Source organism: Heterodontus francisci, chromosome 27 (genome assembly GCF_036365525.1).
Source record: "Heterodontus francisci isolate sHetFra1 chromosome 27, sHetFra1.hap1, whole genome shotgun sequence".
In the NCBI taxonomy this organism is placed as follows: Eukaryota; Metazoa; Chordata; class Chondrichthyes; order Heterodontiformes; family Heterodontidae; genus Heterodontus; species Heterodontus francisci.
In genome coordinates this window covers 53753380-53881923 of record NC_090397.1, presented here as the reverse complement: position 1 = coordinate 53881923, position 128544 = coordinate 53753380, and the positions used below count along the sequence as shown (strand labels likewise).

At 45.0% G+C, this 128544-nt stretch overlaps 1 protein-coding gene across 1 annotated transcript; it reads left to right on the top strand.

Moving 5' to 3' along the window:
• Window positions 1-26545: 26545 nt before the first annotated feature.
• Window positions 26546-73011, top strand: zgc:77752 (uncharacterized protein LOC393862 homolog). Its single transcript, XM_068059660.1, has 11 exons — window positions 26546-26724; window positions 29494-29574; window positions 43442-43560; window positions 46611-46748; window positions 49509-50122; window positions 50721-50954; window positions 51854-51997; window positions 62849-62950; window positions 63939-64019; window positions 70873-70983; window positions 72320-73011. The coding sequence occupies exons 1-11, from the start codon at window positions 26546-26548 to the stop codon at window positions 72467-72469; spliced, it is 1953 nt and encodes a 650-aa protein (XP_067915761.1). The 3' UTR covers window positions 72470-73011.
• Window positions 73012-128544: the final 55533 nt, after the last annotated feature.

Below are 128544 nucleotides of genomic sequence, written 5' to 3'. Positions count from 1 at the left end.
ATTTGCCAAGCTTCCTTTGACAGCACCTTTTTTTTATTCTTTCATAGGATGTGGGTGTCACTGGCAATCCCAGCATTTGTTGCCCATCCCATGCAATGGAGTGGCTTGCTAGGCCATTTCAGAGGTAGTTAAGAGTCAACCACATTGCTGTGGGTCTGGAGTCACGTAGGCCAGACCAGGTAAGGACAGCAGATTTCCTTCCCTAAAAGGCACTAGTGAACCAGATGGGTTCCAAACCCACGATCTCTACCACCTGGAAGGATAAGGGCAACAGATGCATGGGAACACCACCATCTGCGAGTTCCCCTCCAAGTCTCTCAATTCTGACTTGGACCTACATCGCTGTTCCTTCACTGTCACTGGGTCAAAAACCTGGAACTCCCTTTCTGACAGGACAGTAGGTGTACCTACACCAGATGGACTGCAGCGGTTCAAGAAGGGCAATTAGGGATGGGCAACAAATGCTGGCCTTGCCAGTGACACACTCATCCCATGACAAGTTTTAAAAAAAAACTTGCTGTGTCTGCCTTGGGAGAGTTTGATAGGACAGTGTCGCGGAAGCTTTACTCTATATCAAACCTCTAAGAGGAAGTAGAATGCGGCTTTTATTTACTTTTTGTTCCACTTCTGCTCTTCCCTGATGCTTCTGTCACCTTCAGCCTAAAGTGTGTAGAGAAGAATCCAGCAACCTGCGTTTGTCACCTTCACTGACACTGTCTACCTTAATTTGTTCTCCCTTTGACATTGGTCAATTGGACGTGTCAACACCCTTGAGATGGCGAGCTCTTCTCAACAATATCTTGCATTTATATAACACCTTTAATGTAACAAAATAGCCAAAGGCACTTCACAGGACTGTTACCAGATAAACCATGATATCAAGCCACATGAGATAGGACAGCTTACCAAAATGTCTGTTTTGAGAAGCTTAAAGGAGGAGAGTTGCAGAGGTTTAAGAAGGGAATGCTAGAGATTGGGGCCTTGGCAGCTGAAGATATGGCTGCTGATGGAGCAATTAAAATCAGATCTGTAATTGAAGGAGCACAGAGATCTTGGGCAGTTGTAGGGCTGAAGGAGGTCACAGAGAGGGAGGGGTGAGGCCATGGCGAGATTTGAACACAAGGATAAGAATTTTAAAGTTGAGCTGTTGCTGTACGAAGAACCATTGTAGGTCAGCAAGCATTGGTGATGACCCCCAAGTATGGTGGGTGAGGGAAGTTTGTTACACTGTCTTGCTAAGAAAGGTGACAACCTGAAGTATTGAAGAATAGAATGGGAAATGTTCTGCCATCTTCAGACATAACCATTGGTGGTATTGCTGGTCATACGGCATTGTGTATGTATTATATACTGACTGGTTGGATGTTTTACAGAATGTGAAAATCTATTACCAGGCATCAGAGTCTCCGAACAATAAAGCCCACACAGCTCTCCCCATGCCATATTGGCATGTAATCTAGGTGTAGGTTGGCAAGAGTGAAGGCTCGGGGAGTCCTGCCCCACCCCCAAGCCTGCAGAGAGCAGTGGGACCAGCCCAAGCCATCTTACCCATCACAGTGTTGGTTTGCAAAGTTAGCTGGAGGGGAACAGGTGGGCAGAATCCCATCCCTTGGTGACAGGTCTGCCTTTCAGGTTCCAGTAATGAGCTAGGCTGACTATTTAATCACCAGCAGTGCCCTAGTGTACTGAGGACTGGCTTGGCTGAGGTATCACATCATTGATTTCGCATAGTGTGGCCACTTGTTTCTGATATCATTGGCTTCCTCCTGTGCTGTAAGATTCATTCAACCCATCATCTTTGTGCTGGCTCTTTGAAAGAGCTATCCAAATAATCCCACTCCCCTGCTCTTGGCATGTCAACTGTGACTCAACAAGTATGGCTCGTCTGAATCAGATGTTTGAGAGTTCAGGCCCCACTCCAGAGATGAGTGCAAAATTGAGACTGCCACTCCCAGTGTAGTACTGAGGGAGTGCTGCATTGTCAGAGGTGCCATCTTTTGGATAACTTGTTAAACTGAGGCCCTAAAAGATCCCATGGCACTATTTTGAAGAAGAGCAGGTGAGTTTTCCTGGTGTCCTGGCCAATATTTATCCATCAACAAACATTGCTATGACACAGATTATCTGGTCATTATCACGTTGCTGTTTGTGGGAACTTCTGTGTGCAAATTGGCTGCTGTGTTACCCGACATGACGACAGTGACGAACTTAAAAGTACATTTTTCCACAGCTTGCAAATTTCTCCTTTTCAATACCAAAGTGTGGTGGATTGTTCTAACTAACTTGTTCAGGGTGGGCTAGCCCTTCTTTCCCAGTGACTTCATATCCAAATAACTTCCCCATCTCTGCTGCAATCATCTGGAGGAGAGAAGGCATCTGACAGCATTTCAAGAGTAAAACTTGTAATATAAAATTTGGAGCGACATACTTAAAACATCTGGTGAGAGATTGACCTCCCAGTTTTATGGGAAGGAATTTACACTGGGCATGTCGGCCTACATTATGAGCTCATCTCAAGTGAGGCTTCAACCCATAACCTCCGACCTAGCTCTTATCAAGTCAAGTTAACAAATAAGAAAGAGCAAATGGGACCAGGAGATAAATGGAGTCACAGAATGGTACAGCACAGAAGAGTAGTTGGCCCATCAACTCTCTGAAAGAGATGTCCAATTAGTCCCATTCCCTGCTCTTTCCCAATAGCCCTGCAAAATTTTTGTGTTCAAGTATTTATGCAATTCCCTTTCGAAGGTTATTATTGAATCTACTTCCACCCACCACCCTTTCGAGCAGTGCATTCAGATCATTATAACTTGCTGCATTAAAAAAAACCTTATCTTGTGTCTGGTCCTTTTATCAATTACCTTTAATGTGTAGAGGAGGAATTCCTGGAGTGCGTACATGATGGTTTTTTGGACCAATATATTGAAGAACCAACTAGAGAACAGGCCATCCTGGACTGGGTATTGTGTAGTGAGAAAGGATTAGTTAACAATCTTGTGCGGGGTCCCTTGGGGAAGGGCGACCATAACATGATAGAATTCTTCATTAAGATGGAGAGTGAGAGTGTTGATTCTGAGACTAGGGTCCTGAATCTAAATAAAGGAAACTATGAAGGTATGAGGCGCGAAAGTTGGCAATGATAGATTGGGGAACGTTACTTAAAGGTTTGACCGTGGCTAAGCAATGGCTAGCATTTAAAGAGTGCGTGGATGAATTACAATATTCCTGTCTGGTGCAAAAATAAAACAGGAAGGGTGGCTCAACTGTGGCTTACAAAAGAAATTAAGGATAGTATTAGATCCAAGGAGGAGAAATATAAAATGGCCAGAACAAGCAGCAAACCTGAGGATTGGGAGCAGTTTAGAATTCAGCAAAGAAAGACAAAGTATGAGAGTAAGCTTGTAGAGAACATAAAAAGTGACTGTAAAAACTTCTATAGGTATGTGAAGAGAAAAAGATTAGTGAAGACAAATGTGGGTCCCTTACAGTCAGAAACAGGGGCTTTATAATGGGGAACAAAGAAATGGCAGACCAATTAAATACATACTTTGGTTCTGTCTTCACAAAGGAGGACACAAATTACCTCCCAGAAATGTTGGGGAACATAGGGTCTAGTGAGAAGGAGGAACTGTATGAGATCAGTATTAGTAGGGAAATGGTGTTAGGGAAATTTATGGGATTGAAGGCCGATAAATCCCCAGAGCCTGATAATCTACATCCCAGAGTATTTAAGGAAGTGGCCCTAGAAATAGTAGATGCATGCTGGTCATTTTTCAAAATTCTATAGACTCTGGAACAGTTCTAACAGATTGGAGGGTAGCTAGTGTAACCCCACTATTTAAAAAAGGAGGTAGAAAGAAAACAGGGAATTATAGACCGGTTAGCCTGACATCAGTAGTGGGGAAAATGCTAGAGTCCATTATAAAAGATGTAATAGCAGAGCACTTGGAAAACAATGACAGGATTGGACAAAGTCAACATGGATTTAGAAAAGGGAAATCATGCTTGACAAATCTACTGGATTTTTTTGAGGATGTAACTAGTAGAATAGATAAGGGAGAACCAGTGGATGTGGTGTATTTGGACTTTCAGAAGGCTTTCAATAAGGTCCCATGTTAGAGATTAGCATGCAAAATTAAAGCACGTGGGATTGGGGGGTAAGGTACTGACATGGATAGAGAACTGGTTGGCAGACAGGAAACAGGCCTTTTTCCGAGTGGCAGGCAGTGACTAGTGGGGTACTGCAGGGGTCAGTGCTAGGACCCTTGCTATTCACAATATATATTAATGATATAGATAAGGGAATTAAATGTAATATATCCAAGTTTGCAGAGACACGATGCTGGGTGGGAGTGGGAGCTGCGAGGAGGATGCAGAGAAGCTCCAGTGTGATTTGGACAGGTTGAGTGAGTGGACAAATACATGGCAGATGCAGTATAACGTGGATAAATGTGAGGTTATCCACTTTGGTGGCAAAAACAGAAAGGCAAATTATTATCTGAACAGCGATAGATTGAGCAAGGGGGAGGTGCAGCGAGACTTGGGTATGCTTGTGCAGCAGTCGCTGAAAATAAGCATGCAGGTGCAGCAAGCAGTTAAGAAAGCAAATGGTATGTTGGCCTTCATAGCAAGAGGATTCAGGTACAGGAGCAAGGATGTCTTGCTGCAATTATACAATCTGGAGTATTGTGTGCAGTTTTGGTTCCCTTATCTGAGGAAGGATGTTCTTGCTATGGAGGGAGCGCAGCGAAGGTTCACCGGACTGATTCCTGGGATGGCAGGACTGACGTATGAAGAGAGATTGGGTCGATTAAGCTTGTATTCACTATAGTTTAGAAGAATGAGAGGGGATCTCATAGAAACCTACAAAATTCTAACAGGATTGGACAGACTAGATGCAGGAAGGATGTTCTCGATGGTAGAGGAGTCCAGGACTAGGGGTCACAGTCTAAGGATAAGGGGTAAGACATTTAGGATTGAGATGAGAAGGGGTTTCTTCACCCAGAGAGTGATGAACCTGTGGAATTCTCTACCACGGAAAGAAGTTGAGGCCAAATCATTAAATATATTCAAGAAAGAGTTAGATATAGTTCTTAAGGCTAATGGGATCAGGGATATGGGGAGAAAGTGGGAACAGGTTACTGAGTTTGGATGATCAGCCATGATCGTATTGAATGGCGGAGCAGGTTCGAAGGGCTGAATGGCCTACTCCTATTATTCTATGTCCTCTGGTTGCTCACCCGCTTGCTGGTGGAAACAATTTCTTATTTACTCTATGAAAATCCTTTATGATTTTGAATACCTCTAAAATATCTCCCTTAACCTCTGCTGTAAGGAGAACAATCCTAGCTTCTCTCGTCTCTCCATGTAATTGAAGTCACGCATTCTCTGTACCATTTTAGGTCATTGTTATGCCCAGGTGCGAAAGGTGCCTAGGGGTCCTTCTCAGCCTTCACCTGGTTTTACTGTAACAGGGTTTAATTTTAAACACACCGAGCTTTTAGCCCCCCCTTGGTGAACCCTTGTTCACCGCTTTCCAATTATAAGGCAAAGAAACCAGGACAAATAGGCTTTCTTAGGTTTAAAGAAGAAAAGTTTAAATTTATTAACTTAAACTCTAAATCAGTTGACGCCTACAGATACACGATGCACCCACGCTAGCATGCTTACGCGATACACACTTGCAGATAGAGACAGAACACAGCAGAAGAAATAAAGTGGAAAAGTTTGAGGCAATATCTGAAGACTTTTTGTTACAGTTCTTCAAGCTCACTGTAGAGTCCTTGATTGTAGATAGATCTTGCTTTTCATTGGGGCCCAGTATTCTTTTTAAATCTTGTTTGCTGTAGGAGATTTTTCTCTCTGGGGTTCATGTGTCTTCAGTGGATTCAGAGGCTTGTGAGAAAGAGATGGGAGCAGACAGGAGAGATCTTCTCAGTCCAGGAGCAAACAGACACTCTCTGTTCAAACTGTTTGTACAATTCAGAAAACCCCAGGTTGCCAAGAGGTTAGTCATGTGACTAACTGGTCTGACCATGACTTGGTTTGTATCACCTTAGCAGTCTCTGGAATGCTGCTGTTACACACAATACCTGGTGATCAAGGTCCATTGTGGGTTGAATGCGTCAGGCAATGGTCCTTTGTCCTTCCAATCACCATCAGTCAATATGCAAATGTCTTTTCCAGCCATGTCTGATCTGTTTAACAATTGTAGTAAACAAGTAACAGTTTAAAATCAATGTTCATGACAAAATTAAAGTGCCTCATTCTCGGCAGGTGGGGGTCTAGCATGACACCATGAAATCTTTCCTAAACTGTGGTGTCCAGAATTGGACACAATACTCCAGCTGGGGCCTAACCAGAGAAATATAGTGTGATTTTTTTTAAATTAAAGATTTGAATATGGAGGTTGAATTATTGAATTCTCCAGAGGGTTCAGTGTGGCCAGCTGCATACCCAACTCTACTTTGACTTTGCCACTCCAAGATGGCAACACATTACTGTGCAGTGAGAGGAGACATTGCCAGCGTGAAGCTGGAAATTTGGTGCACGTGGTAAGTTCGGTGCAGAGGGGGAAAGAGGAGCTCCTTTTCCTTTTTTTTTAGCATCCAGCAGCTGGTGAGTCTTCCCTTGACTCCAAGATAGATGATTGGTTTGTGAGTTTTTATCATATATCTTTCAAAACTAGGTAATTTTACGAATTGTAAGGTTTTATTTACTAATACTAGTTAAGCTTAGTAGATTGGGAAACTGAGAGAGTTAATTAAGAAAGTAATTAAAGTATATTACCTGAGCCACGTGCCAAATGGCAGAGGGCAATAAGATTAGTGAAATGAATACGTGGCTCAAAGACTGGTGTGGGAGAAGTGGGTTTCGGTTCGTGGGGCACTGGCACCAGAACTGGGGAAAGTGGGGGCTGTGCCGTTGGGACGGTCTGCACCTGAACCATGCTGGGACCAGTGTTACAACAAACTTTATAACTAGGGAAGTAGAGAAGGCTTTAAACTAAACAAGGGGGGGGGGTGGGGAAGCGGGTAGCGGTGAGAGATCAAGCCTGGGTAGATGTAGCAAACCAAGGGGTAGAGACAAGGCAGGAGAGCAGAATAATAATATGGGAAATGAAGGTCAGAGAATGGCAGAAAGGGACAGAGAGGAAAAAAAACCTAAGAACACATTAACAGTCGAGACTAGATGTTACATTCATAACAAAGCAGACGAACTGATAGCGCACATTGAAGTAAATAAATATGATATGATAGCCATTACGGAGACATGGCTGCAGGATGACCAGGATTGGGTCCTGAATATTGAGGGGTATATGACATTCAAGAAGATTAGGAAGCTAGGTAAAGGTGGAGGGGCAGCCCTGTTAATCAAGGATGGCATTGGTGCAATAGTTACGAGATGACCTTGGTTCAGGAGATCAGGATGTAGAATCGGTTTGGGTAGAGAGGAGGAATAGTAGGGGAAACAAGCCACTAGTGGGAGTGGTCTACAGTCCCCCTAACAGTAACCACAACATAGGACAAAGTACACAAGAGGAAATATTGGGTGCTTGTGATAAAGGGACGTCAATAATCATGGATGATTTTAATCTACATATAAACGGAAAAATCAGATTGGCAATAGTAGCCTGGATGAGGAGTTCATAGAATGCTTTCAAGAGAGTTTCTTAGAGCAGCATGTTCTGGAACCAACCAGAGAGCAGGTTATATTAAACATGGTATTGTGTAATGTGGCAGGATTAATTAATGACCTCAGAGTAAAGGCACCTCTAGGTAGCAGCAACCACAATATGATTGAATTTTACATCCAGTTTGAAAGAGAGAAGAGTGAGTCTAAGACTAGTATTTTAAACTTAAACAAGGACAACTATGTTGGCATGAAAGCTGAGCTAGCTGAAGTGAACTGGGTTATGAGGCTAGGAGATAGATCAATAGAGAAGCAGTGGCAGACATTTAAGGGGGTATTTCAGAATTCTCAGGGTAAGTATATTCCTATTATAAAGAAAAATTCTAAGAGGAGGACCTACCAGTGGTTAACTAAAGAAGTTAAGGAAAGCATCAAACTTAAGGAAAAAGCATATAATTGTGCAAAGATGATTGGCAGGTCAGATGATTGGTCAGAATATAAAGAATGGCAGAGAATGACTAAAAGATTAATCAGGAGAAAGAAATTAGAGTATGAGAGGAAGCTAGCTATAAATGTAAAAATGGATAGCTAGAGTTTCTACAGGTGTTTAAAAAGGAAAAGAGTAAGTAAAGTGAGTGTTGGTCCTCCAGAGAGTGAGAATGGGTAATTAATAGTCGATAATAAGGAAATGGCGGATGAAATGAACAAATATTTTGCTTCTGTCTTCACTTATAGAGGTTACAAAAAATATTCCAGTAATAGCTATAAAGCAGGAGGTGGAAGGAAGAGAGGAACTTGGTGAAATTACAATCACCAAAGAAGTGGTACTGAGCAAACTGATGGAGCTGTGGGCTGACAAGTCCCCGGGTCCTGATGGGTTTCATCCTAGTGTCTTGAAAGAGGTGGCTAATGAGGTAGTAGATGCATTGCCCTTAATTTTTCAAAATTTACTAGATTCTGGAAAGGTTCCATCAGACTGGAAAGTAGCAAATATAACCCCTCTATTCAAGAAGTGGGGAGGCTGAAAACAGGTAACAATAGGCCAGTTAGCTTGAGATCTGTCGTGGGGAAGGTGTTAGAATCGATCATTAAGGAGGCTATAGCTGGGCACTTAGAAAAACTCACGGTAATCGGGAATAGTCAGCGTGGTTTTGTGAAAGAGAAATCACGTTTAGCCAATTTATTGGAGTTCTTTGAAGGAGTAACACGCGCTGTGGATAAAGGGTAGCTCGTTGACGTACTGTACCTGGATTTCCAGAAAGCACTTGACAAGGCGCCACATAAAAGGTTATTGCAAAAATAGGAACTCATGGTGCAGGGGGTAACATATTAGCATGGATAAAAGATTGTCTGGCTGGCAGAAAACAGAGAATGCATAAATGGGTCTTTTTCTGATTGACAGGATGTGACGAGTGGAGTCCTGTCGGGGTCTGTGCTGGGGCCTCAACTTTTTACAATTTATATCAATGACTTAGATGAGGGGAGCGATGGCATGGTAGCTAAATTTGCAGATGACACAAAGATAGGTAGGAAAGTATGTTATGTAGAGGACATAAGGAGGTTGCAGACTGATATAGATAGGTTGAGTGAGTGGGCAAACATTTGGCAGATGGAGTATAACGTGGAAAAATGTGAAGTTGTTAACTTTGGCAGGAAGAATAAAAAAGCAGAATATTACTTAAACAGAGAACGACTGCAGAATTCCGAGGTGCAGAGGGATCTAGTTCTAGTGCATGAGTCACACAAAGTTAGTATGCAGGTACAACAAGTAATAAAGAAGGCTAATGGAATGCTATCCTTTATTAGGAGAGGAATTGAAAATAAATGTAAAGATGTTATGCTTCAGTTATACAGGGCATTGGTGAGACCACATTTTGGTCTGCTTATTGAAGGAAGAATGTAAATGCGTTGGAGGCAGTTCAGAGGAGGTTTAATAGATTGATACCTGGAATGAGCGGGTTGTCTTATGAGGAAAGGTTGGACTGACTGGGCTTGTTTTCACTGGAGTTTAGAAGAGTGAGGGAAGACTTGATTAAGTATAAAAGATCCTGAACGGTCTTAACAAGGTGGATGTGGAAATGATGTTTCCTCTTGTGGATGAGTCCAGAATAGGGGGCACTGTTTTAAAATTAGGGGTCGCTCTTTTCGGACAGAGATGAGGAGAATTTTTTTCTCTGAGGGTTGTGAGACTTTGGAACTCTCTGCCTCAGAAGGTGGTGGAGACAGGGTCATTGAATATTTTTAAGGGAACTAGTTTATCACGAAATGTGTTCCTCCCATCGGGATTTCAAAGCCTAAGGGCGCAAAATAGATGATTGACTAAGCTTTGTTGCTCCAAGCAGTTTAATTACCTGTTAAGTGAACACATTCAAATGGAAACTACTGCACTATAAGCTGTAAGTTATGCAAAAGTAATTCAATATCTCAAACAATCTGGTTAGGCCGTAGCTGGAATATTGTTGAAAAATGGTTTTGAGAGGCCAAGGTCTATGGTACAAGATTGAAAGATGCAGGTAAGAAGATGAGGGTTTTCAGAATCTACTGGGACCTACCAGCAAATCCCAGTGTTGCACTCAAGCTCGCCTCTGTTATTTTAGCAGGAGTGGTACATACAGTAAAATAAATGGGTTACTACTTAAAACCAAGGAGAGATGAATTCAGACGTGCTCACTGAGCATTTGTGTGCTAATACCTCACAATGCAATTTCAGAACCGAAGTGAATTGAGAAGTAGTGACATAGTTACATATAATTACACAGAAATTACAAAATGGAAACTTGGTGTTTCTCCTCATCACAAGCAATATCCTAATCCCATGTGCCTGCCCTGTTTCCATGCTGCTGCATTTTATGGAATGAAAATCAGGCAGGTTTTACAAGGGGAGAGTGTCGGGGTGGGGTTGGGGGGGCGGGGGAAGGGTGGGTGCAGGTGGGGGGGATTGCTACCTGCTATATTATTGCCGTGGTAGTGACCACCAATAACAACAACTTGCATTTATATAACACCTTTAACATTGTAAAATGTCCCAAAGTGCTTCACAGGAGTGATTGTCAAACAAATTTTGACACTGAGCCACACAGAGATATTAGGGCAGATGACCAAAAGCTTGATGAAAATGACCCTCTGTGTGTATGTCAGTACAGTGCCTGGTGTCTAAAGAACATATGTGTATAAGTCTGTGTATGTGTGAGTAGTGTGAGCATGTGAATGGGTCCGTCTGTATGTTTGCCTTTGTTTATGTTTGTGATTCTGTGTCTGTGTGCGTCTATGTCCCAGTCTGTCTTTGTGTGTGTATGTGTCTATGTCCCTGTGAGTCTACGTGCGTGTATATCTCTGTTCGTGTGCATCTATGTGAGTGTGAGTGCGCATTTGGGGAGTCGTGTTGCATGTCCATGTTCATCTCTTGATGATGATCTGACTCGTCTAGTGGCTTCATCACTGTCAGACGGATAGTACATCGGATCAGCGCCTCAGCTGACTCAGTGTGTTTTGGCTAAAGCTAATCCTTCAGCACATTATCTTAAAATGAGGACAGGTCATTGCTTCTTAAAGGGGAAATGCCTTTTGTTAGATCTGCAGGAGGACCCCACCACTGCATTTTCTTCCAAGCAGTTTCCTTTGTTGAATGACCGATGATGACTGAAACATGAAGTATGAACTGCAAGAACCTGGAGTTTGAACGTTACTTGAGCTGAAGCTCGAGCACCTGATACTATGGCCCTGTAACTGGCAAGCTTCATCCCATCAGATTGCTCATGTTTCATTTCCTACTGTGGTACCAGGAGTGTGGCAAGAGGTGGTCCAAGGACCAATGAATGTACCACGGAGGAGTGACATAGACCCCCTCCATCTCAACCCTGTACCCCCATCATTGCAGGAAGGAAATGAGCAAAGGACAGAAGGAAAGGAAATGTTGGGAAGGGATCCCACTTCAGCACATTGAGTTGCTCCCAGAACAATACTGGCCCAATCCTCTGCACATGTCTCTGTTTTCTGATGTGTAAGGAGGCAGAGAGAAAAAAGGGTCACTTCTTCAGTTTACTATCTGAGAGGTTTTGTGTTTGTGTGCAATTTGACTGTGTCCATGTGTCCTCTGTGTTCTCAGTGGCTGTGAATGTGTCTATGTGCCATCTGTGTCTGTATGCCTTCCGTGTTTGTGCCCTCTGTGTTTATGTGAGTCTGTCTGCCCTCTGTGTTCATGTATGTGTCTGTGTGTCTGAGTCTATCTGTATGTATGTGTTTGTTTGTATCTGAACCTAGAATAATTGGCCATTCCAAAAAGATCATTAAGCCAGTCAAGTCTGTGCTGGTGTTTTTCTCCCCATGAGCCACCCAGTCTAATCCCACTGTCCTGCTCACTCCCCAATCCCCTTTAATATCCCTCTCAGTCTAATTCCACTCTCCTGCTCACTCCTCATAGCCTTTAATATCCCATCCTGTTATGGTAGATCTCTGCTTAGTATACTTTGATCTCTGTCCTTGTTATAATTATCTCTGTCCTGATTACAATAGTTTCTTGGTTAGTTCACAGTTGATCCTAGTTATAGTGGATCCCAATTACAGTAGATCTCAGTCCTGATTACAGTTTATCTCCCATTATCACCTGTCATTAACATTGAATATAGAAAAAACAAATCTGGGAGTTCAATCAGATGTAAAAGAAGTGATTTACAAGAATAGTACCAAGGATGTAGGACTTTGGTTATAGAGAAAGAGAAGCTGGGGTTGTTCTCCTTAGAGCAGAAAAGGTTATGGGGAGATTTATTAGAGGTGTTTAAAATTGTGAGGTGTTTTGATATAGTATATAAGGAGGAACTATTTCCACTGACATGAGGGTCAGTAACCAGAGGACATCGATTTAAGATAATTGGCAAAATAGTCAGTGAGGGGATGGGGAAAAAATGATTTTACCCAGTGAGTTGTTATGATCTGCTTGAAAGGTTGGTGGAAGCAGATTCAATAGTGGCTTTCAAAAAGGAATTGGATACACTCTTAAAAAAGAAAACATTCGCAGAGCAATGGGGAAACAATATGGGAGTGGAACAAATTTTCAAAAAGACTTGCATTTATATAGCACCTTTCATGACCACCAGACGTCTCAAAATGCTTTACAGCCAATTAAGTACTTTTTTGTTAAGTGTAGTCACTGTTGTAACGCAGGAAACATGGCAGCCAAAAAACAGTAAACTCCCACAAACAGCAATGTGATAATGACTGGATAATCTGTTTTTGTGATGTTGATTGAGGGATAAGTTTGACCAGGACACTGAAGATAACTCCCCTGCTCCTCTTCAAAATAGTGCCAATGGATCTTTTACAACCACCTGAGCAAGCAGATGGGGCCTCAGTTTAACTTCTCATCCAAAAGATGGCACCTCCAACAGTGCAGCACTCCCTCAGTACTGCACTGGAGTATCAACCTTGATTTTTGTGCTGAAGCCCTTGGAGTGGGACTTGAACCCAGAACCTTGAGACTCAGAGGCAAATGTATTACCAACTGAGCCACAGCTGACAAATTAGTTTGTTCCTTTCGAAATCTGGCAAAGGGGGCTTTCAATGACTTTCAAAAGGGAATTGGTTATATGCTTGAAAATTTAAAAAAAAATGCAGCTCTATGGGGAAAGAGCAGGGGAGTGGGACTAATTGATAGCTCCTTCAAAGAGCCAGCCCAGGCACAATGGGCCGAATGGCCTCCTACTGAGCTCTATGATTCAGTGAAAATGAAATTTTCATTATTCTCATTCCTTTACCCAATTTCCATTAACCTCTCTCCCATTATTCCCACTCCTTTTATCACAATTCCTTGATTTCCATTCACATTATTTTAATTTCCCTTATCCCGATCACTTTATCCTCACTCCCATTGTCCTCACTCTCGTACTCGGAAAGACTTGTACTTATATTGCGCCTTTCACAACCTCAGGATATGCCAAAGTGCTTTACAACCAATGAAGTACTTTTGAAGTGAAGTCACTGTGGCAATGTAGGAATCACATCCTCACTCACCCTCACTCCCCTTATCCTTACTGCTGTTATTCACACTCCCATTGTCCTCATTTCTGTTATCCTCATTTGCATTATCCATTCCCTTTATTCATGTTCTCATTCTCTGCACTCTCAGCAATTGGAGCTTTTGTTAATCTTTCCCAGGATTTGGGGAGAGCAGTAGGGGTGGAAATGGGGTGGAGATTGCCTCCATTAGAATGGGTAGTTGAGGCTCCCCTGCATCAGCCAAGTGGTAGAGAGACTTAAAAATCTTTAAGTGAAGCAGAGTATAACCTTGGAACATGATGTGCACTAGGACCCTGCAGAGATTATGTGTTTACAGACAGAATTAGGTGCAAGTATCTGGTAAACCGAAGGCGCCATGGTTACCTGATGTTGATGTGTTAGCCAGCGTGCTTCCTGGTGCAAGAAGACAGGTGAGTTGTGGAGGGTGGTGCAGGCACAGGCACATCGCTGGTACTGTTCTGCGATTCCAGACCAGAAATTCAATTATACAGATGTGAAAGTCTTGAAACATCAGATAACAGGGAGTTGTGCACCAGAGGATTCTGCAACCCTAACAGGTGAGTGTGACCATCTCTATCCACTATCGGGGGCTGCAGCAGGGATTTCTAATCGTACTGGCTCAGTCTGATGCCAGGGTTTAAATATTTATATTTCATTCTCCTGTTTTTTAAACATATTATTCTTCATTCTGGGACTTTTTAAAATATGTCATTTCTACTCAAACTACCGAGTGTCTGTAAACTATTATAAATTGGGCAGAGAAATTAAACTAACCCTTCTCATCCCTGCCAAGATGACATGCCCCATGAACTAACTTGGGATGCCAGCTCCATGTACTCTAACTAGTAATCACCAATCCCACAAACTCAGATTACCACAAGGATTCTAACTAGTAACCCCAGCACCACGGATTCCATAATTAGTAACCCCCAACTCATGGATTCTAACTATTAAACACCAACCCCACCAACTCTAACTAGTGATTCCCAGCCCCAGGGACTCTAACTAATAACCCCATCCCCAGCAACTCTAACTGGTAACTCCTAGCTCCACAGTCTCTCAGTAGCAACTCTCATTTGCACCAACTTAACTAGTGATCCACAGTTCTACATATCCTAACTTGTGACACTAGAGCCAGGTCCTCTTAACTGGCCTGTGTACTCTAACTAGTGACTCCCAGCCCCCCTCCTGTAACTAGTAACATTAGTCCCACTTAATCTAATCCACTGCTGTTAGATAGAAATCACTGACTAACCAAGGTGACTATGGTGACAGCGTTTTAGCCACATTAATTTTGGCAGAAAACACCTGACACATAACACAGTAAATGCACTTCACATAAAACAATAGAATGTTACAGTACAGAAGGAGGCCATTCAGCCCATTGTGCCTGTGCCGGCTCTTTGAAGGAGCTATCAATTAGTCACACTCCCCTGCTCTTTCCCCATAGAGCTACAATTTTTTTTTTATTTTCAAGCATATAACCCTTTTGAAAGTTATTGCTCTTTCAGGGGCAGTGTATTCTAGATCATAAGAGCTTTCTGAGTAAACAAAATGCTTCCTTATCTCCCCAGTGTCTGTTCCTGCACCCCCTTTAAAATTGTATCATTTAGCTTATTTTGCCTCTCCTCATTCTTCCTTCCAAAATGCATCACTTCACACTTCTCTGCATTAAATTTTGTCTGTCTTGTGTCTGTCCATTTCATCAGTCTGTGTCCTCTTGAAGTCTATTATGTTACAATCAGGTGAGAAGGGGTCGAAGGACTCCCCTCTTGTCCCTCTCCTTGTTTGACCATAGAAATCATAGAATGTTTAAGGCACAGAAAGAGGCCGCTTGGCCCAACGTGTCTATGCCGGCAAACAGGTTTATTTCTTTTTTTTAAAGTGGATATACTTGCCACTTCAGTGAGTGTTTAACTTTTTACGTGCAATAGTCATAAAAAGAACTAGTTGGACAGGTTTTCTTGAATTTAACAAAGAAAGAGGTTAGCTTTGTTGTATTTAAACCAATCTAACTAAAATAATAAACTATGCTCCAACTTTCATACACACACACACACTCGAGGTTCACACAAGCACACACACAAACAAATAGGGGAAAGGTTAAATTGGTCGGATTCAGGGATAGGCACTGACATGTTGCACCAAGGACATTTGATAAAATTATTGACTCAGCCATGGGCATGGGGGCAATTGATCTGTATATAAAGTGTATAGCCAATCTAATGCCATCAAAACACAGTCCAATTTAAAACACATTTCTCCCTATAAATAAAGTAGCTAAGCATACAAATATCAATGGAGAGCAGCACAACTAGATTAGCTAGCAAGCAAGCAAAATAATATGCAATACCAATGCGAATTACTTTTGTTGATCGAATAGAGCTAGTTACACCATGTCACAGGGTGGTAGACAGACCTTATCAGATCACCTCTGTGGATTCACACTGTGTCAGAGTGCATATTCATCCAACAAACCATGAAACAAAAGGAGATGATTGTTATTGAGGTGAGGCAGTAGAAAAATCAGCAATAGGAAGACCATTTGTCACACTGCTATTATCACAACACAATTTAGCCCGTGATGGTCAATGTTTGTACAACTTTTCCACCTGCTGGTAATATGTGTCTGAAGACAGGGCAGCCAACAAAAGGAGAATCAGGAGAATTTTATAGGATGGAGCAGATAGTATTTCAGAAGAGTCATATGAAACAGAAAAGCAGAGTGGGACAAGAAGGGACAGAGAGATTAATGGTAGGTAGCCACGACTAGTTTATTCATCTTGACAAGCTGTTAAACCAGCTCCTGGACTCTAAAACACAGAAACAACAGCATCTCTCATGGACAAAATGTCATTTACTCACCAAAACTAGTGTCCAAATTAGATAAACATAATTACAAATAAAGAGTGCCCTTCAGTTCCTCCAATAAAGCGATTCTCTTAAATTCACTTATGTCTATATCTCAGTCTATCACTGTCAATTCCAATTCAGCTCTGACAAGATAATTATTAACAAAAAGCTATTCTACAAACTGTTGAGCGGTTGTTACTGCATATATTATTCAATTATAAAGTGCTTATTCACTATTTGTAAAATCGTACTCCAGACTAACCAATTTATGTCCAAGCCAAATCTCTTACCTGTTAGCAAAGGTGCACTTCTAATGTAATTATATGAGATGGACAACTTTCAAATGACATTGACCACTCAGGTAATCTGCCCTCAAACTGGATAGTATATGTTGCATATTGCAGTTATTGATCTTTGACATACTTGTAAAACTTGTCATTTAATACAATTCACAGCAAAAAAAAAAATCAATGAGTCTAGAGTCTGGATATGCACCTCAAGTGCCGTAAGCTGCATAGCTATGTACCAAATGCTGGAAGGTGGGATTAGAATAGGTGGATTGTTTTTCAGCCATAACAGACACGTTGGGCCAAGTGGCCTTTTTCTGTGCCTTAAACATTCCATGATTCTATGACTGTTTCTAACATGGTAATTGAAACATAATAAATTTTTACTATGTCTTCCTGACAGTTTTTAAAACTGCAAATGCAGCATAGATTTTGTTAAGGCATTGTAGACAGTTCATCCTAGATTAAGGTTTATTAAAGCTATCTGTTACATTTTATTTACTATCTATTGTATATGGGTCAACAGTATCTTTTTTTGCCAATAGCGCTCAGCCCCATTACACTGTACTCTTGTATTCATGAGGAACTTACAGTGCTGACTTCTGGAGATTCCTTGGTTTTTCTTGCCTGTATTCCCCTCGGTACAAGTTCAGGAACAATGCAATTCCATATGTATAGCAGCGTAATTGTGATATTTATATAGAAGTAAAAGTCCAGCAACTTTCAACTTGTCACTGAGTTTGTGTCCCAAGTGAAAGTAATGTGGCCCAGAGCTAGAAATTGAGACATTCCCTAAGTAACATTTGCCATTTTAAAATGAGTTTACATAACACAAGCCTTTAAACATGTGTTTTAAAATAGCCTAGCTGCTAGGGATTGAGGGAGAGAGACAGAGATAGAGGGGGACAGAGAGAGAGAAGGGGGTACAGAGAGAGGGGTAAGGGGGAGCAGGAGAGACAGAGAGGGGTGTCCAACTTTTTCACATGGGGGGCCACATTACAATTTTTGTCTTACATAGGGGGCCACTGAGACAATTTCAGAAAGATGAAAGCATTAAAAATTTAGCTTACTAATAATCAAAACAACAACAAATGTGCATTTTTGTGAAGAAGCTTTAAATGAGGACTAATTTTTTGACTTACTTTCTCGTCACTATCTTGGACACTGATTTGGTGAGATACCTAGCATTTCATTTGCTTGCACAAGTAGTCAATGCCTGCCTGCATATTTCTTGTAGCAATGCGAAGTATTTCAAATAGATGTCATCTGTCAGGAGTGATCTTTATCGCTTTCCCTCCCTCCTCTCTTTCTCTGTCTATCTCTCTCTCTTTCTCTGCCTCTCTCTCTACCCTCCCTCTCTTCGTCCCCCTTTTTGTGACCCCCTCTGTGTTCTCCTCTCTGTGTTATTCCCCCCTCTCTGTGTTATCCCCCTCTCTGTATTATTCCCCCGTGTCATCCCCCCATGTCGTCCCCCTCTCAGAGTTGTCCCTCCCCTCTATGTCGTTCCCCCTCTCTCTATCCCCCCTCTCTCTCTGTCCCCACTCTCCCAATCTCTCTCTCCCTCTCTGCCCCTCATCTCTCCCCCCTCTCTGTCCCTTTCTCTCTCCCCTTCTCTCTCACTGTCCCCCCATCTGTCTCTCTCGCCCCTGTCTCTCTTTCTCTCCCTCTCTGCCCCCTCTCTCTCTTTCTCATCTCTCTCTCTCTGCCCCCTCTCTCTGTCTCCCCTGTCTCTCCATCCCCCCTCTGTTCCTCTCTCTCCCCTTCTCTCTCTGTCCCCCACTCTGTCTCTCTCTCCATCCAACTCCTGTCCCTCTCTCTCGACCACTCTCCCTCTCTTTCCCCCTCTCTCTCCCCATTTAGTCCTTCTCTTTCTCTTCCCTCTCTCTCCGTCTGTCGCCCTCTCTCTTCCCCCCCCCTCTCTCTCTCTCGCTGCCCCCTCTCTCCCCCCTCTCTCTGTCCCTATCTCTTTCCCCCCTCTCTCTCTCTCGCTCCCCTCTCTGTCTCTCTCCCTCTGCCCATCCCCTTCTCTCTCTGCACTCCCCCTCTCTCTCTCACTCTTATCGTTGCTGGGAGCGGGAACAGTAGTTTCTGAACTTTGGGGTTTTCTGGCGGGCTTTATAAATAATTGGAACCCACTGGAAAACCCCGAGTCTGTCCGAAGTTAAGAAACTGCCGTTCCTGTTCTCAGCACCTGTCTGCTGTGAAACTGACAGCTGCAGTTTTTCTTAAGTTGGTCTGGTCGTAAAGAAGAAGCCAATGGGAAGTTTCTCATCCCTGAAATTACCTGTTTTGGACCTCAGAATGCTTTACTACGGACACTGGTGTCCATGTACGGACACGTTGCCGACCCCTGGTTGGATTACAGTCTGGAACAATAAAAAGGGGTATACAGTCTGTGGAGTTTGGTGACTCGGCTGAGTTCGGTGATCCTGAGGCTTCCACTTTTCAGATGTAGACAGCTGGTTTGGTGGTTCTCCTGGAGACAGCAGTGCAGTTGATTTCCTTCACGGGGTTCCAGCTGCAGCAGTGATAGGACTCGGTGGTTATGGCCAGCAGGCAGGGTTTGAAGCTTGCAAGGCGGACTGGAGGGAGAGAGAGAGCGAGAGAGAGGAGGGTCTCCACTTGGGTCTTGTCAGTATCTTGCTGCTTGTCTGGTTGCTGGCCGCACAATGGCGCAGTGGTTAGCACCACAGCTCCAGCGACCCGGGTTCGATTCTGGGTACTGCCTGTGCGGAGTTTGCAAGTTCTCCCTGTGACCGCGTGGGTTTTCGCCGGGTGCTCCGGTTTCCTCCCACAGCCAAAGACTTGCAGGTTGATAGGTAAATTGGCCATTATAAATTGCCCCTTGTATAGGTAGGTGGTAGGGGAATTGAGGGAAGGTGGGGATATGGTAAGAATATGGGATTAATGTAGGATTAGTATAAATGGGTGGCTAGTGGTCGGCACAGACTTGGTGGGCCGAAGGGCCTGTTTCAGTGCTGTATCTCTAAATAAAATAAATAAAACACCAGCTTAAGCACTTAGATGGTGGGCCTGTCACATGACCGTCACCCAGACACCATTCAACATGATGGCTATCAGTGTGTATTCCCTCTTGCAACTTAATCAGTTCATGTCTAAGAATTCCCTTCTCTTAACCAGGGTCCCATTGTTCAAGTGATTAGGTTTGAGTGGTTTGTCTTCACCAGTTTAATGTCCCAAGTGATTGCCTTAATGTCTTGTTAATGGTTCACTCAAAATTCCTCAGGTCATTGTTCTGGAGGGGACTGGGCACACAACACGTCTCCACCTCGATGCATTGGAATGTAGGGTATCGTGATACAAATTATGGTGGCCATCTTAGCTGCTAGCAGTCACCTTTTATCTGTTCTGTTTTTCCTTTTTTAAAAATTATTTCAGTATTCCAGCTGGTGGATTTAAAGAAATCATTTGGGATAGCACGTTTTCATGACAGTTACTACAACAACAGCAACTTGTATTCAGATAGCACCTTTAACATAATAAAACATCCCAAGGCACTTCACAAGAGCGTTATATGGCAAAATTTCACACAGAGCCACATAAGAAGATATTAGGATGTATCACCAAAAGCTTGGTCAAAGAGGTATGTTTAAAGGAGTGTCAAATGAGGAAAGAGATAGAGAGGGGAGAGGTTTAGGGAGGGAAATCCAGAGCGAAGGGCCCTGCCAGTTGAAGGCATGGCCACCAGTGGTGGAGCAATTAAAATCAGGGATGCTTAAGATATCAGAATTAGAGGAGCACAGATATCTCGGAGGTTCGAGGAGCTGGAGCAGATTACAAAGATAGGGAGGGACAAGACCATGGAGGCATTTGAAAACAAAGATGAGAATTTTAAAATCCAGCATTGCTTAACCAGGAACAAATGGAGGTCAGTGAGCACAGGGATGAGGGGTGAATGAGATTTAGTGTGAGTAAGGACATTACATAGTTTACATTACAGTTTACTACATTTCCAAATTTTGTGCAATCTGCAAATTTTGAAATTATGCCTTGCATACTCAAGTCCAGGTCATTAATATATAGCGAAAAGAGCAGTGGTTCTAATGCCAATGCTTGGGAACACCACTGTATACCCTCCAGTCTGAAAAATAACTGTCCGGTGTTACTCTGCTTTCTGTCTCTTAGTCAATTTCGTATCCATGCTGCCACTGCCTCTTTAATCCCATGGATTTCAATTTTGCTAACAAGTCTATTATGTGGTACTTTGTCAAACCCCTTTGAATTACCCTATACACAGCACCAACCATAATACCCCCTTCAACCCTCTTTGCTATTTCATGAAAGAACTGTGTCAGACACAATTTGCCTTTAATAAATCTGTACTGACATTCATTTATTAACCTATGTTCATCCAAGTGAGAATTAATTTTGTCCTGGATTATTGCCTCCACAAGTTTCCCCACCACTGATGTTAGACTGACTGGCTTGTAGTTGCTGGATTCATTCCACTCTTATTTTTTAAGCAGGGAGGTTAACATTTGCAATCTTCCACTTCTCTGGTACCATTCACATATCTAAAGAGGATTGGAGGATTGTGGGCACAGCCTCTGGAATTTCCACCCTCAGCAACCTAGAATGCATCCCATCCAGACCAGATGAGTTTCTACTTTGAGCACTGACAACCTTTTAACTACCTCCTCTTTATTTTAATTCTGTCTAATAACACTACTACTGCCTCTTTTACTACTGCATTGGTAGCATCCTCTTCCCTAATGAAGACAGATGCAAGAACTCATTTAGTACCTCAGTCATGTCCTTTGCCTCCTTTTGGTTCCTAATCAGCCCAACCCTTCCTTTGACTATTCTTCTGCTATTTTTATGTTCATAATAGATTTGTAAGTTCCCTTTTACATTACCTGCTCATCTCTTCTCATGCACTCACTTTACCCTTCTTATTTCCTTTCTCAGTTCTCTTCTGTACTTTCTGTGTTGTGCTTGAATTCTCTCCTGTATGACGAATCTGACATTTATTGTAGGCCTCCTTTTTTATTTTATTTATTCTCAATTTCTTTATTTCTCTGGGAAGCTCCAGCTTTGAATGACTTTCCTTTCTCCCTTGTGGGAATGTGTTGACTCTGTACCCAAATTATCTTTTCCTCAAAGGCCTCCATTACTCATTTTGCTGTTTTAACTGCCAACCTTTGATTGTTTTTATTCATTTTGTGGGATGTGGGCTTCGCTGGCATTTGTTGCCCATCCCTAATTTCCCTTGAGAAGGTGGTGTGATGAGCTGCCTCTTGAACCACTGCATTCCAATCCATGTGTACGATTACTTAACAAACTCCTACCAACATTCAGTAACCAAGGAATTAAAACACTCACAATGATTAAAAAACACTTTTCGTCTTATCATTTTGCCAACAATCACTGAAAACGGTTATAGATCACATGTCTACATTGTGACAGTATGAGTATTGAGATTGTTAATCTTTTATTTACTAATCAGAAATGCAGTTAGCCACAGTGGTTAATGTTTTGGACAATGCTGGGCTAACTAGTAACCTCCAGTTAAACATGCTCTAACTGGTGAACCGCCAGCCCAACTAACTAGTGGCCTCCAACTCATCTACTCTAACTAGTGACTTCCAGCCACAAATATTCGAACTGGTGATCTCCAGCCCAACTAACTACTTACCCCCAACCCACCTACACAGTGGTTAGCACCGCAGCCTCACAGCTCCAGCAACCCAGGTTTGGTTCTGGGTACTGCCTGTGTGGAGTTTGCAAGTTCTCCCTGTGACTGAGTGGGTTTCTGCTGGTTTCCTCCCACAGCCAAAGACTTGCAGATTAATAGGTAAATTGGCCATTGCAAATTGCCTCTAGTGTAGGTAAGTGGTAGGAGAATTGAGGGAAAGTGGGGATATGGGATTAATGTAGGATTAGTATAAATGGGTGGTTGATGGTTGGCACAGACTCAGTGGGCTGAAGGGCTCGTTTCAGTGCTGTATCTCTCTATGACTAACTAGTGGCCCACACTGAAGTGCTGTAACTAGTGATCTCCAGCTCCATGTACTCTAGCTAGGGACCACTAGCCACACATACTCTAACTGGTGATCCCCAGCCCAACTAACTTGTGACCCACTGCCCCATATATTTTATCTAGTTAACCTCAGCCCCCCCTACGCTAACTAACAAAATAAACGAATGTTAAGTTATAGACTGACCCAGTGAATAGGGACAGGGTTGCAGACTGTCCTCCCACACCCCACCACCACCCACAATCATTATATATAATTAATTACTTTTTAGTGCAGTGATTGTTGTGATTTAGATCAATTTTCCCAAGGGACAGTTCTGCAAAAAATTCTCCCTGATTCCCTAAGGTAAATCAGGCCGAGGTCCTGAACCCCTTGCTGTCCTTCTGTTCCACTTAGTCACTCCAAGTCCTGTTCCCTTACTTGGCTGAAGATTCCCAAGGCTCCTACAGTTGCAGAACTTGGAATATTTGATGCCGTTTACTATCCTCAATCCTGAAACGGACCAGATGTTTACTCAGTGCGTTTTTCTAAAGAAATTAATCAACAAGTCACTAATTGTTTTCTGCTGCTCCTGTATAGACATAAAAATTATCTATAATTTAAAACACAGCTGCCGCCGTCAAATGCTTATTCAGCACTTAGTGTCTGCAAACGCAGAATACATCGAGGATATTAACAGTGTGAGAGGAATCTCCAAAATGCCTGTGCCTCGTCAGAGCCATGGAAAAGCTTTGTCTCTAATTGTGTAAATCAGAGTCGTCCAATAGAAATCACTGACTAGCCTCAGATGTGGTCACAGTGACACTGTTTTATTCCCATGTACTAATATTATTGGGAAACTCCTTATACACCATACAAGGAAATGTGCTTCACACACGTATATTACTGAACAGACTTTTATCGCCATTCAGTTGCCATGGAAGTATAGTACATACAACGATCAAAAGACACTCATACTCTCTGCTTTACCTCTTACTGTTTTACCAACCAACACACAGAAAGATTAAAGTTCACATGCATACACCGTGCAAATATGAGCATTGGGATCACACGCCCAACAATGGTGTCTAATTCTCACTTATTTAGCAATCAGAAATGTAATTAACCACATCTGGATTACAAATGCTCCACATCTGGATTTCCAATTCTCCACATCTGGATCCCAAATATTATGCATCTGGATTCCAACTGTGGTTAATCTGGATTCTCAATTCTTCACTTTTGGATCCCCAATTTGGCACATTTGGATTCTCAATTTGTCATCAACCACTCAGTCAGGGCTTCCTGTGTCATGCATTTCTTCAACCATTAGGTGTCGGACCGAGTAATTTAACTGTTTTTTACATGTTCAGGGTATGTTGTCCTGTTGTCTGGTGCTGGACAGCCCTCTACTATCTCTCTTTGAATTTCACAGACTGACCAGCTTTCAGTCAACATATTGGCATTTTTTACTGATGATAAATGTGTGTTAATTGTATGTCAATTCTTTAATTATATGCAGGTGGAAGATGTTAATTGGAGTCTTACACTTATAAGGAAACTGGTGGAGGTTTTGAGTGAGGTGCTATTTGTTTGTAATCCTTTTAATGCTGTACAATAAATGTGAAACTGAGGAAAGGTGGGTTCTGGCATCATCCCTCTATAACAAGCTTTCAGGAGTTTAACAATGTGGACCCTTATTTTCACTTCCTCTCAATCTTTCTCCCTCCCTCCCATTGAAAGTGCTGTCTCTTGTTCTATGGGTATTAGCTGTGCTGGTGTATTTCATGCAGTGAACTAATGATCACAGAGTGAGCCCAGACAGTGAATGCTGCTGGAGAAAGAAATAAAGACTTGCATTTATATAACACCTTTCATGACCTCAGGACATCCCAAAGTGCTTTACAGACAATTAAGTCATTTTTTGAAGTGCTGGAAATACAGCAGCTAATTTGCACACAGCAAACTCCCAGAAACAGCAATAAAATAACAGGAATGCACAATCTGTTTTTAATGATATTGGTTGAGGGCTAAATATTGGCCAGGCCTCTGTGGAGGACTCACCTGCTCTTCTTTGAATTTTGCCGTGGGATCTTTTATGCCCACCTGAGAGGACAGACTGGGCTGTGATTTAACATCTCATCCAAAAATTTGATAACTCAATGCTGACTCCAGTCCTGTCCATATCTAATGTCTGCACTCCTATACTGTCAAATAGTGGCACAGCAAGCTTAATGGATTCTTCTCCTGCTCCATAGCCCAGGAGCACTGAGACAAACAGTCACAGTCTAAATACTGCAGCGGCTGCAATCAATCAACTCAGCACACAGCACAGATTACACATAGAACCTTCCTGTCCGTATTGCTAGCATTCTAATCATTTGCCAACATTTTAAATTTGCTAGAGAGGAACATAGCTCTTTGAGATCCACACACCATACAGCACCTGAGAGAACAGGTCAACTATTCTACTTCCAGGACAGCTCCAACAACCACCAGCAGATTTATGAAAGTAGATTTTTTGTAATGTAACTGTCTTTTGAATGAGATGTTAAACAAAGGCTCTGTCTGCCTTTCAGGTGGACTCAAAAATCTCATGGCACTATCTTGAAGCAGAGCAGGGGAGTTCTCCCGGTGTCCTGGGCAATATTTATCTCTCAATCAACATCACTAAAACAGATTATCTGATCATTATCACATTGCTGTTTGTGAGATATTGCTGTGTGCTAATTGGCTGCGTTTCCTACATTACTACAGTGACTACACTTTAAAAGTCCTTCATTAGCTGTAAAGCACTTTGGGTTGTCCTAAGGTCTTCTTGAAAGGCACTATAGAAATGCAGGTCCTTCTTTCCAATATGGTGGACACCAAATACATTCACCTCACTGACCAGCCCAGGATCTTGCTGTTGAGATGGAGGAAGCTCTTCACCTCTCAACCAGGATTTCTGAACCATGAAAGACAACTGCTTGGAAACATCTTAATAGCCACAAACATAACCTTCATTGGGACTTTGAAGGAAGAGCAGAAGGAACAAAGTGCCTGTCACCATTGTTGGCGTGGTCCTACAAGTACTGTGTCAAGATTGATCATAGCATTCACCATAACTCTCGGGTGCCGATGTGATTCAGCCTCTGTGGCAGATTACCTGTCAGTTACGACCTGACCAATGGGTTTCTTGTAAGAGTGTTTGTAACCATCTATCCTGACCAATGGGTTTCTTGACAGAATGGGTGTCACCACCCGACAAATGGATTACTTGCAAAAATCAGCTAGCCTGGTATCTGATAATAATCAAGCTGATGTTATATAGAATCATGAATTCACAGAGTTTACAACTCAGAATTATATCGATTGAGTGGAGCCAGTTAATGTCCTGAGGTTGGAATTGAATCCCTTCTGATAGCTCAGAGGTGACACAGGCCCACGTATATTTCAATATGTGACTGTTTCTCTTTTTGAGGCTGTTTACATGGGAGATAAATAACAGTGTAAAATGTGAACCTAAACTTTTGTTCCTCTTTTGTCCTTTTCTCCCCCTCCCCTCACGCCTACTCTCTCCTCTCCCTCATCCCTTCTCCCTCTCCCCTCTCTCCTCTCTCCCCACCATCCCAATGGCTAATAGGAGATCCCAAATGTTTACTTGCACTTTTGGTGTCTAACTATGCCAGATGCTCCTGTGCTCCATCTGCCATTTACGTGTGTGTCTTTGGTTTTGAGTTTCCTCATTAACCTGATCATTCTGGTTCAGAACTGTTCCAGCCCTTTCTCTCTCACTCTGGCATGACCCTGCAAATCCCCATCCCACGCCCCTCCTATTCCCAGACTCGAGAAAATCTCATCAAGGCTGTGCCCCCTCATCTCATCTGCTCGTTGATGTGTGGAGGGAAAGAATGTCACTACGAGGGACCCGATGGCTGGACACTACAGCAGCAAGCAATCCGGGGCGTGTTCTCAGCATGGTAGGTCAGTCAACAGGGGTGCATATCACTAGGGGTCACAAGTCAAATAACGAAAGAGCAAGGAGTAAGAAGCAAAGTCAGGCAGAGAAAGGAAACCCAGTTTGGGCATACGTTTCCCAGAGAATGACAGTACAAATGGGGGTTGACAGAGAATTTTTTGTACATAGCAAAACAACTACAGATGCTGGAAACAGTCAGCATCTTGAGAGAGGAAGGGTTAATATTCCAGGTTTGGGTCCTTCGTCAACATGTTCATAGAATCATCGAATGATACAGCACAGTCTATCGTGCCTGTGCCGGCTCTTTGAGGGCAGACTCTTTTGCTCTTTAAAAATAATCATGGGTCGGGACCACTTCCGGGTCCTGACCCCGCACTGTCAGCGGCCCGCCTGGGAAGTCTTCCTGGAGGCTGCCAAGAGCCTGCCACCAGGTCCGCCGACCAATTAAGGAGAGTAGGCAGGTTCCTGAGGCTACAGGTCCAATCAGATATCCTGCTGCCTTGGAAGGACAGCAGCCCCACCACCTGAGGCATCCACTGCTGCTGCAGGATGGGGACTGCAAAGGTACCTCCATCTTGAGGCTTCTCCAGTCTCTTCATGTAAATGAAGTCTGTCTTCTCTTGTACCATTCTAGTAAATCTCCTCAGCACCCTCTCCAAGGTTTTGATGCCCTTCCTCAAATGTTGGCCACAGCACCCAACTGGGGTCTAACCAGTGTTTTATAAAGATTTAGCATAATTTCCTTGCTTTTGTACCCTATATCTCAGTTTAGAAAGCCAAGGATGCTGTATGCCTTTTAAAAACCCTTCTCAACTTGTCCTGCCACCTTCAAAGATTGTGTACAAACACTCCCAGGTCTCGCTGTTCCTACACCCTGTTTAAAATTATACCATTTAGTTTATATTACAGTGTGTTCTATCTACGGGATGCAATGCAACAACTCGCCAAAGCTTCTTTGGCAGCACCTCCCAAACCCAAGACCTCTGCCGCCTAGAAGGACAAGGGCAATAAATGTATGAGAATGCCTCCAAGTACCCGCAGACCAGTGGTGTACCGCAGGGATCAGTGCTGGGACCCTTGCTGTTTATTTATTTAGAGATACAGCACTGAAACAGGCCCTTTGGCCCACTGAGTTTGTGCTGACCAACAACCACCCATTTATTCTAATCCTACATTAATTCCATATTCCCTACTACATCCCCACCACCTGCCAACACTAGGGGCAATTTACAATGGCCAATTTACCTATCAACCTGCAAGTCTTTGGCTGTGGAAGGAAACCAGATCATCTGGTGGAAACCCACGCAGTCACAGGGAGAACTTGCAAACTCCACACAGGCAGTACCCAGAACTGAACCTGGGTCGCTAGAGCTGTGAAGCTGCAGTGCTAACCACTGCGCCACTGTGCCACCCTGAACTAGTTTGTAGTGTACATTAATGATTTAGACGTGAATATAGGAGGTATGATCAGTAAGTTTGCAGATGACACAAAAATTGGTGGTGTCGTAAACAGTGAGGAGGAAAGCCTTAGATTACAGGACGATATAGATGGGCTGGTAAGATGCGCAGAGCAGTGGCAAATGGAATTTAATCCTGAGAAGTGTGAGGTGATGCATTTTGGGAGGACCAACAAGGCAAGGGAATATGCAATGGGTGGTACGACCCTAGGAAGTACAGAGGGTCAGAGGGACCTTGGTGTACTTGTTCATAGATCGCTGAAGGCAGCAGCACAGGTAGATAAGGTGGTTAGGAAGACATATGGGATACTTGCCTTTATTGGCCAAGGCATAGAATATAAGAGCAGGGAGGTTATGATGGAGCTGTATAAAACGCTAGTTAGGCCACAGCTGGAGTACAGTGTACAGTTCTGGGTGCCACACTATAGGAAGGATGTGATTGCACTGGAGAGGGAGCAGAGGAGATTCACAAGGATGTTGCCTGGGCTGGAACATTTCAGCTATGAAGAGAAAATGGATAGGCTAGAGTTGTTTTCCTTAGAGCAGAGAAGGCTGTGGGGAGACCTGATAGATGTATACAAAATTATGAGGGGCATAGATAGGGCAGATAGGAAGAAACCTTTTCCCTTAGCAGGGGTGTCCATAACCAGGGGACTTAGATTTAAGGTAAGGGGCAGGAGGTTTAGAGGGGATTTGAGGAAAAGGTTTTTCACCCAGAGGGTGGTTGGAATCTGGAACACACTTCCTGAAGGAATGGTAGAGGCAGGAACCCTCACAACATTTAAGAAGTATCTAGATGAACACTTGAAACGCCATAGCATACAAGGCTACGGGCCAATGCTGGAAAGTGGGATTGGAATAGATAGGTGCTTGATGGCTGGTGCGGACATGGTGGGCCAAAGGGTCTGTTTCTATGCTGTATAACTCTACGACTATGACTCTACCCCTCCAAGTCACACATTTGACTTGGACATATCTCGGCCATTCCTACATTGCTGCTGGGTCAAGATCCTGTAACTCCCTAACTTACAGAACTCTTGGTGTACCTACATCACACGGAGTGTAGAGGTTCAACAAAAAGAAAGGCCTGCATTTATATAGAACCTTTCACAACCACGTGACGTCTCAAAGCACTTTGCTGGCAGTGAAGTACTTTGAAATGTAGTCACTGTTGTAATGCAGGAAAAGGCCAACCACCAAGGGGAAACTAGGAATGGATGATAAATGCCAGCCTTGTCAGCAATGCCCACATTCTGTGAAAGAATAAGAAAGATGGGGTTGATGTGCCTTTTTCTCTCTCTCTCTATTTCCAGGGTTACTGATAATATATTGGCCATGGCAAGACCATCTACACAGCTCATTAAGAAGTTCAACATCATCGAGCAGTTCAAAGGGTAGGTGCTGACCAAAGGGAAGACCATGGTGTCTGACTGACCCTAGAACACAGCGCTCTGTTAACACTGGGCTCAGTAGAAACACAGTCTTCCCAGGATACATTCGAGTTATATGTGTTAGTAGAAGGCACTGTGTATAGTGCTGGTAACTGACACTCTGGTTACATGGTATTGGCAGCAAACCAGGTGATTGATTCAACTCCTTTCCATTCACATCTCCCAGGCACTTCTACCTGATGAAATTACTCTCACCACAACAAAAGCAACAACAACTTATATTTATCAAGCAGCTTTAATGCAATAAAACATCCAAGGCACTTCACAGAAGCATTATAAAACAAAATACGACACCAAGCCACATAACGAGATAGTGGGTCAGATGATCAAAGGCTTGGTCAAAGAGGTAGGTTTTAAAGAGTGTCTTAAAGGAGGAAAGAGAGGTAGAGAGATGGAGAGGTGCCAGTAGTTGCTGGCACCAATGTTGTTGAGCTTTCTCCTCCTTTCTCTCAGGGCACTGAGGCCAACTATAGCCCCTCCCCTTACTGCTTGTCCTTCAATCCAAGCATGATTCCAGTTGGACACAGACCATACAACAGCAACTTGTATTTATACAGCATATTTAATGTAGTAAAAGTTCCCAAGGTGTTTGACACCAAGCCCCATAAGGATATATTAGGACAGATGACCAAAAGCTTGGTCAAAGTGTTAGGTTTTAAAGAGAGGCTTAAAGGAGGAAAGAGAGGTAGAGAAGCATAGAGGTGTCGGGAGGGAATTCCAGAGCTTAGGGCCAGACAGCTGAAGACATGGCCACCAATGGTGGAGTGATTAAGATCAGGTATTCTCAAGAGACCAGAATTAGAGGAGCACAGATATCTCAGAGGGTTATTGAGCTGGAGTAGATTACATAGGAAGAGCGGGATGAGGCCATGGAGGGATTAGAAAACAAGGACGAGACTTTCAAATTCAAGGCATTGCTTAACTGGGAGCCAATGTAGGTCAGTGAGCACAGGGGTGATGGGTGAACGGGACATGGTGCGAGGTACAACACAGATAGAAGACTTTTGGATGACCTCAAATTTACGAGGGTAGAACATGGGAGGCTGGTCAGGAGTGCATTAGAATAGTCAGGTTTGGAGGTAACAAAGGCATGAATGAGAGTTTCAGCAGCAGATGAGCTGAGGTAGGGGCAGATTCAGGCAATGTTACAGAGGTGGAAATATGCAGTCTTAGTGACGGGCTGTGGAAAAATGGTCGGAAACTCATCCCGTCGTTAAACATGACACCAAGTTTGCGAACGGTCTGGTTCAGCATCAAACAGTTGCCAGGAAGAGTGATGGAGTTGGTGGCTAGGCAACTGAGTTTGTGGTGGGGACCAGAGTCAATGGCTTCAGCCTTCCCAATATTTAGTTGGAGGAAGTTTCTGCTCCTCCAGTACTGGGCACCGGACAAGCAGTCTGACAATTTAGAGACAATGGAGGTTCGAAGAGGTAGAGCTGAGGTAGAGCTGGATGTTGTCACCATGCATGTGGAAACTGACGGTGTAGGCTGAATTTTTGTGGCCCTTTGGTGATAGGCTGGGAGGCAGGCAGGGGAGGGTGATGGGAGGGGCGCCCATGTCATGCCATATTGTCAGCGGTGGGGAAGTTGTGGCTTGCCGCCTGCTGGGTGGCCAATTGAGTCACTTAAGTGGCCAATTAAGAGCCATTTCCCGATTCTGCAGACAATTTGCCCACATCGGGAGGGCCTTCCACTGCATAGGGAGATTGCACAGTGAAACCTGGTGGCCTCCCAGTGGTGGGGGTGTACCATCTTTTTTGGGCACGCCATGGCTCCAGGAGGGCCCCCTGCCCTCCCCAGCAGCAATGACTGCCTTCATAGCAAAAGCGCCGCAGGCGGTCCATGACCATCACCCCTGCCGATCACCAGGGCCCGGCTGTCAGGCCCCAGCTTCCCCCAACCTAACTTAACTCTCTTTGAGGGTGCCCCACCATTGAGGCACCCTCTCCCTAGAGCTGCACCCTCAGCAATGCCCAATGTTAGCGGTGGTGCAGCTGAGGCTGCTGAGCTGCCGGCCCTCTGAATGAGCCGGCAGCACTTGGGAGTGGGCCGCCATCCTTAATTGTATGGTGGCCTCAGCGGCGGCCTGTTAGTTGGTCGCCACCGCAATGTGACGCTTCGGGTCCTGCCGCCCGCCAAAGCAGGGTCATCTTCCACTTTCAGCCCCAGCAGTGGGACTTGCCAGTATGCGGCAAAATTCATCTCCAAGTTTTCAGATGATGTCACCAAGGGGCAGTATGTAGATGGAAAACAGGAGGGAGCCAAGAATAGATCCTAGGGGCACACCAGATATGATGGAGTGGGAGTGGGAAGAGAAGGCATTGCATGTGATTCTCTAGTTATGACTGGATAGATAAGAATGGAGCCAGGTGAGAGCAGTCCCACCCAGCTGGACAACAGTAGAGATGTGTTGGAGGAGGATGGTGTGGTCAACTGTGTCAAAGGCTGCAGACAAGTTGAAAAGGACAAGGAGGGATAGTTTACCTTTGCCACAGTCACATAGGGTCATCTGTGACTGATTAGAGCCGTTTCGGTACTGTGACGGGGTGGATACCTGATTGGAGGGATTCAAACATGGAGTTCCATGAATGGATTTGGGAGATGATAACATGTTCAAGGACCTTGGAAAAGAAAGGGAGGTTGGAGCTGGGGTGGTAATTTGCAAGTGGGGTCAAGGGTTGGTTTTGTGAGAAGGGGGACGATGAAGGAGGACAGTAGCTTGGGAGACAGAACCATTAACGATCTCAAATAACATGGGAACCAGGAAGGGAAGTTGAGTAATCAACAGTTTAGTGGGAATAGGGTCGAGGGAGCAGGAGGTGAGTCTCATGAACAAAATGTGCTCAGAGATGGCTTGAGGGAAGATAGGAGAGAAAGTAAAGAATCATAGAATGGTTACGGCACAGAAGGAGGCCAATTCGCCCGTTGTGTCCATGCCGGCTCTCTGCAAGAGCAATTCACTTGATTCCACTCCGCCGCCTTTTCCCCTTGGTCCTGGAAATTGTTTCTCTTTAGATAATTATCCAATTCCCTTTTGAAAATCACAATTGAATTTGTTTCCATCACATTTTCAGGCAGTGCATTCCAGATCCTAACCATACACTGCGATAAATAGTTTTTCTTCAAGTCGCCATTAGTTCTTTTTCCAGTCACCTTGAATCAGTGTCCTCTGATTCTCAATCCTTCCACCAACAGGAACAGTTTCTCCCTATCTACTCTGTCCCTACCACTCATGATTTTGAACACTTCCATGAAATCTCCTCTCAACCTTCTTTTCTCCAAGGGAACCGCCCTAGCTTCTCCAATCTATCCAAGTAACTGAAGTTTCTCACCCATGGAACTATTCTCGTGAATCATTTCTGCAGCCCCTCTCATGCCTTTACATCATTCCTAAAGTGTGGTGCCCAGAACTAGACACACCAATCCAATTGCGGTCGAACCAATGTTTTATACGGGTTTATCATAACTTCCTTGCTTTTGTACTCTATGCCCCTATTTATAAAGCCCGGGATTCCATATTCTTTATTAACCGCTTTCTCAACCTGCCACCTTCAATAATTTGTGCACATATACCCCCTTATAACCCCAGGTCCCTCTGCTCCTGCACCCCCTTTAGAGTTGTACCTTTTATTTTATATTGCCTTTCCTTGTTCTTTCTACCAAAATGAATCACTTCACACTTCTCTGCATTAAATTTCATCTGCTACTTGTCCGCCTATTCAATGAGCAATATTTCCAAGCTTTGTGTCATCCGCAAATTTTGAAAATGTGCCCTGTATACAAAAGCAGTGGTCCGAACACTGACCCCTGGGGAATCCCACTATATACCTTCCTCCAAGTTTGAAAAACACCCATTCAACACTACTCTCTGTTTCCTGTCACTCATCCAACTTTGTGCCCATGTTGCTACTGTCCCTTTTATTCCATGGGCTTTAACTTAGTTGACACGCCTGTAATGTGGCACTTTATCAAATGCCTTTTGAAAGTCCATGTACACTACATCAACTGCATTACCCTCATCAACCCTCTCTGTTATCTCATCAAAAACTCAAGCAAGTTAGTTAAACATAATTTGCCCTTAACAAATCAGTGCTGGCTTTCCATAATTAACCCACATTTCTCCAAGAGACTGTTAATTTTGTCCCGAATTATGGTTTCTAAAAGCTTTCCCATCACCAAAGTTAAACTGACTGGCCTGTAGTTGCTGGGTTTATCCTTACATCCTTTTTTGAACAACGGTATAATATTTGCAATCCTCCATTCCTCTGTCACCACCCCCCTTTCCACTTACCTCCCTCAGTATCCTTGGACGCATTGATCCAGTCCCGCAGAATAATGGCTACCCCAATCAGATCATTGCTCATTGTGTATCTCACGTACTCACATATGGGCCAAAGGCCACCACTTTTGGACCTGAAAAGTGCCCAGTCTACCTCAAATTACCCTGGAAGGTTAAGATATCTCAAAAATTTGAGCAAGAGGTGAAGTTAGCTATTTCACACTGCTACTATGCAGTAGCAGCACAAGTGGTATTTTCCACTAACAGGATGTTGCCGACAAGCCAAAAAGACATTCTGCCTACCACACAAGTGAGTAATGTGGTATATGAATTCCAGCGCCGATGCGATACCAGTTACGTCGGCCATATATCCCAACGACTGGCGAATCGTATAAAACAGCATGTCCCTTCGGCTGTTTGCAATAGACAAAGTACTGACCGTATTCAACCAGTCTGTAGTTGCTAAACTCAGAACACAATGTCTAATGTTAGATGTGATTCCGTGATTGGATAGCACTTACTGAACAATCTCAAGTGTGCTAAGAATTACTCTAACAACCAATTTGAGAGTATCAAGTCGAGTTCACAATGTGGCTCACTTACACTTGCTAGAAGCTACATACATTCATACTCAGGGACCTGTCCTCTGCAGGCAAAAGGAACATGTCCAGGCATTGTGACTTTTTTGAATTAAACAAAGCATGGGGGACAATAGTTCCCTGGTGCATTCTCCATGGCAATGCCTCGACCAATCAGAGTTGACTTGTTAACCAATCAGCACCCTTTTCTCAGACAGTATAAATTGTTGCTCCCTTTGAAACTTGGCATTCTTGCATCAGTCCTGATGAGTGCAAGAGGAAAAGCTTCGACAGCATGTCTCTTTTTTCAGCAATACTCACATCCCTTTTCACTCTGACCCCACCTAATAACTTACTATTTCCTACTCTAGTGCTATCTGTCTCTGCCAATTCTCTGTGCACCTTGATTTTCTTCTCTAATACTACCTCCTGGTTTCCACATCCCTGTCAAGTTAGCTTAAACCCTCCCCAATAGCACTAGCAAATTGTCCCGCAAGGTCAATGGTACCAGCTCTGTTCAGATGCAATCCGTCTGGCCTGTACAGGTCCCATTCCCCCCCAGAACTGGTCCCAATGACCCAGGAATCTAAAGCCCTCTCTCCTGCATCATCTCCCCAACCATGCTCTATCTTCCTATTTCTGTACTCACTTGCAAGTGGCACAGGAAGTAATCATTGATTACTACCTTTGAGGCCCTGCTTTCCTAGCTCCCTAAACTCTGGCTGCAGGACCTCATCCCTCTTTCTACCTATGTTGTTGGTACCAATATGGACCACGACTGCTGGATGTTCACCTTCTCCCCTCAGAGTGCTCTGCCGCCCTCAGTAACATCCTTGACCCTGGCATGAGGGAAGCAACATACCATCCTGAATTCACATCTGCAGCCACAGAAATGCCTGTCTGTTACCCTAACTATGGAATCTCTTATCACTATTGCTCTTCCAGTCTTCTTCGTGCCCCACTGTATGGCTGAGTCAGCTGTGGTATCATGGACTATGTTCTGGCTGCACACCCCAGAGGAACTATCGCTCTCACTAATACTCAGAACGGAATATTGGTTGCAGAGTAAGATGCACTCAGGGGACCCCTGCGCTACCTGCCTGGTCCTTCTTGACTGTCTGCCGATCACCCATTCCTTCTCTGCCTGCCTATTCTTAACCTGCAGGGTGAGCAAATCTGTGAATGTGCTATCCAAAAAACTCTCAGCCTCACGGATCCGCCGCAGTGACGCCAGCTGCTGCTCAAACTCCAAAACCCGGAGCTCAAGCTGCTGCAGCTGACGCCAGTTCCTGCACATGTGATTGTCCAGGACACTGGACTGAGCTGCCCTGCCATGTTTAGATTTTAATTTACTGAAAAATTTACCATATCTTGATATTTAACTTTAACTTTATCCCTTAGGTTTGATTAATTAATTGAACACCAACTTTAAATGATCAAATTGATCTTAGTTCTATGCTAATTAATTGATCTAGTCTTACTTTAAAGTTGATTTATTTGATTAAAATTCTGGTAAAATAAAAATTAAAAGCTTACCAGTGTACTCATCCCAGGTGACTCCTTGTCCTGTGATGCCACTTGGCGATATATCCCTAGCTCTCACTGCTACTCCTCTCTCCTTCTGTGTTTGCTGCTCTGCTGTGAGTTTAGGGCTAGGGCAGGGGAGAACCTAAGAGGAAGTTTGGCCTGGTGGAATAAGGGAATGGAGGGAAAGCTGCTTAGGCAGCTAATTGGATGATCTCGAACTTAGTGACAAAGAAGTCCATGAGCTCCTTGCACTTGGTGGAGGTGAGGGTGAAATAGAGAGGGAAAGGTGTTTAAGAAGATGGTTTGCAGTAAAGAAAAGAAACTGGGGGTTATCTTTGAATCCTAGGATGATCCCGGAGTAGGGAGCAGTTTTAAGAGACTAGAGGAGGACCTGATAGTGTTTTATGTGGTCCAATCATCTCTGGCAGTGAATGGCTAAACCAGTTGTCTGCAATATCCTTTAAAGTCTATAACCTTTGAACTTAAGAGAGTAGGGATACTGGGTATGGTAGCATAGTGGTTATGTTGCTGAACTAGTAATCCAGTGGCCTGGACTAATGATCCAGAGACATGAGTTCAAATCCCACCATTGAAGCTGGGAGTTTAAATTCAGTTAATTAAACAAATTTGGAATGTAAAAACAAATCAGTAATAGTGAATATGAAACTACCGGATTGTCATGAAAACCCATCTGATTCACTAATATCCTTTGGGGAAGGAAATCTGCCGTCTTTACCTGGTCTGACCTACGTGTGACTCTAGACACACAGCAATGTGGTTGACTCTTAACTGCCCTCGGAAATGGTCTAGTGAGCCACTCAGTTGTATCAAATCCAGAATAGGAATAAAACTGGACGGACCACCTGTCAACAACCTAGATACTGGATTTGGACATGACAAAGGCACAGCCAGCCTAGTTTACCCTGCAAAGTCCTGCTCACGAAGATCTGGGAACTTGTGCCAAAATTGGGATTGTTGGCCCACAGACTAGTCATACTCACAAAATCATACCTTTCAACAAGTGTCCCAGACTCCTCCATCACCATCCCTGGGTATGTCCTATCCCACCCACAGGACAGACTCACCAGAGACGGAAGCAAAGTAGTACACAGTCCACTAAGAGTGGCTCATTAGCACCACCACTGAGCTGGCTGAGTTCTGAAGGACATAACTGCCAGACTGGGCCTGCAGTAGGTGATGCAAAAACCAACACTTGGGAAGATCCTAATTGGCCTTGACCTCATCAATTTATCTGTTGCAGATGCATCAATCCATGAAAGTATGGTAGGAGAGACCACTGAACAGTCTTTGTGAAGACCATGTCTGGTCCACACTAAGGGCACCCTCGATTGTGTTGTGTGACACTATCACCAAACTAAATGGGATAGATTCAGAACAGATCTGGCAACTCAAAATTGGGCATCCATGAAGTCCTGTGGGTCATCAACAGCAGCAGAAATGTATTTAACCACAACCTGTAACCTCATGGCCCGGCATATCATTACCATGAAGCCAAGGGGCCAACCCTGGTACAATGAGTGTAAAAGAGCATGCCAGGAGCACCACCAGGCCCACCCAAAAATGAGGTACCAACCTGGTGAACTAAACAGCACAAGCAACATGTGGTAGGCAGAGCTAGGCAATCCCACAATCAACGGATCATATCAAAAATCTGCAGTCTTGCCACATCCAGTCATGAATGCTTGTGGCCAATTAAACAAGTAATGGAGGGAGGAGGCTTGAACATCCCCATCCTCAATGATGACGGAGCCTAGCATGTGAGTGCAAAAGACAAGGTTGAAGCATCTGCAGCCATCTTCATTCATAAGCATCCATGGGCGGCACAGTGGTGCAGTGGTTAGCACCGCAGCCTCACAGCTCTAGTGACCTAGGTTTGGTTCTGGGTACTGCCTGTGCAGAGTTTGCAAGTTCTCCCTGTGACCGCATGGGTTTTCGCCGGGTGCTCCGGTTTCCTCCCACAGCCAAAAACTTGCAGGTTGATAGGTAAATTGGCCATTGTAAATTGCCCCTAGTCTAGGTAGGTGGTAGCAGAATGGTCACGATGTGGGAGGGCATATGGGATTAATATAGGATTAGTATAAACAAAGAACAAAGAACAGTACAGCACAGGAACAGGCCATTCGGCCCTCCAAACCTGCTCCGATCTTGATGCCTGCCTAAACTAAAAACTTCTGCACTTCCGGGGTCCGTATCCCTCTATTCTCATCCTATTCATGTATTTGTCAAGATGCCTCTTAAACGTCTCTATGGTACCTGCTTCCACCACCTCCCCCGGCAACAAGTTCCAGGCACTCACCACCCTCTGTGTAAAGAACTTGCCTCGCACATCCCCTCTAAACTTTGCCCCTCTCAGCTTAAACCTATGTCCCCTAGTAACTGACTCTTCCACCCTGGGAAAAAGCTTCTGACTATCCACTCTGTCCATGCCGCTTATAACTTTGTAAACCTCTATCATGTCGCCCCTCCACCTCCGTCGTTTCAGTGAAAACAATCCGAGTTTATCCAACCTCTCCTCATAGCTAATGCCCTCCAGACCAGGCAACATCCTGGTAAACCTCTTCTGTACCCTCTCCAAAGCCTCCATGTCCTTCTGGTAGTGTGGCGACCAGAATTGCTCGCAATATTCTAAGTGTGGCCTAACTAAAGTTCTGTACAGCTGCAGCATGACTTGCCAATTTTTATACTCTATGCCCTGACCGATGAAGGTAAGCATGCCGTATGCCTTCTTGACTACCTTATCCACCTGCGTTGCCACTTTCAGTGACCTGTGGACCTGTACGCCCAGATCTCTCTGCCCGTCAATACTCCTAAGGGTTCTGCCATTTACTGTATACTTCCCACCTGCATTAGACCTTCCAAAATGCATTACCTCACATTTGTCCGAATAAAACTCCACCTGCCATTTCTCCGCCCAAGTCTCCAACCGATCTATATCCTGCTGTATCCTCTGACAATCCTCATCACTGTCCGCACCTCCACCAACCTTTGTGTCGTCCGCAAACTTACTAATCAGACCAACTACATTTTCCTCCAAATCATTTATATATACTACAAACAGCAAAGGTACCAGCACTGATCCCTGCGGAACACCACAAGTCACATCCCTCCATTTAGAAAAGCACCCTTCCACTGCTACCCTCTGTCTTCTATGACCGAGCCAGTTCTGTATCCATCTTGCCAGCTCCCCTCTGATCCCATGTGACTTCACCTTTTGTATCAGTCTGCCATGAGGGACCTGCCCTTCCTTCATCAATCATCTTCGTCACTTCCTCAAAAAACTCAATCAAATTAGTGAGACACAACCTCCCCTCAACAAAACCATGCTGCCTCTCGCTAATAAGTCCATTTGTTTCCAAATGGAAGTAAATCCTGTCCCGAAGAATCCTCTCTAATAATTTCCCTACCACTGACGTAAGGCTCACCGGCCTATAATTTCCTGGATTATACTTGCTACCCTTCTTAAACAAAGGAACAACATTGGCTATTCTCCAGTCCTCTGGGACCTCACCTGTAGCCAATGTGGATGCAAAGATTTCTGTCAAGGCCCCAGCAATTTCTTCCCTTGCCTCCCTCAGTATTCTGGGGTAGATCCCATCAGGCGCTGGGGACTTATCTACCTTAATGCTTTGCAAGACACCCAACACCTGCTCCTTTTTGATAATGAGATGACTGAGACTATCTACACTCCCTTCCCTAGGCTCATCATCCACCAAGTCCTTTTCCTTGGTGAATACTGATGCAAAGTACTCATTTAGTACCTCGCCCATTTCCTCTGGCTCCACACATAGATTCCCTTCTCTGTCCTTGAGTGGGCCAACCCTTTCCCTGGTTACCCTCTTGCTCTTTATATACGGATAAAAAGCCTTGGGATTTTCCTTAATCCTGTTTGCCAATGACTTCTCATAACCCCTTTTAGCCCTCCTGACTCCTTGCTTAAGTTCCTTCCTACTGTCTTTATATTCCTCAAGGGATTCATCTGTTCCTAGCCTTCCAGCCCTTACGAATGCTTCCTTTTTCTTTTTGACGAGGCTCACAATATCCCGCGTTATCCAAGGTTCCCGAAACTTGCCAAACTTATCCTTCTTCCTCACAGGAACATGCTGGTCCTGGATTCTAATCAACTGACGTTTGAAAGACTCCCACATGTCAGATGTTGATTTACCCTCAAACAGCCGCCCCCAGTCTAAATTCTTCAGTTCCTGCCTAATATTGGTATAATTAGCCTTGTCCCAATTTAGCACCTTCACCCGAGGACTACTCTTATCCTTATCCACAAGTACCTTAAAACGTATGGAATTATGGTCACTGTTCCCGAAATGGTCCCCTGTTGAAACTTCGACCAGCTGGGTGGGCTCATTCCCCAATACTAGGTCCAGTACAGCCCCATCCCTAGTTGGACTATCTACGTATTGTTTCAAGAAGCCCTCCTGGATGCTCCTTACAAATTCTACCCCATCCAAGCCCCTAGCACTAAGTGAGTCCCAGTCAATATAGGGGAAGTTAAAATCACCCACCACTACAACCCTGTTATCTTTAGATCTTTCCAAAATCTGTCTACATATCTGCTCCTCTACCTCCCGCTGGCTGTTGGGAGGCCTGTAGTAAACCCCCAACATCGTGACTGCACCCTTCCTATTCCTGAGCTCCACCCATATTGCCTCGCTGCATGACCCCTCCGAGGTGTCCTCCCGCAGTACAGTTGTGATATTCTCCTTAACCAGTAATGCAACTCCCCCACCCCTTTTACATCACCCTCTATCCCGTCTGAAGCTTCTAAATCCTGGAACATTTAGCTGCCAATCCTGTCCTTCCCTCAACCAAGTCTCTGTAATAGCAACAACATCATTGTTCCAAGTACTAATCCAAGCTCTAAGTTCATCGGCCTTACCTGTTATACTTCTTGCATTGAAACAAATGCACTTCAGACCACCAGTCCCGCTGTCCTCCGCAACATCTCCCTGCCTGCTCTTCCTCTTAGTCTTACTGCCCTTATTTACTAGTACTATAAATGGGTGGTTGTTGGTCAGCACAGACTCGGTGGGCCGAAGGGCCTGTTTCAGTGCTGTATAAATAAAAAAAAAGTGCTGAGCCGATCTTAGCCTCCTCCTGAGGTTCCCACCATAACAGAAATCAGTTTTCAGTCAATTTGTTTCACTCAACGTGATATTAAGAAATGGCTGAGTGCACTGGATACAACAAAGGCTATGGACTCCTAAAACATCTTGGCTGTAGCACTGAAACAGGGACTCTAACCAAACTCTTCCAGTACAGCTGCAACACTGGCATCTACCCAACAATGTGGAAAATTGCCCAGGTATGTCCTGTCAACTAAAAGCAGGACAAAGCCAATCTGGCCAATTACCACCCTATTAGTTTGATCTCAATCATCAGCAAAGTGATGGAAGATTTCGTTGACAGTGCTATCAAGTGACCCTTGCTCAGCAATAACCTGCTCACCATGTTCAGTTTGGGTTCTGCCAGGACCCCTCGGCTCCAGACCTCATCACAACCTTGGTCCAAATGTGGACAAAAGAGCTATTCTAGAGGTGAGGTGAGAGTGACTGCCCTTGACATCAAGGCAGCATTTGACCGAGTGTGGTATCAAGGAACCCTAATAAAATTGAAATCAATGGGAATCAGGGGAAAAAGCTCTCCGCTGGCTGGAGTAATACCTAGCACAAAGGAAGATGGTTGTGGTTGTTGGAGGCCAATCATCTATGCCCCAGGTCATTGTTGCAGGATTTCCTCAGGGTAGTCCTGGGCCCAACCATTTTCAGCTGCTTCACTGACCTTCCCTCCATCATAAAGTCAGAAGTGGGGATGTTCGCCTAAGTGTTCAGTTCCATTTGAAACTCCTCAGTTAATGAAGTAATCCATGTCCACATGCAGCAAAACCTGAACAATATTCAGACTTGGCCTGATAGGTTGCAAGTACCATTCATGCCACACCACTGCCAGGCACTGACCATCTGCGACAAGAGGAAGTCTAACTACCACCCTTTAACATCCAACAGCATTGTCATCATTGAATCCCCTGCCATCAACATCCTGGGAATCAGCATTGACCAGAAACTTAAATGGACCAGCCACATATATACAGTGGCGAAAAGAGTAGGTCAGAGGCTAGGTGTTCTGCAACAAGTGACTCACCTTCTGACTCCAAAAGCCTTTGCACTTCCTATAAGGCACAATTCTGGAGTGTGATAGAATACTCTTCACTTGCCTGGATGGTTGCAGCTCCAACAAGCTTGACACTACCCAGAACATAACAGTCTGCTTGACTGGCACCCCATCCACCATCTTAAGCATTCACTCCCTCCACCACTGGTGCACAGTGGCAGCAGTGTGTACCATATACAAGATGCACTGCAGCAACTCCCCAAGGTTTCTTCGACAGCACCTTCCAAACCTGTGACCTCTGCCACCTAGAAGAACATGGTCAGCAGGTGCATGAGAACACCACTACCTGCATGTTACCCTCCAAGTCACACAGCATCCTGACTTGGAAATATGTTGTCGTTCCTTCATCATTACTGCTTCAAAATTCTGAAACTCCCTCCTTCATAGCACTGTGGTTGTACCTACAACACATAGGACTGCAGTGGTTCAAGAAGGTGACTCATCACCACTTTCTCAAGGGCAATAAGGGATGAGCAATAAATGTTGGCCTTGCCAGTAATGCCCACATCTTGGGAATGAATTAAAAAAAAGAGGGTTGTACCAAGGGAAATGACCAGGGTGAGAGAGTAATGTTTTTAGCAGGTACTTGAGCATCAAGGTTGGGGATGAGGGTCTGGCTGGAGAAATGTTGTGGTAAATGGAGGCCAAAGTCTGGACAATTGGGATTTTGAACGTGCAGTTGTAAGCGAATTTGGAGAGAATTTATTACAGGACAGACACAGAAGGAAGTAGCGTTGGGAGGAGGAAGGGGAATGTAGGTCGAGAACACAGGGAAGTGATCAGAGATGGCCTTATCTGTGATTGACACAATGAGAGCAGTGAGAGCACATGAGATGGCAAGGTCAAGGGTGTGGCCTTGAATATTTATAAGGGAGTTTATATGGAGGGAGAGATTAAGGAAGGATAGGTGAACTCAGAGGAGAGAGGGCATGATGAATTGAGATGTTGGTTGAAATCATGGACTATGAGAAGTTGCTTGGCGCAGAGGCTAAGGGAGGAAAGAAGAGAAGGTATCTTGGTGAGAACATTTTTATGGTACTTGGGTGAGTGATAGAGAACAAGGATTTTAAATGAGAGGCAGGAGGAATGGAACAAGGGGAGCTACCCAAAGGAAGAGAGAGTGCCAGAGGAATAGGGGGAACACACCAAGGTCTGATTTAGTGATAAGAGCCACATTGCCACCACAACTGTAAGAACCAAGGATATATTTTCTTTCTTCCCACAGGTTAAACATCAAGTCTGTGATAAACCTTCAAGTACCTGGTGAGCATGGTTATTGTGGAGACCCCTTGGAATTAAAGAGTGGATTTTCATATTTACCAGAGATTTTCATGGAGAATGATAGTAAGTCTCATCACATAGGCTGACAGCCCTGTGACCCTGGAAAAATGAAATAATATTGTTAACAACTCCCAGATGTGGACAAAGATAAGGATGATGTTTATTGTTTATCACCTGGCAGATTTCCCTGAAAGTGTTTCCATGGAATATGGACACTAGATGTGCTATTCCTGCTTTGCTGAGAATCCAAGGGCACCATAAATTGATTCCCCCTACCCCTCCCAACACGCATCTGACCTGTGCTCCCATCGAGTGAGTCGCCCCACTGGGAAGAGTCTTGTAACCTCAGAACTATTTTATCCCCTACAACAGGCTTGTTGGTTTAACTTTATTGTGGAGAACTGTAAACATGGCAACCTGCCACTGCAGGCATATCTTGTTGTCCTGTGAGATGTTTCTACATAATGAAAATAAAGTCTGGTATAAAAATTTTCTTTTTAATATTAATTTGGTTTGGAAATGTCAGATTCACTTTCAACAGTGTAAGAGATTCATTTCTAAGGATAGGATGTGAAATGAGTTTGGTCAGTCTCGACCCACTTCTTGAATGAACCCTGGCACAAAAAAAATCCACACTTAATTGTAAGTTTGGCTCCGTTGATTGCGTTCTCACCATTGAGGTAGAAGGTCGTGGGTTTAAGCCCCACTCCAGAGACTTGAGCACATAATCTCGGCTGACACCCCTAATGCAGTTCTGAGGGAGTGCTGTACTATCGAGATGCCATCTTTTGAGACATTAAACCTACTCTCTCAGATAGCTGTAGCAGATCCCATGGCACTACTTCAAAAAATAGCAAAAAAGTTCCCCCCAGTGTCCTGGCCAACATTCATTCTCAGCCACTATCTCTAAAACAAATTTACTGGTCCGTCATCTCACTGTTATCCACTAATTGGCTGCTGCGTTTCCCTACAACAGTGACTCAAGCTCAAAGGTAATTCATTAACCGTGAAGCACTTTGAGATGTCTTGACGATTTGAAGGCACTATGTAAACACAAGTCCTTTCTTTATAATTGGAACTAAATTGGCAATCTCACTTACAGAGACTTTAGTTTGGCTATTTTTGTTTGATGGAAATGTGTTATGTTAGTTCAGTTGTGGGTAAGGGTAAGACTAAGGCTCAGTGGCCTAGAAATTGGCAGCAGCAGGCCAGCACAACCTGGGCACGACTGTTCCTATAATGGAACAAGTAGGCCCAAGGCTCACCTGAGATTGAACACTGACAGGAGATTCCTTTGAGGCCTGCTTGTTAGGCATGTGTTGACCACAGTTTCCTGAATGCAGCCAGCTTGACATTGGTTCAACCCAATGTGGTAAAGGAGGCACTAAATAATCTTATTTGGATATGACAAGCACTTACCATCTACTCCAGGCATGGGTCCTAGACGCCTCTTTTGATGTCTATACCAATATGGCAGTGGCACACCACTGGCTCAGAATGTGTGCACGCTGTCCACCATATTGGAGTTTTGGTAAAATGGGCAGTGTCATTGAATTTCCAAGATGATGTATCTAGCACCTGCTGTACCTGCCTTGGGATTGTTTCATGGAATAGTGGATGCCTGGAATGTGAAATGTATATTTCCCAGTAGTAATTTGCCTTGATGAGCACAAAAAGAAGCATGATCTCCCTGTGCTGAATCTCTTCTCTCTCTCTGCACATTTACACTGTGAACAGGTCCTGCGGGCTTCAGTTACAGGCTGACACTGTGTATTCTCCCTGCCTGTAATTAAAGGTCACCGTTTTTATTTACACTTGGCTCAGCAGTAAGTATCCATGTCTGAGGGAACGAAGACACAAAGCTAGCTATCACTTTCCCAATTGTCTAAGAGGTGGAAACTGATGTTGGGGCCTATTGCTGACATTGATTACCAGGACTGCAAAGCTCATAGTTTATAAATGATTAATATAATTTTTTTTATTGGATGCATAGAATATTGCATCAATTCAGTGGTTTAACAGACTCAAGTCCTCCCAGATTAGATGACTCAGAATGTGCACCTTTATTGTCTCTGCACCTAGAGTCATAGAGATACAGCACTGAAACAGGCCCTTCAGCCCACCGAGTCTGTGCCGACCAACAACTACCCATTTATACTAATCCTACATTAATCCCATATTCCCTACCACATCCCCACCTTCCCTCAATTCTCCTACCACCTACCTACACTAGGGGCAATTTACAATGGCCAATTTACCTATCAACCTGCAAGTCTTTGGCTGTGGGAGGAAACCAGAGCACCCAGCAGAAACCCACACGGTCACAGGGAGAACTTGCAAACTTCGCACAGGCAGTACCCAGAACCAAACCCGGGTCACTGGAGCTGTGAGGCTGCCGTGCTGACCACTGCGCCACTGTGCCACCCCCTGGATCCTTTCACGCCCTATAGGCTGTCCATTTATGGGCTGCATGTTTCAGCTTTTGAATGAGAAAGAAAGGAAAGGAAAAAGAGAGAATAAGAGAGAAAGAAAAGGATAAAGTGAGAAAGAGACAGAGAGGAAAAAAAAGAGAGAAAGAAAGCACCAGATGGAATCTTCTCAAATCTGTCAGAAACATCTCTTAGTGTTTCACCGGACAAATGACTTTGACCTTGTCTGTGTAAGGTGGTGCACAGCAAGATTCCACAAGCAGTAATGTGATAAAAGATCAGTTAATTTGATTTTTGGTGATATTGTTTGAGGGCATGAAAGCATGTGTGCGAGTATGAAAGTGTGCTTGTGAGTGAGTATGTTAACAGTGAACTGTGAGTTAGTGTATGTGTGTGTAAGTGTTTGTTAGGCTGGCGTGACTATCTGAGCAGCAGAGTGTGAGTCTGTGTTTGACAGAGGCTAATAGACAGTGGGCACCAGACTGGTTTGTGTGTCCTGCTGTATTTTAGACAGATACTGTGTCACTGTGCTACAGACACACAGACCATATCTGACTGACTGTTACAAGGATACTCAAAAAGATTGCACTAGAAGCCAGACTTTTCCTAGCTTGTTACAGGAGGAACTTTGCTTCCCAGTCTGTTGACCATCCAATAATTCCCACCCTCTTTTCTGATTTGCAGTTTACTTCTTTAACTTTGGAATGGCGGATTTTGGAGTCTCCTCGTTGGTTCGTGTGCTGGACGCAGTGAAGGTGACATCGTTTGCTGTGCAGGAAGGGAAGGTGGCTGTGCATTGCCATGCAGGGCTCGGGAGAACAGGTCCGTCGGGAGAACAATTCCTCTAATAAGATCGCTGAAGGCACACAGCAGGTCAATCAGATCCTGAAAAGGAGAGCTAGAGCAGGACCTCATGTCAGAAACTGATCCCATTGCACAATCGAAAGATAGTGGATACTGAGAGAGAGGATGGGGGTGGGGGTTAATTGAGACTTTCCAGACTGTGACGGATAGATTTTTGTTGGGTAAGGGTATCGAGGTATATGGAGTAAAGGCGAGTGGATTGAATTAGGATACAGATCAGCCATGATCCAATTGAATTGTGGAATAGACTTGAGGGGTTAGATGGCCTCCTGCTGTTCCTATACACACGCTCTGGCCAAACTTGCTATATTCCTTTCATCTCAGCCATGGCTCAGTTGGTAGCATTCTTGCCTCTGAGCCAGGAAGTTGTGGTTCAAGTCCCACTCCAGAGATTTAAACACAAAATCTAGGCTGATAGGCCAGTGAAGTACAAAGGGAGAGCTGCACTGTTTGAGGTGGCATCTTTCGGATGAAACATTAAACTGAAGCCTCTCAGGTGAAGGTAAAAGATCCCATGGTGCTGTTTGAAGAAGAGCAGGGGAGTTCTCCCTGGTGTCCTGGCCAATGTTCATTCCTTAACAAAAAAAGTGATCTGTTTATTATCATATTGCTGTATGTGGGAACTTGTGTGCAAATTGGCTGCTGCATTTCCTGCATTGCAGGAATACTACAACAGTGACTACACTTCATTGTCTGCACTTTGGGACATCCTGAGTTGTGAAAGAAACCACATAAATGCAAGACTTTCTTTTCTTTTTAATAATATACACCAAAGTAACGAATTGAGTAATAAAAGCAAAATACTGCAGACGCTGGAAATCTGAAATAAAACAAGAAATGCTGGAAATACTCAGCAGGTGTGGCAGCATCTGTGGAGAGAGAAGCAGAGGGCTGTGACCTGAAATGTTATCTCTGCTTCTCTCTCCACAGATGCTGCCACACCTGCTGAGTATTTCCAGCATTTCTTGTTTTTATAACTAATCGAGTAGACTGATTGGTTACCTGTGGTGTGTTATCGAAATTGGTTACAGACTAACCCGCTGTGCATGATCAAGGACAGCAGATCCACTGATTTTATTTAACTCCCATTATCCCCTTCCTTTCAGTTGCCCTGAGAAGGTGGGCCTTCTCCTTGAACCACTACAGTCTGTGTGGCGATGTGGCTTGCACAATATTTATCTCTATGAGTACTGAAAGTGAAAACTGGTTGAATTTAGGGGTGTATATTCTGATCGGGCACTAACACTTAGTGCCAAGTTTCTATCTGTGCTACTTTAACATGTGTAGCCTGAATTGGTTCTGAAAAGCTGAGTAGAACTCCCAGTGGCGCAGTCAATGGACCTGATGGTTGTACTATTGAATGGCGAAAGAACTCAGAGAGGAAACAGCAAAGACTCTGATCACAATGTTTCGAGAGGAGAGAAAATGATAAACTGGTGACTATAGGCCTGTTACTGTAACAGTTGTGGGCAAAATCTTAGAATCCATGATTCATAGAATTATGTGGAAATTGCAACATGGAAACACACTTGATGCAACCAATCCGTGTTGATATTGATCCTCCACGCAAGCAGTGTTCCCAATTCCATGTGCCCGCCCTGCTGCCAAATCCCTTTATTCCCCTTTCCTTCAAACACCTCTCTAATCAGTTTTTAAATATTGGTAGTGTCTCTGCTTCAATCACTAACCTATGTAAAAACGTTCCTCCTGAACTCTGTGCTAAACCTCCTACATTTAATCTTATATCTGTTTCTCCTCATTCTTGAACCCGCAATCACTGGAAACATCTTGTGGCAACCCTCCATAATTTTAAACACCTCTATCAAATCACCCCATACTCTCCTCTCATCAAACAAAAACAGCACCAATTCTTCAAGTCATTCTTTATATTTGTATTTCCTCATACCAGGCAGTGTGCCAGTGAATCTGTGCTTTACCCTCTCTATTGCTTAAACATCCACCACCGCCTCCCCCCCTCCCCACATAGTGCAGAGCAGAAAACTGCTCACACTACTCCAAATGTGGTCTTACTGAGGTTTTAGACAGATTCACCATTACATCTCAATTTGAAATAAAATTACTGAGCAGTTAGAAATATAAGGACAGCTAATACATTTTTAAAGGCAAGTTAGTGTTTAACAAATGGAGTTCTTTTAAAGAAGTGAAAAATTGGATAGAGAGTGCAGGAGATGTAGTTTAGATGGATGAGTTTGGAGTCAATCCAATAGTTGACAACTGACCCTTAACTTTTCCCGTAAACATACAGTTGTACTTAATTCAGCACTGGACAGACCTAAGAGAAGGAACTTTCCAGAAATACTTCGGGTTATTCAGCATCTGTAAAGAGAAATGTCAAGAACTCACTGGGTTCATGGATGTGCAAAGTGGTCCGTTCTTCATCCCTGATTTCCACCACATCACCATTGGCAACCGTGTCTTCAGCTGCCTTGGCCCAAAGTTCTGAAATTTCCTCCCTAACCTCTCCACCTCTCCTCCTTTAAGACACTTGTTAAAACTTACCCCTTTGACTAAGATTTTGGTCACCTGCCCTAATATCTCCTTATGTGGCTCATAATTGCTCCTGTGAAGCACCTTAGGGCATTTTATGATGTGAAAGGTGCTATCTAAATGCAAATTGTTATTTAACCCTCAGTTCACTGAGCACAAAAAAACCCAAAGCAAAAGAAATTCACTGTCCATTTCCTTGCTCTCTGATAGGGGTCCTGATCGCCTGCTACTTAGTTTATGCCACGCGGATCAGCCCCTGCGAAGCCGTGCACTTTGTCCGGATCAAGCGCCCCTGCTCCATCCAGACGCGCACTCAGATCAACTTGGTCTTTGACTTTGCCCAGTTTGTGGACTCTCACAGGACGGTTTTCACAAATGTGAGCTTGCCTGCCCACCCAGTCACCTTGCAGCAGTACCTCCACCGCCAGCGGCATCTCCTACACGGCTACGAGGCGCGGCATCTCAAGCATCTGCCCAAAATGGTGGACTTTGCCTGCAAGAGGCTTCTGCAGGCAGCATTCGACAAGGAGGACTGTGTCACAGTGCAGGTGGAGTTGCAAAGGGAGGCAAGTGACCGCATCATGACCTTACACATCAGAGAGACCATCGCTTCCTTCGTCACCTCGCCAGACTTTCTCCAGGCAAACCCGGAACCAGAAGACCCTGACAATGCGCTGAGATCTCCTGCCAGCACAGCTGCCTTGTTTGAACCATGTACTTTGCCTGCTGGGGGCACAGAGACTCAACCCAGTAAAACACTAAGATTATTACGGACCCTCAGCGACTCCAACCTCTCCGAAATCACCTGCACACATCAAACACAGGTAACCGAGACATGGCCAGGTCACTGTCAGGAGCCGACTGTAATCCAGAACCCATACTGAGTAACTAGGAGAGAGTTACAGGCTGGAATCCAATTGAGGGGCTTGAGAGTTTATATATCAAGTTTTGTCATATACAGAATCTGCTATAGTAAGGCAAATAAATGGGTGGGTAGAGTTCACGATCGGGTAGTGTGTACATGGGCTGCAGAAGGAGATTAAATGTGTGGGTAGAGTCCATGATCGGGTACAGTGTACATAGGCTGGGGAAGGGTCAGGGTTGTTGAACTGAGTGGTCTTTTCTCATTCTGTGTCTGTCGATGACTTGATGTTTCCGAAATGGTGTAGCCTAGGTTGAAGGTTTCGCCTGTGGAATGCAAAAGCATGAATTTATGATTTAAGATACTTCCTGATCTTTTATTTTTCCCGAGGATAGTAGTGTTCACTTTTAGTAACCGGGTAGTTATGTCAGTTTTCTGGAGGTTCAGTTTAACATTGACATGGAGAAGGGACCGATGAAAGCTGCTAACAATTTAATGCTCTTAGTCCCATCAACCCAAATATGTTGAGTGACTGAACCTGTGGCAAATTCTCCTTTAAGGATACCAGTGGGCAGCAGCCTTTGTCAGTGGGCCAACGTCGAACTGAATCTTCGGAACTTGTCCTCAATGGGCCAAACAACCCAGTGAAACATTCTATCAGCTGTGAAGGGAAGGAGAACTTTGTGGGATACAGAAGCCTGGCACTGACTGACCATGCGGCAGGGCTCATCCTCACAAGACGAGGAAACTCTCTATTGACCAACGGCAGCCTTGTGTCTACAGCCAAGAGGAAGGTATGGACTGGTATCGAGAGAAGGTGTGGTGATCGAAGTCAATATCCCACCACACACAAACTCTGCCTTCTCTTCCCCTGTGTCCTTATCCACTTTTGTCTTGTTTTAAAAAGAAAATTGGCCTCTCGCCAATCACCTCCACTCCTGCTTTATTCAAGCTGGTTAATCCTTCCTGAATCCTTACTATAGGGATGACTTCTTTTGAATGAGATGTTAAACTGGTGGATGTGAAAGATCCCATTGCAGTATTTCACAGAGCTGCAGGAGAGTTCTTCCCAGTGTCATGGCCAATATTTATCCTTCAGCTAGATGGAGCCGTGATTTAACATCTAACCACTTCCAATACTACAGTGCTCCCTCAGTACTGTACTGGAGTACCGGTCTAGATTATGTACTCAAGTATCTGCAGTGGGACTTAAACATACAACCTTCTGAATCAGAGATCAGTGTGCTACCACTGAGCCACAACTGATGTCTGGTTCTTTTGGGAGTGATGTTTACAGGGCACATTGGCTGGGAAATAGCTGTCCAGTAGCTCCTGGTTTTGTGCCAATTTAAGTAAATGAATTTCCAAACTACAGCCTGCTATTTCCCAACTGACATGCCCAAGAAGCGTAGCTGTTTCCTGGGAATGGCCCATTGGGAATAAGCCCTAACAACTCCACTGATGGAGGATCAGAGATTGGAGTGGGCCCACATTTGCCTCAATCCAAGTTAACAGTGTAAAGTGACGCTGCATCAGATTAGGGGGTATGGGGGAGGGAGCAAGAGAATGCCAGCCTATAGTGTCAGTCCTTGAGCTTAGTCACTAGTGAGGGGTCTGGGAACTGCATGTAGATCAGGTCACAAGCCAATCGCACGCAAGTGTCTGTCATTTTACCCCTATTTTTATTCTGTAGGGTAAAGTCCATTGGAGCCCCTCAGTAAAAGAATCAGTCCGAAAAACAGATGAACATGGGTCTCTCCTGAAAACGGTTGCCAGGGCGATGTCAGAGGGACCACCAGTGGAGAGCGATTTGTTGACGAAAGTCAGTCTCTGGCAGGTAATGAGTCATGTGGGTGTTCTCTGCTCTGGGATTGTTGATTCATTCATAGGGAAATTAGATTGATTTCTTTCCGAAAATAGCATTTTGGGATTGAGTATATGGGTAACTTGAGAAGAGCAGGGAGGTTATGCTGGAACTGTATAACTCATTAGTATACAGGCCACAACTTGAGTACTGTGTGCAGTTCTGGTCACCTCATTACAGAAAGGATGTAATTGCACTCGAGAGGGTACAGAGGAGATTTACGAGGATGTTGCCAGGACTAGGGATAGGCTGGGGTTGTTCTCCTTGGAACAGAGAAGGTTGAGGGGAGATCTGATTGAAATGTACAAAATTTTGAGGGGCCTGGATAGGATGGAGGTGAAGGGCCTATTCACCTTAGCAGAGAGGTCAGTGACTTGGGGGCATAGATTTAAAGAGATTGGTAGAAAAATTTGATGGATGAGGGAAAACCTTTTCACCCAGAGGATGGTGGGGGTCTGGAACTCACTACCTGAAAGGGTAGTTGAGGCAGAAACCCTCAACTCATTCAAAGGAGTCTGGATATGCACCTCAAGTGCCATAATCTGCAGGGCCACGGACCAAATGTTGGAAGGTGGGATTAGAATGGGTGGATTGTTTCTCGGCCGGCGCAGACACAATGGGCCAAGTGGCCTCTTTCTGTGCCTTAAACTTTCTATGAATCTATGATTCTAGGACATGTGCTAAGTGTTCGGAAGGAACAGGTGATTTTGCACCTATGGTTCCCGAAGCTGTTGACCACTGTGGTTTTCCTTGTGTCACATCTGGGGCTGTTGTAGACTGATTGATACAGATTGATTGCTGTGATTAGTCAACAACTCCATTATGGTTCTATCAGGATGGTAGAAGGTGAACTAGATGGACCTCAGTCTTTTATCATCTAGCAATTCCCATGTACCGCTCACCCCACTCCCACTATCTGATATTCTGCCATTTGTGTCCCTTTAGTCATTCTCCTTCATGGAGAACTATGAAACAGGTACACCTGCAATGAAAGTAATGCTTTGAAGGAATTCACTTCCCTCCTACAGGAATAGTTCCAGTACTATTGTGGGCACGGGAATTTTTTTTATTCATTCATGGAATGTGCGCATCGCTGGCTAGGCCAGCATTTATTGCCCATCTCTAATTGCCCTTGAGAAGGTGGTGGTGAGCCACCTTCTTGAACCACTGCAGTCCATGTGGAGTAGGTAGACCCACAGTGCTGTTAGGAAGGGAGTTCCAGGATTTTGTCCCAGCGACAGTGAAGGAATGGCGATATAGTTCCAAGTCATGATGGTGTGAGGCTTGGAGGGGAACTTTCAGGTGGTGGTGTGCCCATGCATCTGCTGCCCTTGTTCTTCCAGGTGGTACAGGTTGTGGGTTTGGAAGGTGCTGTCTAAGGAGCCTTGGTGTATTACTGCAGTGTATCTTGTAGATGGTATACACAGTTGCCGCTGTGCATCAGTGGTGGAGGGAGTGAATGTTTGTGAATGGGGTGCCAATCAAGTGTCCTGGATGATATCAAGCTTCTTGAGTGTTGTTGGACTGCACCTATCCAGGCAAGTGGAGAGTATTCCATCACACTCCTGACTTGTGCCTTGTAGATGGTGGACAGGCTTTGGGGAGTCAGGAGGTGAGATACTCACCGCAGGATTCCTAACCTCTGATCTGCTCTTGTAGCCAGAGTATTTATATGGCTACTCCAGTTCCGTTTCTGGTCAATGGTAACCCCCAGGATGTTGATAATGGGGGATTCAGTGATCGTAATGCCATTGAATGTCAAGGGGAGATGGTTAGACTGTCTCTTGTTAGAGATGGTCATTGCCTGGCACTTGTGTGGTGCGAATGTTACTTGCCACTTATCAGCCCAAGCCTGGATATTGTCCAGGTCTTACTGCATTTCTACACGGACTGCTTCAGTATCTGAGGAGTCACGAATGGTGCTGAACATTCTGCAATCATCAGCGAACATCCCCGTTTTGACCTTATGATTGAAGGAAGGTCATTGATGAAGCAGCTGAAGATGCTTGGGCCTAGGACACTACCCTGAGGAACTCCTGCAGTGATGTCCTGGAGCTCAGATGATTGACCTCCAATAACAATATGATCATCTTGAGGATGATCTGTATGATAATAACCTAACAAACACCAGGACTCAGAAGAGAAATTTCCTGTCCAACTGCCTTGACTTGTTTACATAGAATTACATAGCATTTACAACATAGAAACAGGCCATTCGGCCCAACAAGCCTATGCCAGTGTTTTATGTTCCACACAATCCTCCTCCGACCCTACTTCCTCTAACCACATCAGCATATCCTTCTATTCCTTGCTCTTTCACATGTTTATTTACTTTCCCTTAAATGCATCTGTGCTATTTGCTTCAACTACGCCTTGTGTTAGCGAGTTCCACATTCTCACAACTATCTGATAAAGAAGTTTCTTCTGAATTCCCTATTGGATTTATTAGTGACTATCTTATATTTGTGGCCTCTAGTTTGGCCTCCCCACAAGCAGAAACATTTTCTCTGCTTGTACCCTATCAAACCCCTTCATAATTGTCAAGAACTCTTGTTAGGTCACTGCTCAGACTTCTCTTTTCTAGAGAAAAGAGTGAGTGGTCTCCCTTGGGAAAGATTACTCATAAAACTCTAAGCTGTGAGATTCATGGTGAATCTTGAAAAAGGACAGGAAAGTGTCTGACAGGTGGGAATTATAGGTATGTATTGGAGGATCAATGTTGGCGTTGGGGGTGGGGGGAAAAGGGTCTTGAATAGTGGTAATTGGGGTGTCCCAGGGATTGGTGTTAGGGACTCTACTCTTTGTAATTTATATAAACCACTGGGATTCCAAAATCTCAATTCAAATTGGCCAAATTTACAGAGGCAATGGATTCTGAACAGGGAGCCTGGAAAATATCAGGTGGATTTAGTGAAAAGAATTTTATTTCATAAATTGCTAATCTTAATGACTGCAATTTTTAGGATTAAAAATGTCCTGCCCCTTGGTTTTAAATGCTGTGGTTCAAAAAAGTTAAAATAGTTAAGTGGGTAAAACAATGGGTGATGGCATATAATGTAGAGAAGTGTAAAATAGGAAGGAAAAATGGGTGACACTCATACTTCATGAATGGAGTGTAAGCTGAGGATGAAGATGAAAGAGACACAGAAAACCTAGTAACTTGACACTAAGCACCAAAATCAATAAATCCAATAGGATAGTGAGCAAAAACAGGAGAATACAGTTCAGAGGACGTTACATAGAATGTTCAGCACAGAAACAGACCATTTGGCACAACAGGTCTGTGACGGTGTTTATGTTCCACCTATTTGATCTAACCCAGTCAGCATATCCTTCTATTCCTTTCTACCTCACAAGTTTATCTAGCGTAAATGCATTTATGTTATTCACCTGAACTACTCCACATCCTAACCACTCCTTGGGTAAAGATGTTTCTCCTAAATTCCCGAATGGATTTATTGGTGACTATATTTATGACCCCTAGTCCTGGTTTTACCCACAAGTGCAAAATAGTTGTGATTGAAGTGTGCACTGTTTGTGAAAGGTGCTATATAAATTCAAACTCTTTTTTACTTATCAACTTGCGTTGCTACTTTCAGTGATTTAATTACCTGTATTCCTAGGTCTGTTTGGTCCTGTACCCCATTTAGTTTCTTTAACCTGTTAGTGTAACATTCGTTTTTCTGCTATTTTAGTAAAGGCACTATATTTTAACATCTGCATTCACAAAGCAGACAGGAATGTGACATGAGTGCTGAGAACTCCTAGTGTTAGATATCTCCGTAAACACCTGTGTTGGCCTCTTTTTGTGGGTAGCACCCTCTAGTGACCACTCAAATAATCACAATAAACCAGCTGCAAACTGCAGAAATGTTTGATGTTTAGATGATTAGCTGACATCAATTCGGGCATTTTATATCATGCCAAGAGTTCTCGAAGGGGCAGATAAAGTGGGACAGGGTGGGGTGTGGTAGTCTGTGCTTAACCAACACCCCCAAATTCCACATCCAGGGCTGAATTTTATGGGCCCCTCTGAGGTGGGGCCAAAGGTGGGGGACACAGAGAATCATAACAAATGGGTCCTCCCAATTGTCAAGCGATCATCCTGGGGGCAAGTTAGGAAAATGACGGCCTTCCCGTCCAGTGGTCAATTGAGGCCCTTAAGTGGCTTATTAACAGCCAATTAAGGGTCTCTTCCCACTGCGGCTGGGATCTTACCAGTGGCTGGGGGGTGGCCTCTGCCACGTGGGGAGGTCGCCTTGTAACACGAGGCAACCTCCCTGCAGGTTTAGGGGTGGTGGTGGGGGGGTCCCTCCTCCCTGGGCAATCTGTGGCCCATGGAGGACCCCTAACACTACCACTTTAACCCCCAGGAACCCCCTCCCCCTGGACTGCACGATCACCCCCTTGCTCTCCAACTCCCCGTCGCCGGGGTCTTCCGGACTGGCTCTGGCGACCCTGCCTAACCTAGCCCTGGTCCCGGGTTCCAGTGCTGGGGCTGGGTCCAAGGCCTCTGCAGTACCAGCAGTGGCCACCACTCCTGGTGGCGCTGCTGATACTGCTGAGCTGCCGGCCCTCTGATTGGCCGGCAGCTCATGGAGGCGAGATTCCCCGTCCCTTTAAAGGGATGGGGATCCCAGCTCCTGAATCTTCGATAGAAAAAGGCCAGAGTATCACTTCAGGGGTGGGGGGGTGCCGGAAAAGGCAGAGGTGGGACTCCCCCCGCCTTTTCGGCCCGGTGCCGGGAGCCCCGCCTCCTACTCAAAATCCAGCCCCCTGCTTCACTCTGTATACTCCCCGAGTGAGTCCACTCCTCAGCTGTCAGAAAGAAAGACTTGCATTGATATAGCACCTTTCACAACCTCAAGACTTTCCAAAGTGCTTTTCAACCAGTGAAGTACTTTTGAATGTAGTCCCTGTTGTAATTTAGCACTTTTGCATCTGCGTCAGAAGGTCATGAGTTCAAGTTCAACTCCAGAGACTTGAGCGCATAATCTCGTTGATGATGAGTGCAGTACTGAGGGAGAGCTGCACTATCAGAGGTGCTACCTTTGAGATGAGACATTAAACTAAGGCCCTGACTGCCCTCTCAGGTTGATGTAAAAAGTCCCATGATGATATTTTGAAGAAGAGCTGGAGAGTTCTCCCTGGAGTCCTGGCCAATCTGTATCCCTCAGTTAACACCTAAAAATATATTGTCTGGTCATTTATTTCATTGTTATTTTGGGAGTTGCTGTGCATAAATTGGCTGCTGCATTTCCTACATTATTGCAATGACTATACTTTAAAAGTACTTAATTGGCTATGAAGCGCTTTGGAACGTCCCAAAGTAAATGCTGGCCTTGCCAGCAATGCCACATCCCTAGAATGAATTTAAAAAACTGTGGTCTGCACCAACTACCTGTGTGTTGCCTTTTTCTTTCTGTCACTCTCTGTCTCCCTCGCACATTTTCTCTTTCTGGATGTTGGTCTGTTGGAGAATTTTTCTGAGCTTTGCTAATTATTACTTAACTTTGTAGAAGCAGAAAAACAGGACACAGCTTGTAGCTACTCTAACCACAACCAACGGTCATAAATTGTAGACAGAGCAGCTAACCACAATCAGACATTACGGCCAGATATGGTGTCTGGAGTGGGCATTGAATTAAGGAACTAGCTTGTTATTGTTGAAACTGATGTTTTGCTGACCTCGGACTCTGCATGGTGCACAGTCACGTAGGCGGTGTTGTGATCATCTTGTGGGTGTTTATCTAATTGTGAAATTGTTAGCTCTGCCTCTGTTATACTATATAAATCCACGGCGATCTGTAGCTCTGGGGGAGTAGCACTGGACCGCCTTTAGGTAAGGTGTGCTTCCCCATGATATCATGCAATAAAGTGTTTGATTCTCAACGTCTGAGTCCGGAGAATTTGTTCAACAATTGGGCACAATCTGGATTTTCTACAACATGGTCTTTCTATCTCCGTCTGTCTCATTCTCTCTGTTGCTCTGACTCTTGTTACAATCTCAGTAAAGACCAGTAATACTTTTAAAAAGAAATCTGAACTCCCAGTTATTAACTGAAAGAATTATGCCACAAGATTTCATGTTTTAAACAAAAACCTTTACTGTACAAGAGTTAAACAAAGCAAGTTCTACTAACAACACTATATTTTGTAATCAATTGTACTTTAAACCCAAAATCTCAATAGAACACTCCTCTTTTGACATTTACTTCCACCCAAGAGTTCCCCTATACTTTACAGGATCTTGAAGGTTCCTTAATTTCTCCTGGGACCAATCTAAAGCAAAACAACAGCTCTCAGGAATTCACTTCAATTCTCCTGGGTGTTACAGCTATTCTCTGAGGTATGAGATCTCTTGGGGTTCCTCCCCTAGCATCCAGCAAGGCAAACCCTTCAACTCTCCTTCACCACCTCATGATTATGGGCTTCCCAGATCAAGCATGGGATCATTGGCACTCTTGCCTAGTGACTTCAAATGAGAAAGCACCCTTGATTCCTGCTAGAGGCCTGCTACCCGACCCGAACCCGACGGGACCCGACGACATGTGTCGGGTTCGGGTCGGGTCGGGCCCATCTTCTGGGGCCGACTTTCAGGCTGGGGTTGGGTCGGGCCGAGTCCAGGTTGAGCCGGGTCGGGTCGGGCTGGACACACACGGTAAGTGCTTTGCCGGTAAGTATTGAAATTAAAAAAAACTTACCTGAGCTGGGAGTCCGGGACGAAACTGAGTCTGCACAGTGCACAATGACATCACTATGACATCATCGTGCATGTGCCGCAGCTCAGTGGAGCTTCCCAGTGGGAAGGTAAGTAAAGTGATGGTCAGGTCGGGCTCGGGTTGGGTCGAGTAGTGGCGGTTTTGGCTCGGGTCGGGCTCGGGGCAAAATCGGAGGAACTCGAGCCAGGTCAGGCTCAGGCCCACTGTGGTTCGGTCGGGTTCGGGTTGGGTTCTTTTTCCTAACCTAAAGCAGGCCTCTGGTTCCTGCTAGCCCTTTGCCATTGGGTCCAGCTGCTTCCAAACACCAACTGTTGGCAGCTCTCTCTCTTTGCTTCACCACAGCTACTTCCAAAACACCAACTGTCTTTCTGTGAGCAATCACAGAGATAAAACACCAGACCAAAAGGCATCTCTCTGTGCTTAATTATCTCCATAGCAACGTGGTACACCTGCTGTTTTATGGCTCTCACCCCTCTATCTCTGCCCCTGTAAGTACACATGGAAAGACCTTTGAAGTGTAAATACCTTGGGTGGTCTTGCAATTTCTGAATTCCAGAGTTTCAATTATCTGACATTCAAATAGAAATTCATATGTATGACCTGATAGCCATTACAGAGATGTGACTATAAGGAAACAAAAGCTGGGCCCTTAGTATCCAAGGGTACGTGACATTCAGGAAGGACAGGAAGTTGGGAAAAGGTGGTGGGGTAGCTCTGGTAATTAAAGAGAGCATTAGTACTGTAGTGAGAGATGACCTTAGTTCTAAAGATCAAGATGTAGAATCAGTTTGGGTGGAAGTAAGAAACAGCAAGGGACAGAAAATATTGGTGGGAGTTGTTTATAAGCCACCAAACAGCTGTGGTAATGTAAATCACAGTATAAATCAGGAAATTAGAGGTGCATGTAACAAGGGTAATACAGTAATCATGGGGGATTTCAATCTACATTTAGACTTGGGTAAACCTAATTAGTACTAATGTTGTGGCGAACAAATTCTTGGAATGCATGAGAGATGGTTTTCTAGACCAGTACATTGAGGAACCAACTAGGGAACAGGCTATTTTAGATCTAGTATTGTACAATGAAGAAAGGCTAATTAATAATCTTCTTGTAATGGAGCCTTTAGGACATAGTGACCATAATATGATAGAATTTTACATTAAGTTTGAAAGTGATGTATTCAATCAAAAACTAGGGTCTTAAGTCTAAGCAAAGGAAACTATGAAGGTATGAGGGGCAAATTGGCTCTGGTGGATCGGGAAACTAGATTAAAAGGTATGATGTAGACATACAATGGCAACATTTAAAGAACTAATACGTAGTTTACAACAAAAATACATTCCTTTAATGCACAAAAACCCAGCAAGGAACGTGTTCCAACCGTGGCAAATGAAAGAAATCAAGGATTGTATTATATCAAAGAAACAGACATATAAAATTGCCAAAAAAGGGAAAGCATGAAGATTGGGAGCATTTTAGAACTCTGCAAAGGAGGACCAAGAAAAAGATTAAGAAAGGGAAAATAGAATATGAGAGCAAACTAGTGAGAAACATAAAAACAGACTGTAAAAGCTTCTATAGGTATGTAAAAAGGAAAAGATTAGCAAAAACAAATGTGGGTCCATTACAAGCAGAGTCAGGAGAATTTATAATGGGGAATAAGGAAATGGCAGAGAAACTAAACAAATACTTTCTGTCTGTCTTCACGGAGGAAAATACTAAAAACCTCCCAGAAATAATGGAGAATCAAGGCACTAATGTAAATGAGGAACTGCAAGATATTAATATTTGTGAAAAAAAAGTACTAGAGAAATTAATGGGACTTAAAGTAGATAAATCCCCTGGACCTGATGATCTACATCCTAGAGTGTTGAAAGAGGTGGCTGTAGAGATAGTAGATGCATTGGAGGTCATCTTTCAAAATTCTAGATTCTGGAATGGTTCCTGCAGATTGAAAGGTGGCAATTGTAACCCCACTATTTAAGAAAGGAGGGAGAGAGAAAATGGGGAACTACAGACTTGTTAGTCTAACATTAGACGTAGGGAAAATGCTAGAATCTATAATAAAGGATGTGATAACAGGACACTTAGAAAACAATGGTGGGATTGGGCAGAGTCAACATGGGTTTATGAAAGGGAAATCCTGTTTTTTGAGGATGTAACTAGCAAAATAGATAAGGCGGAACTGGTGGATGTGGTATATTTAGATTTTCAGAAAGCTTTTGATAAGGTCCCACACGGAGGTTAGTAAACAAAATTAGAGCACATGAGATTTGGGGCATACTGGCATGGACTGAGAACTGGTTAACGGACAGAAAACAGAGAGTAGGAATAAATGGGTCATTTTCAGGTTGGCAGGCTGTGACTAGTGGGGTACTGCAAGGATTAATGATTGTGCCCCAGCTATTCACAATATATATCAATGATTTGGATGTAGGGATTAAATGTAATATTTCCAAGTTTGTAGATGACACAAGACTTGGTGGAAATGTGAGTTGTGAGGAGGATGCCAAGATGCTTCAAGGGGATTTGGAGAGGCTAAGTGGCTGGGCAAAAATTTGGCAGATGGAATGCAATGTGGGGAAATGTGAGATTATCCACTCTGGTAGGAAAAACAGAAATACAGAGTATTTCTAAAATGGTGAGATGCTGGGAAGTGTTGAACAAATGGAATTGGGTGTCTTGTTCATGAGTCACTGAAAGCTAGCAAGCAGGTATAGCAAGCAATTAAGAAGGCAAATGGTATGTTGGGCCTTTATTACAAGAGGATTTGAGTATAGGAGTAAGGATGTCTTACTGCACCTGAAGTATTGTGTGATGTTTTGGTCTCCTTACCTAAGGAATGATATACTTGCCATCGAGGGGGTTCAACGAAGGTTCGCCAAACTAATTCCTGGGATGGAGGGATTGTCTTATGAGCAAAGATTAAATAGACAGAGCCTTTATTCTCTGGAATTTAGAAGAATGAGAGGTGATCTCATTCAGACATGCAAAACTCTTATCAGGCTCAACAAGGTAGATACAGGAGATGTTTCCCCTGGCCGGGGAGTCCAGAATAAGGGGCAGACCACTTAGGACTGAGATGAGGAGGAATTTCTTCACTCAGAGGGTGTTGAATCTTTGGAATTCTGTGCCCCAGAGGGATGTGGAGGCTCAGTCATTGAGTATGTTCAAGACTGAGATCGATATGGGGATAATGCAGGAAAATGGTGTTGAAGTAGAAGATCAGCCATGATCTCATTGAATGAAGTGGGCTCGAAGGGCTGAATGGCCTACTCCTGCTCCTATTTCTTATGTTACAAATGTAATTTCCCCAAAACTAAAAGTGACCTTTAAAAATATTAATATAAACCATGAAATTAGATGATCGTAATACTCTTTATCCATCTCCCTCTGTTTCTCTGTCTCTTACTGTCTCTGTGACTCTCTCACTATTTTTCTCTCGCTTGGTCTATTGCTCCTTCTTTCTATGTGTCTCTCTCCAGATGTCTCTCTCTCCACCTCTATGCCTGTCTTCCTGTCTCTCACTCTATCTGTCTCTCTATTTCTGTATCTCTTTCTCTGTCTTTCTCTCACTCTGTTTGCCTTTCTATCTCTCTGTCTGTCTCTTTCTTTCTGTCTCTCTGTGTCTCTATCTCTTTCTATGTCTCTGTCTCTAGCTATCGCTCTTTCTCTCCCTCTGTCGGTCTCTCTTGCTCTCTCTCTCTTTCTCTGTCTCTCTTTGTTTATCGCTATCTCTGTCTGTCTTTATCTCTCTCTATGTTTATCTCTGTCTTTCTACCTCTGTGTCTGTCTCTCTCCATGCTCTGACTCTTTACCCAGCTCTCTGTTTTCTTCTCTCTCACTGTTTCTCCCACTCTCTCTGACTCTCACTGTCTCTCTCTCTCTGTCTCTTTCTGTCTCTTCCTCTTTCTATGTGTCTCTTCTTGATTTCTGTCCCTGCATCTTTCTGTCTCTATCTCTTTCTGTGTGACTCTCTCTTTTTCTCCTATCTCTATGTCTCTCCCTGTCTGTCTGTCTCTATCCCCCTGCAGCAGCCCATCCTACATGGATTGATATTGTAATTTTAATGGTTCTCTGTTCTTTCTGCTTCTCCCAAAGGTGGAGCTAAATGAGAACGAGGGGGCCTGGGGCCGCCTAGCTGCAGAGAAAGATTCCAGGATTCTCAGCACGCTGATGTGGAACTGGCTGGAGCACCTCAAGGTCGATCATTCTGTCTGAACAGGACACAAACCATAAACCCAACTAGATTGAGGCACTGAACCATGGGGCTATATTACATTGGTTCCCAGTTACAGGCTCCCTCAACCAATGGCAAAATCCTCATGCATTTGTCCTCAATTTTAAGATTGACGTTCTAGAAGGAATTCCCAATGTTTTTTATACTTTCTCTGGATGTGCGCATTGTGGGCAAGGCTGGCATTTATTGCCCACCCACTTGTCCTGAGAAGGTGGTGGTGGGCCTTCTTCTTGAACCACTAGTAGCAGTTTTATACAAGTGGCTTGCTAGGCCATTTCAGAGGGCAGTTAAGAGTCAACCATGTTGGTGTGTGTCTGGACTCACATGTAAGCCCAGATTAGGTAAGGACGGTAGGTTTCCTTTCCTAAAGGACATTAGTGAACCTGTTGCTTTCTTATGTCAATCCAACAGCTTCCTGGTCATGTTTACTGATCCCAGCTTTTTATTTCCTGATTTTTGAAACTGAATTGGAATTCTCAAACTCCCATGGTGGAATTTGAACTCAGGTTTTCTGGATTATTAGTGCAGGCCTCTGGGTTACTAGTCTAGTAATATAAACACTACCCCACCATATCCTGCCATGGGTCTGTGTCTGTGAATCCTTCCCTGCTGTGGTCATTTTATAGCTTCCCTTGGAGAACAGTGATGGAAGTAGCTCTGATTGGCTTCAGTGCCTCTGGTTCTGCAGAGGAGAAATCTGCCTGGGTCGTGTGTCCTGATCACTCTTTGGGAACTCCTGCCAGGAGTGTGGACAGAATCAGGTCCACACATGGAGACTGGCCATCCTGGTGAACTAGCATAGAGCTCGGGGATATACCCCTGGCAGCAGTCTACCTCTTCTGGAGAGAGGGGAGAAAATTTGAGATCCAGGGAATGGGAGAGAGAGAAATAACAGGGTGTATTATATCTCAGGGTCAGCTGGTGATTGACCCTCTTTATTCTCCTCTACAGGAGCCAGTGCTGAGATCGGAGGATGTAGTGACACTCCTGTCTAAGCCCACAGCCAAAGGGAATCTGTGGGATCTGGAAAAAGTGAGTGCTCCTTTAAATAGGATTCATGTACATCCTGACATCATTCTGTGCTCATATTAACACACTGGAAGTTGCCTGAGGATAGTGAAAGCTCAACCATGGCATAAAATGAGGTCATCCAGTCCCATAGTGTCTGTGTATATGTATTATTGTGTGTGTGTATGTTCATGTGTATATGTGTGTTAGCATGTGCATATGAGTTAGTGTGTGTCTCTTAGCGTGTATATGTATTTTAGTCTGTGTGTGCCAGTGTATTTTTGTGTATGTGTGTGTTTGTGTATGTGTATGTGTTAGTGTGTATGTTAGTGTGTATATATGTTTGTGTGTATGTGTTAGGGTATGTGTGTTACTGTGTGTGTGTGTGTGTTAGTGTGTGTATTTGTGTATGTGTTTGTGTGTGTGTATGTGTTAGTATGTATGTTAGTGTGTGTCAGTTTGTGTGTGTGTGTGTTTGTGTGTGTGTTAGTGTGGCTGTGTGTATGTGTTAGTATGTATGTCAGTGTTTGTGTTAGTGGGTGTGCATAAATGTGTGTACTTAAAATGCATAGGTGGGTACATCGTGAAGCCAGGGGCAGTGGGGCCCATGTTGGGTGCCGCCCACCAGAAAAGGCTGAATGGGGGCTGCATAAGTAGCAAACAGTAGGGGTGGTGATTGAAGTCCATCTACTAAACAGAGTCTATGTCCTCACAGTCTCCTGGGGTTTTACATCCAGACACTGGTATCCCCGCCCCTCAACCTATACCCCCGCCCACCGGCCATGGAGCATGCATTGGGATTGGAGGCTAAAGGCTGGTCGATATATCTTGGTTTATCAGCTTCCAGTCTGACTCTGCACCCCTGTAGGCTGAGGCCTGGGGATTCCCATGTTTGGGAGACCTTGCCCTTGATTCCACCACCCCTCTGATGGGTGTGCCCTGGTATGGGGGCGACAGAGGTTGCATCCCTCATAAGGCCACATGGGAACTCTTGGATACAGTGGAAGACCTGCAGGAATTCTGAGGAATTTCAGCCTCCATGTGGTTCGGGCCCTTTGTGATTTCATAGTCGTAGAAGAACAGAATGAGGCCATTTGGCCCATCAAGTCCAAGCTGGCTCTCTGTAGAACAATCCAGTCAGTCCCATTCCCCTTCTCTATCCCCGTAGCCTTGCAAGTTTACTTACCTTGTGCCCATCCAATTTCTTTTTGAAATCATTCATAATCTCCATTTCCACCACCCTCATAGGCAGTGAGTTCCAAGTCATTACCAATCACTGTGTAAAAAAGTTCTTCCTCACATCGCCCCTGCATCTCTTGCCCAAAATCTTAAATCTATGTCCTCTAGTCCTTGTACCATCATCTAACGGGAACAGCTTTTCTTTGTCTACCTTATCCAAACCTGTCATAATCTTGTACACCTCAAATCTCCCCTTGATCTCTTTTGCTTCAAGGAGAACAGCCCCAGTTTCTCCAACCTAACCTTGTAGCTAAACTCCCTCATCCCTGGAATTGTTCTGGTAAATCTTCTCTGCACCCTCTCAAAGACTCTCATATCCTTCCTAAAGTGTAGTGACCAGAACTGAGTACTCTAGTTGTGGCCTAACCAGAGCTTTATACAGCTTCAACATAACTTCCCTGCTTTTGTACTCAATACCTCTGTTTATGAAGTCCAAGATCTCATATGCTTTGCTAACTAATGTCTCAATATGTCCTGCCACCTTCAAAGCTCTATGCACATGAGCCCCCAGGTCCCTCTGTCCAATTATGTTGCTTCTCCGTATCGCTTCTGCCAAAATGCATCATCTCACACTTCTCTGTATTAAATTCCATCTGCCACTTGTCTGCCCATTCTGCTAGTCTATTTATTCCAGTTGATTGGTATCATTTTCACTGTCTTGCCACACCTCCAAGTTTGGTATCATTACCAAATTTTGAAATTTTACTTTGTATTACAATATCCAAACCATTTATATATATCAATAAAGCAGTGGTCCTAGCACTGAACCTTAGGGAAAACCACTGTTTACCATCCTCCAGTCTGAAAAACAACTATTTACCATGACTCGCTGTTTTCTATCCTTAAGCTAACTTTTTATCCAAGCTGACACTGACCCTCCTATTCCATGAGCCTCAATTTTGTTAACCAGCCTTTTTGTATGGTACTTTGTCAAACACTTTCTTAAAACCAATATAGATAACATCCATTGCTTTCCCTTCATCAATCTTCTCTGTTACTTCAGAAAAAAAATTAGATTAGTCAAGCATGATCTGCCTTTTATAAAATGGTGCTGGCTCTCAAACTCAAACCTCTCCAAGTGCCTGGTGATTTTTTCCCCTGATTATTGTTTCTAAAACCTTACCCACCTTTGATGTTAAACTGACCAGCCTGTAGTTACTAGGACTGTCCTTACACCTTTTCTTAAATAAGAATGTCACATTTGCCACTCTCATAGGAACATAGGAAGATAGGAACAGGAGTAGGCCATTCAGCCCCTCAAGCCTGTCCCACCATTCAATGAGATCATGGCTGATCCGCGGCCTAACTCCATATACCTGTCTTTGGCCCATATCCCTTAATATCTTTGCTTAACAAAAATCTATCTATCTCAGATTTCAAATTAACAACTGTTCCAGCTTCAACTGCTGTTTGTGGGAGTGAGTTCCAAACCTCTACCACCCTTTGCATGAAGAAATGCTTCCTAACATCCCTCCTGAACGATCTGGTCCTAATTTTTAGACTATGCTCCCTAGTTTTAGAAACACCTACCAGTGGAAATAGTTTATCTTTATCTAGCCTGTCATTTCCTGTTAATATCTTGAAGACTTCGATCAGATCACCCCTTAACCTTCTCAATTCTAGCGAAAACAGGCCTAATTTGTGTAATCTCTCCTCGTAACTTAACCCCTGTAGTCCAGGTATCATTCTTGTAAACCTACGTTGCACTCCCTCCAAGGCCAATATATCCTTCCTAAGGTGTGGTGCCCAGAACTACTCACAGTACTCCAAGTGGGGTCCAACCAGGGTTTTGTACAGCTGCAGCATAACCTCTGTATCTTTATACTCCAATCCTCTAGATATAAAGGCTAGTATTCCATTAGCCTTTTTGATTATTTTCTGCACTTGCTTGTGGCATTTTAAAGATCTATGCACCTGAACCCCCAAGTCTTTTTGGATATCCACTGTACTTAACCTCTTCCCATTTAGAAAGAACCCTGCTCTATCCTTTTTTGGTCCAAAATAGATAATCTCACACTTGCCCGCATTAAAATCCATCTGCCACAGTTTTGCCCACTCACCTAGTCTGTCAATATTTCTTTGCAATTTTATGCTATCATCTAGACTGTCTACAATGCTGCCTAACTTTATATCATCAGCAAATTTGGATATATGACTTACTATGCCATCATCCAAGTCCTTAATGAATAATGTGAATAATTGAGGCCCCAACACAGATCCCTGCGGGACACCACTAGTCACATCCTGTCAATCGGAGTACTTACCCATTATCCCCACTCTTTGTCGCCTACCACTCAACCAACATCCTAACCATGTCAATAATTTGCCCTCAACTCCATGGGCTTCTACCTTAGTTAACAGTCTCTTATGTGGGACTTTATCATATGCCTTCTGGAAGTCCATATAAATAACATCCATAGACATTCCCCTGTCCACTACCTTAGTCACCTCTTCAAAAAATTCAGTGAGATTTGTCAGGCATGACCTTCCCGTCATGAATCCATGCTGGCTGTCCCTGATTAACTAACATTTTTCTAGGTGTTCAGTCACTCTATCCTTGATTATAGACTCCAGCAACTTGCCCACCACAGATGTCAGGCTAACTGGTCTGTAATTTCCTTGGTTCCCCCTTTCATCCTTCTTAAAAAGTGGAGTAACATGTGCAACTTTCCAATCCCCTAATCTCTTTAGTTGTCCATGGCTGTTTATTCTGTGAAGTGGAGCTTTTTCCTCTCAGGGGTATATACTTGCTCTGTATTTCGTTAAATGTTTCTTTAAATATTCTCCACTGTTCTTCAGTCGTTTGACCCATTAACAGATCTACCCAGTTTACCGTGGACAGTCTCTGTCTCATCCCAGTAAAGTCAGCCTTACCCAAGTCTAAAATTCTAGTAGCTGATTCGTGCTTTTCACTTTCAAACGCCACCTTGAATTCGATCATGTTATGATCACTATTTGATAAATGTTCACGCAGAGTTAGGCTACTAATTAAATTTGGCTCATTACTCATAACTAAATCTAATATTGCCTGTCCCCTTGATACATCTAGGACATATTGCTGTAGGAAACTATCCCGGACACATTCCAGAAATTCACTACCTTTCTGACAGGTGCTAGTCTGCCTCTCCCAATCTATGTGTAAGTTAAAATCCCCCATTAATACTACTCTGCCTTTGTTACACTCTTGCCTAATTTGTGCATTTATACAATCTTAACACCTCAGAACTGCTACCAGGGTGTCTATACAAAACACCTATTACAGTTTTAGATCCTTTTCTGTTCCTCAATTCCACCCATATTGTCTCCATTGGATGCTTTCCCCTCATTATATCCTCCCTCACCAATGAGGTGATATTATTTCTAATCAGTAAGGCTACTCCACCCCCTCTGCCATTTTCCCTGTCCCTCCTGGAAACTTTATAACCAGGTCTATTTAGTTCCCAGTCCCGACCATCCTGCAGCCACGTCTCCGCAATGGCCACCACATCATAATCTTCCATTTGAATTTGCGTCTGCAGCTCATCTAGTTTATTCCTTACACTCAGTGCATTTGTATATAGAACTGTTATTTGGGCTATATCCCCTAACCTGTCCCTCGGCACTGATGCTTTATTCACCTGTTTATTATTTCTCTCTTCTGGTTTAACCAGTATACTTATTGCAGTTTGGTATCAATCAGCCTCACCACTAACCTGCACTCCTACCTTCTCCTTTAACTTCCTGTTTTTCCATGCAACTGAACCCTCCCCCCACTATTTAGTTTAAAGCCCTATCTACAGCCCTAGTTATGCGATTCGCCAGGACTCTGGTCCCAGCATGATTCAGGTGGAGCCCGTCCCATCGGAACAGCTCCCTCCTTCCCCAGTACTGGTGCCAATGTCCCATGAATTCGAACCCATTTCTCCCACATCAATCTTTGAGCCACGCATTTACCTCTTTAATCCTATTGACCCTTTGCCAATTTGCTCGTGGCTCAGGTAGTAATCCGGAGATTATTACCTTTTTGGTTCTGCTTTTTAATTTAGCCCCTAGATGCTCATATTCCCGCAGCAGAACCTTTAACCTCGTTTTACCTATATCGTTGGTACCTACGTGGACCACGACAACTGGATCTTTCCCCTCCCACTCCAAGTTCCTCTGCAGCCCAGATGAGATACCCTTGAACCCTGGCACCAGGTAGGCAACAAAGTCTTCGGGACTCTCGATCCTGGCCACAGTGTCTATGCCCCTAACTATATTATCCCCGATTACGACTACATTTCTCTTTTCTCCTCCCACTTGAATGGCTCCTTGTACCATTGTGCTGTGGTCAGTTTGCTCATCCTCCCTACAGTCCCTGCTCTCGTCCACACAGGGAGCAAGAATCCCGAACCTGTTGGACAAGGACAATGGCTGAGGCTCCTGCAGCACTACCTCCTAGATCCCTCTACCTGCCTCACTCATAGTCACACCCTCCTGTCCCTGACCACTGGCTGAATTCAAGGTAGTTAATCTAAGGGCTGTGACTGCCTCCTGAAACACAGTGTCCAGGTAACTCTCCACCTCCCTGATGTGTCGCAGTGTCCGAAGCTCAGATTCCAATCCTCTGGCACCTCCCCCTTATCTAGGGAATATTGGAAGATTATGGCAAGCCCTTCCGCTATCTCCACTCCCACTTCCTTTAGCAACCTGGGAATTCAAGCCATCTGGACCAGATGACTTATCCACTCTAAGCATAGCCAGCCTTTCCAGTACAGTTCCGATTAATTTTCACCCCATCCGTTATGTCTACCATTTCCACTTCTACCAATATTTTGTTAGCATCTTCTTCCTTAGTAAACATCCATACAAAGTATTCATTAAGCATTCTAGCCTTGCCCTGTACCTCTAACCCTCTTTGTTCCTAAGAGGTCCCACTCCACCTCTTACTGCTCGCTTACTATTGACATGCTGATAGAAGATTTTTGGGTTTCTTTGTATGTTAACTGCCATTCTATTCTCATATTCTCTCTTTGCCGGTCTTATGTTCCTCTTTGCTTCCCCTCTCAAATTATTACATCTGTCCTGGTTCTCGCTTGAAGAATTCACCTGACATGCATCTTACACCTTTTTTTATTTCATCATATTCTTAATATCCCTAATCATCCATGGAGCCCTGGCTTTGGTGCCCCTCACCTTTAGCCCTTGTTGGAATGTACCTAGCCTGTATCTGAAACATTTCCTCTTTAAAGATCACCCATTGTTCCGTTGCAGTTTTTCCTGTCAACCTTTAGTTCCATTTTACCCTTCTCATCCCATTGAAGTTAGCCCTCTTCCAATTTAGAAGTTCTACTTTAGGTTGTTCCTTCTTCTTCTCCATTGCTAATCTGAACGATATGCCTTTTACACTGACCATTCTTACCCACGTGTTCCCCAACAGACATTTAGTCCACCCGCATTTCCCAGCAACAGTGTCAGTAATGCCTCCTTCCGAATTGGACTGAGAATATACAGTCAAGGAAATTCTCCTGAGCACATTTCAAAAATTACTTCCCCACCTTACCCTTTAGTCTAATATTATCCCATTTCATCCATTTTTGGGAATCTGGGCAACTATCCATTCCTGCATCACAAAATGATCCTCAACATTTTCCTAACCCTTTGTCCCTTCGTCATTCAGTGTCAGGAAGAAACAATCAATTGCATCTTGGATTGCATCAGTAAACTCACCGGCCTGCCCTCTGCACTGGAAGATTCCATAATTCACCGACTGATCCGAGCACTGACTCAGGTAGGAACTTTCAATAACCATCACAGATCAGGTAAGGACTGGGAGCAGAAGTGGGGTATACCTTTGACCTTTCACCTCTGTGGCCTGCATTCAAATTCAGCTTACATACATGTACTCACAGAGTTACATATATGTACACACACACATACATGGAGGCACACACATACACACAGATCACACACACATGTATACATCTTACAAAACCCGTTTTTAAAAAACTTGAACATGGATTGCATTGAAGGTGTCAGCTTTGACTCAGTATTGACACTCCAGATCAAGGGTTCAAGTCCAATTCCAGCGACTTGGCCATAAACTAGGCTGATACTTTAGTGCCAAACCGAGGGAATGCTGCACTGTTGGCAATGCCATCTTTCAGATGAGATGCTAAACTGAGGCCCTGTCAGTCCTCTCAGGTGGGCAGTAAAGGCCCAATTGCACTATTTCAAAGAGCAGGAGAATTCTTCCTGGTGTCCTGGCCAATAGTTATCCTTAAACCAACATGACTAAAACAGATAATCTGGTAATTTATCACATTACTGTTTGTGTGACCTTGCTGTGCACAAATTAGTTAGTTAGTTAGTTAGTTAGTCAGTTAGAGATACAGCACTGAAACAGGCCTTTCGGCCCACTGAGTCTGTGCCAACCATCAACCATCCATTTATACTAATCCTAGCTGCCATGTTTTCCTATATCACAATAGTGACCATAATGAAAGATGCTATATATGTAGGCAAGTTATTTCTTATAACTAGGGAGACTGTTCTCTCCAGCTGCTCCAAAGAGTGGACGAGAGCTGGTTTGTCTGATGCTCCTTTCTCTCACATTTAGTCTCCATCTCACTTTGTACTAAGCTCCAAATATCCTAACCCACATGGAACTTCCTCCCTGTCTCCTCATTGTGTTAAAATCAAGATTTATCACATTATCTTCTACTCTAACTCATTTTTACCCAGGTCTTCAGAACTACGGAATTCCCCCATTTTGTCTTCCTCTTTCAATCTGCAGGCTTCTACAATCCAAATTCTTGATATATCTCTCTTTCTCTCCTACTCCTTTTTGACCATCATAGTGCCCTTCACTATATACACATGTACACACACATTAACATACACACCTATAGGCCTTTACCCTGTGTCCTTCACCAGGTCCTTAACTCTTAACCTGGTGTCCTTCACTATGGCCCTTGACCTTTCAATTGGTGTCCTTCTGTATGATCCTTGATCCTTCACCATTTGTCCTTCACATGAGACATGAACCTTCATCTGGTCTCTTTCATGACTCTTTCCCTATATGAAAACAAACAATGGATATCATTGACTTTGCTTTATTGTCACAGAGCTGTGAAGAGGGCGTGATGCATTTCGCTGCTTTGTCGGAGAAATTGAAAATGATCATCAGGGAAAAACGCTCACATTATCTCTTCAGCAGAGGCATGATGAAAACAACAACAATGGTGAAGATATCCTCGCATGGGAAGAGCAAATGAAAATAAAATTCTCTGGTTTGAACCCCCATAAATCTTACCAATTACAGCCAAATGTAATGCTGGTGTTTGGGGTTTTCAGGGTGTACCGTGGAGGGGGAGGGAAGTTGGCTAGAGAGTAGCTAGAGATAGATGTCTACAGAAATGAGGCATTTAACCATCTGGGGTAAAGGTCAGTGTGTCTCCCTGTGCCCCCAGGTCATAGTTCAGGATAGGCTCAGATAAGGAAGGACTTTTGGTCATTCTGATTTCAGCCCTCTAAACTGGCTGTGAATTCTGGGTTGACATCCAGCAGGATTCTCACATCTGCTGGGTGTGGGTGGCCACTCCTTCATTATATGGGATGTGGGAGTCCATAAAACGCTCCCCACTGTGCAATAGAGGTGGGTTTAAAGATGGTTAAGATTATGGAAGGAGCATTGATGTTGTGGCTTGTAGTTAGTGAAAAAGAGAGGAATATTGCACTGCAGTAGATTACTTTCCTGAACTGGGATAGTGTAGAGGGAGCTTTACACTGTATCTAAGCCATGCTGTACCTGTCCTTTGGAGTATTTAACAGGGCAGTGTGGAGGGAGCATTACTCTGTATCTAGTATCTAACCCTGTGCTACCTGCTCAAGGAGTGTTTGATGGGACAGTGTAGAGGGAGCTTTACTCTGTATCTAACCCATGTGGTACCTGCCCTTTGGAGTGTTTGATAGTGCAGTGCCGAGGGAGCTTTACTCTGTATCTAACCCGTGCTGTTCCTGCCATGGGTGTGTTTGATAGGGCAGTGTAGAGGAAGCATTACTGTGTATCTAGTATCTAACCCTGTGCTACCTGCTCAAGGGGTGTTTGATGGGACAGTGTAGAGGGAGCTTTACTCTGTATCTAACCCATGTGGTACCTGCCCTTTGGAGTGTTTTATAGGGCGGTGTAGAGGGAGCTTTACTCTATATCTAGTATCTAACCCTTGTGGTACCTGTGTAGAGAGTGTTTGATGGGACAGTGTAGAGGAAGCTTTACTCTGTATCTAACCTGTGCTGTACCTGCCCTTTGGAGTGTTTGAAGGGAGATTGTCGTCAGGGAGACACCCAAGTTCCCAGTCATTCCCTAATGATGTTACTGAGGTAATGTTGAGTGTATAACAATAACAATTTTAATATAATTGTACCTGTGTATTTGCTGCAGTCTTTGATGACAGTTCAGCCATCAAGGGTGCACTATAAATTTTGCCAGAATAGTAATTTATTAAATTAAATCAAATAAGTCTGTCACTGCCTCACATCAACAGTTACTGAAGCCAGTTTAATTAATCCTTACCCTGAATAACAGTGGCTCTCTACAGTTGTTCCTTATCCTGCTGAATAAATGGAAAATCTGTGGTTAAGAATTCAGGTTTTCTGTAGCGGTCTTCTTGGGTTCAATGTCGTCGGCCAGTCTGTTAAGTTAGCTGAACGTCTTATGTTTTTGTCCAATATCTGCTTCTACAATAGCATAACCTGAGGAGAGTGTATAAGAATACCCACCCAAACTACCCAAGCTACAAGATGCACTGCAGCAACTCACCAAGATTTCTTCGACAGCACCTCCTAAATCTGCAACCTTTACCGCCTAGAAGGACCAAGGGCAGAAGATGCATGGGAACACCATCTCTTGTAAGTTTCCCTCCATGTTACACACCATCCTGACTTGGAACTATATCACCATTCCTTCTCTGCTGCTGGGTCAAAAGCTCCCTTCCTAACAGCACTGTGGGTGTATCTACACACATGGATTGCAGATGTCCAAGAAGGTGGTCACCACTACCTTCTCAAGAGTAATTAGGGATAGGTAACAAATGCTGGCTTTGCCAGCAATGCTCATATCCCTTTAACAAATAAAAAAAAGTATTCATTCACCATCTGCACACCGGCGTCATGAGCCATGTTGTTGGTGGCCCAGTAGCCACCCTCTGGTTTGCTGTGATGGCCCAAATGCATATGGCACAGCAGACTGCCACAAGATGAAGGCATCATGACTGCTGCCAGGATACTGGGCATTGACCTGCATTATATGCTGTGTATGGTTGCACACCAGCTGGAGGTTGAGGGAGTGGAATCCCTTTCCGTTCTGGTATATGGCAGAGCTGACATGAGGTACTCGCAAAATGATGTGCGTGTTAGCAATGACACCCTGCACCACGGGGAAGCCTGCAATCCTGGCAAAGTCATATATTTCTCTCTGGCAAGAGAGAATGTAATGTATTCAACTCTCTTAGAATACAAGTGACCTCACTTATGCAACAGTGGATGGCGAACTGGGAGATGTTGCAAATATCGTCTGTGCAGCTTAGAAGGAGCCAGATGCATAAAAGCTCATGACCACAGTCACCTTCCTAGCCACTGAGAATGATGTCCTCACCCTCCTCTGAGGTTGCAGTTGTGGCTGCAGCAGATGGGAGATTTCAGAGTGCCACTCCCTGTAGACTTTAGCAACTCAAAAGAACTCTAGAAACCACGAAACATTTCTACAATTGCAACAACAGCCAATAGGAATCAATCAGCAACTGCAAGTAGCTGATGATCCTTTCAAATAGCAGTGGTGAGGATGGGGCCGGTGGCGGGGCAGTGGGGGGCAGTGGGGGGGAGTTTGGTCCTTCCTGCCGCTGAATGTGTGTTCAGCTGTGCATATTTAAGAGATGGTGTTAACTGGAGCCTTGAGCTCCAGATATGCAGCACTGGTGTCAAATCAGCATTACAAGCTGATTGATGTCATGGTCCTTTTTTATATTAATTTGTGGAATTTGGGCCTTGCTGGCAATATCAGCATTTATTGCCCATCCCTAACTGCCCTTGAGAAGGTGGTGGTGAGCCGCCTTCTTGAACCGCTGCGGTCTATGTGGTGTAGGTAGATCCACAGTGCTGCTAAGGAGGGTGTTCCAGAATTTTGACCCAGCGACTGTGAAAGAACAGAGTGATTCCTGACACCGCAGCTGGCCCCGGATGTCATCAGACTGCGCCAAGCTGTGCACGTGTGCAAACGGGTCCTGGTCTCTGCGTGTGCACAACGATCGGCATTGCCAGGACTGATTGGAGCATGCACAGATGATGTCATCACGTTACGCAGGGAGGGAGAGGGGTGGGGGGAGAGGCGGGGAGAGAGCAGGGTGGGGGAAAGCAGGGAGAGAGCGCGGTGGGGGGAGAGGTGGGGAGAGAGCGGGGTGGGGGGGAAGCAGGGAGAGAGCGCGGTGGGGGGAGAGGTGGGGAGAGAGCGGGGTGGGGGAGAAGCAGGGAGAGAGCGAGGTGGGGGTAGAGGCTGGGAGAGAGCGGGGTCGGGGGAGAGGCAGGGAGAGGCTCTCTCCCCCCACCCCCTCGCCCGCTCTCTCCCCCCGGCCCACTCTCTTCCCCCGCCCGCTCTCTCACCCCCACCCCCCCGGCCCCCGCTCTTTCTGGCCATTGTGTGCTGCCATGTGTTTACGTTGCCTTGCTGTGATTAGTTGAGCAGTGCCATCTTTAGTCCTGGCAGCTGGCTGAATGTCGCAGAGTGACGTTTTAGTGTAACAGACTACATAGCCACCTAGTGGTTGCATTGTCAGCGAACGCAGCCGTGAAAGAATGGAGACAATGCTTGCACTGCATACATCTGGTGGCTCCCTGTGTGAATGCTAATGCTGCTCACACGTGCGGCACAGACGCCGTTTTGGAGCTAAAGTGGCACTCGTAGCAATGCAAGCGGCACTGAAGAGCCAAATTTTGCAACCATAAGCCCCTTTACATTCCGTGTTCCTACCCAGCTGATGCGCTGTCTTTCACATTTACCTTTCTGTTCACAGAAAGAGATCAGAGGGATTAGCAAAACAGTGAGGTTTTTTCCACAATTACCTAGATGAGCTAACAAATTGCTTATTGTGCAACTTTTAGGCAATGAACTTCCAATTAACATATTCAATACTTTTTGTCCAGGAGCCTGGTGAGAATGCATTTTTGTTTAAAAACACATTAATATAAATCATACTTTCAAATCTTCTGTATGGGGAAAACGGACAGAACATTCTGAAATCTGACATCTGCACAATCCAACCCTCAAATGTCCATTTTTAAAACCCACCATAGTTAAATGAGGGGAGGTGTTGGAGACAATAGTCACAAATTGTCAAAAGTACTTTTTTATGTTTAGTGTAAATATTACAACAAGAACTACAAAGGCCCTCTTTCCTCAGTACTTGGCTCTATGCCTGCTGTGAAATTACATCAGGTAGCTAATTTTACAACGTTACATGGAATGTTCATTGCTGAATCCATTAAGTTCCACTATCTGGCTGCATGTGAGGTGTGTTACATAGAATTGCATTACATAGAATTTACATCACAATGTTGTGGTGCAATGCCAGATGAGGATATGACAGTCCATATATTTGTCTCTTGTTAAATAGGCAGTATGTATGAGTCCTGGGTCTGATTCTACAAAACATTGACTTCTCATTTTCTTACTGTTGGGCAAATAGGAGGCCATGGCTTCCAATTAAAGTGAAAATGTTTCCTTCAAAGAAATGAAGGGGAGAAAAATCAGGCCATTTCGGTGGTTCAGTAACTCTTACTGAATTCCTGAAGGCTGTTTAGAATAAAAAGCTGGTGAGAATTGTGTATTTAGGTAAAACCTCCTACCTGAGGGACATGTGATGTTTCATTGCAAGAGACTGTAAGAAGTAACCGAGAGAACAAATACATCTTTAAAGGGACCTCCTAAGTTTGTGTATTTTAAAAACACTGCCTTGTGCTGTACAATATTGTTGCCTCTGTATAGTATTTAAATATAAATAAATTTGATGACTGGTTTTATCCTTTATAACTTTGGTTTAGTGTGTGATATTTTAGATCATCAGATAGACCAACAATACAGTTAGAATTCTGTCTAATGCCAGAATTAAATGTTAGAATTAAGAAAGCCTGAACAGGCTGGGCATCTTTTCTTTAGCAAAGAGAAGGCTGAGAGGTGACCTGATAGAGGTCTTTAAGATTAAAGAAGAGTTTGCAGGTTAATTATAGAGATGTTTACCTTTGGGGGTAGACCAACTCAAGGGGTCATAAATATAAGATAGTCACTAATAACTCCAATAGGAAATTCAAGAGAAACTTATTTACTTAGGGAGTGGTTAGAATGTGGAACTCGCTACCACATCGGATAGATGTTGCTTGGCATCCTTCCATCTACGAAAGATGATGGACATGCAGCAAACAATCCATTTAGGTGGGGGTGTCTTCTCTTGGTGCACCTTTGCTGTTGGCTGTGAAGGCCAATCCTTGAGAGGCAGGTTCTGCCACAAGTGTCACATGTGAAGCTGCCAAATTACACTGTGAGTTGTTTTTGATGTTGGCACCTGTTGCCAAGCTGCTGTAGCAACTGATCATCGTGGTAGTGCACACCAGTCCACAGGATGTGTTGCCATTTCCCTCTTTCGCCAGCTAGTGTCTCCCAGGTGCGACAGTCGACATTTAGGGCCTTCATGTCACACTTTCAAGCATCCTTGAAGCGGAGATACATGGGGTAAATGAGGCAAATAGCATAAATGCATTTTAAGGGAGGCTCGATAAGTACATGAGGGAGAAAGGAATAGAAGGATATGTTGATAGGGTTAAATGAAGACGGATGGTAGGAGGCTCATGTAGAGCACAAACACCTTCATTTGGCCTATCTCTGCTGTAAATTCTATGTTATTCTATGTAACTTTTAGACCAGAGACACAAGCATTTAAGTAATCAGTAGGCAGGCTGTTTGACCAAGAAACAGTTTAAAAAGCCCAGATTGTAAAATGTGTTTGCATGATGTCAGTAAGGGAATGAGAAATAATTCTTCAATCAAATCAGCTGTTCAAATGGAATATTTTTCTCCAGGTTCCAGCATCTTTTGCTCAGTAGCTGTTCTTTAAATAATTTTGAACAACTAATGGACAAATTTCAAAATGTTAATAAAATTAAAATTTATATTAAGTGTGTTTTGTTAGAGAATGTGTGTCTTAGAATAAGAAAAAAATGATAGTGTTCTGATTACACACCTCTAGTAACTTTTGTTTTGTGCTCCATACGGCTTAGAAAATGTATTAAGGGAAAGAAAGGTGGTGAGAGAGAGAGACTGGAAGAGATTTGGGAATAGAATTTCGCTAGTGCCTCTAGGCCAATGCGAACAAAGTGCAGGGAACAATCAACTGGTAAGCCCAAAACCTGATTGCTATTAAACCTCATGTCACATTTTATCAATTTTGATGCTATCATGTTTGCCCAGGCAGGTTGCTGGTGAAGTGGAGGTCAATGTCTGGCCATTTGTTTTATTCTTTCATGAGATGTGGGAATCTGATGGCAAGGCCACATTCGTTGTCCATCCCTAATTGTCCTTGACAACTGAGTGTTTTGCTCAACCATTTCAGAGGGCAGTTCAGAGCCAATCTCATTGCTGTGGGTCTGGAGTCACACGTAGGCCAGACCAGGCAAGGATAGCAGGATGGGTTTTTACAACAATCAATGATAGCTTCATGACACTGTTACTGAGACCTGCTTTTAATTCCAAATTTTTTAAAAATTAGGTAACTGAATTTAAATTCCACCAGTTACCATGGTGGGATTTGAATCCATATCCCAAGGCATTAGCCTGGCCTTCTGGATTACTAGTTCAGTGACTATACCACTACACCACAGTCTCCCTCTTGTGCTATGAGCAGTCATCCTCAGGTAAGTGCTGTGGGGTGGGATGGGGTTTTGAGAAGGAGAATGGGAGAAGGGATGATGATGATTGTTGGTCTGCAACAGCTCTAAGGACAACTGTAGAGCCGGGAGCAGCATAACCCCCAGAGACAAGCTCCACATGAAGGCTTTTAAAAAATAAACATACATTTTTGGTGGTGAATGCTCATTATGCAGCAACTACTCCTCGAAAAGCTGAGCAGGGCAGATGCTTCATCCTCTCCAAATGGAGAGAGAATTATTGAAGCACCAAATCTTGTCTTGAAATGTGAATTTGGGACTCCAGTGAAATTTTGTTCCATTTAATAGTTTGGAGAAGACAAAAATGTTGAACATAAATAAATCCATATAAATCGTCCATTGTGTGTAATGGGCAAATCACTTTAGCACAAACCCTCCTGTTATATGCAGTGGTAAATGTGTTTATCTCACTAGGCTTTACCAATGTTTATCACCCATGAGACAGGGGGAGAGGTAGAAAGAATGAGACAGAGATCCGAAAAAACACTGGCGAGAAAGGCAGACAGGCAGTTTATTACTCCTCACTCTAATTTACACAGAACTACCTAGAAATTATAGTGCATGTTAGTGTTTATGCTCCACACCAACCTCCTGTCACCATACAAATAGCAATATTAGGTAAATAAAAATACAGGCAGCTAATAACTTCAGTCACAACACTGTAAAATCAAAGCACAATAAAATACCATATAGTTAGTAATAAGAAATCAGAAACAGAGCAAAGGAACAAAGTGGTAGAATCTAAAGGAAACACCATTTATGTGTAAGTAGTTTACCATTTTCCTTTTCACAAGCACCGATGTTAGGGTTTTATGTAAATAGAAGTTCCTTGGATGGCACCAAGACGGTCTCTAACAAACCCTGAGCTTTTAGTTCTGTATCATCCGCACTCCAGTGGTGGAAACACATGTTTGCATTGGCTGGAATTTTATCAGCCCTCTGGAGAGGAGCTGGGAGGCAGGAGGGTTCATGAAATGGTGGCAGAAGGCGTTGAAATGTGGGACCATGGGATACTCTCAAAGCAGGAATGGCAGCAGCTCAGCCACCTGCCGACCAGAGGCAGGCAGCCAATTAATTAAATTAACTGGCCAATTAATAGCCACTTTACACCTCCGCCAGCATTTTACCGGCACCAGGAATGTCCCCCTCTGCATGGGAAGACCGCCAGGTTCATCGAGGTGACCTCTCAGCCAGTGGCTTCCCGGGGGTAGGGGGCCCTTCTCCTGGCCATTCAACAGCCTCTGGAGGGGCACCTCGGATGGCAATGGCCGTCCCCACGACTCCATTGCCGCTGGAGGGTTCACCCCTCCGATCGTTGGGTCCTGCCTGCCTGGCCCTGGCACATTAAAAAATTTCTCACCTGCTCTTTGTGGGCACATCAATATGGAGGCATCCTTGCCTTCTCCCTGTGGCCTCAGCAGTGGCCACCTCAATCAGTGGCACTGCCAAGGCTGCCGAGCTGCCATCCCTCTGAATGAGCTGGCAGCACTGAGAGGCAGGCCACCATTCTTAACTGGATGGTGATCCCTTAATTGGCCAGCATGGGTAAAATCACACCTGTGGTCCCGCCATCTGCCTGCAAAGGCTCAGGACCTACTCTTGGTCCCGGGATCAGGATTTCCCTGCTTCAGGTAAAATACAGCCCATTGAGTTTCTAGCTGCAGCCAGGCCATTTGCAGGAGATGGTGGGTGAAGATCAGGAGATTCTTCACAGAATCAATGGGCTGGGCAGATAAAAGGTTATTTTGAAAAGCTGCAATATTGAGGGGATAGGTAAACCTGGCACAAACATAGTTGTACTAGAGAACTTACAACCTCATCCAGTAAGTTTTTGTGGCACAACAGGCTACAAAAATATATGGCCAGATTACCATATACAGCAGAAAAAATGGCGGGAAAATTATGCACAGTTTGGTCACCAAATTTTAAATTAGATTTTCACCAAAGTAAACAAGATTTTGTGTGCAATAAATATTACCTTGGCCTGTCATTACCATTACCTGCTATTCATCTCATAATTGTTATTGGCAGCAGTTCTTACAAATAACATAACAACTTGCATTTATATAGTGCCTCTAAGTTAGGAAAATATCCCAAGTTGCTTCACAGATTCATAAGCAGACAGAAATTGAGACAGAGATAAGGAAGGACTAAACGTTTGGCCAAAGGGACAGGTTTTATGAAGGGTCTTAAATGAGGCGACTGTGCCAGAGAAATTTAGGGAGGTAATTCCAGAGTTTAGGTGATTGAGAACACATCCAGCAATGGTAGGATGAAGGAAGTGGAGGATATGTAGGAGGCCAGAGGAACCCAGTTTGCAGAGGGTTGTAGAAGTTTACAGGGATAGGGAAGGGAAAGGCTAGGAAAAGCTTTAAATGAGATGAGCATTTTAAATTCGAGACATTGGTGGACCATCAGGCAATGTAGGTCAGCAAGCACAAGGGTGATGAGTGAGCAGGATCTGGTGCTGATTTGGATATGGGCAGCAGAGTTTTGAATCATCTGAAGATTAAGAAGGGTGGAAGGTCAACCAAAAATTTACCCATACTCTTGTGGAAAAGGATGTGAAGTGAGGAGAGGAAAGAAACTGACTAAAGGTGGTGGGGGCTCGCTAGGCTCTTGCCAATCACCCTTGGGACCAAGTGTGGGGGAAATGGATGAAGGGTTAAAGGTGAGGTAACTGACAGTGGATACAGGGAAGGAGCAGATACCAGCAATAAATTAAAAGGAAAATACTGTAGATGCTGAAAATCTAGAATAAAAACAGAAAGTGCTGGAAATACTCAGCAGGTCAGGCAGCATCTGTGGAGAGAGAAGCACAGTTAACGTTTCAGGTCTGTGAACTTTCATCAGAACACAGGATACAAGCAATAAGTGGGTAATTCAGTGGAGAAGAGGCAGGGGTAGTAATCAGACTGAGAGGGGAATGGGTAGTGGAAAGGACAAAGGAAAGGAATGTGATGGGAGTGAGGGGCTAGGGGAAGCATGTGTCACTAGAGGGGTTGTTCCCTGAAACCCCACCCCAAATCCATTCCGCAGTTGTTAATGGCTCCATTCCCTGCCACACCACACACTCTAAGGACAAGAAAAAGACAAAGAGAGAGAGAAGTAAAAGAGGATAGAGAGAGATAGCTAGGTCAGATAAGAAGAGAAGTAGAAAAAAGGGAATATGTGACGCATAAGCTGAATAGGAGAGACAGAAAGAACAATATTAAGACAGCAGAGATAGGCAAGAAAATGCATTGATCTATCATTTGGAACATTAGAGGCACCAATGCCAGTATAGTGCATTACTGTAGACTGTTACACCCAGTAACACAGAGTGTTATTATAGACAGTGTACAAGAGTGTTACAGTCATTAATACACAATGTGGTATTATATAATATACCCAGTAATACAAAGTACGTTATATAATTGTTACGACCAGGTGAGAAAGGTATCTAGGGGTCTTTTACTGTCTTCACCTGGTCTTATTGCAACAGGATTTAATTTTAAACACATTTTGTTTTGAGCTCCCCCTTGGTGAATCCTTGTTCACCACTTTCCAATTATAAGGCAAAGAAATGAGCACAAACAGGCTTCCTTAGGTTGAAAGAAGAAAAGTGAAATTTATTAAAACTTAAACTCTAATTCAGTTAACGCCTACGGATACACACCGCGCCCCACACTAGCATGCATATATGATACGCACACACAAATAGAGACAGAAAAGAGCAGAAGAGAAAAATAAAGTACAGAAGTTTGAGGCAATATCAGAAGAGGTTCTTGTTTACTGTGCTTCAAGCTCACTGTAGTCCTTTTGTCAGTAGTTTTGCTTTTCGTTGGGGCCAAGTATTCTTCTTAAACCTTGTTCACTGTAGGAGACTTTTCTCTCTTGGGGTTCATGTGTCTTCAATGGGTCTTCAGTTCTGTGAGGAAGAGATGAGAGCAGGCAGGAGAGAGAGCTTTTTGTCCAGGAGCAAACAATTTTCTGAGTTTCAAACACCCTGTGGCAAGTTCAAATTCAAACAGCCAGTTAGTCATGTCTGACCAGGTCTTCTGTATATTGGACTGAGTCCTTTGTTCCAACACTGTCTGCTAGTATGCAAAAAAGGTCTTTCCGGCGAGGGGCCTGGCAATTCTTGTGATAGGCCTTCATTTCATCCCAGCCACATTTTTTCAGTTTTTAATGTTCATGTGGCGAAATAATGTGTATCTCATTCTTGGCAGGTGGGGACCTGCATGACATACTACACATACAGAAGTGTTATACCCAGTACTACAGGCTGTACTGTTACATAATATATACAAGTGTTTTATACCCATTAGTGCATGTTATGTTAAATATATAGGGATTGTTACACCCACTAATAGATGATGACCTATGCCATCTCATTGTGATGGTGGTATTGTAAATGATATCACAAAGGTTACTTATCACAAAGGTTCCACACAGACAGTTAATTAGGAAACAGGGGCCAAGGATGAACCTAACCTCCTCGGACAGTACTAGGATTGGTTCTGTTTTCTATCAACATTACTGACAGCGCCTGCATTTCATACAGGTAAGTGTGTAAGATTAAAATAAAAAATAATAATTTTTAATAATAATTTCAAACACTGTCCATTCATTGAGGTTCAAATTGAGCCCAGCCAAAGGGTTGAAGATTTTTATTCTCAGGTGGTGTGCAGTTACAACATGGCTTAGATACAGAGTAAAACTCCCTCTACACCAGGGCTGTCCAATCTTTTTGCATGTGGGGGGTGGGTGGGCGGCCACATTACAATTTTTGTCCTACATAGGGGCCGGTGAGAAAATTTCAGAAAGATAAAGGTATTAAAAATTTCTTACTATTAATCAAAATAGCAACTAATGTGCATTTTTGTGAAGAAGTTTTAAATGAGAAGACTAATTTATTGATTTACTTTTTCATCACTATGTGGAACACTGACTTAGTGACATACCTGCCGTTGTTTTTGCTTGCATTAGAAGTCAATCCTGTCTACATACTTGATGTAGCTATGCAGAGAATTCTGGATAGATGTTCATCTGTCAGGAGTGATCTCGATCCCTTTCAGTCTCCCTCTGTGTCTATCTCTCCCCCCTCTCTGTGTCTTTCCTCTCCTCTCTGTGTCTCCCCCTCTCTTCTCATCTCTCTCTCTCTCTCTTTCTCTCTGTCTTCCTCCTCTCTCCCTCTCTGTGTAAATCCCTCTCCCCTCCCTCACTGAGCTGAATTTGCTTCTCCCACCACCGGCAGCAGCGGCTGATGAAAAAAGTGGCAGACCGCACATGTGGGCCACACGCCATGACATTCCGCACAGCAGCCCAACATAATACACCCATCGGGCCATCCCCCCGCCCTCCAATAACGTGGAGGAGGCGGGCTCTGCAATGCTGGCACTGACGTCAGCTGCCTATGCACAGGTGCTGGTGTCATTTTCAAAGGGCAGCCAGCCCTGCCAGTGCATTTAAATGTTTAAAGGCCTATTCCCCACCAATGCACCACAAAATAAACTATTGCCCCCTTCCCCCCAATAATAATTCAGTGTAATAGCTGCCCTCTCCCCCTCCAAAACACTTATCTTCAAGACTTGACATTTCCCCCCAAACTGATCAAAGTGTAGAGGTCACCCCCTTTGCCCCCTCCCCTACACTATTAATGTTGATCGAATCCCCCCTGCCCCGCTGCCACCCCACTGCACTAAAAATGCTAAGAACCCCTCTTCCCCACCTCAGTGGTGCCAGCTTTCCCTGGACAGGAAAGTGGAGGCGCGTGAGTTGCAGCCGCCGCTTGGAAGATCCTGGGCAGCAGGTAAGATTGCTGTGAATTTTATTTAAATTTATTAATTTACTTAATTTAAATATGTAAATCCGGGTCCTGTCGCCACTGCCGGGAAAATCAGGAGCAGATCTCCCCACGTCGGATTCTGTGGCGGGCCACTGCGGGTACAATTTTCCACACCCGCACCCCCACCCCCACACCACGAATCCCGGCGTCGGGACCTCAACAAAATCCCAGCCTTTGTGTGTGTCTCTCGCTCCCTGCTCATGGTTCCCCGCTCATAGTTCAACACTCCCTGCTCACGGCTCCCCACTCATGGTTCACTGCACCTCGCTCCCAATCCCGCCCTCTCACTGATCTGCGCAAAAACAGCAGAGGCGGCCAATCGTAGCACGCTTGCGCCGCGAGCCACCAATCAGCGCTCACCCCACCCGGGCAACCCGCTGTCAGTCACAGACAGTGACCAATCACAGACAGGCATCCACCATCCCTCAGATGCTGATCCCGCCTACCCCTCCCACTGATGTACAAATACAGGACAGCCCCAGTGACAGAGGACTGCTGGGCCGAATGGAATCCTTCAGTGGGCCGGATTCTGGCCTGCGGGTTGTATGTTGGACAACTCTGCTCTACTGTTCCATCGAACTCTCCCAGGGCAGGTACAACATGAGTTAGATGCAGAGTGAAGCTCCCTCTACACTGTCCCATTGAACACTCTCAGGGCAGGTATAGCACCAGTTAGATACAAAGTATAGCTCCCTCTACACTTTCCCTATCAAATATTCCTTTGGCAGGAATGTTACAGTTTAGTTATAGAGTAAAGCACCCTCTACACTGTTTCATCAAACACTCCCAGATTAGGCACAGCACGGGTAAGATACAGAATAAAGCTGCCTCTACACTGTCCAATTGAAATATCTTCACCCAGAGATGTGCCCCTCCTACTGCTCCATGGTGTGATTTTCATTCCATTCAACCAATCTTGTGAACTCTCTGACTGCGACTGACAGTTTTGTGCTGGTTGCTGCCCATTTTATGCTGTGGAGCTTTGCCCAAAATCAATTGGACTGCGACAACCTCAAACTCCAAACAGTGTGGGCTGGATTGAAACCGAGGCTTCAGCGATAAAAGGATAGTGGCCTAATCCACTGGACCATCCAGTGGGTGGGGAAGATGCCTAACATTTTAAATATAAAGGTAAACTCAATGACCTTGCAGTCCAGGCCCACTGACCTCTGACCTTCAAGCACTATTTAGTTGGTGTCCCAGGAGCATGAATTGGAGAAATGTGCCCTGTGATATATAATTAACAAATGAGTAACTGTGGGAGAGGAAAGCAGGTGAGTGTGATGGAAAATGGCTGAACCAGGGATCTCAGAATTCCCTGAAGTTCCAACACCTCTAAGAGTTAACTTATTGTTCACCAGTCCCTAAATGAATCAGAGGTGTTTTTGATCTGTTCTCTCAATTCCTAATGGTAACATTACTGTCATAATTTTGATACAATTGTAGGCAGCCTTGGCACTGAAGGCTTAAACCTTTATCTCTTGTTGTTTCAAGTGGTCAGTGAGGCACATGGAAGATCAAAGACAGAGACTTGAAGAAGGTCGTTGTACTCGGCATCAGTATTTCAAGAAATTTCTAGTGCTCAGCAGCCACAATAACCACTGCTGATTAGGGAGTGAAACTGAGACAGAAGGAGTTAAAAAAAGAGAAGGACCAACATGGAAGTGGAAGTGAGGATTTGGGAGAGTACAGGAGTGAGTGAAGAGCAGAACTGCAACAATACTGGTTGGACGAAAGTGAGTAAACAGTATAAGAAAGGCAGCACTGAAAGTATGAGACTGTGTGAAGAATATATGAAAGACAACACGAAGTGTACGAAACTGAGTGAACACAAGTACAGCATCGACACCGGGAATACAAGACTGACTGAAGCGTACAAGGAAGGCAATACTGGGAGCACCACACTGAATGAAGAGTGTATGGAAGATAATGCTAAGGATCCTGCCAAAGAAACCAAGCATGTGCTGATTGAGAATTCGATTAAGAAAGTTGTCATGCTGCTCTTCCCTGTAGTGGAGAGTATGTGGTCTGTCAATCTGATCTGCACATTGCTGTGTGCTGCCATATCCTGTTTCTGGCCAGTCAGCAGGCTTTTAAATGACAGGTCATTAATCAGTGAAAAACATGATCTATGATTAAACACAACTCATACAATAAACGGCACAATACAGCCATGCATATTTTTGGCTGTTATTTTAGAATGAATACAATTGAGTTTTCAATATGCTTACAGTCTACTAATCAAGGGGTTCGGGTGGTTGATATATAGAATAATGGATTCCCAGGATTGAGTTACAGGTTGGAATCTAATCAAGAGGTTTGGGTGGTTTATATGCAGGATTACAGAGACCTGAAGCGTAATGTCGGAAATACAGCAGCCAGTTTGCATGCAACAAAGTCCCATAAGCATCAATGAGATAATGACCAGATAATCTGTTTTAGTGACTGTGACAAAGGTAAACAAATCATCCCTCGTCCTTCTTGACCTGTTTGCAGCCTTTGGTATGATTGACTGCACAGTCTTCCTCCAACACCTCCACCATCCTCCAGCTGGGTGAGACCACAGTCGTTTGTTTCAATTCTTATCTATCTAATCATAGCCAGAGAAACACCTGCAATGGCTTCTCTTCCCACTCCTGCACGTACCTTTGGTGTCCCCTAAGGATCTATCCTTGGCTGCCTCCTATTTCTGATTTGCATGTGTCTCTCATCATCTGAAAACACAGTGTCAGTTTCCATCTGTATCCTGATGACACCCAGCTCTGCCTCACCACCACCTCTCTCGACTCCTCCAGTGTCTCTAAATTATCAGTTTGTCTAACATCCAGTGCTGGATGAACATAATTTTGCTCCAATGAAAAACTGTGAAGTCTTTGGTCCCTGCTACAAACTCAATTCCATAGCCACCAACTCTATCCTCCCTGGCAACTGTCTGGGGCTGAACCAGACTGTTCATAACCTTGGTGTCATATATAAGGCCCAGATGAACTTCCTATCACATATTTGCAACATTATCAAGACCACCTATTTCCACCTCCGTAAAATCACCTGGCTCCACCATTGGTGCCTACATCTTCAGCTGCCGAGGCCCTAAGCTCTGAGATTCCCTGTCTGAAGCTCTCCGACTTTCTATCGCTCTATCCTTCCTTAAGACACTTCTTAAAACTTGCCTCCTTGATTAAGCTTTTCATGGCTTTCTTTCTTTGGCCTCCTTATCTCGAGAGACAATGGGTAAGCGCCTGGAGGTGGTCAGTGGTTTGTGAAGCAGCGCCTGGAGTGGCTATAAAGGCCAATTCTAGAGTGACAGGCTCTTCCACAGGTGCTGCAGAAAAATTTGTTTGGCGGGGCTGTTACACAGTTCGCTCTCCCCTTGCGCTTTTGTCTTTTTTCCTGCCAACTGCTAAGTCTCTTCGACTCTACACACTTTAGCCCCGCCTTTATGGCTGCCCGCCAGCTCTGGCGATCACTGGCAACTGACTCCCACGACTTGTGATCAATGTCACAGAACTTCATGTCGCGTTTGCAGACGTCTTTAAAGCGGAGACATGGACGGCCGGTGGGTCTGATACCAGTGGCGAGCTCGCTGTACAGTGTGTCTTTGGGGATCCTGCCATCTTCCATGCGGCTCACATGGCCAAGCTTTTCATGATTGGTCCTAATATCTCCTTATGTTAAATTTTGCTTTATAATGCTCCTATAAAGTGCTTTGGAACGTTCTATTACATTCAAGGTGCTATATAAATACAGGCTGTTTTTGTTGTTATTTGAGGAATAAATATTGGCTAAGACACAGGGGAGAACTCTTCTGCTCTTTTTCAAAACAGCACCATGGAATTTTCTCCATCCACCTGAGAGGGCCTCCATTTAATATCTCATATGAAAGTCAGCACTTTCAACAGTGCAGCACTTCCTCAGTATTGCACTGGAAGTGTCAGCCTGGATTTTGTACTCAAGTTTCTGGAGTGGGACTTCAAGCTACAACCTTCTGACTCAGGTGTGAGAGGGCTACCCACTGAACCCCATGGCTGATACCAACACAAGGCAGCTTGAATTATTGCTTTCTATTAAGGAAAGTGAAGTAGATGAGTATGAATGTGATGAGTAGGAATAAATAGTCAGCTATAGTTTCAGTGGCAGCATTTCATTACCACTAGGAATCCTGGGATATCCCCAACTCTGTAGCTGTCTCTTGCTCTCCAGCAAAATATTTTTAAGTGAACTGTGAAGTGAGAATGAGAAATACAACCAAATCGGGAGGCATGGGAATAAGAGGGTAAAGGAGTTAGGCTAAAAATAGGTTAATAAGGCCATTTAAAAAAAACACAAACAAAGCACTGGGGTTCATTTCTACAGGGACAGAACAGAGAAGTTATGTTAAACTTGTACTGAACCATGGTTAAATCACATATGGAGTACCATGCACAGTTCTGTTCTCCATATTATGAAAAGGATATAGAGGCACTAGAGAAGGTGCAATAAAGTTTCATAAAGATGATGCCAGAAATGAAATGTTATAACTATCAGGACAGACTGAACAAGCTGGGACACCTCTCTCAAGAAAAGAGGAGGCTGAGAGGTGCGAGGTAATAAAGAGTTTTAAAATTATGAAGGGGTTCAGTTAGGTAGACATAGAGATGTTTCCACTCGTGGGGCAGCCCAGAACGGTGGGCTATAAATATAAGATTGTCACTAATAAATCCAATAAGGAATTTAGGAGAAATGTCTTTACCTAGAGAATGGTGAGAATGTGGAAGTCATTAGCACAAAGAGTAGTTGAGGAGAAGAGGGCTGGGAGAAGGCTTGTGTGGAACATAAACATCAGTGTGCCCACTTGGGTCAAATAGCCTGTATCTGTGCTGTAGATTAGATGTAATTCTCTATGTAATATTTTTGGTGTGAATGGACAACCTGGGCTGGATTTTTGTTTAAGGGGCAGAACCCTGATGCCAGGTGAACTTCCAGGTCCCGAACCCACGTTGAGTCGGCTTCTGACGGCCAGTGTAATTGTTTTAGGGATGGGTAATTAGTGGTTAGGGAGCATGCTCCAAGGCTGGAGGGCCAATAGAAGGCCATTGCTTCACTCTCTGAGGTAGGAGCTGCTGATGGATGAAGAGAGAGAGGGCACCTCACCATGGCGTCTCTGAAGAGAAGGTACGAAATTTTCAATTTAAAGAGGCCACAGCTGTTAGGTCATCATTGTGGAGGGCAAACCCCTCCACTGGATGGCCAGTGGCTGCAGCTGTGGCCTGACAGCCATGGCGGGTGTGGTGGGTGTCCTTAGCAGAATGGAGCACGGGCTACCCCCAGTCTGCCGCTGGGAGGCCGCCTCCATCCCCTGGCCATGTTTCAGCTGCCGCAAATTTTTCAATCGACATCTCCCCAGTGCCTTTAATAGGCCCTTTAAGGGCTTTAATTGGCTACCCGGCAAATCAACCTGCCGCTCTCCATGCCAATGTTCTAGCTTGCCCACCTCCGGTCCCGCCTCTGACACAAATCAAAAATTCTACCCCTCAAGTGAACAGCCCATGTGTGAGATGAACTCAATATTACTGGCACTGATAACACATACTGTAAATATAAACTCCTTGCGAGCTGAGGGTTACTATTGCAATGTCCTTGCCCCAGTGAGACTCTCCCAATGTCCCATGTTGCTGCAATACTGTGCCATTTGGACTATAAGGTCCCAGGTTGGATCCCTGCTCTGCTCTGAGTTAGCTGACCACAGTTGGGGTGACAATGTGAATTCTACCTGTTGGCCTCAGTATCCCCAGGGTTGTACCAGGCATGGTGCCATTGATGAAGATTATCCTAAGATCACTGCTCAGCACTCAGTTGAGAACAGCTATCGCTACCTTGGTCAAGAAGTGTGAGGGCATCTTCTCTGGATCCAGGAAAGACAAATCAGAGTATTTTCTGAATGGTCAGAAACAAAGTTGTGGAGCAGTAAAGGGATTTGGGTGTTCATGTTCACGAATTGCTAAAAGCAAATAGACAGGTACAATATTAACAGGCTGATGGAATGTTGGCAATTATCTCAAAGGGGACTATATTACAAAGTGGAGGAAGCAATGTTTAAGTTGTATAGACCTTCATCACATCTTATCTGGAATACTACCTTCAGTTTTGGGCACCACACCTCAGGAAGGATATATTGATCTTGGAGGGAATGCAATGCAGATTCACCAGGGCTTAAAGAGTTAAATTATGATGACAAGTTGCATAATTTTGGCTTGTATTCTCTTGAATTTAGAAAATTGAATGATGATAAATTAAGGTGTTTAAAATTATAAAAGACTTCGATAGAGTAGATGCAGAGAAAATATTTTCTCTGGTGGGGAATACAGAGCAAGGGGACATAATCTTAAAATCAGAGATAGGCCACTCAGGAGTGAATTAAGGAAACACTTTTTCACACAAAGGATAGTGAAACATGGAACTCTCTCCTTCAAAAGGCTGTGAATGTTGGATCAATGGAAGCTTTTCAAGACACAGATTGATATATTTTTGTTAGGTAGGTATATCCAAGAATATGGAGCAAGGTTGGGTAAATGGAGTTAAATTACAGGTAAACCATGGTTTAATTGAATGGACCAACAGGCTCAAAGGGCTGAATGGCCTACTCCTGTTTTAAATGCTCCTTTGAATACAATCTAGGATGTTCCTGGTCTGGCTGGATTTCAGCCTTACTATACCCCCATATTGCTGGAGTTATTTTGGTTGAATGATTCCAATGTTTACCTGCTCCTAGATATGATTCTTCATTAGCCTTTGTGATTCCGGCCCAGAGCTCCGACACTCAAGATAGCAGTATAATTCTCAGGCCACCTGCGAGGGGTTTATGCTCACCGGAGACATCCTGAGAACTGCCTGCAAGTTGGGTGACCACCTGTCTGGTTCTGAATCAGATAGCCCAGACAGACAGAAAAACGGGTTCCGTGTTCACATTTGCATATCTGGATTGGGCTGATGTGTGCATCCAGTGGCCTCTCAAGTAGAACACCAACCTAAAAAGAAAAGAAAGACTTGTATTCATTTATCACCTTACACAATCTCAGGACATCCTAAAGCACTTTACAGCCGTACTTTATAGAAATATTTTTGAAGTGTAGAAACATAGAAAATAGGAGCAGGAGTAGACCATTTGGCCTTTCGGGCCTGCTCCACCATTCAAAAAAGATCATGGCTGATCGTCTAATTCAGTACCCTGTTTCGGCTTTCTCCCCATATCCTTTTGGCATTAAGTAATATATCTCCATAGTCACCATTGCAGTGTAGGAAACCTATTACAATTGGGATACAGCAAGGTCCCACAAACAACAGTGTAATAATGACCAGATCATCTGTTCTGGTGATGTTGGTTGAATATTGGCCAGAACACCAGGTGAAACTCACCTACTCTTTTTGGAGTAGTGCCATGGGATCTTTTATTTCCATATGAGATAGTAGGCATAGCCTCAGTTTAACATGTCATCTGAAAGATGGCACCTCTGACAGTGCAGCAGTCCTTCAGTACTGCACTGCAGTGTCAGCCTTGATGTTGTACTCAAGTCTCTGGAGTGGGGTTTGAATTTGCACCTTTTTACTCAGAGGTGAGAGTACTGCCTGCCAACAGAGCTGCGACTGATACCTCGGACCAACTTGAGGGCACTCTTGTGCCATTGGCGTATGCTTGCTATGGATCTGGTAATCAACCTGAAGGTCATTCTCAGGTAACTGCTATCATGTATGTGATCCTCCCATTTTGCAGGCCACTCTCACATCAGATTTCCAATTCTGCCAGAATTTAGACTGTTTTGGGGAATTTTCTGCTGATCAAGGCAAGGGATATTCATTCTGTGGAATGGGACATTCTCCATTTCAGATGTCTGTTCTCAGCCAGCAATTGCACCTTTCTGGCAATTTTACATATTCCACATGAACCATCCCATGGCCTTTAAAAAAAATCAGTCTGGGTAAGTGTGCAGCACCTGACAAGGTTGGAATTTATTGCTTATCCCTAGTTGCCTTTGAGAAGGTGGCAGTGAGCCGTCTTCTTGAATCTATGCAGTCCATGTGATAAAGTTGCTCCCACAATGTTATTAGGTAGGGAGTTGCAGGATTTTGACCCAGCGTGGATGAGGGAATGGCGATACATTTCCTAGTCAGGATGGTGTGTGAGTTGGAGGGAAACCTGGAGGTGATGATTTTCCTCTGCCCTTAACCTTCTAGATGGTGGAGGTGATGGGGTTGGGAGGTGTTATAGAATAAGCTTTGTACTGTAGGACTCTACTCACTAGGAACTGGATTAAGATTCATTGGAACCTTGTTACCAACAGAGCGAAGTAACTTGAATCCATGGGTCCAGGGTGGAGTTGAAGCCATTCTGTCGATAATCCCATCACTTTCCAAAGCAATAATCTCAGTGCACAACATCATTGGTCAGTCATGACATCACTCCAGCAGCGATGTCATCCTATTGATGTAACTTGGTGTAACAATGATGGCTGTGACATCATTCGGTGTAATAATGAGCTGAGGCTGGAACCCATTCCTCCAGGTGAACAATACATGTCTGTGAGTCACAACGATAAACCCAGTTGGGTGGGCCTTTCAGTTTCAGTAAAAAAATTGAAAGCATGCAATTATTGAAACCTGCCGTCTTTCACCTCTTCTTTCTGGTGTTGTATTGTGCTGTTACTGCATCTGAGCAAGGGGATTCCGGTAAGTGGGAGGAAAGAAGAGTGAAATACTGGGGGGCAGAGGAGAGGGGGAGCTGGAATTATCAGTCAGTGACTACTTTTATTTCTTGATTTCTATGCTAGACAAGGTTAAGAGGGCATCTAAGGGAATGGGACACATTCCGTTTCAGGCACCCAGTGTCAGCATCAAACACTGAAAGAGGTGTCTGTTTTAGACTGAGGTGGGCACATTCGCTGCTTATTTACTCATAGGTCGACATGTTTCATTCAGAGTTTATTGATCTAGGTCTCAATATTACCAAACAACATCTAACTTTAGTGGGCCTCCCACTGTATCTCTCTGGGAGTGTGGGTATGGATAATATATTATTATGAACTGAGAATAGGAAATTCATTATGTTTTAAGAATCAACATTAACTGAAGGACTTCAAAAGTTTTAATAAATGGTTGTTGGAGCTCAGAGTTGCAGTCTGGCATGTTGTACAGGAGAAGGGACTTGACTCACTCTGCACTTTATTGTAAATAAGATTTTTTGGCAGCCTGAGTTTATATTTTGTTTCACCCGCCCACACAGGGGAACCCACTCAAATTCTCCACTGGCCTTTAACCGAATGGCCTCAGAAAATTCCTATTGTGAACAACTAAACTGGATTGAATTAGCGTGAAAATAGGGCAAGTTGGCAGAACTAAAAATTATGGAGGGTGGTTGCGTGGCAAAGGTTACAGCAGGTTAGGAGCGAATATCATTTAGACCATGCACTCCCAAGATACGTACAAAATGGGTTCTTCACTGTTCCATCAAACACTCCCAGGGGCGGTACAGCATGGGTTAGATACAGAGTAAAACTCCCTCTACGCTGTCCCATCAAACACTCCCAGGGCAGGTACAGCATGGGTTAGATACAGAGTAAAACTCCCTCTACGCTGTCCCATCAAACACTCCCAGGGCAGGTACAGCATGGGTTAGATACAGAGTAAAACTCCCTCTACGCTGTCCCATCAAACACTCCCAGGGCAGGTACAGCACATGTTAGATATAGGGTAAAGGTTCCTCTACACTGTCCCATCAAACACTCCCAGGGCAGGTACAGCACATGTTCGATACAGGGTACAACTCCCTCTACACTGTACCATCAAACACTCCTGAGGCAGGTATGGTATGTATTAGCTACAGAGTTAAGCTCCTGCAGAGTAAAGTTGCTGAACTGAGACTGAGACATTTCTGCTATCTGGGAGAGGAGACCTTCATCTCTTCTGTGTGGGCTGTCTTAGCTCAGGATTTTGAAATAAAAGACCTGTGCTTGTCCCATTCTACTGACCCATTCCCCCATCAGTAAGAGGGGACTTAACCCTTCTCACTGGACCAGATATTTAGCCAAGTCTCAGCAGTGAAATTACAATCTCTAAGCTCCAGACCACTTAGTCTTTTTTAAAAAATTTCCAATCAAACAAAAATTCTGATTCTTTAGCAGCAGCAGGTGCTTTTTAAGGGAGTAACTATCTTGGGCATGAGGATCTGTTACATGTTTAACTTCTTCCTAGAGTCTGCTGCATATGGATATATAACTGTTGATGATTAAAGCATCTGCTCAGATACTGATGCCATGTTGTTAGAGGGATGCCTTCGGTAGGAGAGTTGGAGTACCATAAAATTATAGAATCATGCAGCAAGAAGGAGGACCTTTGACCCATTGCGTCTTTGAAAGAGCTATCCAATTCATCCCACTCCCCACACTTTGCCAATAGCCTTTCAAATTTCTCCTTTTAAAGTATTTATCCAATTCCCTTTTGAAAGTTACTACTGATTCTGCTTCCACCACCTTTTCATGGCATGCATTCCAGATCATAACAACTCACTGGGTAAAAAAATTCTCATCCCCCCTGAATTTTTCACAAATTAAATCTGTGTCCTCTGGTTATGACCCTTCTACCAGTGTAAACAATGTTTTCCCATCTACTGTATCAACACCTCTCATAATTTTGAACAATTCAATCTCCCCTTAACCTTCTCTGCGCTAAGGAGGATAATCCTCACCTTGCTCATCTCTCCACATAACTGAAGTCCCTTATCCCTGGTAACATTCTGGTAGATCTCCTCTGTGTCTTCTCCAAGGCCTCGATATTCTTCCTAAAGTGTGGTGCCCAGAATTGGACACAATACTCCAGCAGGGAGGTTTACCATAACTTCCTTGCTTTTGTACTCTACGCCTCTATTTATAAATGAATTCCCAGGTCACTCTGTTCCTGTACTCCCTTTAAAATGGTACCATTCATTTTATATTGCCTCTTTTCATTCTTCTGACCAAAATGTATCGCTTCGCACTTCTCGGCATTAAGTTTCATCTGCCATGTATCTGCCCATTTCAGTCTGTCTATGTCCTCCTAAAGTCTGTTATTATCCTCCTCCTCAGTATTTACTACATTCCCAAGCTTTGTGTTGTTGGCAAACTTTGAAATTATATTCTGTATACCCATGTCCAGGCATTTATATATATCAAAAAGAGCACTGGTCCTATTTGGGGAACACCACTATTTATTTCCCTCCCCAACAGTTCACTACCCTCTGCTTTCTGTCTCATCCAATTTTGTACCCATGGTTCTCCTGCCCCTTTAATCCCATGGGCTAGAGGTTTCAAGAGGTATGGACTTCAATTTAAGTTCAGGTCCTAGTGGGAAGTGCTTTGATGGGAATGTTAGGGTACTAGAGGGGAGGGCTTTGATATTAGAGGGATGGACTATAAAGGGAGAGTTAGGATTCCAGAGGGATGGGTTTTGTCTGGAGTTAATGTACTAGCAGGATGGGCTTTGATGGCAGATTTAAGGCACTAGAAGATGAGCTTTGATGGGACTGTTACTGTACTAGAATATTGAGATATTTAGTCAGTATAGCAGAGCTGCTGAGCTTCGCAATGGACTTGGCAGATCTCATTTGGATAATGTGTCAAGGAATGAGGCAGTGTGACCACACTGACTGGCTGAAGGGGGCGCAGTGAATGAGGCAGTGTGATTCACTGACCACACTGACTGGCTGCTACTGTACACTGCAATCCTTTCTGACTGAAGACAGGCACAATCGTCTGTTAGGGACATGATGGATGAGTGGTCAACCTGTAGACTCCTTGTCAGCAACACTGGAAAGCTGGTCACACCACTCTGAGATCCATCAATGTGGATGTGTCTGAGGATCAGTTGAGGACTAGATTGTACATCGTTGTCATGCCAATGGCCTGGGTTCACATGTAAAGGAAAGAACTTGAATTTCTATAGCGTGTTTCACCACTTCAGGATGTCCTAAAGTGCTTTACAGCCAATGAAGTACTTTTGAAGTATAGTCACTGTTGCAATGTAGGAAATGTGGCACCCAATTTGTGCACAGCAAGATCCCACAAACAGCAATGTGATAAATGACTGGGTCAATTGCCCAGATCTTCCTGTCGGCAGCGAAGCTGTGACTTATGCCATTGACTGCCCAAAAAAAGTACGAACTTACCTGGTTCATAGCTTGCAAGGAGAACTTCCTGTTGCCCTGCAGCAGGGCCTGTCAACGAGACAAACAGCATGGGGTTCCAGTGCGGTGCATTGCTGGCAAAGGCATCCTCCCCAACCTTTTGATGTCACGAGCTGAAGACATGCTCCTTGAGGTCTGTGTTCAGCTCAATGACAGGTAAGTTTTTAAAAATGATTTTAATGGCTTAAGCACTCCATTAAAGGGAGCATTCTTAAATAGAAACAAAAAAAAAAGCAAGCTCGTTTCGTTCCTGATATTTTTACCTTTAAACATTGAATGAAAATTGGGCTTCGAGTAACAGCTGGGACTATCTCACTTAAGTAAAATAAGCTTTACTGATTCTGCTGTATGGGAAACATATAAGGATAAAAATACAGAATATAGTTTTTTTTACGGTGTAGAGGTCCTTTTTACATAATGGACATTTTTGCTTCTATAAACGATGACCTGAACAGAATTAAAGAAATGGGCTCCTCTCTCTCCAAAGAGATGGCCAAAATAACCACAACTTTAAAGTGGGCTTTGCAGTATTCGTAGACAAGCCAGTCTCCTTTTAGCAAAACGACTTCAAATGATTTAGCTAATCATTGCTGGTATGCAATTTACATAATTCCTGCTGGTTCATCAAAGCAAAGATTTATATATAACTAATGCATTCCAGTGGAAAACTATGTGGGGGGTTGGGAGACGTGGAAAACTTGGGTGGGCCGCGGGGTACTGGAGGGGGAAAACTGGGGCGGGGGAGAACTAGGAGGGGAGAACTGGGGAGGACAACTGGGGAGGGGAGAACTGGGGGGGTGAACTGTTGGGGGGGGGGAAGTCTGGGGTCGGGGGAATCCGGGGGAACCAGGAATGAGGGGATCCGGGGGTGGGGAACAGGGGGAAACAGGGAGAACCGGGTGTGCCGGAGGGGAGCAAGGGGAACCGAGGAAGCCAGGGCGGAACCAGTGGTGGGGGAGTAGCCGGGCGTGCCAGTGGGGAACTGGCGTGTTTCAACACTTCTGGTACTCTGTGTTTGAAGATTTGCTACTGAGTAGGCTCTGTGCCTGTGAGATTCAACCCTAAAAAAATCTTCGTAAAAATACATGTAACTTCTGGGCAAAGCCCAAGGTCCTAATTTATAGGTACCTGCCCCTTTGGAAACCGGCCTGGCAGAACCATCAGTGTGTGCTTAGCCGGAGGCATTTGAGGCAGACCACAAGTTTTGGTTTTCGGCGCAAGTCGTGGTCTGCAACATCTGGGCCATTGTTTTTTTTTAGTGATTTGGTTGAAAGATAAATATTGGCTAGGACACTGGGGAGAACTCTCCTGCACATCTTAGAATAGTCCACTTGAGGGAGCAGACAGAGCCTCAGTTTCAACATCTTATCCAAAGGGTGGCACATCTGACAATACAGCACTCCCTCAGTACTGCACTGGGGCTATCTGCCTTGGTTTTACACTAAAGTCTGTAGAATGGGGCTTGAACCAATGATTTTCTGACTCAGAGGTGAGAGTGCTACCCACTGAGCCATGGCTGACTCATAAGTGGCTGCTTAATGGAGGGTTCCTGCTGCTTGTGGGGAGGGGCAGAAAAGATTGGTGGCAGTAACCTTTTATGACAGCAACGGCTGTTCCCTCTAAGATAAGGATGTCCTTTCCCTTTGTAGAATGCAGCAGGCGACCGGCAGTGAATGAAGAAGAGGAAGACCTGAATTCAGAAACTCTGGGGATTCACGATGCTGATCCAGGGGCCTGGCCCTGGCTGGTCAGTGTACAGATTGCATCAAAGGATGGAACTTACGGTCACACCTGTGGAGGATCCGTCATTGACAACTACTGGGTGCTAACGGCAGCTCATTGCTTCAAGGCCAAAGTAGCCAAGTAAGGAGGAAATTTGTGATCCCACCTTTATATCAGTTACTTAATACAAATTAACTCAGTGATTTATGTTATCAGACAGAACAATCCCCCCAACCAGCTATAGTTTCAATACCAGATCAGCTTCTCATTTTGTAATGATTTTGGGACCGCTATTAGTTACCATTGCCTACCCTGCAAGCAAGATTAGCTTCTGTATAGGCCTGGTACCTGTACCCTCCCTAGGACCTACACCTGTAAAGGCCTGGTACCTGTACCTTTCCCTAGGAGGCACATCTGTGCAGGGCTGGTCCTGTACCCAGCCTTATCCTCCCTCATTCCTCTCCCAGGTTTATGCCTTCCTAAATATTTTGTCTTTCCCTGCAGTATGGAGCATCCACAAGCACCAACCACTCTGCAAGTTGCCTCACCCACGAGACCAATCCAGGTATGACACGGGGCCATGAGGGTTGGCAATCTGTTCAACAACAGTTGGGGAGGGTGTCACCACCACTATTTCCTGTCCATACCCAAAACATTCACATGCCCCACAACCCCTCCCTGAGTCATACGCACTGGGGCGAACATTGACACCTATTGTTCCACCATAGGAGGAGGGGGTTTGGTGTTTTTGTCTCTTCCCTTGGAGCCTGCACATGCTGACTAAATCTTAGTTGTAATAGGCAAATTGCCTGGATGAGTCTCTCAGACTCAGAGGTGGGAATACTACCACTTAGCCAAATGTTCAGTCCACAACAAGCAGTGATGGGAGAGGTGACATAGTCATAGAGTGATACAGCACTGAAACAGGCCCTCCGGCCCACTGAGTCTGTGCTGACCATCAACCACCCATTTATACTAATCCTACATTAATCCCATGTCCCCTACCGCATCCCCACCTTCCCTCAATTCTCTGATCACCTACCTAGACTAGGGGCAATTTACAATGGCCAATTTACCTATCAACCTGCAAGTCTTTGGCTGTGGGAGGAAACCGGAGCACCCTGCGGAAACCCACGCAGTCACGGGGAGAACTTGCAAACTCTGCACAGGTAGATACCCAGAACCAAACCTGGGTTGCTGGAGCTGTGAGGCTGCGGTGCTAACCATTGCACCACTGCGCCGCCCCATAACCTGACATTAACTTGGTCTGGTACAAAGTGACTTCTGATTCCTCAAGGCTCCATCTGAAACTTCCGACTAAATCTTATCCCTATAATGTGCATTGGGTAAACTGCCTGGTTGGTCTTACTCCTTGAACACAACAGAGAGGGAGCTGGCATGGAACAGTTGTTGATGTTAGGCAGTTGGGGGAAATTTAATCAGGTCTGTTCAATGCAGGGAGAACCAGACCCAATATTTTGTGCAATATTTGTTTATTGAGTGAGTTATTGCTTACTGCCGTACTCCTCAATGCTCTGGTAATTCTTCCCCTTGGCATGTATGGCAGTTTGCATTGTACGTTAATGCTGCTGCAACTGCAAGCGAAAGAGGCCAAGCACATCCAACTCCATATGGACAGACCTTGATCTGGTCTATGTGCAACTGGATGATGCCCTGTGCCTCCAGAATATGAAGGGCATCTTCTGCCACAATGAAGGGGCAATGGTTTTAACTATCAGTTTGAAGGATGCATGACTTGGACTTGCCATTGCCACAGTAACAGTACAAGCTGAGAATCTGCCTTAACTTTTCTACACGAAGCTAAAGAAGCTCTTGGTGAGAGAATTCCAGAAGGAAACTGTAGCAGCTTACAAATGTGACTGGCAAGAGCCCATCCTATCCCTCCTCATCTGAACTTGCCCCTTGTAATAAAAGTAAAAAAAAGACAGACTTGCGTTTATATAGCATCTTTCATGACTTCAGGGTGTCCCAAAGTGCTTTACAGCAAATTAAGTAGTCACTGTTGTTATGCAGGAAACACAGCAGCCAATTTGCACAAAGCAAGCTCCCACAAACAGCAATGATTTTTTTTTAGTGATGTCACTGAGGGTTACATATTGACCAGGTTAACTCTATGGATATTATGCTAATGACGTCAAACTACAAGGTGAAGGGGCCTTGTTCCATTCAAAGGAATCTGGATTAATTAAGTGGATCCAGGAGTTGGGATTCTTCCCACTCAGCTCCAGAAAGGTCTTCAAGACCCTGCCAAAATGCGCAGCTTGGTCCAAGCATTAGGAAGACCACCATTGCTCTGTGCTGATTACACTCCAACACTACCCCAGTGAACACTTGGAACTTTCCAAAGGCTTGTCCCTGACAACCTGTTCATTAGACCTGGGACGTCTCCACACTGGGAGATAGTGATAGTGCACACTCCATCAACAAGTTCCAGCTGTGCAAGTTTTTCAGCAGTGGTGATTTGTGACTCCAGCCTGGAGATCAGGCTCCATCTACATCAGAAACAGACTGACCAAAAAATAAATAACTGCATTAAGAGAAAGGAATAAGGGGATCGCTGATGTCCAGTAATGTACCGCAGAACAGAGAACATGCATGTATGTTGAAGTGATGCCCTTTGCTGTTTGGACTTTATGGGCCTATAAGTTTGAAAAGGGCTGTTGCCTCACTTGTGGATAAATCATAAATCAGAACACCACGATTGGCTAGCATCACCAGCTTGAGGTGCGTGCAAATTGTGGGATGTTCAGATTTAATCCTCATCTGTGATCCCCGAGGCCCATAGCTTGTTTCAAAATAGCTTGGATATTTTGTTTTAAGATATGCTGCAGTAACAAAAGTGGACTAGTCATGTTCTGTCTTGCCAAATGGAAGATAAGCATGGAAGGCTTGATGGACTGTAGTCATGTACATCAATCGTACTGGCTCCACTTTCCCTTCTTATAAATTCAGCTTTCTTCTCCAGCCACTGAGACCATTGATAGCAGGAGCAGGAATCCAGGATGATTCTCCACCCCTCCCTCCCACAAGCTCAGGAACACTGAGTCCCAATTTGTAGTATCCCAACAATTCTCCAACCCAACTGTGATCAGTTAAGTTAAAGACTGAGAATCAAATGATGGAGGTCTCAGTACCATTGAGTTATTGAGTGAGAGAGCTGTCCAAGTAATCTTCAGTTTGTCAAAACAGCTGCTTATAGTGTCCCTCTAATTTATACAACTCTTCTTATATCCTCCTTAAGCAACGTGGAGAAAATTATGCTGGTATTTGGATTAGAACAGATCTCGAGGTTTAGTAAAGACACATACGCCAGGCCGGTTGCAGAGGTCATCAAGCACGAAAATTACAATCCGGACACAGAGTCTAACGACATTGCCCTCATCAAGGTCACCGATCCCATTGTGTTCACCGACTATGTGCAGCCAGTCTGCCTTCAGTACCAGAAACTCGATATTGCTGAACTCAAGCCCTGTGTCACTGCTGGATGGGGCATGGTGGAGGGGAGAGGTAAGATCCGCATCAGTTTGTGTAGCACTCACTTCCTTGCCAACTGCACAAGGAGAGAGCCGTGTTTGGTCTTGTCTCAGGGTCCTGAAAGGTGGGTGTGGGTATGCTAGCATATTGATCATGATAATGGTAACCTAGCAACCCAGAAGTCATGGAGATCCAATCCCTCCATGGCAAATTCAGTCGGCACTAGAATAATGAGAAAGCTGTTTTCAAAACTCAACTGATTCACCAATGTCCCTCAGGGAGGGAGCCTGTCCCTCCTTCCTGATCTAGTCTGGCCTACATGTCACTCCAGTCTCATTGTGTTGTTTATTCTTTTTGTTCTCTGAAGTGGCCTAGCCAGCCCCTCAAGAAGAAGGCCTACCACCAGCTTCTTCAAAACGGGCAAGTGTGTTGGCCACATCTTGAGAACAATAAAAGGAAGTCTATCTACCTTCACAGCAAATTCGGATGGGAAGTGAATGGCTGAGCCCTGAGGTGAGGCATCACAGCCAGAGTCAATTGACTGCTTCAGTGCAGTTCAACCAAACAGAGCTAAAAGTTCAGTTAGGTTTAACTCACTTTTTGGCATACAGTAGAAACAACTCTTGAATGCCAGAAAGCTCCTCCAACTTGTTGATATATTGCATTTTATTTAGCTGTGGCCTCAGGGTGCAGCTGTACAATATCTAATATTTTATTCTGCGAGTTGGAAACAATTCCCGCCACAGTACAGCCCCAATTCCAGGATGTGGCACTCTCTTGATTGGGGTGGTCAACAAGTAATCAGCTGTCCTGCAATCCATCCCTTACTGAGGTTCCATGGGTGGCTGGTAGGGAGAGGGAATGTTTGCACCAATCACTTCAAACTGTTCCACAACTGAGTTTTAACATGGGTTAAGTTTTTTTTAAATATTCATTCTTGGGATGTGAGCATCACTGGCAAGACTGCTTAATTTCTGTTGAGAAGTTCATGTGGTGCAGGTACACCCACAATGTTTTCTTCCTGTAGCAGTTTGATACAATTGAGTAGCTTGTTGTACCATTTCAGAGAAACAATTAAGAGTAAACCATATTGCTGTGGATCTGGATTCATTTGTAGGCCAGACCAGGTAAAGAAGGCAGATTTCTTCTCCTGAAGGGCATTAGTGAACTAGATGGGCTTTTGCAACAATCCAGTAGTTTCATAATTATTAATAATGAGAATTGTATTTCATTCCAAATTTATTAATTGAATTTAAATTCTGTAAGCTGCTATTTGAACTCACATCTCCAGAACATTAGTCCAGGCCTCTAAGATTCTGAAATATTAAATAACAGATTAGAAGGCAGATACTCTCCCATCTTCTCAAAGGGGTTAACTTGTATAGTATTGGGATTTGAGGGAGGCTTTTACTCACTGATGGGTAAAGCTGTTATCTAAAGCTGAATATAGGTGTCAGAGAGTTTCATTGCACAAACTATACAGTTAAAGCAGAGGCAGCCTCTTGAGATATGTTAGATGTTGGTAAGGCATCGGTTGGTTGGACTCTAATCTGGGAGTGGGTTAATTTCGCTTAAAGTGTAGCCAATCAGCAGATCAAGAGAACATCCATTGGGAAACTACAACCACTAGAGCTCGAATGAAGCAGGCAACTTAGAACATAAGGTAAGAAATAGCAGGAGTCAGCCATTCAGGCCCTCGAGCCTGGTCCGTCATTCAATAAGATCATGGCTGATCTGATTGTGGCTTTAACTCCACTTTTCTGCCTGCCCCCTATAACCCTTGACTCCCTTGTAAATCAAAAATCTGTCTAATTCAGCCTTGAATGTATTCAATGGTCCAGCCTCCACTGCTTACTGGGGAAGAGAATTCCAAACATTAACGGACTTTAAGAGAAGAAATTCCTCCTCATCTCCATCTTAAATAGGAGACCCCTTATTCTGAAACTGTACGCCCCATGAGGGGAAACATCCTCTCAGCACCTACCCTATCAAGCCCCCTCAGAATCTTTATACATTTCAATAGGATAACCTCTCAGTCTTCTAAACTTCAATGAGTATAGGCTCAACCTGCTCAACCTTTCCTCATAAGACAAACCCCTTCATCCCAGGAATCAGCCTAGTGAACTTTCTCTGAAGTGCTTCCAATGCAAGCATGTCCCTCCTTAAATAAGGTGACCAAAACAGCTCACAGTACTCACAGCACTTTATCGATTGCCTTTTGGAAATACCTCTACTGGCTCCCCTTTATCCACCCTGCTTGTTACATCCTCAAAGAACTCTAATAAATTTGTCAAACACGATTTCCCTTTCAGAAAACCATATTGACTACTTATATTGTGATTTTCTAGCTGTCTAGGTGCGGTCTTACCGATGCCCTGTACAGTTGTAGCAAAATTTCCCTACTTTTATATTCCATCCCCCTTGCAAGAAAGGCCAACATTCCATTTGCCTTCCTAATTACTTGCTGTAGCTGCATGCCTCCCTCTTAACTATACTAGTTAACTTCTTTGAGAAGATGGAAGAGTATCTGCCTCCTAATCTGTTATTTAATATTTCAGAATCTTGTGCAAAATATGAATATTGCACTGATGCAATAGACACTACTAATACTGAGGATTCAGGCAGATCTTTGAACAGTGTAGAGGGAGCTTTACTCTTTATTTAACCTGTGTTTGTCCTGGAAGTGTTTTATGGGATAGTGTAGAGGGAGGTTTATTCTATGTGTAAAGGGATTGGTAGCATAGTGGTAATGTTATGTACAAGGACACCCGGGTCCCTCTGTACTGCAGCATTCTGGAGTTTCACCTCCATTTAAATAATATTCTGCTTTTCTACTCTTCCTGCCAAAGTGGACAACCACACATTTTCCCAAATCTGCCAGATTTTAGCCCACTCACTTAACCTATCTGTATCCCTTTGCAGGCTCTTTGTATCCTCCTCACAACTTGCTTTCCACCTATCCTTGTATCGTAAGCAAATTTGACTACAGTACAGTCGGTCCCTTCATCCATGTCATTAATAGAGATCATAAATAGTTGACGTCCCAGTGGCACTCTACAAGTTAGTTTGCCATCCTGAAAATGAACCATTTATCCTGGCTGGCTGTTTCCTGTTACTTAGCCGGTCCTCTATCCATGCTAATATATCACCCCCAACACCATGAGCTCTTATCTTGTGGAGTAACCTTTTATGTTGCACCTTATCGAACACCTTTTGGAAATACAACTACTGGCTCCCTTTTATCCACCCTGCTCATTACATTCTCAAAGAACTCTAATACATTTGTAAAACACGATTTCCCTTTCAGAAAACCTTATTGACTCTGCCTGTTTATATTGTGAGTTTCTAGATGTCCTGCTACCACCTTTTTAATAATGGATTCTAGCATTTTCCCTATGACAGATGTTAGGCTAACTGGCCTATAGTTTCCTGCTTTCTGTCTCCCTCCTTTCTTGAATAGAAGTGTTACACATGTGGTTTTCCAATCCACTGGGACCTTTCCCGAATCTAGGGAATTTTAGAATATTACAACCATTGCATCCATTATCTCTGCAGTCACTTCCTTTATGAGCCTCGGATGCAAGCCATCAGGTCCAGGGGATTTGTCAGCCTTTAGTCCATTAGTACTCCCATTTACTTTTTCTCTAGTGATAGTAATTGTTTTAAGTTCCTCCTTCCCTTTTATCTCCTGATTTTCTACTATTCTTGGGATGCTTTTTGTGTCTTCTACTGTCAAGATGGATGCAAAATACTTGTTCAAAGCCTCTGTCATTTCCTCCTTTCCCATTATTAATTCCCCAGTCTTACCTTCTAAGGGACCAATGCTCACTTTAGCTACTCGTTTCCTTTTTATTTATTGGTAGAAGCTTTTACTGTCTGTTTTTATATTTCTTGCTAGTTTTCACTCATACTCCAATTTCTTTCTTTTTTTAAAGTCATCCTTTGCTGGTTTCTAAAATTTGCCCCAATCTTCTGGCCTACCATTCATCTTCGCAGCATTGTACATCTTTTCTTTCAATTTGATACCAGCCTTACCTTCCTTAGTTAGCCAATGATGGTGCATCCTTCTGGTAGAATCCTTCTTCCTCAATGAAATATATCTTTGTTGAGAGTTATGAAATATCTCCTTAAATGTCTGCCACTGCTTCTCTGCCATCAGACCTTTTAACCTATTTTCCCAGTTGACTAGAGCCAACTTTGTATTCAAACCCTTGTAATTGCCTTTATTTAAGTTTAAGACATTATTTATGGACCCACATTTCTCACCGTCAAACTGAATATGAAAGTCTATCATGTTATGATCACTTGCCTAGAGGCTCCTTTACTATGAGATCTTTAATTAATCCTGCCTCACTACACATTACCAGTTCCAAAATAGCCTGGTATCTGTAGGTTCTAGAACTTATTGTTCTAAGAAACTGTCCCAAATACACTCTATGAACTCCTCCTCCAGGCTACCTTTGCCAATTTGATTTGTCCAATCGATGTGAAGATTAAAATCATCCATGTTTATTGCCGTACCTTTCTTGCACGACCCCATTATTTCTTGATGTATACTCTGTCCTACTTTGTAGCTACTGTTAGGCGGCCTATAAAATACTCCCACCAGTGATTTTAGTCCTTTGCTATTTCTTATTTCTCACTATTGTACTGATCTCATCCTTTATTAACAGAGCTACTCTACCTCCTTTTCCTTTCCTCCTGTTCTTCTGAAATGTCAAATACCCTTCAATATTCAGCTCCCAGCCTTGGTCACCTTGCAACCATATCTCTGTAACGGCTATCATATCATACTTATTTCTATTTTTGCTATCAATTCATCCGTCTTGTTACAAATGCTGTGAGCATTCAGATAAAGAGCCTTTAATTCTGTCTTCATACCATTTTTCCCTACTCTGACCTTATTTGCTAGTTAATTCTTATGTTTGTACACTCTGTGCCTTCCTGTAACACTCTGGTTCTCATAACCCGTATGATTACTCTGCACTATTTCCTTGTCCTTTCTCTTTAACTTTCCAAATCTCCCCTCACATGAACCCTCCCTCCACCCCCCCCCCCCCCCCCCCCCACTATTTAGTTTAAAGCCCTCTTTACAGCCTTGTTATATGATTCGTCTGGACAGCACGGTTCAGGCGAAGGCTGTCCCAATGGCACAGCTCCCTCTTTTCCCAGTACCGGTGCCAGTACTCCTTGAATCAAAATCACTTCTCCCACACCAATCTTTGAGCCTCGCATTCAACTCTCGAATCTAATTTACCCTATGCCCATTTCTCGAGGCTAAGATAGTAATCCAGAGATCATTACCTTGTGGTTCTGTTTTTTAATTAAGCCTCTAGCTGCTCATACTTCTTCAGCACAACCTCTTTCTTAGTCCTACCTATGTCATTGATACCCACATGGACCACGACAACTGGATCTTTCCTCTCCCACTCCAAGTTTCTCTCCAGTCTCAAGGAAATGTCCTTATCATGGCACCAGGCAGGCGAAACAGCTTTCAGGACTCAAGCTCTCGGCTGCAGAGAACTGTATCTATCCCCCTAACTATAATGTCCCCTACTACAACTACATTCCTTTTAAACCACCCACCCCCCCAACCACTTGAATGGCCCCCTGCCCCACGGTGCCATGGTCAGTTTTCTCATCCTCCCTGCAGCCCCTGCTCTCATCCACACAAGCTGCAAGGACATTGAACCTGTTGGACAATTGTAATGACTGAGGCCCCTCCAGTGCTACCTTCTGGATCCCCATATCTGCCTCTCACAGTCACACCCTCCTGTTCCTGAGGATGGACCAAATCAGAAGTACCTAGGCCTAAGAGGTGTGACTGCTTCCTGGAACAAAGTGTCCAGATAACTTTCCCCCTCCCTGAAGCATCGCAGCGTCTGAATCTCGGACTCCAGCTCATCAACTCTGAGCTGAAGTTCCTCAAGCTACAGACACTTACTGCAGATGTGGTTGTTGTGGATCACACTGGTGTCCACCAGCTCCCACATGCTATAGATGCAACACATCATCTGCCCTGCAACTTTACTGTGTTTTATTCAACAAATTAGGTTTAGAAATATCACTGAACAATTATCTGTAGTTATATCAATTGGTTTAACTAGTTAGGCTATAAATTTAATGCAATACTTATATTTTCCCCCGTTTAGAGAGAAAAAAAACTTAAAACTCATCAACCACTCACCTACCTGCTCACCTAATTAATGCTTCCGGACTTCAGCGCTCACGTCTCGCTGCTGGTCTCTGACTCCCTTTTTCAGGCCACTCCTTTTTTGTAAAAGGTCAGAACAGCACCTTCCCCCTCACTGTACTGAATTCCCACACTTAATAAGTTCCCAAGCTCACACTCTGCCTCGAGCTGCAGTATGTCATGAGCTGCTGCTTTCTTGCTGGGTAAGAGCCCAGTGCTAATGTTCTCATTTCAATCCCCACAAAATTAGTAAAACATAACCGACCTTATCACTTGGCTTTCTTCAACTTAGGTAGACGAACGGATATTTTACAGGAGCAAGAAATCAGTATCATCCCGACTGCTATCTGTAACCAAGGCGACTGGCACAACGGCTCGTTGTCTGATCAAGTCCTGTGTGCTGGATTTAAATGGGCAGGACCAGACAGGTGTCAGGTAGGGATTTAATGCAAAGAATCAAAACTTTTGAGTATTGAGTGAAGTGGTTGGGTATGCACAGGCCTTATTTCCCTGGGACTTGAGTTCAAACCCAGCCCTGATAGAGAGGATAATCTCCTCTCTTGGATTGGAGAGCTGGGTGGGGCAGTGGGTCGGACACTGGCCTTACAATCACTCTCTTCCTGTTTTATTGCAGACAGATAGCGGAGGCCCATTGGTGTGTAAAGTGCTTGGAGGAGGGAGATTCTATCAACTGGGAATCACCAACTGGGGCTTGGGTTGTGGCCACAAGGTCCACCCGGGCATCTACACATCTGTCCGGAAATACATCGAGTGGATTGAGTGGAAGACATCAAAATTGGGCCAAATGCAAATGGCGGCTGAGGGTTCTCGCATGGCATCACCATCAGACAAGGAAAACAGTGCTATCCGTTCACAAGTTTCTGGCTTTCTCACAGCAGTTGGCCTGGTGTCTCTCTTTATCTAAAGATACCCGTCTGATCTGCACTCACAGGTTTACAGAGATGTCTTTCACTGTCTGGTTTCCTTGATGATAGTCTCTATGTCAATAAAGTTTTATAGCAAAGAAACTGTGCAGTTTATTTGTTCCGGTCTCGTGTCATTTGCTCAAACTGATGGATCATGAGGCGAGGACAGGAGGAGGCTAACTGGCACGTGTAACTCTCTGTGCTTGTTTCAATCACTGCATTTGATGCTGCCTATTTAGGTGGCACCATAAGTAGAATCATCGAATGATACAACATAGAAGGAGGCCATTCTGCCTATCATGCCTGTGCCAGGAATAGTGCAGAAGGGAGCAAAAAGTTGCAAAGGAGCATTGATAGATTAAGTGAGTGGGCAAAATGGCATCCCACCTACCACCTTCAACATTTGTTCCCTTCACCACTGACACACAGCAGTGTGTACCATCTACAGGATGCACTGCATCATCTCACCAAGTCTCCTTCAACAGCACCTTCCAAACCTGTGACCTCTACCACCTAGCACAAGGGCAGCAGATGCATGGGAACACCACCACCTGCAAGTTCCCCTCCAAGCCATCCTGACTTGGAACTATATTGCCTTTCCTTCACTGTCGCTGGGCCAAAATCCTGGAACTCCCTTCCTAACAGCACTGGTGGGTGTACCTATACCAGATGGACTGCAGTGGTTCAAGAAGGCAGCTCAGCACCACCTTCTCATGGGCAATTAGGGATGGGCAATAAATGCTGGCCTAGCCAGCGACACCCACATTCCGTGAATTAATTATTAAAAATGTGGCAGATAAAGTTCAATGGACCCTAAAAAAGACATCAAAGAATTTGTTAAATAGTGAAAAAGCAGGAACTGTGGAGGAGCAAAATGATTGAGGGGTCCAAGTAGAGAAATCACTCAAAGCTAGTGGACAGATACAAAAATGAATTTTAAAGACCATTGGAATGTTGGTCTTTATTTCAAGAGGGCAGGATTACAAAGGGACAGAAGATATGTTACTGCTGTACAGAGGACTGGTTAGACCCCATTTGGAGCACTGCACTTAGTCTGGGCTCCACACCTCAGGAAGGACTTATTGGCCTTAGAGTGGTTCAAGAAGGTGTAGCACAGAATGATACTGGGGCTAAATAGATTAAATTATGAGGACAGGTGGCAATGACTCGTGGCTGAATTATCAAAACAGGGTCAGGAACCAGATGCTTGGATGATTTCTGGGTCCTGACCCTGTGCCTCAGCTGTGTCGCTTAATCCAATGCAATTGTCAAATCTAAATGCCCTAATTGGGCAGAATGTGAGCTCGGCGCCCAGTTCGTGGTGCTGAGCATCTGCAGAGCATGAGCGGCAAAGGCAGGCGGCAGCCATTATGGGGCCTGCTGCTGCCTTGCTGTTGGGAGTAGGCAGCTCCATGGAGGGCCCGGGGAATGAAAAGGTGAGGCAGCACTTCCAAAATAAAAGTCCTGCTCTGGGACGGGTGCGAGATTCCTGTGGGCCCAAAACATTTCATCTCCCACCAAAAATGTTTGCCACCTGATCACTGTGAGCCTGACAGCTGTGCACCATCAGGCACTAGACTGGTCGGGCTTGCCAGAATCCTCACTGAAGATTGCTGTGCGGACCACCATCACAACCCCCAGCCCCTTAACCAGCTCCTCCATGGGGTTAACGGGCTGTTAACTGGAGGTGAGCGGCTCCTCCAGCCCACACATTGAAGATTGTGGACTGTCCCAGAGGCGGTGGGTTCCGGAGATGATGTCTGGGACTGCGATTTTCGAATTGTGGCTGCACCGACTCCCGACCCAGTGGCCCTTTAAAAATCTGGCCACAGGTTTGTATTCCCTTGAGTATAGAAGATTAAGGGGTGATCTAATTGAGGTGTTTAAGATGATTAAAGGAGTTGATAGGCTAGATAAGGAAAAAAAAACTATTACCTCTGGTGGGGGAGTCCAGAACAAGGAGGAGGGGGGGGTGGCGGTGAGGATGGTGGGTGGGGGATAACCTTAAAATTAGAGCTAACCCATTGAGGGCTGATGTCATGAAGCATTACTTTACACAAAGGGTAATGGAAGTCTGGAAAGCCCTGCCTCAAAAAGCCATGGAGGCTGGGGGTCAACTGAAAACTTCAAAACTGAAATTGATAAGTTTTGCTAGGTAAGAGTATTAAGGGATACAGAACTAAGGCTTTTAAATAGAATTGAGATACAGATCAACCATGAACTAACTGAATGGTGGAACTGGCTTGAGGGGCTGAATGGCCTCCTTCTGTTCCTATGCCTGTATTCAGTCTGGTTGGGGACAGGCCATACCAGCGGACTACATAAACAATGGACTCAATTTCAGGCTGTTATCCAAACCCACCCTGATGATCAAGGCTGGCTATTGAATGAAGTCCATTTGAGAGAGTAAAGTGGTGGGGCCTACAGAACATTATCCCAGTCCTGTTTCCAGTGGTGGTGGGTGGGAGGGAGGGGGCTGGAAAACCTGGTGAGGAAATGTTGAGATGAGAGAGGAAATCCTGGAAAGGTGTGGGATATGGATGAACCCAATAAATTCAGGATTAAATCTCTGATACAGGAGCATTTCCTAGGACTGGGGGGTGAACGGAGGGGCTGTTGGGGGAGGGGGATGGTTGGACATCGACTTCCAACCACATGTCAACAGGAAACCACCAATTACCAAACAATGCTGCTCATATCAGAGCATAGCAAAGTTTGTGATTCACCATATTTCCAAGAAGTTTGTGCTTGGATTGCTCCAAGATACAGAGCGGGAGGTGGGGTCGGAATTCTGGTGGTGGTTCTCCCACTCATAAATCATAACCTCCACGTAAACACCCAACACTTTAAGGACCCAATCTGCTGCCTTCAGGGGCCTCCAAACCAAGGCCAGAAATAAATCCCCAAAACTGGATAAGTTGGGGGTGTGTGAAAATACCTTCATCCAGGCACCTGTCTGAAGAAACTACCATCTTATCAGTATCAGTCCCATGCAGTGTTCAAATCGCCAGACAGATGCAGAACCTCCACTGACAACTCACAAACTACCCATGGCCAATCCTAGACTATTACAGTTGTATCCAGGGAATTGGTAAAAATTTGATCCGGACAAATTGTTCACCTACAGGAGAATTCTTCAAATCCCACAGGGCACAAAGTATAAATGAGGGAGCTAGGGGATAAAAAGGGGATTGAGGGGGAAGTCTATCGTTCAAAGGGAAATCAAGTTGTGGAGTAAGTTATCTGGGAAAGGATGGAGAAGTAGACAGAATAACTGAGGTTAAGAGACAATGGGTTTCTAGGGAAGGGATTGGAGGAGGAGGCGGGACTGAGATCCACTAAAAAGGACAAACTTATTGGACCTGTGCTGTGTCTAAAATATCTTGTTGTCATAGATACATAGAGCGCTTCAGATGGATGAAGTTCACAGGCAATGCACCAGTGCTAAACTCCTGTGGGCACTGGCACTGCACTCCTTTGGGGACTGCACTCCCATAGGCACTGACACTGCACTCCCATGGGCACTGTACTCCTGTAAACGCTGGCACTGCATCCTGTGGGCACTGGCACTGCACTCCCATGGGTACTGTACTCCTCTAAACACTGGCACGGCATCCTGTGGGCACTGGCACTGCATTCCTGTGGGCACTGGTACTGCACTCCCATGGGCATTGCATTAGTGAACACTGGCACTGCACACCTGTGGGCACTGGCACTGCACTCCCGTGGGCACTGCACTCCCATGAACACTGGCCCTGCACTCCCGTGGGCACTGCACTCCCATGAACACTGGCCCTGCACTCCCGTGGGCACTGCACTCCCGTGAACACTGGTACTGCACAGCTGTGGGCATTGGCACCGCACTACCAAGGGCACTGTACTCTTGTGAACACTGGCACTGCATCCTGTGGGCACTGGTACTACACTCCCATGAGCACTGTACACCAGTGAACACTGGCACTGCATCCTGAGGGCACTGGCACTACACTCCCATGAGCACTGTACACCTGTGAACACTGGCACTGCATCCTGTGGGCACTGGCACTACACTCCCATGAGCACTGTACGCCTGTGAACACTGGCACTGCATCCTGTGGGCACTGGCACTACACTCCCATGAGCACTGTACGCCTGTGAACACTGGCACTGCATCCTGTGGGTACTGGCACTACACTCCCATGAGCACTGTACACCTGTGAACACTGGCACTGCATCCTGTGGGCACTGGCATTGCACTCCCATGAGCACTGTACGCCTGTGAACACTGGCACTGCATCCTGTGGGCACTGGCATTGCACTCCTCTAAGGTCAAAGACGCATTCAGCAGATTGTGAAAACAGCTCAAAGCATTTCACAAACAATGAATTACTTTGATATGCAAAGGTTGTCACGCAACTGACCAAAGTAGCCATTTTGCACACAACATGATGCCACAAATAGCAATGTGATAACAACCAGTTAATCTGCTATGCTGATGTTGGGTTCGGGGAATATTGGGCAAGACAACTCCCCTTCATGAGATCATAAGGACATGAGAAATAGAAGCAGGAGGCCATTCGGCCTCTTGAGTCTGCACCGCTATTCAATAAGATCATGGCTGATTGTGGACTTAACTCCACTTTCTTGCCTGCCCCCCATAACCCATGATTCCCTTGAAGCTCAAAAACCTGTCTAACTCAGCCTTGAACAATGATCTAGCCTCCACTGCCATCTGGAAAGAGAATTCCAAAGATTAACAACTCTGAGAGAAGAAATTCTTCTTCATCTCCACCTTAAATGGGAAACCCCTTATTTTTAAACTGTGCCTCCGAGTTCTAGATTCTACACGAGGGGGAACATCCTCTCAGCATAAAGCCTCCTCAGAATCTTATACGTTTCAATAAGATCACCTCTCATTCTTCTAAACTCCAATAAGTATAGGAACAACCTGATTAACCTTTTCTCATAAGATAACCCCTTCATTCCAGGAATCAGCCTCGTGAACGCTCTCTGAACTGCTTCCAATGCAAGTATATCGCCCTGTAAATAAGAAGACCAAAACTGTACACATTACTCTGGGTGTGGTCTTACCAATGCCCTGTACAGTTATAGCAAGATTTTCCTATTTTTATATCCCATCCCACTTGCAATAAAGGCCAACATTCTATTTGCCTTTATAATTACTTGCTGTACCTGCATGCTAAATTTTTGTGATTCCTGTACAAGGACACCCACATCCCTCTATACTGCAGCATTCTGCAGTCTCTCTCCATTAAATAATATTGAGTATTGCTGAAAAAAAGAGGCATGCTGTTGAAGCTTTTTATCTTGCAATTATCAGGATAGAGGCAAGAATGCCAAATTTCAAAGGGAGCAACAATTTATACTGCATGAGAAAAGGGTGCTGATTTGTTGGCAAGTCAACTCTGATTGGTCGAGCTGTTGCCATGGAGAATGCACCAGAGAACTATTGCCCCCCCCACGCTTTTGTTTAATTCAAAAAAGGCGCAACGCCTGGATAGGTTCCTTTTTCTTCGATGTGCTGTTGAAAAATCCGCTCATGTGTTCTCTACTACTGTCTACAGCAAGCCTATCTTCACTGGTCAATATACATGCTGGGATTCCTACAGCCCCAAATGCAATAAGATTGGCCTTATTGTCAATCTCTTAAATAGGGCCCAAGCCATTTGCTCACTATGTAAGCCTGACACTGAAATAGGCTGCATCAAAGCTATCCTGCGGGATAATGGCTACCCCAATCAGATCACTGCTCGTTGTGTAGCACTCATACTCACAAATGGGCCTAAGGCTCCCACTTTCAAATCTGAAAAGTGCCCAGTCTACCTCACATTACCCTGGAAGGGTAAGGCTCAAAAATTTCAGCAACGGGTGAAACTAGCCGTTTCACACTGCTACTATGCAGTAGCAACACAAGTGGTATTTTCCATGAACAGGATGCTGCTGTCAAGCCAAAATGACGTTCTGCCTCCCACAAAGTGAGTAATGTGGTATATGAATTCCAGTGCCGGTGTGATGCCAGGTACGTAGACCGTATGTCCCAACAACTGGCAGACTGCATTAAACAACATGTCCATTCAGCTATTCGCAATAGGCAGAGTACTGACCGTACTCAACCAGCCTGTACTTGCAGAACTCAGAACACAATGTCTAACATTAGATGTGATTCGGTGATTGGACAGCATTTACTGAACAATCCCGATTATGCTAAGAATTACTCTAACCACCAATTTAAGACTATCAGTCAGGCTCAAAATGTGGCTCACTGGCTCACTTACGCTTGCTAAAAGTTACATATATTCATCTGCAGGGACCTGTCCTCTGCAGGTAAAGGGAACATGTCCAGGAGTTGGACCTTTTTTGAATTAAACAAAAGCATGGGGGACAATAGTTTCAGGGTGCATTCGCCATGCCAACACTTTGACCAATCAGAGTTGACTTGCCAACCAATCAGCACCCTTTTCTCATGCAATATAAATTGTTGCTCCTTTGAAATTTGGCATTCTTGCATCTGTCCTGATGAGTGCAAGATGAAAAGCTTCGCCAGGATGTCTCTCTTTTCAGCAATACTCATGTTCTGTACTCCAAGCCACTATTTAAATAATACTCTGCTTTTCTATTCTTCTTGCCAAAGTAGACAACCTCACATTTTCCCACATTATACTCCATCTGCCAAATTTTTGCCCACTCAGTTAAATCTATCTATATCCCTTTTCAGGCTCTTTGTATCCTCCTCACAATTTGCTTTCCTAACTACCTTTGTATCGTCGGCAAATTTGGCTACAATACAATTGGTCCCTTCAACCAACTCGTTAATATAGATCATAAATAGTTGAAGCCCCAGCACTCCACTACCCAGCGATGGTAAGAATAGGCCCTCCCGCCTGACCAAGCAAGTCTGGACGGAGATTGCAGAGGAGGTAACCTGCTGTGGGGTCATCCACCGAGAGTGGGTGCAGTGCCGCAAGAGGATGAACGATCGGCAAAGGTACGTGGCACTTAGCTCTACGGCTGCGTTTGACCTGGGTGTCCCAACTCAACATGGGTGTCACTGCCATGTTAAAGACAGGGAGGTGGGGCAGGGAGGATTGATGCCACAGGAGTGGCTGCATGTGTGAAAGAAGTCACCCTCGTTCGCACCTCAGACCATGGCACCTACATGACAGGCTGACCCTGCATTACAGACTGAGCTTCCCCCACCTTTTGTTTTATTGTCTCTGTTGTGACATGCATCACGTTGGTGTTTGGCATTGTTCAATATCTGCATCCTTGCTCTTCCAGGTGAAAAGGGCCCCACAAATGGATGGAGTCCTCCAGGACCAGTGGAGGGGTGCCAGACATCAGACCGCTATCACAGGTTGAGGAGGAGGCCCTCGAGCTAGGTAGCAGCCATTTTGGACGTGCCATTTTGGACGTGGAGCTTGGGGTCCCGGGAAAACATATTTGACAAACACAATGATCACTCAAAACATTTCATTTTTGGACACAATGCTGTCATATTCGTGACATGTACACTATTAAACTTAAAACTGTGCTCTTCACATTGTATCATGCAAGGTGACACTCAGAGTTGGCATTGGAGGCCCTTGAACTTCCAGCACCTTTGAGGGAGAGACAACCTCAGAGGATGCAGTGTCCCATGACACTCCCGCACCTTCCACCAGTGCAGATACACTCACTTCAGTGGGAAACCGTTCGGCTTTAGAGTCTGGGTTACAAGCTGGTGGGAGGACCACACACGCGCCCGAACAGCTGGCTGAGTCTGAGAAAGGCAAAGCCTCTGACAGTCAGAGGACTGTGGGTGACCAGGCCCATGCTGAGCCCCAGGCTGATGATGATCCTCTGGTGCTGACAGCACAGGGCATGCTGGAATTGCAGGGAGAGGTAAAACAACATCTGGTGGAGATGCCACAGGCCACATGCAGCTTTGAGCGGATGGGGGCGGAATTCATCCAGGCCACAACAGCTGCCATGTCCCAAGCATATGAGCGCATGGCTTCCTCCATGGAGAAGTTGGCAACCCTCTTGGAGAGCCACATAGCACAGATGCATGCAGACCTGCAAATCCTCGCCTCGGCCAGGGGCTGGACGCAGCTGCGGCTAGACGAGAAAGGGACCAGGCGACCTGAAAAGTGTCTCGGCTACTGGTCCTACTCAGGAGAGCAGCAAAGTTCCTACGAGCCTTGAGAGGGAGGAGGCATTCAATATCTAGGGTCCCCCCTCAGGGTGATTCCAATGTGGACACCAGCTCCTCATCCTCTCCGCCAGTGAGTCCAGCTCCAACAGCCACAATGTCTGAGGAGAGCCCTGCACTGGTGCAGGAAGCCCTCAGGCAGCCGGGGCTCTCCAGGCCTCATGCGTCCAGAGGACAACTGCCCAAGTCATCCAAAGCCAAAGAGCATCTTGATCAGCAGCCTGCCTCCAGTCAAGCTGCTAGCGCAGAAGTAGCACCGCAAAGGAGCACCCGCAAATGTTTCAAAAAGACACATATGGGTTTTCATGGGTGACACGCCTATGTATTAATTCCTTCTCACTAAATGTGCTTTTCCAACATGTGTCTCCTTTTAACTGTGTGAATGACACATGCCAGCATGTGCTGATTATGTTACCTCCAATTACATCATTGACCTGACAGAATTGCCAATGTATGGAACAACATCATTGCCATGCCAGTATATGTGATGTGGCACTGTATGGATGCAGTCACATGGGCAATGGCTCAGTCATCTGCTGCCAGTACTGGTGGAGACACAGATGTCACAGATGCAGAAGACAGCCTACCAGATGAAGCATGGTGCTGTGTGAAGTGGGGAGCATATGGTGCATTTTAAGGATTGTAGAAGCACTCAGCAATAACGCGTTATCGTGCATCCCTTGCTTGCTGGTCATCATGTCTGCGCTGCATCGATGCTCTCCACCCTCCCATGTGCGTATGCTTTTTAATAAATTCATTCAAGGGATGTGGGCATCTTTGGCTAGGCCAGCATTTATTGCCCATCCCAAATTGCCCTTGAGAAGGTGGTGGTGAGCTGCCTTCTTGAACCACTGCAGTCCATGTGGGGTAGGTACACCCACAGTGCTGTTAGGAAGTTCCAGGATTTTGACCCAGCGACAACGAAGGAACGGCGATATAGTTCCAAGTCAGGATGGTGTGTGACTTGGAGGTTAACTTGCAGGTGGTGGTGTTCAAATGCATTTGCTGCCCTTGTCCTTCTAGTTGGGAGAAGTCACGGGTTTGTAAAGTGCTGTCTAAGGAGTCTTGGTGTGTTGCTGCAGTGCATCTTGTAGATGGGACACACTGCTGCCACTGGACGTCAGTGGTGGAGGGAGTGAATGTTTGTGCATGCTGTGCCAATCAAGCGGGCTGCTTTGTCCTGGATGGTGTTGAGCTTCTTGAGTGTTGTTGGAGCTGCACCCATCCAGGCAAGTGGAGAGTATTCCATCACACTCCTGACTTGTGCCTTGTAGATGGTGGACAGGCTTTGGGGAGTCAGCAGGTAAGTTACTCGCTGCTTGCCTGGATGGCCTGCTCTTGTAGCCAGAGTATTTATATGGCTACTCCAGTTCAGTTTCTGGTCAATGGTAACCCCTAGGATGTTGATAGTGGGGGATTCAGCAATGGTATTGCCATTGAATGTCAAGGGGAGATGGTTAGATTCTCTCTTGTTGGAGATGGCCATTGCTGCTGCAAATCCTCTGTGTCCTCATCGTCCAAGGATGTCTCCTGCTTCCGAATCTCATCATCCTGCAGGGCTTCCCCACCCTGTATTGTAAAGTTGTGCAGAACACAGCATACAGCAATGATATGCACAACCCTTTCTGGTGTGTACTGCAGGGCCCCACCTGACCTATCTAGATGTGGAAGCACATCTCAGCATGCTGATGGCCTGTTCGATGCCAGCTCATGTCCAGCCGTCGCAGGCGTTGTATCTCTTCTCTGCATCGCTGGTGGGGTTTCTCACTGGCGTCAGCAGCCACGTCTGCAAGGGGCAGCCCTTGTGCCCAAGAATCCACCCTGGATCTGAGCTGGTGCAGTGAAGAGCAGTGTCACCTGAGAATGGGTTATGGAAGCTGCCTGGAAAGCGGGCACACACGTGCATGAAGCAGTTCCTGAGGTCACATACTAGCTGCATGTTGAGCATGTATAAGCCCTTTCTATTGAGGTATGCCGCTGGTTGTGCGGCTAGAGCCTAGATGGCCACATGCGTGCAGTCGATGACCCCTTGCACCTGTCCGAATCCCGTGATGGCCCTAAATCTGAGGGCCTTCTGGTCCGGACTCTCAGGGTCCATCCTGAAGCGAAAATAGTCACTGGCCCTCTTGTATAAGGCATCGGTGACCTCCCTGATACAGTGGTGTACTGCTGACTGTGAAACCCCATTTACGTCGCTGGTGGGTCCCTGGAATGATACGGAGGCATAGATGTTAAGAGCCGTGGTCACTTTGAGGGTCACAGGCATAGGGTGCCCAGCAAAGCCCATTGGCTGTAGGTCATAATTCAGCAGCGAACAGAGATGTGTCACCGCCTCTCGGAACATCCGCAGTTGCCTCTGACACTGGCACTGACATCTGCAGGTATGTCATGCGGGGCCTCGAATGCGCCTTGTTGGCTGCTGCCATGAGCTTCCACGTGGGCTGCGCCTGCCTCTTGGTTTCACCTCTGGCGGATATGGCTCCTTAGGGCAGGTGGATCAAGAATGACATGGTGGACCAGCCCCATCTGTATGCTGGCAGTGAACTTGGTTCCTTCAGTAGGTCAATTGCACCTATCAGGGCAGAAAGTGATGTGAAATGTTGCTTCAGCCTCATTCTGGCATCACCTTTATGGTATGGCATGACATTGCCCGTCTTAGCTTTAAATAAGAGCGGGGCAGCCTGAGCACAGTCATATTATTGCCGTTACGTGGATTGGACCAGCGGCAACATGACGTTAAACCTGTTACCATGTGTGGCCCTCACCCCACATAAGGGAGTCATGGACTGCCATTGCTCCCCACCTCCCATAAAAATGATTGGTCGAATGCAGGGTCAGCCCCCTTTCACTGCAGCCACCCACCTTCACAGACTCCGAAGACTGACACCTCGCCGCCGCTGGTTTTTCTTGGATTTGAAATTGAAGACAAGTGAGTGCCGCACTTCAGGATGAAGATCGTGACCTGCTGGCTGAATCGCAGTGGCATGCCTATTAATGTATGGTGAGCGGCAATTTAAATATTCAAATCCGGGTCCCATCGCTGAGCAGCGGACGGGCCGTCATGAAGCCACGCTGCCAGCAGAAGGATCAGGCCGGCAATCCCGGCGTTGATGTCCATGGTGGGCCTCTTCCAGAGCCATCTTCAGGCACCCCTCTGCCATGGATCACAACATTGAGGCCTTCTAAAAATCCAGCCCATAGTCTGCAGTGGTCCAAAATGGCCCACCAACAAATGCTCAGGGCAATTAGGGATAGGTAATAAATGCTGGCCTTGCCAGTGAAGCAAACATCCAGAAGACAAATGAGAAAACAACGGCGAGGTTCAGTCACGGAATGGAATTGGAGCACATTGGAAGGAACCCACAGCCTTCTCCAGGCTCCTGAGGTGAAGCAGAAAGTTGCCCAATTGTGCCATTTCACCAAGATCATTCCTGACACGGTGCTCAGGACAGTCAATCATCTTTCTGAAGGTGCTTATCCAAGTTGGGGTTCACTCTCCTCTCTCCTGAAGGTGCTGATTCATGTTGGGGTTCACTCTCCTCCCTCCTGAAGGTGCTGACTCATGTTGGGGCTCACTTTCCTCTCCTGAAGGTGCTGACTCATGTTGGGGATCACTCTCCTCCCTCCTGAAGGTGCTGACTCATGTTGGAGTTCACTCTCCTCTCCTGAAGGTGCTGACTCATGTTGGGGTTCACTCTCCTCTCTCCTGAAGGTGCTGACTCATGTTGGGGTTCACTCTCCTCTCTCCTGAAGGTGCTGACTGATGTTGGAGTTCACTCTCCTCTCCTGAAGGTGCTGACTCATGTTGGAGTTCACTCTCCTCTCTCCTGAAGGCTGACTCATGTCGGGGTTCACTCTCCTCCCTCCTGAAGGTGCTGACTCATGTTGGGGCTCACTTTCCTCTCCTGAAGGTGCTGACTCATGTTGGGGATCACTCTCCTCCCTCCTGAAGCTGCTGACTCATGTTGGAGTTCACTCTCCTCTCCTGAAGGTGCTGACTCATGTTGGGGTTCACTCTCCTCTCTCCTGAACGTGCTGACTGATGTTGGAGTTCACTCTCCTCTCCTGAAGGTGCTGACTCATGTTGGAGTTCACTCTCCTCTCTCCTGAAGGCTGACTCATGTTGGGGTTCACTCTCCTCCCTCCTGAAGGTGCTGACTCATGTTGGGGCTCACTTTCCTCTCCTGAAGGTGCTGACTCATGTTGGGGATCACTCTCCTCCCTCCTGAAGGTGCTGACTCATGTTGGAGTTCACTCTCCTCTCCTGAAGGTGCTGACTCATGTTGGGGTTCACTCTCCTCTCTCCTGAAGGTGCTGACTCATGTTGGGGTTCACTGTCCTCTCCTGAAGGTGCTGACTCATGTTGGAGTTCACTCTCCTCTCCTGAAGGTGCTGACTCATGTTGGGGTTCACTCTCCTCCCTCCTGAAGGTGCTGACTCATGTTGGGGTTCACTCTCCTCCCTCCTGAAGGTGTTGACTCATGTTGGGCTTCACTCTCCACCCTTCTGAAGGTGCTGACTCATGTTGGGGTTCACTGTCCTCTCTCCTGAAGGTGCTGACTCATGTTGGGGTTCACTGTCCTCTCCTGAAGGTGCTGACTCATGTTGGAGTTCACTCTCCTCTCCTGAAGGCGCTGACTCATGTTGGGGTTCACTCTCCTCCCTCCTGAAGGTGCTGACTCATGTTGGGGTTCACTCTCCTCCCTCCTGAAGGTGTTGACTCATGTTGGGCTTCACTCTCCACCCTTCTGAAGGTGCTGACTCATGTTGGAGTTCACTCTCCTCTCCTGAAGGTGCTGACTCATGTTGGGGTTCACTCTCCTCCCTCCTGAAGGTGCTGACTCATGTTGGAGTTCACTCTCCTCTCCTGAAGGTGCTGACTCATGTTGGGGTTCACTCTCCTCCCTCCTGAAGGTGCTGGCCTATGTTGGAGTTCACTCTCCTCTCCCCTGAAGGTGCTGACTCATGTTGGAGTTCACTCTCCTCTCCTGAAGGTGCTGACTCATGTTGGGGTTCACTCTCCTCCCTCCTGAAGGTGCTGACCCATTGTGGGGTTCACTCTCCTCTCCCCTGAAGGTGCTGACTCATGTTGGAGTTCACTCTCCTCTCTCCTGAAGGTGCTGACTCATGTTGGAGTTCACTCTCCTCTCCACTGAATGTGCTGACACATGTTGGAGTTCACTCTCCTCTCCTGAAGGTGCTGACTCATGTTGGGGTTCACTCTCCTCTCTCCTGAAGGTGCTGACTCACGTTGGAGTTCACTCTCCTCTCCTGAAGGTGCTGACTCATGTTGGGATTCACTCTCCTCTCCTGACGTTGCCGACTCATGTTGGAGTTCACTCTCCTCTCCTGAAGTTCCCGACTCATGTTGGGGTACACTCTCCACTCTCCTGAAGGTGCTGACTCATGCTGGGGTTCACTCTCCTCTCCTGAAGGTGCTGACTCATGTTGGGGTTCACTCTCCTCTCTCCTGAATGTGCTGACACATGTTGGAGTTCACCTCTCCTGAATGTGCTGACTCATGTTGGGGTTCATTCTCCTCCCTCCTGAAGGTGCTGACTCATGTTGGGGTTCACTCTCCTCTCTCCTGAAGGTGCTGACTCATGTTGGAGTTCACTCTCCTCTCCTGAAGGTGCTGACTCATGTTGGGATTCACTCTCCTCTCCTGAAGTTGCCGACTCATGTTGGAGTTCACTCTCCTCTCCTGAAGTTCCCGACTCATGTTGGGGTTCAGTCTCCTCTCTCCTGAAGGTGCTGACTCATGTTGGATTTCACTCTCCTCTCTCCTGAAGGTGCTGACTCATTTTGGAGTTCTCTCTCCTCTCTCCTAAAGGTGCTGACTCATGTTGGGGTTCACTCTCCTCTCTCCTGAAGGTGCTGACTCATGTTGGAGTTCACTCTCCTCTCTCCTGAAGGTGCTGACTCATGCTGGAGTTCACTCTCCTCTCCTGAAGTTGCTGACTCATGTTGGGCTTCACTCTCCTCTCCTGAAGGTGCTGACTCATGTTGGGGTTCACTCTCCTCTCCTGAAGGTGCTGATTCATGTTGGAGTTCACTCTCCTCTCTCCTGGTGCTGACTCATGTTGGGGTTCACTCTCCTCTCTCCTGAAGGTGCTGACTCATGTTGTTCACTCTCCTCTCTCCTGAAGCTGCTGACTCATGTTGGGGTTCACTCTCCTCTCTCCTGAGGTGCTGACTCATGTTGGAGTTCACTCTCCTCCCTCCTGAAGGTGCTGACTCATGTTGGGGTTCACTCTCCTCCCTCCTGAAGGTGCTGACTCATGTTGGAGTTCACTCTCCTCTCCTAAAGGTGCTGACTCATGTTGGGGTTCACTCTCCTCTCTCCTGAAGGTGCTGACTCATGTTGGAGTTCACTCTCCTCTCTCCTGAAGGTGCTGACTCATGTTGGGGTTCACTCTCCTCTCTCCTGAAGGTGCTGACTCATGTTGGGGTTCACTCTCCTCTTTCCTGAACGTGCTGACTCATGTTGGAGTTCACTCTCCTCTGTCCTGAAGGTGCTGACTCATGTTGGAGTTCACTCTCCTCTCCCCTGAACGTGCTGACTCACGTTGGAGTTCACTCTCCTCTCCTGAAGGTGCTGACTCATGTTGGGATTCACTCTCCTCTCCTGACGTTGCCGACTCATGTTGGAGTTCACTCTCCTCTCCTGAAGTTCCCGACTCATGTTGGGGTACACTCTCCACTCTCCTGAAGGTGCTGACTCATGCTGGGGTTCACTCTCCTCTCCTGAAGGTGCTGACTCATGTTGGGGTTCACTCTCCTCTCTCCTGAATGTGCTGACACATGTTGGAGTTCACCTCGCCTGAATGTGCTGACTCATGTTGGGGTTCACTCTCCTCTCTCCTGAAGGTGCTGACTCATGTTGGGGTTCACTCTCCTCTTTCCTGAACGTGCTGACTCATGTTGGAGTTCACTCTCCTCTGTCCTGAAGGTGCTGACTCATGTTGGAGTTCACTCTCCTCTCCCCTGAACGTGCTGACTCACGTTGGAGTTCACTCTCCTCTCCTGAAGGTGCTGACTCATGTTGGGATTCACTCTCCTCTCCTGACGTTGCCGACTCATGTTGGAGTTCACTCTCCTCTCCTGAAGTTCCCGACTCATGTTGGGGTACACTCTCCACTCTCCTGAAGGTGCTGACTCATGCTGGGGTTCACTCTCCTCTCCTGAAGGTGCTGACTCATGTTGGGGTTCACTCTCCTCTCTCCTGAATGTGCTGACACATGTTGGAGTTCACCTCTCCTGAATGTGCTGACTCATGTTGGGGTTCATTCTCCTCCCTCCTGAAGGTGCTGACTCATGTTGGGGTTCACTCTCCTCTCTCCTGAAGGTGCTGACTCATGTTGGAGTTCACTCTCCTCTCCTGAAGGTGCTGACTCATGTTGGGATTCACTCTCCTCTCCTGAAGTTGCCGACTCATGTTGGAGTTCACTCTCCTCTCCTGAAGTTCCCGACTCATGTTGGGGTTCAGTCTCCTCTCTCCTGAAGGTGCTGACTCATGTTGGATTTCACTCTCCTCTCTCCTGAAGGTGCTGACTCATTTTGGAGTTCTCTCTCCTCTCTCCTAAAGGTGCTGACTCATGTTGGGGTTCACTCTCCTCTCTCCTGAAGGTGCTGACTCATGTTGGAGTTCACTCTCCTCTCTCCTGAAGGTGCTGACTCATGCTGGAGTTCACTCTCCTCTCCTGAGGTTGCTGACTCATGTTGGGCTTCACTCTCCTCTCCTGAAGGTGCTGACTCATGTTGGGGTTCACTCTCCTCTCCTGAAGGTGCTGATTCATGTTGGAGTTCACTCTCCTCTCTCCTGGTGCTGACTCATGTTGGGGTTCACTCTCCTCTCTCCTGAAGGTGCTGACTCATGTTGGAGTTCACTCTCCTCTCTCCTGAAGGTGCTGACTCATGTTGGGGTTCACTCTCCTCTCTCCTGAGGTGCTGACTCATGTTGGAGTTCACTCTCCTCCCTCCTGAAGGTGCTGACTCATGTTGGGATTCACTCTCCTCCCTCCTGAAGGTGCTGACTCATGTTGGAGTTCACTCTCCTCTCCTAAAGGTGCTGACTCATGTTGGGGTTCACTCTCCTCTCTCCTGAAGGTGCTGACTCATGTTGGAGTTCACTCTCCTCTCTCCTGAAGGTGCTGACTCATGTTGGGGTTCACTCTCCTCTCTCCTGAAGGTGCTGACTCATGTTGGGGTTCACTCTCCTCTTTCCTGAACGTGCTGACTCATGTTGGAGTTCACTCTCCTCTGTCCTGAAGGTGCTGACTCATGTTGGGGTTCACTCTCCTCTCTCCTGAACGTGCTGACTCATGTTGGGGTTCACTCTACTCTCCTGAAGGTGCTGACTCATGTTGGGTTTCACTCTCCTCTCTCCGGAAGGTGCTGACTCATGGTGGAGTTCGCTCTCCTCTCTCCTGAACGTGCTGACTCATGTTGGGGTTCACGCTCCTCTCCTGAAGGTGCTGACTCATGTTGGAGTTCACTCTCCTCTCTCCTGAAGGTGCTGACTCATATTGGAGTTCGCTCTCCTCTCCTGAAGGTGCTGACTCATGTTGGAGTTCACGCTCCTCTCCTGAAGGTGCTGACTCATGTTGGAGTTCACTCTCCTCTGTCCTGAAGGTGCTGACTCATGTTGGAGTTCACTCTCCTCTCTCCTGAGGTGCTGATGCATGTTGGAGTTCACTCTCCTCCCTCCTGAAGGTGCTGACTCATGTTGGGGTTCACTCTCCTCTCTCCTGAAGGTGCTGACTCATGTTGGAGTTCACTCTCCTCTCTCCTGAAGGTGCTGGCTCATGTTGGGGTTTACTCTCCTCTCTCCTGAAGGTGCTGACTCATTTTGGGATTCACTCTCCTCTGCTGAAGTTGCCGACTCATGTTGGAGTCAACTCTCCTCTCCTGGAATTCCCGACTCATGTTCGGATTCACTCTCCTCTCTCCTGAAGGTGCTGTCTCATGTTGGAGTTCACTCTCCTCTCCTGAAGGTGCTGACTCATGTTGGGGTTCAATCTCCTCTCCTGAAGGTGCTGACTCATGTTGGGGTTCACGCTCCTCTCCTGAAGTTCCCGACTCATGTTGCAGTTCACTCTCCTCTCTCCTGAAAGTGCTAACTCATGTTGGAGTTCACTCTCCTCTCCTGAAGGTGCTGACTCATGTTGGGGTTCACTCTCCTCTCCTGAAGGTGCTGACTCATTTTTGGATTCACTCTCCTCTTCTGAAGTTGCCGACTCATGTTGGAGTTCACTCTCCTCTCCTGAAGGTGCTGACTCATGTTGGGGTTCAGTCTCCTCTCTCCTGAAGGTGCTGACTCATGTTGGAGTTCACTCTCCTCTCCTGAAGGTGCTGACTCATGTTGGGATTCACGCTCCTCTCCTGAAGTTCCCGACTCATGTTGGAGTTCACTCTCCTCTCCCCTGAAGGTGCTGACTCATGTTGGAGTTCACTCTCCTCCCTCCTGAAGGTGCTGACTCATGTTGGGGTTCACTCTCCTCTCTCCTGAAGGTGCTGACTCATGTTGGGGTTCACTCTCCTCTCCTGAAGGTGCTGACTCATGTTGGGGTTCACTCTCCTCCCTCCTGAAGGTGCTGACCCATGTTGGGGTTCAGTCTCCTCTCCCCTGAAGGTGCTGACTCATGTTGGAGTTCACTCTCCTCTCTCCTGAAGGTGCTGACTCATGTTGGAGTTCACTCTCCTCTCCACTGAATGTGCTGACACATGTTGGAGTTCACTCTCCTCTCCTGAAGGTGCTGACTCATGTTGGGGTTCACTCTCCTCTCTCCTGAAGGTGCTGACTCACGTTGGAGTTCACTCTCCTCTCCTGAAGGTGCTGACTCATGTTGGGATTCACTCTCCTCTCCTGACGTTGCCGACTCATGTTGGAGTTCACTCTCCTCTCCTGAAGTTCCCGACTCATGTTGGGGTACACTCTCCACTCTCCTGAAGGTGCTGACTCATGCTGGGGTTCACTCTCCTGTCCTGAAGGTGCTGACTCATGTTGGGGTTCACTCTCCTCTCTCCTGAATGTGCTGACACATGTTGGAGTTCACCTCTCCTGAATGTGCTGACTCATGTTGGGGTTCATTCTCCTCCCTCCTGAAGGTGCTGACTCATGTTGGGGTTCACTCTCCTCTCTCCTGAAGGTGCTGACTCATGTTGGAGTTCACTCTCCTCTCCTGAAGGTGCTGACTCATGTTGGGATTCACTCTCCTCTCCTGAAGTTGCCGACTCATGTTGGAGTTCACTCTCCTCTCCTGAAGTTCCCGACTCATGTTGGGGTTCAGTCTCCTCTCTCCTGAAGGTGCTGACTCATGTTGGATTTCACTCTCCTCTCTCCTGAAGGTGCTGACTCATTTTGGAGTTCTCTCTCCTCTCTCCTAAAGGTGCTGACTCATGTTGGGGTTCACTCTCCTCTCTCCTGAAGGTGCTGACTCATGTTGGAGTTCACTCTCCTCTCTCCTGAAGGTGCTGACTCATGCTGGAGTTCACTCTCCTCTCCTGAAGTTGCTGACTCATGTTGGGCTTCACTCTCCTCTCCTGAAGGTGCTGACTCATGTTGGGGTTCACTCTCCTCTCCTGAAGGTGCTGATTCATGTTGGAGTTCACTCTCCTCTCTCCTGGTGCTGACTCATGTTGGGGTTCACTCTCCTCTCTCCTGAAGGTGCTGACTCATGTTGTTCACTCTCCTCTCTCCTGAAGCTGCTGACTCATGTTGGGGTTCACTCTCCTCTCTCCTGAGGTGCTGACTCATGTTGGAGTTCACTCTCCTCCCTCCTGAAGGTGCTGACTCATGTTGGGGTTCACTCTCCTC

Bases quoted from the DNA above. Each gene is read 5' to 3' on its own strand.
- zgc:77752 (XM_068059660.1), top strand. From the start codon at position 26,546: ATGACCCTGCAAATCCCCATCCCACGCCCCTCCTATTCCCAGACTCGA. The intron at 46,749-49,508 runs GTCCGTCGGGAG...GCTCTCTGATAG, and splicing joins TGCAGGGCTCGGGAGAACAG to GGGTCCTGATCGCCTGCTAC. The intron at 62,951-63,938 runs GTCGATCATTCT...TCTCCTCTACAG, and splicing joins ACTGGCTGGAGCACCTCAAG to GAGCCAGTGCTGAGATCGGA.